This window comes from Anolis sagrei, chromosome 7 (assembly GCF_037176765.1).
Source record: "Anolis sagrei isolate rAnoSag1 chromosome 7, rAnoSag1.mat, whole genome shotgun sequence".
In the NCBI taxonomy this organism is placed as follows: domain Eukaryota; kingdom Metazoa; phylum Chordata; class Lepidosauria; order Squamata; family Dactyloidae; genus Anolis; species Anolis sagrei.
In genome coordinates, this window is record NC_090027.1 from 23,372,728 (window position 1) to 23,516,906 (window position 144,179).

Below are 144,179 nucleotides of genomic sequence, written 5' to 3' on the forward strand. Positions count from 1 at the left end.
AGAGGAAGCTCATCCGCCTCTCCCCGGATTCGAACCTGTGACCTGTCAGTCTTCAGTCCTGTCGGCACAGGGGTTTTAACCCACTGCACCACCAGGGACTCCACCAATTATGGAATTGAACCAAACTTGGCACTCAGAACTCCCATGACCAACAGAAAATACTGGAAGGGTTTGGTGGGCATTGACCTTGAGTTTTGTAGTTCACTTACATCCAGAGAGCACTGTGGACTCAAACTGTGATGGATCTGAGCCAAACTTGGGACAGATACTCAATATGCCCAAATGTGAACACTGGTGGAGTTTGGGGTAAATCTACGTTGTCATTTAGGAGTTGTAGTTGCTGGGATTTATAGTTCACCAACAATCAAAGAGCATTCTGATCCCCACCAACGATAGAATATGGACACACTTCCCACAGAGAACCCCTCTGGCTTGAAGGGACTCACTGGTGCAAGCCTCCCTCCAGCCTCGCATGCACACTTGCTCTCCCCTCCTCACTTGGAGTCTCAGAAACAGTCCTCTCCTTGGCTGAGAGGCCAGCAAGCACAGTGGAGGTGGACTTTTGGTGGAAGGATTCGCCATCTCTTTCCAAAAAGGAAAAGAAGGGCAGGCGGAGAGATTATCAGCCTTCTCTGCCAAAGGGGTTCCTAAGATCATCAGAAATATGTGTTTTCTGAAGGTCTTTGGTGACCCCTCTGAAACCCTCTCATGACCCCCAGGTTGAGAAACACTGCTCTAATGGGTCTTGAGCATCCATGTATCTAATGGGGCTTGAACATCCATGGATTATGGCATCTATATATGAAACCAAAGCCTAATATGGATGATGGTGAAGGAGAGGCAAACAAAAGAGGGGGGACAGGTAAAATAACCCAAAACCCCAAACACTTCATTTCAGATAAAGTATAGGCATCGGAGTGGATGAATGCACCTGACCCACAGAAGTGCATTCATCGCGGATTATGATGTTTGCGTCACGCATCATTACATCGAACCTCGCCTGCCTTTCTCTGGCATGAGATTTATAGTGGCTTTGACCCATTCAATGCAAAAGGATAAATGCCCTCTGTCACTCCACACCACATAAATCCTCGCCTTTTGTTTCCAGGGCTCATTGTGGGTTGTTGATTTAATGTCAGCTTTGCAGATCCGGGTGATGACAAGAGGCCGGCGGTTACTCATTTAAGATATACTTATCCAGTGAATAACGAGTTTGCTTTCTGGCAGGGGGTTTCCATTTGGTCATTTTTTTTGGCAAGGGGATGGTTAGGTGTCACCCAAATGAATGTTAGCGCAGATCTTTATATATTTACCTGAGGTTTTATTTAGCAGCCTTTAGTTTGCTTTGCTATGGTCCTTTTAAATCCTGGCGCTAGGTTTATGCGGTTCTTTGTAAGTATAGAAGTGATCACCAATCTGCTGTTTCAAGTTTTTCCCCCTTCTTGTTGTAATATTTTAGCTCCTTTGATATGACAAACATACATATACACACACATATATATACTAGCTTGGGTACCCCGCAATGCCTGGATTATTTGAAAGTCATTGTTTGTTTTTAGATGGTATTAATTGACCATTAGAAATTACTGCAGATCCATGGCTGATGAGGGTTACAGTAGTCTCTGGATGTGGGTGAAGGTACTACAAATCCCATTATCCATGATCCATCTGTGCCGTCACACCCAGATGCTATGAAATTAAAACTAAGATGTGCTTCTCTCTTTATCTGAGTGGACCGCGGGGGTCTTTCTTTAGAGGCTCAACAATTCTCAGCAACTGAGGCCACTTCAGGTTTGGAACATTAAACAGAATATTTATTTCCAAAGTCCTTGGCAGACTTGTCACAGCTTGATAAAGTTACAAACAAAACAGTCAATTGGTGAAACCATAGAGATTATCTATCTTTCCTTTTCCTTCAGTTACCGAGATAACTTTTTCCAAAATGGTAAAAAAATCCTGGGATCCTTTCACTCTAATGGCGGCTCTGGCCTTGATGAGGTCGCTTTGCGATGTGTTGTTTGGGCGTCCAGCAGATGGCGCTGGTTTTGATGCCATGCATGTTTTTACCTGTCACAGGTGTGACATCTTTATGGTACGGTAGTCCACGCTGTAGTTACATCCCGTATAGACTACTGTAATGCTCTCTATGTGGGGTTGCCTTTGAAGACGGTCCGGAAGCTTCAACTAGTCCAACGAACGGTGGCCAGGTTGTTAACAGGAGTGGCGTTCAGGGAGCATATAACCCCCTTGTTGTGCCAGCTCCACTGGCTGCCAGTTTGCTACCAGGTCCAATTCAAAGTGCTGGCTTTGGCCTATAAAGCCCTAAAGGGTTCTGGCCCAACTTACCTGTCCGAACGTATCTCCCCTTACAAACCACTGAGGACCTTAAGATCATCTGGGGAGGCCCTGCTTTTGGTCCCGCCTTCGTCACAAGCATGTTTGGCAGGGACGAGAGACAGGGCTTTCTCAGTGGTGGCCCCTCGGCTATGGAATGCCCTCCCTAGGGAAATCAGATCTGCTCCCTCCCTCTTAACATTTTGGAGGCAAGTTAAAACGTGGCTATTCGAGCAAGCGTTTACAAATACAGAGTAGCTAATATAGGAAATCGAATGACCTGACAATGGAATCGGACAATGCTTGAGAATAATGAGACACTGCTGATGTTTTTTTTATTATTTTTGTGATGCCTTATACTGTTTAATGTTTTTTATCTATTATGTTTTATGTATACTGATTTGTTGGAAACCGCCTTGAGTCGCCAATTGGCTGAGAAAGGCGGTATACGAATACTGTAAATAAATAAATAATAAATATATGTAGGTATGTGAACATATAAAAACATTAGCCTGTTCGAATGCTATGTTGTGTTCAAATTTGAGGTAATCGTTGAAATATTTTGAGAGATTTTAGGTCATTCACAAACCAACAGTTACATTTTTATTTATATAGATACACACATATATATGTAGATATGTATGTATAGATATATTCATATACATATGTACACACACACACAAATATACTTACACAGAAGCCAGCCCATGCTATTATGGTTACATTTAGGATTTAAACAAAATGTACATCCACACTGCAAATTTAAAGCAGTTTGACCCCACTAGAAATGCCCTGACTCAATGCAATGGAATCCTGGGAGGCATTCTTTGTGTTTTTGTGTTTATATTGTGTTACTGTATTGATGGGAGTGGCTTTATATAAGCCACCCGGAGTCCCCTTGGGGGAGATGGAGGCGGGGTATAAATAAAGTTTTTATTCCATGCAAAACTACAGCTCCCAAGATCCCATTGCATTGAGCCTTCGCAACTAAAAGTGGTGTCAAATTGCATCAACCCAAGTCAAATAGAACAAGTCGGAGGGCATATCCAGAGCTAGGACTAATGGGAATTGTAGTCCCAAAATGCTCCCAGCAGTTTGCTCATCTCCAGTTGTTGCCCATCATGTCTCTTTCTCATTCCATATGACACAAGCAACATTAGCTTTGGGTGCATCTACACTGTAGAATGAATGCAGTTTGGCACCACTTCGACTGCCATGGCTCGATGCTATGGAGTCCTGATAGGTGTGGTTTGATGAGGCACCAGCACTCCTTGGCAGAGAAGACTAAAGATCTTATCGGACTGGAACTCCCAGCATTCCATGGCATTGAGCCATAGCAGTTCAAGTGTGATCAAACTGCATTCATTCTACAGTGTAGATACATCAAACGGCCTAGAGAATGGTCTTCCACCACCAAGACCATTTGTTGTCATTCATTCTAAGTTAGGTGCCCATCTTCTCCCACGCTTGGCTCGGTCCATGATATGTCATGATCTTGTCAATATCCTCCAAACCGAGGCCAAGGCAGTTGGGTTGGACACCTCCAGATAAGAGTGGGGTAGTGTTCCTTGTATACTGGGAGGACAATGAGTTGGAATAGGTTGCCTGGACACAGACTTTGTTGCCTGCCCCGAAGCTGACGGGCCCCTGGGATTTCTCAGAACCAGCCCCTTGTTGCTTTCCATCTTGGGAACAAATCTGGAGCTTGAAGGCTGCTTGGAAGCCTCTCCTAAAGTTCTCATTGTAGTAGCCATAGATGACTGGGTTGATGCTGCTGTTGGAGAAGGCCAGCCAGTGGGCAAAAGGGAAGAAGTAGCCACTTAGCAAGTCCAGATGTTCCTCAGCCAGGTCTGTGTAGTCCACCATGAGTATCAACGTCCACAAGGGCAACCAGGAGATCATGAAGAGGAGGGCGACCAAGATGAACATCTTGATGGCCTTGATTCTCTTTTTGCCGTTGACTCGGGCAGCACAGAGCGGGTTGGTGGTGGAGCCACAGAGCTTTAAGCAGACCCTTCCATACATGAGAATGATCAGCATCAAGGGCACCAGGTAAATGTGGATGAAGAGGATGGTGGTGTAGAGCTTCCTCATGCTCTCATCCGACCAGGCTTCATAGCAGGCATAGAGTGGGAAGGTGCTGTTCTTGTCATCGCTCAGCACCATGAAGTGGTCTTCTATGTGGGTGACGGTGAGCATGAAGGCTGAAGGACACATGATGGCAATGGCCAAGAGCCACACTGCAATGATAACTATCATGGCCTTTGGGAGACTGAGCCTCTCTCGGAAGGGAAGGATGATGCAGTGGAATCTGGAAGAGAAGGAGAAAGGTTTCCAGATCAAAGGAAGTCAGCAAGAAAAGCCAACATTACTTGTATCATATGGAATGAGAAAGACACATGATGGGCTACAGCAGTGTTTCTCAACCTTCTGAAAGCCCCAACCCCCTCCTGTTGTGGTGACCCCCAGCCACATTATTTCCGTTGCAACTTCATTACTGTAATTTTGCTAAAGTTATGAATCATGATGTCAGTATCTGATATGCAGGATGTATTTTCATTCACTGGACCAAATTTGGTAGAAATACACAATATACCCACTTTTGCATACTGGTGAGATTGGAGGTGGGGTTGATTTTGTCATTTGGGAGTTGTAGTTGCTGGAATTGATAGTTCACCTACAATCAAAGAGCATCCTGAACTCCACCAATGATGGAATTGAACCAAACTTGGCACACAGAACTTCCACAACCAACGGAAAACACTAGAAGGGCTTGGTGGCCATTGACCTTGAGTTTGGGAGTTGTAGTTCACCTACAACCAGAGAGTACCGAGGATTCAAACAATGTTAGATCTGGACCAAACTTGGCACGGATACTCAATATGCCTAAATGTGAACACTGGTGGAGTTTGGGGGAAATAGACCTTGACATTTGGGAGTTGTAGTTGCTGGGATTTATAGTTCACCTACAATCAAAGAGCATTCTGAACTCTACCAATGATGGAATTGAACCAAACTTGGCACACAGAACTTCCACAACCAACGGAAAATATTGGAAGGGTTTGGTGCCCTTTGACCTTGAGTTTGGGAGTTGTAGTTCACCTACATCCAGAGAGTACCGAGGACTGAAACAATGATGGATCTGGACCAAACTTGGCACGGATACTCAAAATGCCCAAATGTGAACACTGGTGGAGTTTAGGGGAAATAGACCTTGATATTTGGGAGTTGTAGTTGCTGGGATTTATAGTTCACTTGCAATCAAAGAGCATTCTGAAGCCCACCAATGATACAATTTGGCCAGACTTCCCATACAGAACCCCCATGACCAACAGAAAATAATGTGTTTTCTGATTATCTTTGGCGACCCCCTTTGACACCCCCTCGCGACCCCCTCAGGGGTCCCGACCCCCGGGTTGAGAAACACTGGGCTACAGCAAAGATGGGCAACTATTGGAGATAAGCAAACCATTGGGAGTGTTTTGGGACTGCAATTCCAATTAGTCCTAGCCCTGAACATGTCCTCCAACTTGTTCCATTTGACTTGGACTGGTGCAATTTAACACCACTTTTAGTTGCAATTGAATCTTGGGAATTGTAGTTTTGGGAGTAATGGAAGAAATACATTGGGGTCTTACCTGTCCATGGCGATCGCCACGAGGGTGAAGACCGATGCCGAAACGGACATCCCTTGGACCAAACCACTCATTGTACAGATCACCTGATTGAATGGCCAACCTGTTGAGCAAAAATAAACAGAGAAAGGGATCAAGCAAATGGGATGCTTTTGAAAAGGGGGTTCTTCTTCAGCGCAGGATCAATGCAGTCTGGCACCACTTTAGGTGCGATGGCTCAATGCAATAGAATCCTGGGAGGCTGGTGAGGCACCAGGGACTTTTTGGCAGAGAACGCTCAAGACCTTGTAAGACTACAAATCCCATGTTTCCATAGCATTGACTCGTGGCACCCCTTTTCAGGACCTGGCATTTCCAAAATCCAATTAAACCCCTCCGGAGTGAGTGTATGGTTCTGTGTTATCAAACTCTGCTAGCAATTAAGATAACAAATTGGGGCTTGGTGTCCTCATTAGCATTTCGCGTCAATGGAAGGCGGAATTCAAGAGTGAAAATGCAGCCTCCAGGTTTGGAAAGGATTTCATTTTCTTTTAATTAGAGAGAGTTTGTTTAAATCCTCCGCCTGGCCATTCTTTTCTTAGGGCAGCATGTTAATTGAAAAACGTACGAGAAAGTAATGCTTGGCTTCCAGAGCTGCATTTACACTGTAGAATGAATGCAGTTTAACATCATCAAGTCTTCTTGTGGAGAGAAGTAAGGTATAAATAAACATAATCCTGTAACATTATGTAACACATTTGGGGGGGGGGGTTATTGGTTTAGAAGTGTTATTTCATGTTTAATTGTGTGGTCCTGACTTTGAAAGTAGTTGCTATACTCCAGAAATTTTGGGTTGTTGTAGGTTTTTTCGGCCTATATGGCCATGGTCTACAGGCATTCTCTCCTGACGTTTCGCCTGCATCTATGGCAAGCATCCTCAGAGGTAGTGAAGTCTGTTGGAACTAGGCAAAAGGGTTTATATATCTGTGGAATGACCAGGGTGGGACAAAGGACTATTGTCTGCTGGAGCTAGGTGTGAATGTTTCAACTGACCACCTTGATTAGCATACAATGTGCCAAGTTTGGTCCGGATCTATCATTGTTTGAGTCCACAGTGCTCTCTGGATGTGGGTGAACTACAACTCCCTAACTCAAGGTCAATGTCCACCAAACCCTTCTAGTGTTGGTCATGGGAATCCTGTATGCCATGCTTGGTTCAATTCCATCATTGGTGGAGTTCAGAATGTTCTTTGATTGTAGGTAAACTATAAATCCCAGCAACTACAACTTCCAAATGACAAAATCAAATTTTTTCGAGTGAAAGACATACATTGGGTTGTTAGGTATATGCTGTCCAAATTTAGTGTCAATTCGTCCAGTGGTTTTTGAGTTATGTTAATCCCACAAGCGAACATTACATTTTTATTTATATAGACTAGTACATGTGAAAAAGATCTTGGAGTCCTCGTGGACAACAAGTTAAACATGAGCCAACAATGTGATGTGGTGGCAAAAAAGCGAATGGGATTTTGGCCTGCATCAATAGGAGCATAGTGTCTAGATCTAGGGAAGTCATGCGACCCCTCTATTCTGCTTTGGTTAGACCACACCTGGAATACTGTGTCCAATTCTGGGCACCACAATTGAAGAGAGATATTGACAAGCTGGAATGTGTCCAGAGGAGGGTGACTAAAATGATCAAGGGTCTGGAGAACAAGCCCTATGAGGAGCGGCTTAAAGAGCTGGGCATGTTTAGCCTGAAGAAGAGAAGGCTGAGAGGAGACATGAAAGACATGGATAAATACATGAGAGGAAGTCACAGGGAGGAGGGAGCGAGCTTGTTTTCTGCTGCCCTGGAGACTAGGACGCGGAGCAATGGCTTCAAACTACAAGAAAGGAGATTCCATCTGAACATGAGGAAGAACTTCCTGACTGTGAGAGGCTGAGAGCCATTCAGCAGTGGAACTCTCTGCCCCGGAGTGTGGTGGAGGCTCCTTCTTTGGAAGCTTTTAAACAGAGGCTGGATGGTCATCTGTTGGGGGTGCTTTGAATGCGATTTTCCTGCTTCTTGGCAGGGGGTTGGACTGGATAGCCCATGAGGTCTCTTCCAACTCTATGATTCTAATAATCGAAATGTGAGATATTTGCTTAACAATATTTGCGAATAATAACTTCTGTGATATTTGCTAATGATAACTGCTTAGCAAGCGTACTCAACAATAATTGCAAATGTGTATCATCACCACTTTCTTTTGCAAACAACACTGTGGTAATTGCCTAATAGTTGCCTAATAGCTTAATTGTAGCAGACTCCAAATGGGGCAGGTTGATAATTGCCTAATAGCTTAATTGATAATTGATAATTGCCTAATAGCTTAATTGTAGCAGACTCCAAATGGGGCAGGTTGATTCAGCATCAAGCTTCAAAGAACAGATCAGTTGTTTTGCTAAGACTACAAAGCTAAGCACAAAGTGAGGTAATTGGGAGTAGAAAACTGATTGATACAGCAAGGCAACAAATCTTCTGATAAACAATGGGAAAAACTAGGAGGCTAATTAGCTAACACTTTTTTTCCATATCAGTAGTGACTTGAGAAACTGCAAGTTGCTTCTGGTGTGAGAGAATTGGCCATCTGTAACGATGTTGCCCAGAAAATGCCCAGATGTTTTACCACCCTGTGGAAGGCTTCTCTCATGTCCCCACATGGGAAACTGGAGCTGACAGATGGGAGCTTGCCCTGCTCCCTGGATTTGAGGTGGATTGAGGTGTGGCATGGGGATCCCTTTTTGTGTAAGCTCATTGCACAGTTTATCTGATCAATAAACTCACTATAATGGAGATCTCCTGTCTCTAGTGACTATTTGGGATTTGGATACTAGAGATTTATCTGACAGATGTGAAATAGGATCTGGGTAATATCAACAGCTCCCATCATTCCATAGTATTGGGACATGGTGGTTCAAGTGGGGCCAAACTGCATTCCCTCCAAAGTGTAGATGCATCCCAAGTTGTAGCTATCAATGCCTCTGGTTTTTTCCAGAACTTCCATGAAAAAGTGACTCTTCTCTTCCACCTGTGATCAGGTTGTCCATCAGGGTTGTCGGGACGCAACAGATGCCCACCAGCAGGTCACTGACGGCCAAGTTGAGGATGAAAAGGTTGGTGACGGTGCGCATGCGGGGGTTCCTCAACACCACCAGGCAAACCAAAGCATTCCCAGCCATGCAGGAGAGGAAGACCAGCAGATAGGCTACTACCAAGATGGCAGCCACCGCTGGCGAGTGCTGGTAGTAAGGCAGGAAAGTGCTGTTGCTGTGGATGCCTCCCCACCAGGTCTCGGTGTTATTGGTCCCAGTTTTCTTCCAGGCAAGACTGCTTCCCTTCACTTCCATGCTCTGCAAAGCAACCCAAGCAACCATGTGAGTTCGTAGAAGCAAAGACTCAAAGAGTTAGGAGGGATTCCCAAAGGCCATCCTGTCCCACCCACTTCTGCCAGGTAGGGAGGCACAATCCAAGCCCTCTCAATAGACGGTAACAGGGCCGTAGCCAGAAAAAAATTTCGGGGAGGGTTGACAATTTCGGGGGGGGGTGTGTGTGAAAATTTCAGGGAGGGTTGAAGATTTTGGCGGGGGAAGGGGTTGAAACCTGCCTCCTAGCTCACGCTGAAGCAAAGAGCACAGCAGGGGGCAGAGCAACCTTCAATAGCCTGCAGCTCAACTCCTGTCAACCACCTCCACCAAGTCTGGCCTCCTTAATGAGAGCATTCAACACACACACACCCAACTTGGTTGCTTCACTTCATCAGCTATTGCTGCAAGTATGGACAGTGTGAATAAATTGTCAATATTTGCTTGAGATAGTGCTTACAGTTCTGGAGGGACTCTTAATTTTTTGCATCTCATAGACTTAGCATGGGGATTTGGTTAACCAGTTAAAATTCATGAGTAAACCAGGTTTTTTTAAAAAAAATCTGAAACATTTCGGGGGGGGGGGGTTGAACCCCTAAAACCACCCCCTTGCTACAGGCCTGGACGGCAATGTAGCAGTTTGACCTCCAGATACAGAGAGTCCATCACACTAATGTAGTCTATCTTCCACTTGAGTAGGAAAGGCCATCCAGTCCTACCCCCTTCTGCCAGGCAGGGAGACACAGTCTAAGCCCTCCCAACAGATGTATCAAGTGTCCATTACATTGAGGCAGTCTTCTATTATGTTTATGTTTATTTATACTCTGCTTTTTCCCTCCACAAGGAGACTCAAAGTGGCTAGGAAGAAGCAAATAGGGAGAGACCCTCAAAGACCATCCAGTTCCACCCCCTTCTACCAGGTAGGGAGACACAATTCAAGCCTTCCTGACAGATAGCCATGTGGTTTTACTTCTGTATCAAGAGACACTTAATTTGTCTATATTATTGTTGTTGTTGTTATTGTGTTTATGTTTATGTTTATTATGTTTATTTATAGTCTGCTTTTTCCCTTTACAAGGAGACTCAAAACGGGTAGAAGAAATGAATAGGAAGAGACCCTCAAAGGCCATCCAGTCCCACCCCCTTCTGTCAGGCAGGGAGACACAATCTAAGCCTTCCTGACAGATGGCCATGTAGCAATTTGACCTCCAGATAGAGAGAGTCCATCACACTAATGCTGTCTTATCTTCCACTTGAGTAGAGGGAAGATAAGTACTTTTGAGGGAAGAGACCCTCAAAGGCCATCCAGTCCCACCCCCTTCTGCCAGGCAGGGAGACATAACTCAATAATAATAATAATAATAATGCATCTCCTCCTCCTATGAACCAGCTAGGACGTTAAGATCATCTGGGGAGGTCCTGCTCTCTGTCCCGCCTGCATCACAAGTACGTCTGGCGGGGACAAGAGACAGGGCCTTCTCAGTGGTGACCCCTCGGCTGTGGAACACACTTCCTACAGAAATTAGATCAGCCCCCTCCCTATTAGCATTTCAGAGTAAAGTGAAGACCTGCTTATTCAAGCAGGCATTTGAATAGGCAGTGTATTGAATATAGGAATATGAAACAACGAATTATGAGATTGGATCTTGATTCTACCTATGAGACTCTAATGAGATCTTATAGTTATGTTTAATTGATGGTTTATTATGTCATTGTTTTAATTTTTTTCCTGTTTTTATGATGTTGAGCATTGAATTTTGCTATTGTTAACCGCTTTGAGTCGCCCAAGGGCTGAGAAAAGCAGTATATAAATAAAGTAAATAAATAAATAAATAAGGAATAAATAAATAAATAAATAAATAAGCCAACAAAAGTTGGCTCCAGGCACTGTCAAGCCATTATATGCTAATCAAGGTGATCAGTTGAAACATTCACACCTAGCTCCAGTAGACAAAAGTCCTTTGTCCCACCCTGGTCATTCCACAGATATATAAACCCTTTTTCCTAGTTCCAACAGACCTCACTACCTCTGAGGATGCTTGCCATAGATGCAGGCGAAACGTCAGGTGATAATGCCTCTAGAACATGGCCATATAGCCCGAAAAAGCCTACAACAACTCAGTGATTCCGGCCATGAAAGGCTTCACGATACATTAAAATAAGGAATAAATGTTATAATTGGAATTGATCATAACAGTAATAATAATATTGCAATAAAATGGAATAAAGTAATAAAATGGAATAAGAATAAAATAGTAAAATATTACAATATAGTTATACATGTAATAAGAAAATATAATAATACTATAGTAATAAATGCAATTATTTAAACATATATAATATGAAAATAGAATATAGTAATATAATGTAATAATAATAATAATATAAGAAATGTTCTTGCCTCCCCAAACTACAACTCCAAGGATTCCATAGCATTGCGCCATGGCATTTAAAGTGGTGCCAAACTACATTAATTCTACAGTGTATACGCACTCTCACACATATTTGAATAACTTGCTGCTGTAGTGATATTCTCTGCTCATTCCACAATTTGGAAATGTCTAAACGTGGAGGCCAGTTTCTCTGCTTTCACTGGAAGTGTACCTCTATTATTTTGAAATAGTTCCATCTTTCCTCTTGCAAAAAGCGTTTCACTTTGAGGAGCTTGTTAGAAGTTCTGTTTCCTGAGACCATTCCAGTTGCAAATCTGTATGCTTTCTGCCTAATAGGCAGCTTTTACTTTTGGAGGTTTGCGCAAAGGAAAATTCAGACCACATCCAGGAAGGATTGCACATTCCTTATTCTGAGAAGTGTTTCAACAACACGTCTTTTACACACTTCGTTAGGAATAAATCATATTGAATTCACATGTTTAGAGTTGCACCATACGACCACAACTCTGAACATGCACTTTGTGGACTCTGAGCCTCATGAAATGTGGCGAGTCTTATATGCTGCTCTGTTTAAATATTAAGAATTTAATGTGTTGTTGAAGATTTTGATGGCTGGGTTGCTGTGAATTTTCCAGGCTGTATGGCCATGTGGCCATGTTCCAGAAGCATTCTCTCCTAACGTTTCACCCACATCTATGGCAGGCATCCTCAGAGATTATGAGCTCTGTTGGAAACTAGGCAAGTGGGATATCTATCTATCTATCTATCTATCTATCTATCTATCTATCTATCTATCTATCTATCATCTATCTGTGCAATGATGTCCAGGGTGGGAGAAAGAACTCATGTCTGTTTGAGGCAAGTGTGAATGTTGCGATTGGCCTGCTTGATTAGCATTGAAAAGCCATGCAGCTTCAAAGCCTGGCTGCTTCCTGCCTGGGGGAATTCTTTGTTAGGTGGTATTAGCTGTCCCTGGTTGTTTGTTTGTTTGTTGGTTTCATTTGTACCCCACCTTTCTTACTCCCGCAGGGGAACTCAAGGCTGCTTACAACTCCATTAAGATTCAATGCAGTTTAAGATAAACTAAAAAGAGTTTAAACAGTAAATAAAATGCATAGAATAAAAACTGTGTTTCCTAGCAGGAAGCAGCCAGGCTTTGAAGCTGCAAAGCTATTCAATGTTAATCAAGCTGGCCAATGGCAACAGTCACACCTGCCTCCAACAGACAGGAGTTCTTTCACCCACCCTGGACGTCATGCCACAGATATATATAAACAACAGTGCACTTGCCTCATTTCCAACAGACCTCTATGCAGATGCCCTCACTGATTGACTTTGCATCTGCAAGTTTATTCAAGGTTAATCAAGCTGGCCAATGGCACCAGCTTGCATCCAAAAGACCATTCACACTTGCCTCCAACAGACAAGAGTTCTTTCACCCACCTTGGATATCATTCCACAGATATATATAAACAGTGCACTTGCCTCATTTCCAACAGACCTCTATGCAGATGCCCTCACTGATTGACTTTGCATCTGCAAGATTATTCTAGGCTAATCAATGGCCAATGGCACCATTCACACTTGCCTCCAACAGACAAGAGTTCTTTCTCCCACTCTGGACATCATTCCACAGATATATACAGTTGCCTTGCCTCATTTGTACAGACCGCTATGCAAATACTCTCACTGATTGACTTTGCAGCTGCAAGACTATTCAGTGCTAATCAAGCTGGCCAGTGGCAACATTCACACTTGCCTCCAACAGACAAGAGTTCTTTCTCCCACCCTGGACATCATTCCACAGATATATACAGTTGCCTTGCCTCATTTGTACAGACCTCTATGCAAATACCCTCACTGGTTGACTTTGCAGCCACAAGACTATTCAGTGCTAATCCAGCTGGCCAGTGGCAACATTCACACTTGCCTCCAACAGACAAGAGTTCTTTCTCCCACCCTGGACATCATTCCACAGATATAAAAACCTCACTTGCATACTTGCCAACAGACCTCACAAATTCTGGGGATGCCTGCCATAGATGTGGGCGAAACATCAGGAGAGAATGCTTCTGGAACATGACCAGACAGCCCGGAAAACTCACAGCAACCCATTAAGAATGTATTTTGTTGCACAAACCAGAGTCGAGAAATCTTTCCACTGGAGAGATGCGTTACAGAAACAAATGGGGACAAAATATGCGCGGGCATCACATTTTCTATCAATTGTTGCTGGCTTTTTCAAGCACAGCTTTTTTCTCCCCTAGGAATAAACCCTAATTTTTTGGAAATTGTTTTGCTCACAAATCCCTTTTGGGCACAGAATGGATTTCACGTTGGATTAATGCCTTAAATCATTACTTCGAACTCTTTGCTCTGCAGAGGCAAAGAAAATCAGAGCTTTTCTTCCTCCACAACATCGTTTACCTGTTTTCTCCCCTTCTTTGTGGTATTATACACTCAATCGGAAGCTTTTTTTATATTTGCCTCAGCCTAGAAGCATCTCCTCTCAAAACATAACACATCAAAAAGGCATGCAAAATGTATGTAAACTTGGATCCACTTACCTCTTCAATCTCTACCCATTCCAGATCCAATTCCTTCCCAATATTCAGGCGAATTGCAAGGTCCGGAGCGGGATCCGCAGTTCTGTCTCAAACGCAAAAGAGAAATCAGATTGTTTCCACGGATACGGAACAAATCCGGTCCCTGGATGAATTTGGGCACATTCTCCTGGAAATGTTTGCTCTTCTTACAGGTGTTTCTCTGCTTCGCATCTATTTCTTTATAACCTGGAAGCAGGGAGGATGTGATGTCATTTTGCCCACACCAAACAAAAACAAACCCAAACATCCATAGTGTGTCATCATGTGCATCGTTGACACACACATATACACAGGTCTCTCGCACATAAACACTTTTCCTACTCATATGAGGACATTGAAAGCTATGCCTGGAAAACACATGTTTTCTGTGCCAAAACAATTATTGCTATTATTAATGTTAATATTTTAATATTCTCCTAGATCAGAGACTCAAAGCAGAACAAGCAATAACACATATTTGAAAAAACATACAAAAACCAATTAGTATTAGTATATGCTTTTCGGCCAAAACTGAAACCCAAAAGTAATTGGGAGAAGATTGCTGATGTGTTTCATAAGCACAACTAACACAGCTATACTTATGGGACCTGTAGTCCAGAATATATATTAGTATGAGTGGGGATGATGCAGCCTGTAGACAAGATAATATGCTAGCATGCCTAGGGATTGTGTGATCTGTAGTCTAGAACATATGCTAGCACTCCAATTAGGCAGAAAAAATGAAATGCAAAGATGCCTGGCTCGATAGCAGTACGCATGAAAAATATCTTGGAGTCCTCAAGGACAAGTTAAATATGTGCCAACAATGTCATGCAGTGGCTAAAAAAGCCAATGGGATTTTGGCCTGCATCAAGAGGAGTCCAGTGCCTAGATCCAGGTAAGTCATGCTCCCCATGCTCTATTCTGCCTTAGTCAGACCACACCTGGAATGGCACTCTGTGTTCTAGGCAACACAATTGTGTTCTAGGCAACACAATTGAAGGGAGATGTTGACTCTAAGCTGGAAGGTGTCTAAAGGAAGAGGGTGACTCTAAGGATCAAGGGTCTGGAGAACAAGCCCTATGAGGAGCAGCTTAAAGAGCTGGGCATGTTTAGCCTGAAGAAGAGAAGGCTGAGAGGGGACATGAGGAGGGCCAGGGATCAAGATGTGAGGGGAAGTTCTAGGGAGGGGGGAGCAGGCTTGTTTTCTGCTGCCCTGTCGATTAGGACATGGAACAATGGCTTTGAATGACAGGAAAGGAGATTCTACCTGAACATGAGAAATAACTTCCTGATTGTGAGAGCTGTTCAGCAGTGGAACTCTCTGCCCCAGAGTGTGGCGAAGGCTCCTTCTTTGGAGGCTTTTAAACAGAGGCTGGATGGTCAACTGTCAGGGGTGCTTTGAATGAGTGCTTTTGTCATCTATAGACATCCTCCTGATTGAATTGCCAGCATGTTCTTATGAGCACTTTTTATTACCTCCCCGCCTATTTATCTACTCACATTTCTGTTTTCTATCTGCTAGGTGAGCAGAAGCTGGGGCTGACAGCAGTTGCTCACCCCACCCCGAGCTTGAACTACCAACCTTTCAATTGGCAGGATTTTCTGCAGCTTAGTGGTTTAACCTGGTATGCTAAGCCTGGCCCCAGTTGTTTAACTTCTTTCTTAAAGTAACATTGTCTTTGACTATGTAAGCAGCTGTTGTTTACACCAAACGTTCTTCGACTGGTTCTCTGGATTTCTCAGTAGCACTTTTCATGCCATGGTTAATGAATTCTTCACCTTCTCCATCATGCCATTTTCAGGTTCCAATGTTAGGATGGTGTCTTCAGCCTTGCCAGATGTTTATAGGCCCCAGCCAGACCCAGTCATACAATTTCATTCATTCATCACATGTTGGATCTATTATCAGTGTAATGTCAATATATATATTGTACAAGTTTAAAATCTCCATGCTGCTAGCTGTGAAAGAGTTACGTTGTGGAGCATTATGCAGCATGTGTGGAACAGAAAAGGAAGATGTTGCAATAGGCTAGGAGGCTGGACACTGAATTAATGAGCTGATAACATATAAATGTATAAATATAACATACACTTTGTTTTTTAATCTCTTTGCTCTTCTCCCTTGCATCTGACTGTGCTAACGAGTAAGATTTATTGCAATGAATGAAATATAAATAAATAAATATAAGAGCCGCTACTGAAGCAGAAACAAATGTCTGAAGTCAGTTAATTGGATGATAAGAAGCAAGTCGGCCAGCAAATTGCACTGATATCTATAGTCCAAGACCTGTGATACTACAATTGGGGATCATGATACCTGCAGTCTGGAATACCAAGGGTACCACTTTACCAGGAGGTGGGCTTGCTGGCACTTTAGAGCCTTTCTGGGGAGCCTATCAGATGCACAAATATGCCTCGAGCCTATGCAGACTCAATGTTCTCATCCAGGATTTTGAAACTAAAAATTGGAAAGACTAGTAATAATAAGCAATAACCAGAGCTTTACACCTGGTTGGATCAGAATGAAATCCAATGATACCTAGCCATTGCATGACCCCGCAGAGAAAAAACTCTTTTGTTGCTTTGCTTTGATCACTGTATGGTGGTGGCACTTTGAAAGATATCTCTCTGTTCCTCCATTCTTGTCTTGTAAACACAAAAGCATAAGTAACTTTGTGAAACTGGAGAGTGCCTTCCATCCAAGCCTAGAGAACACAAAAGCTTTCCTTTCGAAGTGCCTTTGCAAGATGTGTTCACTGAGCACTCATATCGGCATCATGAATTCAACCCTGCAATTTAGTCCTTGTTTGGAGCAATTTCAAGTACTACGCAATCCTTTTAGGATCATAGGGTGAATTTCAAAGGGGTTTTTTAATGCTACCTTATGATGGTCAGATAGAGCCCCTGGTGGCGCAGTGGGTTAAACCCCTGTGCCGGCAGGACTGAAGACCGACAGGTCGCAGGTTCGAATCCGGGGATGAGCTCCCTCTATCAGCTCCAGCTCCTCATGCGGGGACATGAGAGAAGCCTCCCGCAAGGATGATAAAACATCAAATCATCCGGTGTCCCCTGGGCAACGCCCTTACAGACGGCCAATTCTCTCATACCAGAAGCAACTTGCAGTTTCTCAAGTTGCTCCTGACACAACAAAAATTCTGTGCTCTCCAATAATATACTGTGTCCAGGTTGGTTCATCAGGTGCTCTGCTATGGCTGACTTCTCTGGTTGGGTTAGTCTGCAGTACCTTTCATCTTTCATGATTCATGTTTGGGCAATGCTTCTGCATTTGGGGGTCCCTATGTAGACTTGTCCACAGCTGCATGGTATATGGTAGACTCCTGTAGAGGTGAGAGGATCCCTCTTGTCCTTTGCTGAATGGAGCATTGGTTGGATCTTCTTAATGGGTCTGTAGATAGTTTGTATGTTGTGTTTCTTCATCAGCTTTCCTATGTGGTCAAGTGATTCCCTTGATATATGGCAGGAACATTTTTCCTCTGGATGGGTCTTTGCCTTGACTCTTGTGGCTTCTTCTCAGTCTTGCAATTCTTCTGATATCTGTGGTGGAGGCTCCATGGCCTGGAGAGCCCAGTTGAGGTGGCTCAGTTGACCTTGGAGGAGGTAGGCTTCGTAAATTCCTTTTTACACAGTCTGCCACGGCTTTCATTGTGCTTCTTTTTTTGACTTGGGTGATGGTTGGAGTTTTTATGTCGGTATCTCTCCATGTGTGTAGGTTTTCTGTAAACTGTGTGACCCAATTGTTAATCTGGTTTGCAACTGATTAGGAGATGCAGTTCTCCTTCATTTTCTTTTTCCATGGTGAATTGGATGTTTGGGTGGATGCTGTTGAGGTGGTCCAGGAACTTGTTGAGTTCAGCTTCTCCATGGCTCCAAATGGTGAAGGTGTTATCCACATATCTGAACAATGTAGTGGACTTTTTTGTTGCTGTTTCCAGGACTTGTTTTGCAAAGTGTTCCATGCAGACATTTGCTATGACTGGGCGGAGAGGGCTCCCCATGGCTACTCCATCTTTCTGTTCATATAATTCATTGAATAGATTATTATTATTATTATTATTATTATTATTATTATTATTTGTATTAAAAAGTCTTAGGGAGAAGCAAACATTTCCAATTCATTTTTATTGGTTGTATTTACAAACAATCATAACAAGAACAACAACTACAGTAGAGTCTCGGTTATCCAACCTCCACTCTAGATTATCCAATGCCATCATGTGGCCAATTGGAAACATTGCACACTTTGATATGTGCTCATGAGAGCGGATGGCTTTCTTTTCCATGCGCAAAAACTGGGAGGAGAAGGAGGAAAGCGCATCTCCAAAGGGAAGGGAAGGGAAGGAAGGGAGGTGAACCGAAAGAGTGATATTATGATAGTTGGGTCTGGAAGCTCCCAGCCTTACGCACATTTTGCAACAGCGGTTGTGAATAAGGGAAGGGGAGACCGGCACACTGAAGACGGGAATATACTTCGTAGTTGCATTTAGGCATTTTTGGGTCCTCCAGCTTGGCCTGATGGCATGTTTGCATTGGAATGCCTTCATTTCCCTATGGTTTGCAATTTTCTATGGTTTTGCATATCCACTGGAAGTCCAAGAATGCATCATATCTGGATACAGGGACTCCATTACAGTTTATATTCCCATCCATCCACAGTGCATCTACATTGTATAATGGATGTCGTTTGACACCACTTTCACTGGTTTTCAATGCTAGGATTTGTAGTTTAGTGTGGCACCAGCGCTTTATGGTGGAGAGGTCTAAAGAACTTGCAAAATTACAACTCCCAGGATCCCATAGCATTGAGCCAAGGCAGTTGAAGCAGTGTCAAGCTGCATTCCTTCTCTAATATAGATTCGGTCTTGGTGAAACTTACTGCACACTCATACGATCCTTTTGGGACTATAATTCCCATGGTTCTTCTAGGAGGAAAAAGCTAAACTTTCAGCTTAGAATTGCTGTAATAAGTGACTGGTTTGCAATGAGGGACATCTAGTGACAATGCAGAGGAAGAATCAGGCTTTTCAATTTAATTTCAAAATTAAATTAGTAGTTAGAAAAAAGATGACAGGGAGGGTGCATCTACACTGTAGGCTCCGCTTTGACTGTCTGAATACTATGGAATACTGGGAGTTGTAGTTTGGCAAGACCCACCCAATATTCAGGGAAGATTGGAGGGTCTTGCAAAACCACAGTATTTCTCAACCTTCCTAATGACGTGACCCTTGAATCCAGCTCCTCATGTTGTGCTGACCCCCAATCATAACATTATCTTCGTTGCTACTTCATAACTGTCAGTTTGTTACTGTTACGAATCGTCATGTAAATATCTGATGTGCAGGAAGTATTTTCATTCACTGGACCAAATTTGGCACAAATACCCAATACGCCCAAATTTGAATACTAATGGGGTAGAGGGGATTGATTTTGTCATTCGGGAGTTGTAGTTGCTGGGATGTATAGTTCACCTACAATCAAAGAGCATCTTGAACTCCACCAACAATGAAATCGAACCAAACTTGGCACACAGAACTCCCATGACCAAGAGAAAACACTGGAAAGGTTTCTTGAGCATTGACCTTGAATTTAGGAGTTGTGGTTCACCTACATCCAGAGAGCATTGGCATGAATACTCCATGTGCCCAAATGTGAACACTGGTGGATTTTGGAGAAAATAGACCTTGACATTTGGGAGTTGTAGTTGCTGGGATTTATAGTTCACCTACAATCACAGAGCATTCTGAATCCCACCAACAATAGAATTGGGGCAAACCTCCCACACAGAACCCCCATGTGGGCCACAGCAACTTGTGGCAGGGGATGGCTAGTTATTGATAAAGTACGTTACTGAGGCTTCTCTTCCTTTTCTCTTTACATCTACTAAACCTCCACCCCAATGAAATCCATTCCAACCCACACCCCAGTGTAGGAAGTTTGGCCCAATTCTGTTGTTGGTAAGGTTCAGAATGCTCTTTGATTGTATGTGAATTATAAATCCCAGCAACCACAACTCCCAATTGTCAAGCTCTATTTCCCCCAGACTCCACCAGTGTTCACATTTGGGCATATTGAGTATTCGTGCCAAGTTTGGTCCAAATCTATCATTGAGTCCACAGTGCTCTCTGGATGTAGGTGAACTACAACTCCCAAACTCAAGATCAGTGACCACTAAACTCTTCCTGTACTTTCTGTTGGTCATGGGAGTTCTGTGTGTCAAGTTTGATTCAATTCCATCATTGGTGGAGTTCAGAATGCTCTTTGATTGTAGGTGAAATATAAATCTCAGCAACTACAACTCCCCCCCAGGGGTCCCGACCCCCAGGTTGAGAAACGCTGTTCTAGATGTGCCCATTGATGGAGGGCAATATGATACAGTCCCCACATCCGCATTGCACCGTGGCAGCTAAAGTGGTGTCAAACTGCATTCAATCTGCACCTTTTGCATTTTCCAGAACTATTTCTGCACATCAGTTTACAAAACGTCATCTTTGTATATTGTGATGTCATTCGTTTTCTTCTTATGGTTCTACGATCCTTCTCCTTTGTGATGTCAGCCTGCCTTAATTCTACAGCCCGACGCATTCTCTTTTCCATTGGAAAGGTGCCCTTTTGGATCTTAATCGATGCCATTGACTTGACGCTTCCTTTCGCAGAGCCAAGAGGATCCAAAAAAAGAGACAAAGGGTCTGTTTCAAGGTGATATAATATTTTGGAAAGTTCTCCAAGAAGAGGACAGATCAGGACCATACAAATTAAATTGTAACAGGAGCAGAATTTGGAAAGAAAAGTCCCCAAACAAAATGTTTCGTCTGGTTGTTGTGTCTGCGCACATCCCCACCACAAACACTGACTATCCCGACACTTATGTGACCGGCTCCTTCAAAGGTAATATATTTTAGTCCACTTTTGAAATATTCATTTACTTTTAAATAGCCATCCCCTGCCACGCGTTGCTGTGGCTCATTCTGTGTATATGTGTTTTGTGTGTGTATATTTGTGTATATGTGTGTGTATATATTTGTGTATATGTGTAAATATGTTGTTTTGCACATGCATTGTAATGTATTTTTTATTTTTTGGCTTTTAAAGTCTCTTCTGCTGTGTTTTTCAGTTTTTTATGAGTGATGGTCACTCGTTGGCCTGAGAGGTGTCTTGTGTCCAAATTTGGTGTCAATTCATCCAGTGGTTTTTGAGTTATGTTAGTCCCACAAACGAACATCACATTTTTATTTATATAGATGTAATATAATATATTATATATACATATAATATTTATATTATAATGTAATACAATATAATAATACTACTAATAATAATATATTATAATTATATATTTGATATTACATGCAATATTACTAATAATATTGCAATATAATGGAATAGTACAATATAGTAATATATAATATTGATATTGTACTAAGCTAATTGTGCTGGTACGGCTGTACCAGAAGCTCCAAATTTATTTGCTTTGTATTGAGCGTTTGCTTGCAGTCCTAGGTTTCAGGGGTTCTGCAGATAGGTGGCTTCCTTTGGTTGCAGTCATAGGGCAAGTCACCTGTCCATCATCGTTAAGTGAAAATAATGTATGTGTGTATTTGGCCACTGCTCAGGAGACAACAGCCCCCTTACACCAGCAGGACTGCTGACCAAAAGATCAGCAGTTCGAATCCATAGAACCGGATGAGCTCCTGTCTGTTAGCTCCAGCTTCTCATGCAGGGACATACATGAGAGAAGCCTCCCACAGGATGGTAAAACATCCAGGCCTTTCCCTGGGCAACGCCCTTACAGATGGCCAATTCTGTTACATGAAAAGCAACTTGCAGTTTCTCAAGTCAATCCTGACACGAAAAAAATGGCCCTCCCTCCAATGACATTTCAGGTGATAGTGAGCACCATGAATATGTCCAGGAGCCCTGCCAATGTCCTCCACAAACACCATCATGACCACCATCCAAGTGAAGACAAAGTCGGGGACCATTTCATCCAAGATTTTATGTGTTTCCTCCACCACATGAATCCCAGTGTTTTTTTCTCTCTCTCCATTGGTGTGGAATTTGCATGGCCCCACCCACTGTCTCTCCCTTAACCCTTTCCTAGCAAACAGAAGAATTGGTCATCAACTGAACATACTAGAGAGGTTTGGGAAGAATTCACCATGATTTATAGGAGTTGTAGGTACTGCGATGTATAGTTCACCTTCAATTGAAGCATATGATGAACTTTAATTACAGAACTCTAACAAAACTTTCAAAATTTCATTATTATTCCGTTATTGGTGATTTTTATGACAGAACCAATTAGGAATTGCCATTTATAATGACATTTTGAAAGTTTTGTTAGTGTTCTGAAATTTTCACCACCAGAACTTTAGCAACACTGTAGAAGCAAAGCACCAGTGCCCCCTAGTTTTATAAGTACTTTATAACCATTCAGAACAATGGGTTGCCCATTCCTAATAGAGATATAGGTATAGGTATAATTAATTATTATTAACTAATACCAATATTTAGTGAGCTGGGAAAGAGGTGAAATAACTTCATGGGATGCTTTATTTCCCTTATAGGCATTGAGAAGGACACGAGAGTGGTTCAAAAGGAGCAAAACCCCGTATGGAATGAGGTAAATAAAATCATCTTGGTATAAATCTTATTCTGTATTTACAACTTATTTCCATGCCACCTGAGCTGTCCAAGGTGCCATGCAATTGATTGCTGGGATTTGTAGTTTAAGGGTGGACTTTTAATTTCTTGCTAGTGGGCTCTAAGCCACATCTTGAACTAGAGCTCTGTGACAGAAAATGCTGAGGGTGAACCTACATTATAGAATTCATGTAGCTTGATAGGACTTGGACTGCCATACCTTAATATTGGGAATTGTAGTTTTAACAGGTCTTTGGCCTTTACTGTCAAAAGAGGCCCCATAGCATTGCGCCATGGCAGTTCAAGTGGTGCCAAGCTGCATTAATTCTATAGTGTAGATGTACCCAAAGCGCCTCTTCATACTACAGATCCCAAGATTCAGTAGACAGAGTCATGACAGTAAGAGGCAGTGTGCAAGCCCTGAACTTACTGAGGAAAGATAAAAAAAACACGAGGAAGGAGATTCACGTGCTTGGGGCCACCACCAATACGGTCATCTTCTGCTATGGCTGAATGCAATAGAATCCTAGGAGTCATAGTTCACCAAGATCTTTAGCATTTCTGTATACGAACCCACATGATCTCTTCGATCATCAGGAGAGGCCCTGCTCACGCTCCCACTCCCATCGCAGCCGAGATTGGTGAGGACGAGGGAGAGGGCCTTCTCAGTGGTGGACACCTCGACTCTGGAACTCACTTTTCAAGGAAATCAGGCATGCCCCAACTTTGGCAGTCTTGTATGCTTTCACCAGGGTCCCATCTCTCCTACCTTGTTCATACCTAGCATTATTTTTAAACTTTAATTGCATTTGGCCCTACCATAAATGTGTGTTGTATTACTGTTATTGTTATTGCTTTTTTGTGTATGAGTTTTATTTTAATTGTTTATTGTTGTTATTGCTTGTAATGATGTATTGTGGGCTCGGCCTCATGTAAGCTGCACCGAGTCCCTTGGGGAGATGGTAGCGGGGTACAAATAAAGTATTATTATTATTATTATTATTATTATTATTATTATTATTCTCTGTCAAAGAGTTCTGTGTCTTTCAAAGGGTGACTCCTACGATTCCAAAGCATTGAATCAAGTAATGTCAAACTGCATTCATTCTGCAGTGAGAGAAAGCCCTTTCTAAGGCATGCTCAAGGGGTTTAAAAACAGTATGAGTTTGAGTCTGAACTTTGAACCGGACCCTTTCCTTTCCTTTTTCCTCTGCAGACCTTGGTGTGGTACTTAGACAATGAGCTTCTCGACAAAAAATCATCTGCGACCGTTCGCTTCCGGGAATGGAATCCTAAACCAGAATCCAAGTGAGCGCCAGGAAAACCCCAAAATGGATTCAAGACTTTTGAAAGATCATTCAAAATGTGTCATTTGGTTGATGCTTTTTATTTACTCCAATGATTTTATCCGGTACTGTCCAAAGCCTGTTCACTTTTCTTGGCTTTGAGTTTGTCTACACCAGTGTTTCTCAACCTGGGGGTCAGGACCCCGGGGGGGGGGGTTCAGAGGGGCCACCAAAGACCACCAGAAAACATATATATTTCTGGTGGTCTTAGGAACCCCTCTGGCATAGAAGGCTGAAGATCTCGCCGCCTGTCCTTCTCTTCCTTTTGGGAAACAGAGGGCGAATCCTCCCAACAAAAGTCCGGCGGTCTCAAAAGCACGGATTTTATTTCCAGCTGGGACCCTGGAGTGGACTATGTCCAAAAGCATCCAGAGCCCCAATATAGGCACTGACTATGCCTTTTATAGCCTTCAAATGCAAGCAAACAAAGAACATGCATCTACATACATTGACCTCATTCACTACGTCACCTTAGCATCATATGAATCTCAAGTTCTATTTTCCAACATACAAAAGGCATGTCTCTGTGTATTTCTATTATTTATTTATTTATTTATTACTTGCACTTATTAACCGCCGCTCTCAGCCCTAGGGCGACTCGTGGCGGTGTACAAAAACATAGAAAAGACAGTTTACAATAATTCAAGACAGCCAACAACATTCTACTACTACATAACATCTACTTATACTAAAAATCCGCTTCGTCTTATCATGGGGTCATAATCAATCTCATAGTCGTAGTCCATTCCGGTCGTCATTTCCAATAACATAGCACTCAGTTGAAGGCCATCTCGAAAAGCCATGTTTTCAGGCCCTTACGAAAGGCCATATTTCTAGGAGCAGCTTACATCCATCAGGGGCCTGCTTTTGACCTATCAGGAGGGAGAGGGGGGCTCCTTACTTAGAGCCTAGTTGTACCAGTCTGTTGCCACTAGGACAGGCTTATCTCTCTCCTGGAATGTATAGATAACATGCCCCCCTCTTCAGCCCCTCTCTTGCTGTGCCTGGACAGCAGCTTGCTTGTCCTGTTAGCATTCTTTCTATACAGAGAGAACTAGATTTTTCTATACATTTCAGTGCTTGTAAAGTACATACAATTTATACATAAATCAATATCTACTTTTCCAATATCTCCTCATCACCTCCACTAGGATTGGCTGCCCTCTCAGCCAAGGGGAGGGCAGTTTCTGAGACTCCAAATGGAAAGGGGAGAGCAGGTGTGCTTGGCGCATGGTGAGGGAGAGTGTATGAGGCTGGAGGGAGGTTTGTGCCAGCGAGTCCCTTCAAGGCACGGGGGTCTGTGTGGGAAGTTTGGCCCAATTCTATCCTTGACGGGGTCCAGAATGTTCTTTAATTGTAGATGAAGTATAAATCCCAGCAACTACAACTCCCAAATGTCAAGGTCTATTTTCCCCAAACTCCACCAGTGTCCACATTTGGGCATATTGAGTATTCATGCCAAGTTTGGTCCAGATCCATCATTGTTTGAATCCATAGTGCTCTCTGAAAGTAGGTGAACTACACCTCCCAAACTTAAGGTCAATGCCCACCAAACCCTTCCTGTATTTTCTGTTAGTCGTGGAAGTTCTGTGTGCCAAGTTTGGTTCAATTCCATCATTGGTGGAGTTCAGAATGCTTTTTGATTGTAGGTGAACTATAAACCCCAGCAACTATAACTCCCAAATACCAAAATCAATATCTCCCCTCAACCCCACCAGTATTCAAATGCGGGCATATCATGTATTTGTGCCAAATTTGGTCCAGTGAATGAAAATACGTTCTGCATATCAGATATTTACATGACGATTCATAACAGTAGCAAAATTACAGTTATGAAGTAGCAATGAAAATAATGTTATGGTTGAGGGTCACCACAACATGAGGAACTGTATGAAGGGGTTGCAGCATTAGGAAGGTTGAGAAACACTGGTCTACACTGTAGAATGAATACAGCTTGGCACCACTTTAATGACCATCCATCCGATGGGATCCTGGGAGCTGTAGTTAAGTGTAGCATCATTAATCTTGAGCAAAGGAGGCTAAAGACCTCTCACAGCGCAGAAGGTTAAAAAGGATCTTGTTAAAACTATAACTCCCAGGATCGCATGGGACCATGGCAATCAAAGTGGTCCCAAACTGGATCCGTTCTGCAGTGCAGAAGCACCCAAGGCTGAAGACAGTGTGAAACTACAACTCCCAAAATTGCAATAGTATTGCCTCTCAAGATTACATATTATTGGGGGTTCAAGTGATAGCAAACTGCATTCATTTTTCAGGAAGCTGTGATCAGTGGGGAGTTTTTTTAGTCTAACTGCAAGTATCATATTCCTCAGCTGAGGATATTTTGTAGCTCTTTGTGGATTCTTTCTTTTCTTTAGGGATTTTGGAGCCGCCAAAATATTCCTGGCGGAGGCCTCCGAGAAACTGGGTACGATGCTCACCTTGAGAGACCTGCCTTTGAAGGACAGAGATATGACGCCGACCGGAGTAAGATGGGACTTTTGGGCATTTCGGAGATTTATGAACAATGTATAGATAGTGGGTTGTTGTAGGTTTTTCCGGGCTGTATGGCCATGTTCTGGAGGCAATTTTTCTCCTGACGTTTCGCCTGCATCTATGGCAAGCATCCTCAGAGGTAGTGAGGTCTGTTGGTTCCAACAGACCTCACTACCTCTGAGGATGCTTGCCATAGATGCAGGCGAAACATCAGGAGAAAAATTGCCTCCAGAACATGGCCATATAGCCTGGAAAAACCTACAACAACCCAGTGATCCCGGCCATGAAAGCCTTCGACAATACAATGTATAGATAGATGTGCATAGAACAGCATGTCCATCCCAAACAAAAGACCATTCATACCATATTGGAATACTGCTATAGCTTGCATCCTATGGAAACCTGGAGTTTCTATAGTTTTGGGCAGACACCTACTCTGCCAGAGAGTTCTAGCATCGCATCAAAGGACACATTGCAAGATACCAAAGGCTGCATCCAGAGGAGTTTATGTTCTTTCTTTAATGCTAATATTATTCAACTGATACAAAGAGAGTAGTGTCAGGGTTTAGCATTTTGCAAAACTAAATCTAATCCAGCAGAACAACATGCACGAATATACACTTACTGAACACACAGCCAGAGAAACTGTTCTATGTACCTCGCACTCATTTGATCCGCTATACTATCCTACTCCCTTAAGATAATATTATATTAAAACACTTCTCATTTTAATAACATTAATTCAAAAACCTAGTTGATATTTGCCCTCTTGGTGATAAGAAAGTACCAATCTTCCTTGACCAATTCTCTTCTTCCTTCTCCTGCTGCTGCTGCTACTTCTCCTTCTTCTCTTTGACATTAGTCAGAGGTTTCTTCTTAATCCACTTCCTCCTCCTTTTATGCTCAGAGATGGAAGGAAAAAGGAAAAAGGAAAAAGAGAAGGAGGATGAGGAAGAAGAAGTAGATTAAGGAGAAATCTTTGACCAATGTCAAAGGAGGAGGAGGAGAAGAAGCAGAAGGAGGTGGAAGTGGTGGAGGAGGAGGAGGTAAAGGAGGAGAAGAAAATGAAGGAGGAGAAGGTAAAGGAGGAGAAGAAAGAGAAGGAGGGGGAAGAGGAGAAGGAGAAGAAGGAAGAGGAGGAGGAGGAGGAGAAGCTGGAGGAGGAGGAGGTAAAGGAGGAGAAAGGGAAGGAGGAGGGGAAGAAAGAGGAAGAGGAGCAGATATTATATATTGCTGTGCTGTCGCTCCTGGGGGCTATAACTCTTAGTGAAAGAGGCATGGACGTGACATCTTTCCCCAGGGGATTGCTTCTTGCCCTCTTTTAGGAAAACTGGAACTCCCAAGGACCAAAACACTGTAGATAACTTCAAAATAGGTTTAATTGTTCACAAAGAGTTATCCCTTTAATGCAGTAAGGTGGAAGTTTCAAAGGGGTAAAGGAAAATATACATTACAGTCTCTGGCTGTCTTGGGTCCAAGGAGTTTTTCAGCTGAGAAGCTTTTCCAGGTCCCTCTTTCTCAATGGCTGTGAATATCGGAATAATCACAACCCCAATTCCAATGGCCTATATTTTGAAGGCACAAAGCCTTCCTCTGGTGCCAAAGAACTGGTTTGAAGGCGCTTGAGACTTCTCAACGTCATCCAGGTTGATCTGAACATGAAGCATAAGTCTCAAGGGTAAGAACCTCAGAAGTGGTGCTGAGAGGTAACTTAATCAAGGGCTTCAGAGCCAAGTCTCTCTCTCATGTCCATCTGATAGAAAGTTTGATGGTGGAATGGAAAAGGAAACACTGTCCTGCTCTCTAGGAAGAGTTGGGGTCAAACAATTGAGCAGGAGGAGCAATTCAACTGGTGCAAACAACATTGATTGACAGCTATAAAAACCAATCAATCCAATTATATATTTACAGGGTAAAAAGGCATAATCAGGCATGATGCAACAGTTCAAATCCTGCAACTTACAGTTCTGCATATAGGTGGCGCCACTCGCACTGTCACATTGCAGTAATTGTCCATGTTTTCTTTCCAGTTGATCGTCGACCCTATTGGGATTTATTTGCCCAGTTTGCTTTGGAGGTTTCTTTTTCTCCTTCCACAAACGGATAACCATTTTTACATAACTCTATTTCAGTGCACGATTACAGTCCGAGTTTGTGTCTCTCCTCCTGAACCTGCTCCGCGCCCAACTTCAGATATGTTGAAATATGATTTGCAGAAACTCAGTGAGTAGTAAAGACTTCTTAGCACCATCATTGGGTTCATAAAGGACAAGTAAGCCACAAGTTGGCAAAGGAAGCTTGCAAATAATGGAGCAGGTGATGGTAGTTTAAAATGATCAAAATGGTGATTCTTGGAGAGGTGCTAGTCCTCATTGGATGCCAGTTTGTGCAAGGTTTCCTTAAATTATTTTAATCAATTCAAAACATTCTATTTTAATATTTATATTTTTTAAGTTTTTTCTAAGATGCATAGTTTTTCAAGATTGGGAGACACTTTGGGTCTCATTCCTGAGATAAAAGCAAAGTACACATTGATGTAGTTATTATTATAATAAAATAATAGTTGCAACATTGGAGAGGGCTTCTGTGTCACTGAGTGTTGGACAAAAGTGTTGAGTATTATGAGGTGTTGCTTATCGTCCAGGCAGGTAACAAGTCACACCTGTTGAACCTCACAATTTGTCCTGAAAGTGTCAGGATCACCATATTTTATTTATTTATTTATTTATTATTTGCACTTGTTAACCGCCACTCTCAGCCCGAGGGCGACTCGTGGCGGTGTACAGAACATAGAAAAGACAACAATTTACATTAAATCAAGACCATAACACCACATCTAAAAATCCGCTTCGTCTAGTTTGGGGTCATAGTCAATCTCATAGTCATAGTCCATTCCGGTGGTCATTCCAAAAAACAGAGCACTTAGTTGAAGCCCTTTTCGAAGAGCCAGGTTTTCAGGCCCTTGCGGAAGGCCATGAGGGAAGGCGCCTGTCTGATTTCAGCAGGGAGGGAGTTCCATAGCCGGGAGGCCACCACCGAGAAGGCCCGCTCTCTCGTCCCCGCCAGGCGTGCCTGTGAGGCAGGCGGGACCGAGAGAAGGGCCTCCCCAGATGATCTCAAGGTCCTCGTGGGCTCGTAGGCCGAGATGCGGTTCGCAAGGTATTTTGGGCCGGAACCGTTTAGGGCTTTGTAGGATAACACCAGCACCTTAAATTGGGCCCGGTAGCAAATCGGCAGCCAGTGGAGCTTGGACAGCAGGGACGTTGTGTGCTCCCTGCATCCCGCTCCGGTTAACAACATGGCTGCCGCGCGCTGGACTAGCTGGAGCTTCCGGGCCGTCTTCAAGGGCAGCCCCATGTAGAGAGCCTGGAACTGGCTGCTTCGGTTCTGTCTTAGAGAAGGGAGATGAGGGAAAGGAGGCTGGGTACAGGGAAGATAGTGTAAATAAGACATCTGCTCTGTGAGGGAAATAGAAATTGCAGATAATAATAATAATAATAATAATAATAATAATAATAATAATAATCTTTATTTATATACCGCTCCATCTCCCCGAGAGGACTCAGAGCGGTTCCCAAGTAATATCACAAAATATACAGAGTAAAAACAACATAACCATAAGATTAACAAACAAAATATAAACATAAAAATTGTCACCATAACACACATATATTAAAAATAAATCTGCCTGTTCAAGGCAATTAAAAATTTAAAAGGCCAGGCCAAGATCTGTGCAAGCCCAAAAATTCTAGGGGGGCCAGGAATTAAGTGCAATGCTATGGCAGGCAACAATGATATTAGGTACGGGTCTGTGGCTGTCCATTCCAGGGCTGATTAGAGGAAAGAATCTGGGTAATTGGTAGGAAGAATAAGGCCATATTAGACAATGTGTAGGGCTGAGTTAGAACTGGTCATTTTCAAAGGCTTGTTGAAACCACCAGGTCTTCAAGCTCTTACGAAAGGAGGGGAGGGATGCGGCCTGTCTTATTTCCTTTGGAAGGGCGTTCCAGAGACGGGAGGCCACCGCTGAGAAGGCCCTCTCTCTTGTCCCTACCAACTGTAGAGGGACCGAGATGAGGCCCTCCCCAGAAGATCTTAGAGCTCGCGCCGGTTCATAGAAGGAGATGCGATCGCGGAGATAGGCAGGGCCCGAATTGTTTAGGGCTTTATAGGTCATGACCTGCACCTTGAATTTGGCTCAGCAACATATCAGCAGCCAATGAAGCTGCTTTAATAGGGATGTTGTATGCTCCCTATAGTTTGCTCCAGTAAGGAGCCTGGCTGCCGCCCACTGTACCAGATCAAACTTCCGGACCGTCTTCAAGGGTAGCCCCATGTAGAGCGCATTGCAATAGTCCAGTTGGGATGTAACCAAGGCATGGACCACCCTGGCCAAGTCAGACTTCATGAGATATGGTCGCACCTGCCACACGTTTGAGTTGTGCAAACGCCCTCCCGGCCACCGCTGACACCTGAGCATCAAGCGACAGCATTGAGTCCAGGAGGACCCCCAAGCTACGGACCTGAGCCTTCAGGGGGAGTGTAACCCCGTTGAGCACAGGTTGCCACCCAATACCCCGGTTGGCCCCTCAACTGACCAGGAGGACCTCTGTCTTGTCTGAATTAAGCTTCAACCTGTTAGCCCCCATCCAATCCATCACAGCCATCAGACACTGGTTCAGGGTCTGGGAGGCTTCCTTGGAATTCGGTGGAAATGAGTAGTAGAGTTGGGTGTCATTTGCGTACAGATGGCACCCAACTCCAAAACTCCAGATAACCTCACCCAGCAGTTTCATATAGATATTGAAAAGCATGGGGGATAGAATGGTTGATGGTATCGAAAGCTGCTGAGATATCCAGGAGAACCAACAGGGACACACTCCCCCTATCAAGCTCTCTTTGGAGGTCATCTACCAAGGCGACGAAAGCCGTCTCAGTACCATGGTGAGGTCTAAAACCAGACTGTGATGGATCTAGATCAGTGGTTCTCAACCTGGGGTCCCCAGATGTTTTTGGCCTACAACTCCCAGAAATCGCAGCCAATTTACCAGCTGTTAGGATTTCTGGGAGTTGAAGGCCAAAAACATCTGGGGACCCCAGGTTGAGAACTAGATAGTCGGTGTCATCCAGGAATCCCTGGAGTTGGGAGGCAACCACCCGCTCTAGAACCTTGCCCAAGAAAGGGAGGTTAGAAATTGGCCGGTAGTTATTTAGGACCGAGGAATCTAGAGACGCCTTTTTTAACAAACTGTGGCACAGTGTTTGGCCACTAGAGGGCGGATGGGACTTGGGCTGTTATATTACAGGGTGCTTGTGCCGGAAACTTTAGAACTGTCTTTTATGGACTGAGGAAAGAAGGAAATAAATCATTTGTCTCCAGCATATTCTTTTGAGTTTGATTTCAACACCTAGATCTTCCAGAATCTTACAAAAAGCATTGCTTCTTTTAATGAACATTCACATCCGTTTAGGGATGGTTCCAATATTTGCTAAACGTGCCATATCAATACAGTGACTACAGAACTCTTTCCTTGCGGTCCTTGCCAGTTTGCTGCCCCATTTGTGCCAAGGAGTCCGTCCTGGAAGAAGTGGGTCCAAAGGAGATGGGTACCATTGAGTTGCCAAAGACCACCATGAAGTTGGCAATGAACAAAAAGCAGGAATTCCAGGTAAGGCAGCCCAATGTATTGTCAAAGGCTTTCATGGCTGGAATCACTGGGTTGTTGTAGGTTTTTTCGGGCTATATGGCCATGGTCTAGAGGCATTCTCTCCTGACGTTTTGCCTACATCTATGGCAAGCATCCTCAGAGGTAGTGAGGTCTGTTGGAACTAGGAAAAGGGGTTTATATATCTGTGGAATGACCAGGGTGAGACAAAGGGCTCTTGTCTGCTGGAGCTAGGTGTGAATGTTTCAACTGACCACCTTGATTAGCATATAATGGCCTGACAATGCCTGGAGCCAACTTTTGTTGAGAAGTGATGAGATGTCCTTGTTTGTTTCCTCTCTGTTGTTGTGCTGTTGCAATGTTAGAGTTTTTTTAATACTGGTAGCCAGATTTTGTTCATTTTCATGGTTTCCTCCTTTCTGTTGAAATTGTCCACATGCTTGTATATTTCAATGGCTTCTCTGTGTAGTCTGACATGGTGGTTGTGAGAGTGGTCCAGCATTTCTGTGTTCTCAAATAAAATGCTGTGTCCAGGTTGGTTCCTCAGGTGCTCTGCTATGGCTGATTTCTCTGGTTGAAGTAGTCTGCAGTGCCTTTCGAGTTCCTTGATTCGTGTTTGGGCAATGCTGCGTTTGGTGGTCAAGGTGATCAGTTGAAACATTCACACCTAGCTCCAGCAGACAAGAGTCCTTTGTCTCACCCCAGCTATTCCACAGATATATAAACCCTCTTTCCTAGTTCCAACAGACCTCATTACTTCTGAGGATGCTTGCCATAGATTCAGGCGAAACGTCAGGAGAGAATGCCTCTAGACCATGGCCATATAGGTTCTTGTGGGTTTTTCGGGCTATAGAGCCATGTTCTAGAGGCATTTCTCCTGACATTTCGCCTGCATCTATGGCAAGCATCCTCAGAGGTAGTGAGGTCTGTTGGAATTAGGACAATGGGTTTATATATCTGTGGCATAGCTGGGGTGGGGCAAGGAGCTCTTCCCTGCTGCAGTTAGGTGTGAATGTTTCAGCTGATCACCTTCATTAGCATTTGAAGGCCTGTCTGAGCCTGGGAAAATCTCTTGCTGGGAGGTGTTAGTCTGTGCCTGGTTGTTTCCTCTCTGTTGTTTTGCTGTTGTAATTTTAGAGTTTTTTAATACTGGTAGCCAGATTTTGTTCATTTTCATGGTCTCTTCCTTTCTGTTGAAATTGTCCACTTGCTTGTGGATTTCAATGGCTTCTCTGTGTAGTCTGACATGGTGGTTGTTGGTGTGGTCCAGCATTTCTGTGTTCTCAAATAATATGCTGTGTCCAGGCTGGTTCATCAGGTGCTCTGCTATGTCTGACTTCTCTGGTTGAAGTAGTCTGCAGTGCCTTTCATGTTCCTTGATGCATGTCTGGGCGCTGCGTTTGGTGGTCCCTATGCATGGTATACGGTAGACTCCTGCAGAGGTGAGAGGAGCTCCTTACCCCACCCCAGCCATTCCACAGATATATAACCCCATTGTCCTAATTCCAACAGACCTCACTACCTCTGAGGATGCTTGCCATAGATGCAGGTGAAACGTCAGGAGAAATGCCTCTAGAACATGGCTCTATAGCCCGAAAAAAACCCACAAGAACCTAGTGATTCCAGCCATGAAAGCCTTCAACAATACATGGCCATATAGCCCGAAAAAACCTACAACAACCCAGTTTTGTTCTTTATTTACTGTTATAAGTTTAGAGTTTTTTTAATGCTGGTAGCCAGATTTTGTTCATTTTCATAGTTTCTTCCTTTCTGTTGAAATTGTCCACATGCTTGCGGATATCAGTGGCTGCCAGCTCCAGAGCAACCTTGAAAATTGTGCTTCTTGCCAAAAGTGCTTCCAAGACATAACCATCTGCAACAAAATCCTCCAAAGTAGCCATGGGAATTGTGCCTTTCAACCAAAAAGTCTTCAAAGGTATGACCAATGTGACCATCTCTCCGCTTTGCAGGTGCGGGTGCGAATCCTGGAATGCCGGCAACTGCAGGAAAACAACATCAAGCCAGTGGTGAAGGTGTACATCGGGGACCACGTCTTCCGGACACGAATCAAAGCTGGGAATAACCCTTTCTACAACGAGGTGGGCTTTCCTTGGTCTTGAAGAAGCAGGGGGATCCCATGAGATCTAGAATAGGCATGGGCAAACTTCGACCCTTCAGGTGTTTTGGACTTCAACTCCCACAATTCCTAATGTATTGAACTGAATGGTGATTATGTGGAAAAATAATGTAATCCCAATGCTACAATTCCTGTAAGTTTTATTAAAATAATATTCATTCTCTGTATTTTAAAAAAATATTGTAACCTTGCTTTCTGGATAAACCTCATATTATTACCATGGTTTGGATTTCTCTATTTAAAGCAATTTTTATTCAAGAAAAATAAACCAAAACAAAACACACAAGCTGATATTTTGGATATATACAATTGAAAACAACAGAACGACATACTATGATATTATAGAGCCACATTTCCACTTTACTAACATTCTACGAATTCATAAATCCTGCAATGGACATTTAGCCTATTGTTGTTAAAATGTAATGAAGATGTAGGGAGCCCCCGTTGGCGCAGCAGGTTAAAGTGCTGACCTGCTGAACTTGCTGACCGAAAGGTTGCAGGTTCAAATTTGGGGAGCGGCATGAGCTCCCGCTGTTAGCCCCAGATTCTGCTGAGCTAGCAGTTCGAAAACATGCAAATGTGAGTAGATCAATAGGTACCACTCCAACGGGAAGGTAATAGTACTCCATGCAGTCATGCTGGCTACATGACCTTGGAGGTGTCTATGGACAATGCCAGCTCTTCGGCTTAGAAATGGAGATGAGCAGACACAACTGGATTTAATGTCACGGGAAAACCTTTACCTTTATCTAATGAAGAAGTCCCAACCCTTTCTTAAAGTTGCTCACTTGCATACACCACAGAGAAGGTAGTACCCTTACTTCCATAGATCTGGTTTTTCTTTTTATCATTCTTCTTGTACAATATAAGAACCTGTCTTGTTTACAAGTGGAAACTGCACTATTTGAGTATGTGGCAACCAATACATAACCTCCCCATTACAGGAATAGCTTCAGTTGGGTCTAGCACTGTGTTTCTCAACCTTCCTAATGCCGTGACCCCTTAATACAGTTCCTCATGTTTTGTTGACCCCCAACCATAAAATTATTTTCATTGCTTCTTCATAACTGTAATTTTGCTGTTGTTATGAATCATAATATAAATACCTGATATGCAGGATATATTTTCATTCACTGGACCAAATTTGGCACAAATACCCAATATACCCAAATTTGAATACTGGTGGGATTTGGGATGAGAGATTGATTTTGTCATTTGGGAGTTGTAGTTGCTGGGATTTATAGTTAACCTTCAATCAAAGAGCATTCTGAACATCACAAATGATGGAATGGAACCAAACTTGCCACACAGAACTCCCATGACCAACAAAAAATTCCGAAGGGTTTGGTGAGCATTGACCTTGGGTTTGGGAGTTGTAGTTCACCTATATCCTGAGAGCACTGTGGAGTCAAACAATGATGGATCTGGACCAAACTTGGCACCTATACTCAATATGCCTAAATGTGAAGACTGGTGGAGTTTGGGGGAAATAGACCTTGACATTTAGGAGTTGTAGGTGCTGGGATGTATAGTTCACTTACAACCAAAGAGCATTCTGAACCCCACCAACGATAGCATTGGGCTAAACTTCCCATACAGAACCCACATGATCAACAGAAAATACCGTGTTTTCTGATGGTCTTTGGCGACCTCCCTGACACCCCCTTGCAACCCACCCTCAGGGGTCCCGACCCCTAGGTTGAGAATCATTAGCTACCAAATAGATTTACTTTATCGTCTCCACCCTAAATGTCCATCAAACCTTAAACCCACTCTTCGCTTCCTTCTGTTTATTTTACCTATGTATTTATTTGTCCTGCAGATATTTGTCAAGAACTTTAAGGACATGCCTCTTCGACTCTTTGATCAATTCATTACCATACAGGCAAGCCAATCATTTCTTACACAAAATACTCCGCAATCCAAAATTATCCACATAGGTTAACTGAGGGGGTGATGCCTTTGCTTTTGGGTGGTTCGATGGACACCAAGTTTGTTCCGTGTGCAAGATTATTTAAAATATTTTGCACAAAATGACCATCAGGCTATGGTGCATATGAACTATCAGTAAATTATCTCTGAAGGGGTTAATGAAGCTTATCGGAGTGCAGAGATGTTAAAATGCTGAAATGCAAGCCTAAGAGAGAGGTTTGTTCTCTGGCCTACAGAGGAGAGAACGCCAAAGAGAGATAAAGTATTTAGAAAACACAGGATGCTCAGTATGTACACGTATTCCAAGAGCTTATCGTTCCAAGAGCTTATTGTGGCAGTAGCATTGGGAAGATATAAGTGATAGTTCTATTGCTTTAGGGTGGGAGAAGAAGACATTTGCGTTCATGTACATGACCTATCACCAACATGTAAAAGATATAGCTATGGTAGATGGTGGATTTCCAGGTGATGATTGCCATTTCCTTAGGTCCTGAACTCCAGAGCCATAAGAGCGGATTCACTCATTGGAGTATTCAAGGTGAGCGTCTCCTACTTTGGGTCATATCAGATGTGACGCATATCATGGTTTCTCTACAGGCGCTCTCCAAGTGGATAGGCATGTGGGTTGTTGTGAGTTTTCTTGGCTGTATGGCAATGTTCCAGAAGCATTCTCTCCTGATGTTTTGCCCACATCCAGGAGAGAATGCTTCTGGAACATGGTCATACAGCCCGGAAAACTCACAGCAACCCAGTGATTTTGACCATGAATGCCTTTGGCAACCGATGTTGTTGTTCATTCGTTCAGTCGTCTCTGACTCTTCGTGACCTCATGGACCAGCCCACGCCAGAGCTCCCTGTCGGCTGTCACCACCCCCAGCTCCTTCAAGGTCAGTCCAGTCACTTCAAGGATGCCATCCATCTTGCCCTTGGTCAGTCCCTCTTCCTTTTACCTTCCACTTTCCCCAGCATAATTGTCTTCTCTAGGCTTTGCTGTCTCCTCATAATGTGGCCGAAAGACTTCAACTTCATCTCTAGTATCCTTCCCTCCAATGAGCAGTCGGGCTTTAATTCCTGGAGGATGGACTGGTTGGATCTTCTCGCAGTCCAAGGCACTCTCAGCACTTTCCTCCAGCACCACAGCTCAAAAGCATCTATCTTCCTTTGCTCAGCCTTCCCTAAGGTCCAGCTCTCACATCCGTAGGTTACTATAGGGAATACCATGGCTTTGACTAGGCGGATCTTTGTTGCCAGTGTGATGTCTCTACTTTTTACTATTTTATCAAGATTGGACATTGACAACCGATAGGCATGTGTTTGTCATAGCATGGATGTTCCTCACCTCTATATCTGTTGGGGTTCAGCCTGGGTGTGAACCTGAACCTGATTCTCTAATTGTATTTCCTGATGCCACTGAAAACGTTGATTCTGAGGTCAGTGTAGAAGAAACTCCTGCACGCTTGGAAAGTGAAAGTACACATTCTCATGAGAATGTTTCAGAGCCAAGCAGTGATAGCTCTCCAGAGAAGCTAACACCTGGGATCTTTAATGAGGATAGAAGAAGACAGATTTGGCAAAACAGGGGTGAATTGCAGAGTCTGCGAAGGTCAGCCAGATTGAAAGAAAAAGAAACAAGGGCTTCAAAGCTTGGAGGCGTGTCATGAAACAGATTCCTCGGCTTTAAGTGCCTCTCGCCAGGTTGACTCTTTAGATCAGGCATTGTTTTAGACTGAGGCATTACCTTGGCAGATCTCCCGTTTCTCGTGGCCTTCATCCCAAGAGGCTTCTAGTGCTCCAAGTACGGTTAGTGGATTGCTTTAATTCTTCTTTTCCTTTTCTTCATATCCCTCTACAAGAGACCAATTTGTCTAATCATATTTCCTGAGTTATTTTATCCATTTCTTGAATCTCCCTCACCTTATTTATCCACTGCTCTATACCTGATGTTTCCTCCCATTTCCAGAGTTTTGTGTAGCCGATCCTACACCGTGTCAAATATGTAAATACAATGTCTTCATTTAAGTCCAATCTTAACTCTGAATCTAATATGCCTAATTAATAATATTCAGGCTTTCTTGAAAAAAATAATAAAGATTTGTTGGCATTCCTCATGCATTTGTTTCCAATATTTTATGGCTTCTTTACAAGTGGAAGAAACTTCCTTCATGTGGAAGAAACTTCCTTCATGGTGATGACATTTCCAGTAATTCTTTTCTGTGTTCTTCTACATCAAGCTATTTTTTCGATGTTATAGGCAGGATATATTTCCATTCACTGGACCAAATTTGGCACAAATACCCGATATGCCCAAATTTGAATACTGGTGGAGTTGGAGGGGGGAATTGATTTTGTCATTTGGGAGTTGTAGTTGCAGGGATTCAGGGATTTATAGTTCACCTACCATCAAAGAACATTCTGAACTCCGGCACCAACGATGGAATTGAAGCAGACGGCACACAGAACTTCCATGACCAACAGAAAACACTGGAAGGGTTGGTGGGCATTGACCTTGAATTGTAGTTCCTAAGACCATCAGAAATATGTGTTTTCTTATGGTCTTTGGCGATCCCTCTGCAATACCCATTCGAGCCCTCCAGGGGCCGAGACTCCCAGGTTGAGAAACGCTGTCTTAGAACATTTGGAATGATGGTATACAAATAATAAAGGGTTCCAGGTTTTGCCATTTGAAAACAGTGATTTTTTCTTCCCATTTTGCTGTAGCTGCCTTTCTTTGGTTGGGCGTAGCGTAATGTCTCCTATGTGTTTTCTTTACAGATTGAGATGGGACTTGTGTACAATTCCCCAGGTATGCTCATGCAGAGACAGCTGCAAATTATGTGTCTTTGAGTCCATTAATGTAGTTTGACATCCCTTTTAACTTCCATGGCTCAAAGCTATGGAATCATGGGGAAATGTAATTTGATTTATTTATCGTGTCATCAGTAACCAGACATTTGTATTACATTTTTAACAAAAACAAACAGACAAAACACAGAATTTGCAAGCTTGGTAGTTGATTAAATGTCCTTTGACCAGTAGCTGGCCACTTGGAGTGACTCTGGTGTTGCCGCAAGAAGGTCCTCCAGTGTGCACGTGGCAGGGCTCAGGTTGCATTGCAGCAGGTGGTCTGTAGTTTGCTATTCTCCACACTTGCATGTCGTGGATTCCACTTTGTAGCCCCATTTCTTAAGATCGGCTCTGCATCTCGTGGTGCCAGAGCGCAGTCTGTTCAGCGCCTTCCAAGTCGCCCAGTTTTCTGTGTGCCCAGGGGGGAGTCTCTCATTTGGTATCAGCCATTGATTGAAGTTCTGGGTTTGAGCCTGCCACTTTTGGACTCTCGCTTGCTGGGGTGTTCCAGCGAATGTCTCTGTAGATCTTAGAAAATTATTTCTTGATTTAAGTCGTTGACGTGCTGGCATCCAAACAAGGGATGGGCTGGGGATGTCACTGCCTTGGTCCTTTCACTATTGGCTGCTACTTCCCGGCGGATGTCAGGTGGTGCGATACTGGCTAGACAGTGTAATTTCTTCAGTGGTGTAGGGTGCAGGCACCCCGTGATAATGCGGCATGTCTCATTAAGAGCCACATCCACTGTTTTAGCGTGGTGAGATGTGTTCCACACTGGGCATGCATAATCAGCAGCAGGGTAGCATAGCGCAAGGGCAGATGTCTTCACTGTGTCTGGTTGTGACCCCCAGGTTGTGCCAGTCAGCTTACGTATGATATTGTTTCTAGCACCCACTTTTGGCTTGATATTCAGGCAGTGCTTCTTGTAGGTCAGAGCATAGTCCAGAGTGACTCCCAGGTATTTGGGTGTGCTGCAATGCTCCAGTGGGATTCCTTCCCAGGTGATCCTCAGAGCTCAGGATGCTTGTCTGTTCTTAAGGTGAAAGGCACATGTCTGTGTTTTAGATGGATTAGGGATCAGATGGTTTTCCCTGTAATAGGCAGTAAGAGCACCTAGAGCTTCGGAGAACTTCTGTTCAACCATCTCAAAGCTCCCTGCTTGAGCAGTAATGGCATGATCATCAGCATAGATGAAGCTCTCTGGCAGTGGCTGATCATTTGTGTAGATGTTGAGCATGGATGGGGCAAGCACGCTCCCCTGGGGCAGGCCGTTCTTCTGTTTCCACCATCTGCTTCTCTGGCCCTGGAACTCAACAAAAAAGCTCCTGTTTTGTAGCAGGTTTCCTATGAGGCAGGTGAGATGGTAGTCCTTTGTGATATTATACATTTTTTTCAGGAGGAGGCGGTGGTTTACGTTATCATAAGCTGCTGACAGGTCTATGAAGACAGCTCCTGTGATCTGCTGCCTTTCAAAGCCATCTTCTATGAGCTGAGTCAGGTTCAGCACTGGCGATGTGCAGCTTTTGCCTTTCCTGATGCCAGCTTGCTGTGGAATCAGACATGGGTCTATGATAACTTGATAAGGCACCAGTACTCTTTGGCTGGGATGGATATAGACTTTGCAGAACGATGACTCCCAGGACTTTGAATGAGAAAATGTAGGAGAAACTCCAAGTTGTATCTAGATTATGTCTTGACTGTTTGTACCTCCTTTCCTCAGGCCATGCATTGCTCTCCAGGTGGTTGACTCTCTATGACCCCAACAACCTCAATGCTGGACTAAGGGGCTACGTGAAAGTCAACCTTTGCGTCTTAGGACCTGGTGATCGTGTGCCGGTAATAATTATATACTTGTTTTTATCCCAGAGAAAAGCAACGCATCTGAAAGGAGTGCTGGAGGAGAATTCTTCAGATACCATTGTAATGAATACCGTTTGAATCATAAAATGTTCTTTAATCTGTTTTCAGTGGGAAGTGCATCAGGCACTTTCAGGGAAAGAAGTACTGAGTCTGTGTGCCTACTTCTTTCCCTGAAAGCTATATTGGTTATGTCAGTGTTTCTCAACTTTCCTAATGCCACGGCCCCTTAATACATTTCCTCATTTTGTGGTGATCCCCAACCATACAATTATTTTAGTTGCTACAGTCTCACTTATCCGACATAAACAGGCAGGCAGAACATCGGATAAACGAAAATGTCGGAAAATACTGAGTCTACTATTGAAAAAGGCAAGACAAGGAGGAGGAGGGGAGGAGGAAAGAGGGAAAAGAAGCAAGACCAGAAGCAGAAGCATTCTCCCTCCTTCCCTCTGTGATTTTCATGTTCCTCTTCTGCATATGGGCACTTCCTGCTGGGCTGCTCAAGCCCCGAAGCATTGCTTTGCCTTAACCATTTGAGTCCCCGTTGTTAGTATTCTAGGTGTCTAGTGCCATATTGTACCAGTAACAATAGAAGACCCTTTATTTTGTTTATCCGACATTCTGCTGGACCATTTATGTCAGATAAGCGAGACTCTACTGTACTAAAATTTGAGGAATTGCCTTTCTCTATCTTATGCTGGAGCTCCCGGTGGCACAGTCGGGGCGGCTCAACCCATTACGCAAAGTAAACATTTGCAGTATAGTTGATTTTGCCCAAGGGCACTCTTGAGGCGCTCTTGGAGGAAAATAGACCTTGACATATGCAAGTTGTAGTTACTGGGATGTATAGTTCACCTACAATCAAAGAGCATTCTGAACTCCACCAATGATGGAATTGAACCAAATATGGCACACAGAACTCCCACAATGAACAGAAAATATATATCAGTGATTGGTTGGGGGGGGGGGGGGCAAAATACTGTTTGCTTACCGTTGAAAATTACCTTGGGCCGCCTCTGGGCACAGTGGGTTAAACCCCTGTGCCAGCAGGACTGAAGACCGACAGGTCGCAGGTTCGAATCCGAGGAGAGGCGGATGAGCTCCCTCTATCCAGCTTCTCATGCAGGGACATGCCTCCTACAAGGATGATAAAAACATCAATTCATCCGGGTGTCCCCTGGGCAACGTCCTTGCAGATGGCCAATTCTCTCACACCAGAAGTGACTTGCAGTTTCTCAAGTCGTTCCTGACACATAAAAAAATCTTATGCTTTTCTCCACAACATATTTATGCCAACAATGGTTTTCTGCTTTACTGGTAATTAAAAGCAAGTCCAGAAATCGATTGAAAGTAAGTGATGATATGCATGAACTTTTGAGCAATAATATTAGCCCTAGAATTACTTGTAAAGAAGATGCAAGCTCCAAAATTACATTGAGCAAACCAATTTAATTTTCTATTAAAATATTCTTTCTAATATTGTAATAGCACTCTTAATTAATATTACTATTAAGCTTAATGAATATGTTAAAAGTTTTGATTAACGTTTATTTTGAGATTAACAGTTTATTATTCTTGAACCTTGTGGTCCCGGCTAACCAAAAAAAAAAATAAATCAAAGGGTTCCCTGGTCAAAGAAAGGTTGGGAACCACTGTTCTAATTCTTTATTATAACATGTTTTTGAATGTACAAAAGTGATTCAAAAGTTACTCTTTCATTAGGCAATTTTTGAAGCTGTGTGCTCTCAGTCTCAAGTTAACTTCGTCAGCAACAAGAACTTGTCAAATTAATAGACATTCAACAAGGAAAGAGTGAGGCATCCAAAAGTGAAGGAAGGCTGGATTTTTCCATTTTGGTCTCTGCTCTCTCCATAGGACACAGACTTTGTGGCTGAGAAGGGTGATACAGAAGCCATGCTTTTACGGCCAGCAGCCATGCCGTCCGGCCGCTTGGTCACCCTCCAGCTTTACGTCTTCCAAGCCCAAGATATGCCTCAAAGTGAGTCGTAGTACAGCCTCTCCATCACATAACAGGGCATATCTTAGTACCAAGGGGCACATTTAATACCTTAATGGATGGGGCTCGGGATTTCGGAAACGTCGTGCCCAAAGGCCCAAGCATGATGCCACAAGGCGGACTTGGGAAACTACCATCTTTTGCCCATAGAAAAGAATTTGAGCACTTTTGATGCTCGGCTTCCTCTGCAGTGAATGAAGACCTTGTGAATTATGGCAGAGCGGAAGACCCCACTGGAACCTCTGTAGACTCCTGTCTGGAAGTCAATTTTGCAGGAAAAGTGGTGAGTAAAATGCATTATTATTGTTTTCCTTAGACTTTAGAATCATAGAATCAAAGAGTTGGAAGAGACCTCATGGGCCATCCAGTCCAACCCCCTGCCAAGAAGCAGGAATATTGCATTCAAATCACCCCTGATAGATGGCCATCCAGCCTCTGTTTAAAAGCTTCCAAAGAAGGAGCCTCCACCACACTCCGGGGCAGAGAGTTCCACTGCTGAATGGCTCTCACAGTCAGGAAGTTCTTCCTCATGTTCAGATGGAATCTCCTTTCTTGTAGTTTGAAGCCATTGTTCTGCGTCCTAGTCTCCAGGGAAGCAGAAAACAAGCTTGCTCCCTCCTCCCTGTGGCTTCCTCTTACATATTTATACATGGCTATCATATCTCCTCTCAGCCTTCTCTTCTTCAGGCTAAACATGCCCAGCTTCTTAAGCTGTTCCTCATAGGGCTTGTTCTCCAGACCCTTGATCATTTTAGTCGCCCTCCTCTGGACACATTCCAGCTTGGACACAATATTCCAGGTGTGGTCTAACCAAGGCGGAATAGAGGGGTAGCATGACTTCCCTAGATCTAGACACTATGCTCCTATTGATGCAGGCCAAAATCCCATTGGCTTTTTGTAAAACTCTACAGTCCAGTATTTTGTGCTTTAAAACGCTGTATCATACCTGTTTCGTCTTCCAGGAGCATAGTTTGCATTACCTTTTAGTTGCATGGGATAGTGTTCTTTGGCATTTCCCCAGGGCTGCTACAGACCCAGCAGCACCCTGGAAGTTAAAGCAGCATCAGAGTCTGCAAAGCCAGACTGCATACCCTCTGCAGTTATTGGTTTAGAATAGTATCTCTTTGGGTCTAGAGACCGCCCTTTTTCCAGAGGATGAAATCTCCATTTTGGAATATCCCCTGCCTCCTTCAGTAGAAAAAGAAAGCTTCCGATGTGCTGTTGGTCAGCTAGGTAGCTCTAAAAAAATCATTGTAAGAATGATTGAGTGATTGAGTTATATAGATAATAGGGCTGGGTGGTTTCGTTTCGTTAATTCGTAATTCGTTAAAAATTCGTTATTTTTTTGTTAACGAAGCGATAACGAACCATTCTGGAGCAGCTTAAAAACAAAACGAATTTTTCAATTCGTTTCGTAAATGCTTCGTATTTTGGTATGTATTCGTTTCGTTATTTGTTTGAGGTCGTTTCGTTATTATTTCCGCATGTCTGGGGCAAGTTTTATAGTTGTTTTTTGTTTAATTAGTGAAAAAAATTATAAATATCACACCAACAGTCAACAACAGAGGGAGAGGGAAGCTTCAGAAGTTCCCCCTCTCCCATTTGGAGGTTTTTTAGCGTATTGCGCGGTCGCGTCCGCCATTAACGAATCAATTCGTTATTGTTTCGTTATTGTTTTGTCATTTTTTTACCATTTACAAAATTTCGTAAATATCGAACTTTTTTTAAAAAAAATTGGAATTCTTTTAAATATTGAAACGCAAAAAACCCCAAAAAACGAATCGATTTTAGAAACAAATTTTTCTGTTGTTACCCAGGCCTAATAGATAAAGAAGCTAATTGAGATAGATAGCAATTGAGATATAACTTGAGCAGTACTTCATCTCCAAAGCTAACCTTGAGCTATAGATAGGGGAAAACCTGTTTTTCTAACCATAGCAGCTCAGGGTTAGGGTGAAAGGATCCCAGGATATTGTCTACCTTTTGGGGAAGAGTTACCTCAGAAACTGAAGAAAAAAGAAATATCATCTCTATGGTTTCACCAATTGACTGTTTTGTTTGTAACTTTGGCAAACTGTGCCAAGTCTGCAAGGACTTTGAGAAATAAATATTCTGTTTTGGTGTTCAAAACCTGTAGTAGCCTGAGTTGCTGGGAATGTCAAGCTTCTAAAGAAAGACCCGCGTGGTCCGCCCAGACAAAGAGAGAAGCACATCTGAGTTTTATTTTTATAGGATCTGGATGTGACGGTACAACACCTATGGATGTTTCCCCCCTCAATGCACAATGGCTGTACCCAACTGATGGCAGCCTACGTAGTGTTGTGCATGTGGTACCACCATGCATTTTGTACAAAGAGTATTATTATTACACTATGTAGTAACAATTGAAAAAGGTTCTGTTCCTGGTTTGAAGATGTTATTTTCTGTGGTACTTACTTTGAAAGTAATTGTTGTATTTCAGAAACTTTGTTTTGTGTCCTTCTCTTTTCTTATCTGCTCTCTCCTTTGGTGCATATTATCAGCTCAGTACCAGCATCGTGTTTGGAGATGCCAACCCCATCTGGAACCAGCGGATGTCCTTTCCCATGCTGGTGAGCAAGCAGAATTCATTGGAACGTGGGATTAGAAGAGGGAAAATAAACTGCCATCACTGGGAAAAAAGCAGCTACCCTCCCTTAGAACAACTCAATGACTAAATGCTACCTTCCCTTAGAACAGTGTTTCTCAACCTTCCTAATGCCGTGATCGCTTAATACAATTAGTCATGTTGCGGTGACCGCCAACTATAAAAATATTTTAATTGCTACTTCATAATTGTAATTTTGCTACTGTTATGAATCGTAATGTAAATATCTGATAGGCAGTATGTATTTTTATTCACTAGACCAAATTTGGCACAGATACCCAATACACCTAAATGTGAATACTGGTAGAGTTGAGGGGGTCGATTTTGTCATTTAAGAGTTGTAGTTGCTGGGATTTATAGTTCACCTACAATCAAAGAGCATTCCGAACTCCACCAACAACGGAATTGAACCAGACTTGGCACACAGAACTCCCATGACCAACAAAAAGTACTGGTAGGGTTTGGTGGGCATTGACCTTGAGTTTTAGAGTTGTAGTTCATCTCTATCCAGAGAGCACTGTGGACTCAAACAATGATGGATCTGGACCAAACTTTGCATGAATCCTCAATATGCTGACATGTGAACACTGGTGGGGTTTGGGGAAAATAGACCTTGATATTTGGAAGTTGTAGCTGCTGGGATTTATAGTTCATCTACAAGCAAAGAGCATTCTGAACCCCACCAAGGATGGAATTGAACCAAACTTGACACACAGAACTCCCATGACCAAGAGAAAATACTGGAAGGGTTTGGTAGGCATTGACCTTGAGTTTGGAGTTGTAGTTCACCTACATCCAGAGAGCACTGTGGACTCAAACAATGATGGATCTGGACCAAACTTGGCATGAATCCTCAAGATGGCAAAATGTGAACACTGGTGGGGTTTGGGGAAAATAGACCTTGATATTTGGAAGTTGTAGTTGCTGGGATTTATAGTTTATCTACAATCAAAGAGCATTTTGAACTCCACCCACAATAGAATTGGGCCAAACTTCTCACACAGATCCACATGCATTGAAAGGACTCACTGGCAGAAGCCTCCCTTCAGCCTTGCATGCTCTCCCTCGCTCACGCATGTGCACCATGCTGCCATGCGTTGAGCACGCCTGCTCTCCCCTTCCCATTTAGAGTCTCAGAAACAGCCATCTCCTTGTCTCAGAAACAGCCATCTCACAGTGATTGGCAAATAAAGTGGAGGAGGGTGTTTGGTGGGAGGATTCACCCTCTCCCAAAAGAAAGAGAAGGACAGCCAGAGAGATCTTCAGCCTTCTCTGCTAAAGGGGTTCCTAAGACTATCAGAAATATATGTTTCCTGATGGTCTTTGGCGACCCCTCTGAAACCCCCTCACGACCTCCCTAGGGGTCCCAATCCCCAGGTTGAGAAACACTATACTAAATGGAGATGCAGGGATTTTCTTAACCACCCTCTCTTTTCTTTGCAGATGCCATCCATATGTGACCTCATAAAACTGTCCGCTATTGATGGGTGAGCACTGATGTTTGAGTAATATTCCAAGCACAAATTATCTCGGCCAATCAAATTTACAGTAATTGATCCTTAGGCTACATCTACACTGGAGAACCAATGCAGGTTGGCACCATTTTAACTGCCACAGCTCAATGTTATGGAAATTCTGGGAGTTGTAGTTGAGTGAGGCACACACCCCACTTTGGCAGCGAAAGCGAAAGACCTTATGGAATGACAACTCCAGTAATTCCATAGCATTGTGCCATGGTGATTCAAGTGATGTCAAACTCCATTCATTCTGTAGTGTTTCTGCACCCTTGGACAAGTAGTATTGAATAGGACCCCCTGAAGGCCATCTAGTCCAACCTCCTGCCACTGCAGGAATCCAACGGTACAGGATCCCATCTCACTTTAACAACCTTCATAATGGAGACACCATCACATTTGGAGACAATCCATTCCAGAAAGTATTTTCTATCCTTTAAAAGACAAATAAAGGAGTCCTGAAGCAAATCAAGCATGAACTCTCTGTCAGAAATATTAAACATTAACTGGGTATTTTCTATTACAAAAGTGAGTCAAGCACTGAAAGGGTTAGTAGACTGAAGTCTGTTAGAGACAGTGGGCCAAAGCTAGCGTCGTCCTGAGGAGAGTGAGTAGGCTGGAGCCTGTTAGAGTCAGTGGGTCACAGCTAGCGTCGTCCTGAGGAGAGTGAGTAGGCTGAAGCCTGTTAGAGTCAGTGGACCAAAGCTAGTGTCGTCCTGAGGAGAGTGAGTAGGCTGAAGCCTGTTAGAGTCAGTGGACCAAAGCTAGCGTCGTCCTGAGGAGAGTGAGTAGGCTGAAGCCTGTTAGAGTCAGTGGACCAAAGCTAGTGTCGTCCTGAGGAGAGTGAGTAGGCTGAAGCCTGTTAGAGTCAGTGGGCCAAAGCTAGCGTCGTCCTGAGGAGAGTGAGTAGGCTGAAGCCTGTTAGAGTCAGTGGGTCAAAGCTAGTGTCGTCCTGAGGAGAGTGGGTAGGCTTCAGCCTGTTAGAGTCAGTGGACCAAAGCTAGTGTCGTCCTGAGGAGAGTGAGTAGGCTGAAACCTGTTAGAGTCAGTGGGCCAAAGCTAGCGTCGTCCTGAGGAGAGTGAGTAGGCTGAAGCCTGTTTGAGTCAGTGGGCCAAAGCTAGCGTCGTCCTGAGGAGAGTGAGTAGGCTGAAGCCTGTTAGAGTTAGTGGGTCACAGCTAGCGTCGTCCTGAGGAGAGTGAGTAGGCTGAAGTCTGTTAGAGTCAGTGGGCCAAAGCTAGCGTCGTCCTGAGGAGAGTGAGTAGGCTGAAGCCTGTTAGAGTCAGTGGGTCACAGCTAGCGTCGTCCTGAGGAGAGTGAGTAGGCTGAAGCCTGTTAGAGTCAGTGGGTCACAGCTAGCGTCGTCCTGAGGAGAGTGAGTAGGCTGAAGCCTGTTAGAGTCAGTGGGCCAAAGCTAGTGTCGTCCTGAGGAGAGTGAGTAGGCTGAAGTCTGTTAGAGTCAGTGGGCCAAAGCTAGCGTCGTCCTGAGGAGAGTGAGTAGGCTGAAGCCTGTTAGAGTCAGTGGGTCACAGCTAGCGTCGTCCTGAGGAGAGTGAGTAGGCTGAAGCCTGTTAGAGTCAGTGGGTCAAAGCTAGCGTCGTCCTGAGGAGAGTGGGTAGGCTGAAGCCTGTTAGAGTCAGTGGACCAAAGCTATTGTCGTCCTGAGGAGAGTGAGTAGGCTGAAACCTGTTAGAGTCAGTGGGCCAAAGCTAGCGTCGTCCTGAGGAGAGTGAGTAGGCTGAAGCCTGTTAGAGTCAGTGGACCAAAGCTAGCGTCGTCCTGAGGAGAGTGAGTAGGCTGAAGCCTGTAAGAGTCAGTGGGCCAAAGCTAGTGTCTTCCTGAGGAGAGTGGGTAGGCCGAAGCCTGTTAGAGTCAGTGGGCCAAAGCTAGTGTCGTCCTGAGGAGAGTGAGTAGGCTGAAGCCTGTTAGAGTCAGTGGACCAAAGCTAGCGTCGTCCTGAGGAGAGTGAGTAGGCTGAAGCCTGTTAGAGTCAGTGGACCAAAGCTAGCGTCGTTCTGAGGAGAGTGAGTAGGCTGAAGCCTGTTAGAGTCAGTGGACCAAAGCTAGCGTCGTCCTGAGGAGAGTGAGTAGGCTGAAGCCTGTTAGAGTCAGTGGGTCAAAGCTAGCGTCGTCCTGAGGAGAGTGAGTAGGCTGAAGCCTGTTAGAGTCAGTGGGCCAAAACTAGTGTCTTCCTGAGGAGAGTGGGTAGGCCGAAGCCTGTTAGAATCAGTGGGCCAAAGCTAGTGTCGTCCTGAGGAGAGTGAGTAGGCTGAAGCCTGTTAGAGTCAGTGGGCCAAAGCTAGTGTCTTCCTGAGGAGAGTGGGTAGGCCGAAGCCTGTTAGAGTCAGTGGGCCAAAGCTAGTGTCGTCCTGAGGAGAGTGAGTAGGCCGAAGCCTGTTAGAGACAGTGCGCCAAAGCTAGTGTTGTCCTGAGGAGAGTTAGTGTTTGAAGCCATTATTCCACATCCTAGTCTCCAAGGCAGCAGAAAACAAGCTTGCTCCCTCTTCACTATGATTTTCCCTCACCTCTTGATCCATGACCCTCATCATGTCTCCCCTCAGCCTTCTCTTCTGCAGCCTAAACAGGCCCAGCTCTTTAAACCACTCCTTATAGGGCTTGTTCTCCAGACCCTTGATCCTTTGAGCCCTCCTTTGGACACCTTCCAGCTTAGAGTCAACATCTCCCTTAAATTGCAGTGCTCAGAATTGGACACAGTGTGATTCCAGGTGTGGTCTGACTAAGGCAGAATAGAGGGGTAACATGACTTCCCTGGATCTAAACAGGGAAGATCTAGATTTATGCAGGCCAATATCTCATTGGCGTTTTTGCCACCGCAAAAAATAAATCAATGGGATTTGTTGCTTTTTACTTAACGAAAAAGTAACAAAACAAATTGTTATAGTTATGATATTGACCCCTTACAATATTTTAGAAACACTTTAGAAATGATTTATGATGTATACATTGAGTTTATGTAATTATCTTCACATTACCACAATCAGTGGATTTTGGTCTCCACAGTTTTAAATAAAGCCATGGTCTCTGCCAAATCCCGCAACTCCTACGTTTTGTTTTCTAGGGATAGAAGTGGAGATGGGCAAATTCTAGGGTTCGCCTTTCTGAGTCTCTCCCAGATCTCTTGCAGCGGAACTGAAATTGAGAACAAAAGTACGTTTCCTCTCCCTTCCTGCATCTTGGCTAGTTAAAGTCAAATTTAGTTGCCATACAGAGCATCCCATAAAGGCTAAAATTAGATTACATTGAGTTTTTGGATTTCAGAGGACTTCTCAGGCTTCCAGCCATGTTTTGGGCCAAGTTTTCTCACCTTGTATGGGAACCCAGAGGAGTTTGTGGCCGAAGGAGATGCTTTAGAGAACTTCAGTGTTGGGGCGGTGAGTCTGCCTCCTGCATGGGTCCATCATGTAAATCTAAACTGGTTTTCAGAGGCATGGGACATCCAAAATGGGAGTAAAAGGTCCCTGCTTCCTCTCCTTTCCTTACCGCACATGTTTTGCATTATGTATCTATCTTTTAGGAGGAAGGGATTGCTTACCGAGGAAGAGTTCTTGTGGAGCTGAGCATCAAAACGGAGAAGCTTGTTGTTCCCAAAATCGAAAACATACCCGAAGAGTCAGTTAAAAGGATAGAGGTAACCATGCAATGAAATGTATCTGGTGTGGAAAGAAGCATGGATGGTGTCCCATGTGATAAAGGAGTACCTGTTGTAGATCAACCAGAGGTTGATAGTTTAACTGATGATTTAAAGAGGATTGTGAGCTTTCCTGTGACACAAAGTGATGGGCTCTCAATTCTGGGAAATTCAAGTCTGGGAAATTATGGTTCTCTCTTTGAGAAAACTGTAGCAACAGTAGATAAAGAATCGAGTGAAGAGCAGAGTGATAAGGAGGGTTCCCAGGAGAACCCACCTGGAGCTAAGGAGATTAACAAAAGTCTTTGTTTAGAAATCAGAGCTGAAAATAGATTATGTGGTTCAAAGAGAATACGTGGGAAAGTTGTGATGGAAGTTCACGGGAAACGGAATGATTTCATGGATGTCTATTTAGCAACAAGTTGTTTACCTTAAGATCAGTTTACATTTTTTCTATGTAAATTTTTATTGAATGCTTTTCTGGTTCTACAGATAAAATCTAGGTGGTGGGGAGGAGTAAGGAAGGAATGGGGACTTATCTACATGGGGGGGGGTACACACATGAGGGAAAGAAAGGTTGTGGGAAGGGGAGGAAACATCTTGACTTCTGTAAAGGATTAAGGGCTGCCTTATTATGAATTTCACCACTTGCCACCAATATAACGTAACAAGGTAATCCCCCTGATGATCTAACACCAGATATCAATGTATGTCACGCAGCTGGACACCACTATACAGGATTATATGTAATCTCACACTGCTGGACAAAAGTGTGGAGGAATCAGGTTCCAGCTGATCTATATTGGTAGCGCTATGATGTTAGATGTGTGTACTGGTAGAGCGAACACTGCTTCTGTCTTCCTTTGATATAATGCTGCCACCACCCAAGATATCTCGAGATTTTAAAAATGAGTTTCTGAGGTAACCTTTTCCCTTCCCTGCCAACACAGCTCCCCCTTAGCTCCCAGAAATGACCGCTTGGATAAGAGACCTTTCTGTGATATTAACATGTTAAACTGACTAGAAATTCTACCCAAGGACTACTGGAAAAATGAGTAACGACAGAAGCTTCTTCAAAGTTAAATAGAGAAAAGATTTATTCATAAGAACAAACAGACAACTGACTTCTTCTTTTAAGAGGCACAAATGCTTGACTTGTTACTATAGTACAATATCTTAATGGTTACTTAAAAAGAGTTTCTTCACTTGGTTACAAACAAAATTCTTCACTCTACTTCAGCAAAATAGCAATGAGTCCCAGACTAACCTAACTCAGGCTGTCTTTCAGAGCAATTAGCTAACTCTCACCAGAGTCCTTTACAGCTAATTTACTCAAACTAGAGAGCAAACCCTTTGTGTTGTCACCCACAAGGAATCAGGAGGCTACTTAATCTTAGTTGCCAATTATGCAGCCCTGCCTGACACAAACACACTCTCTCTCTCAGAAAAAAAACCCAGTCTCAAAACCACTTCTTCCTTCAGTTCCCAAATTCCCAACTTTCTTCTCTCTCAGAAGCAGAAACTTTTCCCTCCCAAGACTTGGCTCCTCCCATCTGCTCTAGCCAATCCCAGGAGACTTCAAACTCCTCCCATCTTCTGTCTATCCACTCTCAAGATGGCTGCTTCCCTGGCTTACACTCCCAAAATGGAGGTTTGCCTCACTGTTATCCCAGGCTTCTACTCCGGCCTACTAGGTAAGAGTCATTACAGCTTCCCATTCTAATTCTCCATGTGTTCCAAAAAATAAATTGGTGAAGTAGGGGCAGAACTCTCAGTTCCTTTCTACATCTTTGGCTTCTCTTCTGCTCGTAGTCAGATTTACTCTGTTTTCTTCTTCACTCTAGGTTTTACTTCCGTAGATTTGTTTGGTTTTTTTATTGTGATCACTTTCCCTTGTAATTCTCTCTTAATGTTCAATCAGATATTCATCAAATAGTTTTCAATCTGTTTTCTTTATTGGTCTTCCTTTTGATCTATCTTAAAGAAACAAAAGGTCAGCTTGTCCATGTCTCTTATTTCGCTGGCCTTAACTAGCCAATTTTCTTAGACAACGCTGCATTAGAGTGAGAAGCTAAGCCTGGGTTCTTTTGTTCCTGGTTCGGGTCAAGCTTTGATTTTTGATTTAATATATCCTGGAAGTTTTCTGTGTTCCTGTTCATGTACTCCTGTTCACGTTTTACTAATTATACCTTCTGGGTGGTGATTTATGCTGTATCTGTATTTCTGGCTGTTCCTAGACTTTGTCACCTCTGGATCTTTATGAGACATTTGGATTATTGTCTGGTTATCACCTGTTGCTAAACTTTTTTGGATTAAATTTTTTTCTTATTCCTGTTTTTTATATGCTTTTTATATGTTTTTACAATAAACTGTTTGCTTATATTCCTGGACTTTTCTGTGGTGTGGTGGTGTTGTGTGGTGTTTCCAGGCCTGAAGTGCAACACATTTACTTATTTAAAATATTAACACCCTTTTAAGAGTAAGGACTTTTTTTCATGTCAGGAGTGACTTGAGAAATTGCAAGTCGCTTCTGGTGTGAGAGAATTGGCTGTCTGAAAGAGAGGGGAGGCCAGGGGACAGCACCATCTTGTCTCCTGCATTTGCCATCCGTTGGGGACACCCCACCCCCCCCAGCACCAACTGCCGCTCTGGGCCGGAGTGAAGAAAGGGGGTCCAGGGGTCAGTTCCACCTTGTCTCCTGTGCTATTCTAATAATATGTTATAATATATAATATATTGTATATACATATAATATTTATAATATTGTAATGTAATGCAATATAATACTAATAATAATAATATGATACTATAATTATATATTTGTATTACATGTAATATTACTAATAATATTACAGTATAATTGATATAGTGCAATATAGCAATATTTAAAACTGATATTGTACTATGTTAATAATATATTGTATGTATATATACCTTGTAAGCCACTCTGAGTCCCCTTCAGGGTGAGAAGGGCGGCATATAAATGTCGTAAATAAATAAATAATAAATAAAATTATAACTGTAAATAAAGAACAACACTCAAACACAAGGGAACTCCAGACAAGAAACAATCAGGGCCAGCTAATCACCTCTCAACAAAGGATTCTCCCTAAAAACTGTCAGGCTATGAAATGGCAATCAAGGTGGCAATTTGAAACATTCATACCTACCTCCAACAGACAAGAGTTCTTTCTCCCACCCTGGATCTTCCACAGTTTTCCTGGTTAAAGGTTTTCCTCTGACATGAAGTCCAGACGTGTCCGACTCTGGGGTGTGGTGCTCATCTGCATTTCTAAGTCGAAGAGCCGGCGTTGTCCGTAGACACCTGCAAGGTCATGTGGCTGGCATGACTGCATGGAGCACTGGGGCAGCCTCCCTTGGCTGGCTCATGCTGCCCATCGGGCCTGATGGATAGCGTGAGCCAGCCAACGGAGGGGCGCTGTGTGTGTGGGAGGGGGCGCTCCTCCTCTGCGGGCCAGATATGGGCCCTTGGCGGGCCGGAAGTGGCCCGCGGGCCGTAGTTTGGGGACCCCTGAATTAAACCGTCACTCCATATTGCCATCCAGGCAATATGGAGCAACTGTTTACTGTAATTCATATTACTCTCCTGGCCTTTTTCTCGGGTTTAGCACTCCGGAGAGCACCTTTAAAATATCCAAAACTTGGGTTCATCTACACTGTGAATGTAGTTTGACCCCACTTGAAGTGCCACAATTCAATGCTATGGAATGCTGAGAGAGGGTTAAAGACCTTGTGAAACTACATCTCCCAGGACTCCATAACCTTGAGCCATGACAGTTCAAGTGGGGCCAAACTGCATTGATTCTGCAGTGTAGATGCACCCATGGATTGGCATCTCCCCTGATGTCAGGCCGCTTTTGACAACTTGCATTTCCTAACTACATTCATGTCATTTCTTCCTTACAGTTTACAAGTCCTTGTAAATTTCGTTCTTACTTTTCGTATACATTTTCTTATGGTTGTTTTGAGAAGAACCCCATTCACTCCTTTGGCCTTAATGGTCACTCTCTGACCTTTCCCTTCATTTCTCCAAACCTGCTCCATCTGTTCCTGGTTTGAAAATGTTATTTCCTGTTTAATTGTGTGGTCCTTTCTTTGAAAGTAGTTCTTCTACTCTAGAAATGTTTTTGTAGCTGCCACAAACTAGGTTGAATTGGTTGAGAATCAATGAGATATTCATTGAAAAACTATAGCAAAATATGCTGCAGGATGTCCTGCCTTTGGCAGTTTAATAAACTTTCCCCCTGTTTTTATTATAAATTCAGAAATGACATTTATAACCAAGGAACAAAAATCGTGTTACATTCGTTGCATTCGTTGCCCTTTAAATGGGGGGATTAAAATGAATTTTGGCCTCTGTATCTTCACTCACAATGATTCTTTGGCCTCGCAGCGCTTCTTGCCCCAGGTCCGGTACGGGCTGTGTGTCGTCTTTTACTCCGCCACCATGTTGGCCGACATCAAGGAACAAATCCAATTCGAGGTCAGCATTGGGAACTACGGCAACAAATTTGACGGGACATGCAAACCCTTTGCCTCCACCACTCAGTACTGCCATGCCGTGTTCGATGGTAAGGAATTGGGGTAGAAAACGCAGTGAGTTGGAAGCAATGGCTGAGGTCCTACATGGCTTCTCTACATTGAATGCCTCTGTAACGTAACCTATGAGAAATGTTGAACAAGTGCAACTATTGCTTCAGTGCACAATGCAACATCTGCAAGTGACTGGAACATTGAACAATATATATTGATGCATTACTGCAGCTGTCCGTTCACATCCTACATCATAACTCTATAATTTCATATGTAAACATCATAGAGTACAGGGATGTATAATTATTTACAGTAGTGCACAGTATCGTTCTGGTGTACCGGAGTCAGGGGATTTGGTTTCTGAATCCATGAAAATGAGCCTGGCAGGGGACATCCGAAACTTTAGCCAATATGGATCACAGCAGCCGGATCTTTTTGGCTAGTAGGAGCTAGATCTTAAAATTACAGAGAAAAACGCCTCTAAAGCTGTGGTTCCCAACTTTTTTTTGACCAGGGCCCACTCTCCAATATTAATACTAAAAGAGTTACAAATCAGTTTTTGGTCAATCTTAGATTTGGTTTGGTTATTTGGGGTGCTAATTCAGAAAATTGCATTGGATAGACTACATGAACTCTAGTTTCTGATACAGAACCTAAGCCATCCAGTAGTCGCCATCTGCTCACCCACAGAAAGCCACATTTAATAATCTAGAGCTGATGTGGTCTATCCAGTGCAATTTTCTGAATCAGTACCCAAATAACCCCAGGTACAGGCCTAAAAATGAAGACACGAAGGCACTCCCACTCCAAGCACCACATGGAGGGAGGAGGAGGAGAAGAAGCAGTCAGGAGGCTTATTCTTGCGCCTTTTGTGGGCAGTCAGCCTTTCCCCTCCTGACATCTGTGTTGGGTTTCATGAGACCAATTGCTCTTGTTGCAACAGTGTAGTAATGGTGAAGCTGCAAACCATATTTTAGTTCTTGAGGACCACTGGTGTTCCATGGACCACAGGTTAGGAACCACTACTCTAAAGCTTCCCCATTGGCACCAGTGGACCAAATCTTACCAGAACAAAAACAAAAGCCCTTCCTGATTTTGGAAACTTTGTGATAAACAGGAGAGCAGCCAAAAACAAGACTTAAAACAGCATGGCTTTTTACCGAGTCGCACAAACCCAGTTATGATGCACTAGAATTCTCTGGCTGATGATTCCAAATTCTCTCCATTTGATGGAATTATACCAATTAAAGTGAAACCATAAATCATAATACCACAGTTGTGTCACGATATAATAATCTTTTTCCATCTCTGGCATCTCTGGCTGTGCTCGACTCTGGCCACAGGGGGTGCTGTTGCTCCATCTTCCATGCCAAGGAACTTAGTTGTCTTTAGATGCTCTCCCGATTGAATCGCCGGCATATCCACATGGGCGCCTTTTATTACCTCCCTACCTATTTACTCACATTACTGTTTTCGAACTGCTAGATGAGCAGAAGCTGGGTTGACTGTTGGGAGCTCACCCCAAGCCCAGCTTGAACTGTTTACCTTTCGATCAGCAAGATTTTCTGCAGCTGGCGGTTTAAGCTACTGTGCTGAAGCTCAGCCTAGACCAGTGGTTCTCAACCTGGGGTCCCCAGATGTTTTTGGCCTACAACTCCCAGAAATCCCAGCCAATTTACCTGCTGTTAGGATTTCTGGGAGTTGAAGGCCAAAAACATCTGGGGACCCCAGGTTGAGAACCACTGGCCTAGACTATATGTGAATGGATCCCCAGTCTGAACTCGCTTCATATATCCCTTGCAAAGATAGCATACATCTAGCATGGATATTCGGCTATAATTCCAAATTTCTCACTTGGCCATAAAACCCTGGGCAGAGAACATTGATCACATAGCTCTTTGGAACAAATCTGGCCAAGAAGGCTCCAGAATGGAGTTGGAAATGACTTGAGGGCACACAACAATAACAACAATCAGAGCTAGGCTATTTCCTTCCAGGTAACCGCTATTATTACCTGCCATGGTATGACACCAAGCCCATGGTGGCCATCACGTCATTTTGGGAGGATGTTGGTCACCGAATGGCTTGTATGAACGCCATGCAATTCATTCATACGAGACTGGTAAGCTCAGAGAGGGAATAAGCATCTTAGTGTTATTGCTATGTTTGTTTAGTTGTTTGTTTATATCCTGCCTTTTCCCAGAAATGGAGAACAACCATTTTAAATGATATCTATTAAAGCTCCAATAAATAAAAACATGCAAAATTGTGTACTTTTAACTTTTTATAGAATCATAGAACCATAGAGTTGGAAGACACCCCATGGGCCATCCAGTCCAACCCCCTACCAAGAAGCAGGAAAATCTCATTCAAAGCACCCCAGACAGATGGCCATCCAGCCTCTGCTTAAGAGCCTCCAAAGAAGGAGCCTCCACCACACTCCGGGGCAGAGAGTTCCACTGCTGAACAGCTCTCCCAGTCAGGAAGTTCTTCCTCATGTTCAGGTGGAATCTCCTATCCTGTAGTTTGAAGCCATTCTTCCACATCCTAGTCTCCAGGGCAGCAGAAAACAAGCTTGCTCCCACCTTCCTATGATTTCCCCCACACATATTTATAAATGGCCCTCATCATGTCTCCTCTCAGCCTTCTCTTCTGCAGGCTAAATATATCCAGCTCTTTAAGCTGCTCCTCATAGGGCTTGTTCTCCAGACCCTTGGTCCTTTGAGTCCTCCTCCTCTGGACACCTTCCAGCTTAGAGTCAACATCTTCCTTCAATTGCAGTTCCCAGAACCAGACACAGTGTGATTCCTGGTGTGGTCTGACTAAGGCAAAATAGAACATGGGTAGCAGGACTTCCCTGGATCTAAGCACCAGGCTCCTATTAATGCAGACCAAAATCCCATTGGCTTTTTTTACTGCAACATGGCATTGTTAGTTCACCTTCCTGTCCATTAAATCATATCATAAAATATACACCTTTTCAAGGGTCAGGGGCACAAGACCCTCAAAAAGTAGCAAGGGTGCACATTTTAAAGACATTTACTTTAAAGATGTATTTATATTTTTATTTTGCCAGGGAGAATGCCTTGCCAGGAATGTCTGGATTCCCCAGTGTAACTCTATGTTCAACTTCTAGCAGAGGTTGGCCATAGAATCAAACAGAAACATCTACAAATGCCTAGAAAAGGGAACTTCTATGTCCTCTGGGATAACTCCATGGTCAATATCAGTTATGCTGAAGAATGTAAAGATTCCTAGAGGGTATTTTGGATAATCCACAAGTAATCAAAGGAATTATGGGAAGCACTCTTGTTTGGGGCCATGCATCGCCAAGTGAGAAGTTAGACAGGCTGCTTCTCACTTAGCAAAACTTTGTACAAGTTTAGGGGCATCTTCTCGTTGTTTGTTCTCCAGACCTTCCTTGCAAGAGATAATCAACATCCAGGACCAGGAATGTCTATAGAGAATGATAGGATATTGAACGTAAAGGTATGCTTTGTTCCCTAACAGAAGAAGAACACGGATGCTCTCAAAGCCATCCGCGTTCCCAATGACTCCCTTGTGGAGGTTGCTTGGAAGAGGCTCCAGAAAGAGCTGGTGGAAGATTGCAAGTGAGTCATGTGGAAACTAAATCAAATGGCAGGTCAGATCCAGCCTCAATTGACTCAACAAAGAAAGAGGAGACAGAAGGGAGAGAGTATTGCCTTTCCCAGTCCACTCAGGCAAAAGCAAACTGCTGCCGCCTCTCCAAAGTTGTATGTTCCTCTTTAATTGCCAGATATTGACCACTCTCAGCCTTTTCTTGGCCATGATATTCATCTGAAAGATTTGCATCAGAGTGGGTCAGTGTTGCAATGGCAGGATGTCTAAATCCCAAGCGCATCCTTTTCCACCATGATGCAACAACAACAACATTTATTTCAGTCTATAGCGCTGTCAGTAAAACCAACAGTCATTATAAATTCTCCCATCTCAGGAGAAGTCCACTGTACAAGATACATCTACATCAGTGTTTCTCAACCTTCCCAATGCCGCGACCCCTTAATACAGTTCCTCATGTTGTGGTGACCCGCAAACATAAAATCATTTTTGTTGCTACTTCATAACTGTAATTTTGCTGGGTTGTTGTAGGTTTTTCTGGGCTATATGGCCATGCTCTAGAACATGGCCATATAGCCCAGAAAAACCTACAACAATCCAGTGATTCTGGCCATGAAAGCCTTCGACAATGTAATTTTGCTACTGTTATCAATTGTAATAATAAGATCTGATGTAGTCACTGGACCAAATTTGGCACAAATATCCAATACACACAAATTTGAATACTGGTGGAGTTGGAGGGGGTTGATTTTGTCATTTGGGAGTTGTAGTTGCTGGGATTTATAGTTCACCTATAATCAAGGAGCATTCTGAAATCCATCAATGATGGAATTGGACCAAACCTAGCACTTAGAACCTCAATGACCAACAGGAAAAAAAACTGGAAGGGTTTGGTGGGCATTGACTTTGAGTTTGGGAGTTGTAATTTACCTACATCCGGAGAGCACTGTGGATTCAAACAATGATGGATCTGGACCAAACTTGGCATGAATACTCAATATGCCTAAATGTGAACCCAATATACCCAAAAGTTAACACTGGTGGACTTTGGAGGAAATAGACCTTGGCATTTGGGAGTTGTAGTTGCTGGGATTTATAGTCCAGCTACAATCAAAGAGCATTCTGAACCCTAACGATAGAATTGGGCCAAACGTCCCACACAGAAACCACACGACCAACAAAAATTACTATTTCTTCTGATGGTCTTTGGTGAATCCTCTGACACCCCCTTGCGACCCCTCCGGGGGTCCTGACCACCAGGTTGGGAAACACTGATCTACATGGTTTCAAGTAATACCCCTATCGGAGGTTAGTTGCTTTCTCAGCCTTGTTGCCACTGCGAGGAATTTTGCCACTATGAGAATCACCCTGTGACACTTGTTCTCAAAAAGATATCTAACAATCCTCTGTGGAAGACGGCTGGTCATGCAAGACAGGATTGGATATAAAAGTTGGCTACATTACACTTTGTAGTTGCGGCACTGCAATAAAATGCGTCCCAGTGTTTCTATTTCATTTTCTCCTCAGAGGCATAGTCTTTGGGAGTAAGAGATTCCAGACATTCTGCCTCTTAGCAGCTCTGAGGGAAATATGTTTAATCTTGCCCTTGTAAAGAGCCTGCAATATTTAGTCGTTGTAAAGCTTTTTAGGTATTTGCATGTCTTAAATGGCTCCCTGTATGTTAAATTTAGGACTCTCGGGAAGCATGGTGAATTTGAGTGGACTCTTAAGCTCTCCCAGGGAAAAGCCTCACAACCTTTGCTTCAGGGATTCTTTTGCAATTTTGAGTCCCAAATGGAGCAGAAGGGATGTGAATAGTCCAATTGAGGCTGCTTTTTGTTCGGTCCGTGCCCAAAGGGGTTTGGAGACTTCATAACGGAGGTGATGTAGTAAACCTGTTCCCAGTTTGAATACCATTGCTTTTAACTATAAGTTCATTTTCAGAGTCCAGGCCCTAGTACTCAGTGAGCATTCACCAGTTTCTAGAAGCAGGACTGCATTAGGTATGCAAGAAGGCACATTTAGAAGATAAACCTTGATGCAAACTAGCTTTTCTCTCATCCGGCCAGACGACCACTTCCCAGCACAGGAGGCAAAGCGCCAGCTACTTTTCTCGACCTGCAGCTTCGGAAACTGCGCATTCGGCTCCTCCACCAAGTCAGCAAGGCGGCTGACAAGACAAGTTGGAAGAATCCATTGAAGAAACTCATCAGCAAAGCAGAGACCTGGCTGAGCAGGATTGCTGTGGCCGCCACAGAGGTGTGGCCAAGGAAGATGCCCCTCCGGTTTTAGATATAGATAGACTAGCATTTGACCCTTCCCTTCATCCATATCCTGTCCATTGGAATTGAGTTGCACACCTCCAAAAGACATTGCAAAACAATGTACAGTAGACTCTCAGTTAATCGGAACTTTCAAGCAACTGGTAAAAAATAGAATAATTCAAAGATTATTTTGTAATACACTAAAACTGTGCTATATTAAATTTGCCTTAATAGTAGCAGCCTCCAAATGGGGCAGCTTAATGAAGCTTCAAAGAATGGATTAATGAATTGTTTTGCTAAGCGCAAAGGGTGAGGTAATTGGGAATAGAAAACTGGTCGACAAAGCTAGGCCATAAAACTTCTGATAAAAGATGGGAAAAACCAGCTAACATTTTTTTTCGTGTCTTGAGCGAGTTGAGAAACTGCAAGTTGCTTCTGGTGTGAATGAAATGGCCATCTGCAAGGGCATTGCCCAGTGAATGCCCAAATGTTTTACCATGCTATAGGAGGCTTCTCTCATGTCCCTGCATGAGAAGGTGGAGCTGACGAACAGGAGCTCACCCCACTCCTCGGATTTTGAACCGCTGACCTTTTGGTGAGCAGTCCTGCCGACACAAGGGTTTAACCTATTTCATCTCCGGGGACACCTATTTTCTTTTAATGACTGTATTTGAATATTAATATCAAGTCAATGCAGAGTTTATGCTATAGTATGGGATGTTGTAGCATTAGTTAAGCCCATTTTTAGTAGTAACTCTCAAGTTCGATGTGTGTTACTTCGGGATAGCCTGTATTTAAATACAGTCATTAAAAGCAAATTAGGACACATATAAGACAAACATGTTAAACAGTTTTGTTGTAACTGATTTTATTTTAATTCTTACTGAAAATATTTCTTTGATATTATTATTATTATTATTATTATTATTATTATTATTATTATTATTTATAACCCTTGTGCTGCTGAACTGCTGACCTGAAGGTTGGCTGAATTGCTGATCTGATGGTTGGCAGTTCGAATCTGCGAGACAGGGTGAGCCTGATGTTCCAGGCAATCTTGCCGGCCACACAACCAGGAGGTAACAACACAAGTACCTCAGCTTGAAAATAGAAGCTGGAAATGAAAGGAGAAGTCTCTGCCTTTTTGGGTTTGTCTGTCCCATTGTATATTATTGTAAAGGCATTGAATATTTGCCTGTGTATGTAAAAATACTGTAATCCACTTTGAGACCCCTAGTGGAGGAGGAATATAAATAAAGGTTGTTGTATTATTATTATTATTATTATTATTATTATTATTATTATTATGCTATTTTTGCCGGTTGCTTGAGCATTGAGAGTCTACTGTATTAAAAGGAATAGGCATAAGACCGAAATGCAAACATAGCAACAAGTCAGCCATGGCCCCAGTTCTGCATTTTTCCCATCTTTGTTTTAAATGAATAAAGGCAATTTGGACACCAGTGACTATCCTATTTTGGGGTTTTTTTTTGTTGTTGTTGTTTACAGACCCAAATCTGCATCCCAGACGTGTTGATTTGGATGCTGTGTGATGAGAACAGGGTGGCCTATGCACGGGTGAAGTCACATTCCATCCTGTTCTCCAAAGCCAGTGCTCAGGCCAGAGGAAGATTGTGTGGCAAGACCCAGACTGTCTTCATGCAGGTAAAGAAGGTGCCTTTCTCATTACTCTGCGAGTTTCCTGCTTTCCACGGGGCATAATCCAATTCCTATGGAATCCTATGGCCTGGGCTTTAGCACAGATGGTTAATAATCAGCAGCAATAGATCATTGCCAGTCGGAAGGTTGGCAGTTCAAAACCTGAAACGGAGTGAACACCTGAATGTCAGCCCAGCTCACTGTCCACCTAAGCAGTTCAAAAGCAGCTGAGCTGTGAGTAGAGAAATTAGGCATCGCTTAAGCGGGGAGGTATTTTACTGCACCATAAAATGCCCGCAATCAAAGGAGGAAAAAGTCTGCAATCAAAGTGTGCCGTCACACCCAGACCCTATAAAAATAAAACTAAGATGTGCTTCTCTCTTTGTCTGGGTGGACCGCAGGGGTCTTTCTTTAGAAGCTTGAGATTCCCAGCAACTGAGGATACTACAGGTTTTGAACACCAAAACAGAATATTTATTTCTCAAAGTCCTTGCAGACTTGGCACAGCTTTTCAAGGTTACAAACAAAACAGTCAATTGGTGAAACCACAAAGATGTTCTTTCTTTCCTTTTTCCTCTAGTCGCTGAGCTGCCTTCATCCAAATGGTAGAAAAAATCCTGAGATCTTTTTACCCCAATCCTGAGCCACTATCTTTTAGAAAGCGTAGGCCTTCCCTATTCCAGCCCAAGATTAGTTTTGGGGATGAAGCAAATAGTGCTCAATAACTATTCCTCAATAACTCAATATCTATCTATAACCAATTGCTCAATTACTCAATTGCTATTCTGTCTGTCTGTCTGTCTGTCTGTCTGTCTATCTATCTATCTATCTATCTATCTATCTATCTATCTATCTATCTCAATTAGCTTCTTTATCTATATAAATCAATAGTTCTTACAATGTTTTTTTCAGAGTTACCTGGCTAACCAACAGCACATCTGAAGCTTTCTTCTCTACTGAAGGAGTCAGGGGGGATTCCAAAATGGAGATCTCAACCCAGAAAAAAGGTGGTCCCTAGACCCAAAGAGATACTTTTCTAAACCAATAGCTGCAAAAGGGCCTGCAGGCTGGCTTTGCAGACTCTGATACTATTTAACTTCCAGGGTGCTGGTGGGAAATGCAAAAGAACACTATCTCATGCAACTAAAAGGTAATGCAAACTATGCTCCTGGAAGACGGAACACAAAGAGCTTGTCTTCACAGTGGATGGAGCACCAACAACCCCCTGTGGCTGGCAGTGCTCAACTCTGGCCACATGGGGGTGCTGTCGCTCCATCTTCCATGCTGAGGAGTTTTGTTGTCTTTACATGCTCTCCCAATCAGATTGCTGGCATGTCCGCATGGGCACCTTTTATTACCACCTTGCCAAAGCAGTACCTATTTATCTACTCACATCACTGTTTTTGAACTGCGAAGTTAAGCTGGGCTGATGGTTGGAAGCTCACCCACTCTTGAACTGTCGACCTTTAGATTGGCAAGATTTTCTGCAGCTGGCACTTCAACCCACTGTTCTAAAGCCTGATTTAACCCACCTTCAAACTATAAGATCATCTCAGCAAATCATGTCCACTTTTTAAAAACATGAAAGAGTCATTGAGTGTGTTGCACTGTAGAATAATAATAATAATAATAATAATAATAATAATAATAATACATTTTTTATACCCCGCTACCATCTCCCCATGGGACTCGGTGCGGCTTACATGAGGCCGAGCCCAATACAACAATACAAGCAATAATAACAACAATACAAGCAATTAAAATCAAATTGTGCCCAGTTTGACCCTGGGAAGGCACACTGGAACAATCACATCTTCAAACTCCTTCTAAAGACTGCCAGAGTTGTGGCATGCCTGATATCCTTAGGAAGGAGTTCCAGAGTCGAGGGGCCACCATCGAAAAGGCTATCTCTCTCATCCCCACCAAACGTGCCTGCGATGCAGGTGGAAACGCAAGCAGGGCCTCTCCAGATGATTGAAGAGATCGTGTGAGTTCATATACAGATTTGAGTTTTAGTTTTCAAAAGCTTGAACTAGTCTTTTTAAAAATCTAGTCTTTTTTAAGGCAGTGAAATCAGAGCAATAGCCAAAATATTCCTCCTAGTTCCAAACTTCCAAACCCGAGGATGAATCCACACTGTTGTATTATGCAATTTGGCACCAGCTGAGAGTCATAGTTTTAGAAGGGTTTTCGCCTTCTCTGCAAATAGTACTGGTGCCTCACCAAATTGCAACTCTGGGATTCTATGGCAGTTAAAGTGATGTTTAGCTGCTTTCATTTGACATTGTGGATGTGTTTTGAGACCTTCAAGAATCAATTGTGATAGGAGCTAGAAAACCTGCCCAACAAAGCTGTCAAAGGTAAGAGCTGAAATTGGGCAATATGCAACAGGAACTCTTCTCAGTTCCTCTGCCATTTGAGTGTCTGTACTCTAAGGCTTTCTCACTTTTCTCATTGCTTTTGCAGGGTCCCCAAACCGAAGAAAAACCCAATCCCGTCCCTGCTGTGCTCCGGGTGCGAATGTGGCTCGGCCAAATGACTGACAGCGCCGAGTTTATGAAATGCTGCGAAAGCCCCATCCTTGTCTATGCTGAGACGGTGGGGCCGGCTTTGATATCCGAACACAAAGTTTACTATTTAACCTTTGATCTGTTGCTATGTCTGTTCATCCAGTTGCTTGCAGGAAGAGTGGATGGACAATGCCGTACACTGGCAGTCCCTGAGTTACAAATATCTGACATACAAACTGTTGTGCGAGTGAGCTTATTAACAAAAGATCCTCCTCATAAATGTACAGCAGAGTAACTTATCAGTGGCAGAGTGACCCAGCACCAGTAGCCCCAAATGATAATAAGAACAAAAACACACAGACCAATGTTATCTCTTCTTAAGGAGGCTTTTCTTTGTAGTATTTACAAGAACAAGGTTTCCATAACACAAATATCTTTATACTTTGTTCTTTGCTTCCATGCTGGGCTTCTTTCTCATGCAAATAAATAGCTTCACTCTCACAGAGCCACTTCTCAGACTGAAGTTACACAGGAGCATCACACAGGAGCTTTACACACAGCAGCTTTCACAATGGATCTTCACACACAATGGCCTTCAACCTGGGGCTTCTTTCACAGAAGCCTCTCACACCAGGCCTTATACTGAGGGCTACTAACACATTGAGGCCTACCTCACACTTTTTTTTTGTTGTGTCAGGAGCAACCGCTCCTGTTGTGACAGAATTGGCCGTCTGCAAAGACGTTGCCCAGGGGACGCTTGGATGATTTTTGGTGTTTTATCATCCTTGTGGGAGGCTTCTCTCATGTCCCTGCATGAGGAGCTGGAGCTAATAGCGGGAGCTCATCCACCTCTCCCCGGATTCGAACCTGCGACCTGTCGGTCTTCAGTCCTGCCGGCACAGGGGTTTAACCCTGTGCCACCGGGGGCTCCATTCCACCCTGCTGTGTCCAAAGTATGGCATTTGGACCAAGTTTAGCAGACCTAAAATGTCTTCAGTCCTGCCGGCACAGTGCCTTAACCCACTGCACCACCAGGGGGCTCCTACCTCACACTGAAGCCTTCTCACACTGAGAGCTCTCTCAGACTGACATCTTTCTCCCACTGAGGCGAACTGAGCCCTTCTCATACAGAGGGCTACTAACACACTGAGGCCCTTCTCTCACAGAGACCTCTCACAGACTGAGGCTACTAAGCTACAAGCACAGCTTTTGAACTACAGCTTTTACTGAGTCGTTGCATCCATTTCACCTTTTTCAGTGCTTGACTCAAATTTTTGTAATTAAAAATACCTAGTTATTTTTTAATATTTCTGACACAAACAACTAGTTCAGCACGGGACCAAGACAACAGGGAGTGAGAAAAATCTTCCCCTCAGAAGGAAGGGGAAATCCACTCCTGGAAGTGTTATAATCAGGGGGGAAAGGTGTCTCAACTGAAGCTTTATCCCCAGTCCTTGTTTCCACAACAAGCCACATTTTCCAAAATCTAGTTATCACAGGGACAGAAAGTAATAATAATAATAATAATAATAATAATAATAATAATACTTTTTATCTTTGGCGTCCTTTTCTTATAAATACCTGTGTTGTGATTAGTGCATACCAGACATTCTTAAACTGCAGCCCTCCAGCTGTTTCAGCCTCCAACTCCCAGAATTCCTGAGCATTGAATAAGTTGGCTTCTGGGAGTTGGAGGCCCAAACACCTGGAGGGCCACGGTTTGAGGATGCCGAGTGTTGTTCTTGATGATGATTGTTTTCTACCTTTCTTCTTCCTTTCAGTATGAGAACCAGAAGAAGACCCATGGCATTTGGGGGACCAGGGACTTGTTGCCCCATCCCAACTTTTCAGATGTCACTGGACAAATCAGTCTCCCCAGAGACAAGTTCCAGCCACCACTCGGTTGGAAGTGGGATGGAGAATGGGCTGTGGAGCCCCAAAGAAGGTGAGCTTATACACAAACTTTTGTCTTATGACCTCATCACATGGTGCTTTTTTCTTGTTGCAGGCTACTTCATCTCCATTTCAAGGATGCAGAGGCATGGAGCCCATCATATGGTGTTTGCCTACTTCCAGTCACAACAACAATAACAACTCCAGATTCTTTTTTCAGAAGCACAATCCACTGTTAATAATAATAATAATAATAATAATAATAATAATACCCCTTGGGTCTTCCATCAAAATCCTGTTAAGTTTATGTTGGGTAAAATTGTTCTTCATTTTCAATATTGTATATATTGCACTGTGTGAATTAGTTCATACAAACACTCTCCATCCCTCTGCCATTGGCCTGACTCATGCCTGATGGATATATATATACACACACACACAATAACAACAACTTTATTCTTATATCCCACCTCCATCTCCCTGAAGGGACTCAGGGCGGCTTACATGGGGACTAAGCCCATGTAAACAAGATTACAAAATAACACAATTCACTATAACAACTATATTAAAACAATAAAACCAATACAATCAAAGACATCATAAAACATAACCAAACAGTAAGCAACCTATTTCTTGGGGCTCCAAAAGGAACTTTTGGGTCAAAAAGGGCTCTGTGGGCTGAAAAGGTCTGAGAATGCCTGTTTTATAGGAAGTGGTGGATTTCTCCATTACACTCCATTTTATGAGGTGCCTTTCCATGAAACTTCTGTTGTTTAAAGTGGTTTAAAGACAGTATGGGTACTATTGAAAGAAGTATTTAAAATATGCTAACCATCTCCTCTAGAGTAGTGTTTCTCAACTAGGGAGTTGGGACCCCGGGGGGGGGGGGTTGCGAGGGGATTTCAGAAGAGTCACCAAAGACCATTTCTGATGGTCTTAGGAACCATTTCTGATGGTCTTAGGAACCATTTCTGATGGTCTTAGGAACCATTTCTGATGGTCTTAGGAACCACTTTGGCAGAGAAGACTGAAGATCTCTCCGCCACCCTTCTCTTCCTTTTTGAAAACAGACAGCAAATCCTTCCACCGAAAGCCCACCTCCACTGTGATTGGTCAACCAAGAGGAGGGCTGTTTCTGAGACTCCAAACTGGGAGGGGAGAGCAGGCATGTGTAGGCGAGGCAGAGCGTGTGAGAATGGAGGGAGGCTTGCACCAGCAAGTCCTGTCCATGCATGGAGGTTCAGTGTGGAAGTATTATATCATTGGTGGACTTCAGAATGGTCTTTAAGTGTAGGTGAACTATAAATCCCAGCAACTACAACTCCCAAATGTCAAGGTCTATTTTCCCCAAACTCCACCTGTGTTCATATTAGGGCGTATTGAGTAACATTTGGGCATATTGAATATTCGTGCCAAGTTTGGTCTAGCTCTGTTGTTTGAGTCCACAGTGCTATCTGGATGTAGGTGAACTACAACTCCAGAACTCAAGGTCAATGCCCACCAAACTCTTCCAATTATTTTCTGTTGCTCATGGGAGTTCTGTGTGTCAAGTTTGGTTCAATTCCATCATTGGTGGAGTTCAGAATGCTCTTTCATTGTAGGTGAACTATAAATCCCATCAACTACAACTCCCAAATGACAACATCAATCCTACCCAACCCCACCAGTATTCAAATGTGAGCAAATACTTGGTATTTCTGCCAAATTTGGTCCAGTGAATACACCCTACATCTCAGATATTTACATGACGATTCATAACAGTAGCAAAATGACAGTTATGAAATAGCAACGAAAATAATTTTATGGTTGGGGGGTCACCACAACATGAGGAACTGTATGAAGGGGTCGCAGCATTGGGAAGGTTGAGAAACACTGCTCTAGAGGGAGAAAATCTGCTGGTCTCCTCAAGGGGAACAATTCAAACAGAAGATTTCATTGAAAGGAGATTTGTAAAACTATGACATGGGAGGAGACACAGCCTCCTCAGGACTTTGGGGGAGTGCAAGGGATCCCATGAAAAGAATATTTTTAGAAATGTGTCTTCCTTTACTGGCTTTGGGCAGGGTAAGGGATCTCTTGGCTTTCAGATATTAAAGTTTTCCCCGATTAAAATTATATGGAAAGGGCGGAGAAGAGGATTCCCTGTGGGATGGTTCCAAACATGGGCAACAAAGGACAAAAACCTGACGAGAAATAAGTGTGATGGACAGACAGAACTTGAAACAAGGACGACTGGGAATCTAAAAGTACAATTCCCTTTATTAAGCATATGGACACCAACGTTTCTCAATGTCTATGCACATGAGATCCCTATTTTACAATAGAGGTAAGCACCACAAGCCAGATCCTCCCCAACCCCCTCATGAGCTATATATATTCGGGTCTCTACTTTTATGGGGGTTAGGGGTGCAGGAACCCCCAAAAGTGGAATACACATTACAAACCACTATTTTTAAAATCTGAGATTCTTAGGAATCTCTAGATCTTTCAGCAGAACCCTGTGGTCCATGTCCAATAAGAGGCTGACCATAGAGCCACATTGGAGGATGCACAAATGCTTAGGAAAATGCTTTCTTTTGGAACATCTCTACCTTCCTGCACAACTGTATGGTCCATGTCTATCAAATGTTGACCATAGAAATGTATTAAAGGACTATAAATGCCCAAGAAATGGAATCACTACATCCTCCCGCACCTTCCATCCATTGGAAGCTGACCATAGAGTCACACAAATAGTGGGGGAAGTTGGTATGAATGGCAAAATCACTGAAACCTTTTCCGATTCTGCTTGAAATCAGATTGTTGTTGGACAAAGAGACAAATCTCTCTGAAGTGTTGGTGGAGGTCTATGAAAACCAAAGTCGGGAGCCCAGGCAGCCGTGGAGCCCGGCTTCCATCCCATTCAGTAACGCAGTGAGTGGCAGAGTTGAGGCGGCGCTGTGGTCAGAAGAATAGACCTCTTGGGCTGAGATGGGAATTTGGAGGAGGCCAAGTTCCCGTTTCAGGTAGGTCATATGCACCTGCATAGGACCTACTCAATCTTCTTCTCTTTATCTTTCTCTCCTGTTTTTCTTTAGAGTGGGATTCCTTTGCCCCCAAAAGAAGATACTGAGTGCCCCAAAGGATGGAGCTTTGTGGAAGAATGGAAAGTGGAGCTGAACCGGGCCGTGGATGATGCCGGCAAGTCTGTTTCTGAGTGCATCTGTACTGTCTAACTCAGTGGTTGTCAACCTGTGGGTCCCCAGGTCTTTTGGCCTACAACTCCAAGAAATCCCAGCCTGTTTACCAGCCGTTCAGGTTTCTGAGAGTTGAAGTCCAAAACATCTGAGGACCAGGTTAAGACCAATGGTCGAATCAATGCACACACCACTTGCTGCCATGACTCAATGTTATGGAATCCTAGGAGTTGTGGTGAGGCCGTAGAATTGATCCATGGCAGTTAAAATGCTGTCAAATGCATTAATTTGACAGTGTACACGAATCCTCTGTTTGGCTAGACCCCAACATTGGCCAAAATGTTCCCCTTACCCTCAAGAGCAGTGGTTTCCAACCTTTGGCCGTCCAGATTCTGGGACTCAATCTCCCAGAACATCCATCTTGCTTGATGAAGAGTTGGGAATTCAGGGAACTGAAATCCAAAACACCTGAAGGACCAATAGTGGGGAACCACTGGCCTAGAGTAGCCCATAATTTGCTCACTGTAGTTCAAACAAATTGTTCCCTTGTTTAGGGTGGGAATATGGGGTTGGTATCCCACCAGCCGAGTTTCCTCGCACCTGGAAAATGACTGAAAAGACCTACCACACTCACCGGCGTCGGCGCTGGCTCCGCAAACGCTGCCGAGACTTGAACAAAGAGACGCAGGAGAACAAAATGATGGCTTTCCTTCGGCTGGTAATTGCCTTTGATACCTATCTTGTCCACATGGAAAATGACACAGTTCTGGGCACCCCAATTCAAGAAGGATGGGTGACACTGAGCTTCACCACCATCCATGTGGGAAGAGATTTTGGAGTCTTAGTAGACCACAAACTGAATATGACCCAATAGTGTGATGTAGCAGTCAACTTCCTTAACTTAAAGAGGTCCTGTCTTTGACTATGTAAACATGTTGTTTTCAACCACAGGTCAACGTGTCAGTAATATCAGCAGTTCTAATCAGCAACTGTTAAATCATAATTCAGCAGTTCATGAATTCTTCATCTCCTTTTGCAGTTTTCCAGACCTCATTATTCTGCCAGACCCCAATCTGGCAATTCTTATTATTGCCAGACTCCAATCATACAATTTCATTCAATCCATACATCACATTTATCACATTGAGAGGGCTTGGATAGTGTCCTTCTGCATGATGAAATGAGATTGGACCGGATGGCCCTTCAGGCCCCGTCTAACTCTAGGATTTTATAAAATAAGACATTGGAGAAGGAAGGCTGGCATATTTCATTGACCGGCCCTTTGGTTTCCTTGGCTGCTTCTCAGCTCTCCCATTTCTTTCAGCACTCAGATACCAAGGTGAAACCGGAAACGTGGGAATACGCCCCCTTGGTGGGTTGGCGGTTCCACCTGCAGCAGCTTCCTGGTGACGTGTTTCGGCGGAGATGTTGGCGAAGGAAACTTGTCCCTGTAGCACCCAGCCATGGGGCCCCTATCTTCCACTTGGAGGGCTCACTGGTAAGCAGAAACCCAGCCCTGGCATAGGGTTCATCTACACTGTAGAATGAATGCAGTTTGGCCCCACTTGGACTGCTGTAGGTCAAAGCTGTGAGATGCTGGTGGTTTTACAAGGTCTTGAACCTTCTCTGCCCAAGACTGCTGATGCCACGCTAAACTACAACTCCCAGGATCCCATAGCATTGAGCCATGGCAGCAAAAGTGGGATCAGACTGCATTAATAGTGCAAATGCAACCCAAAAAGGAGATGGCAAAATAAACTACCCAAGAGCAGAAAAAAGCAGGGAGAAATTACACTATGTAACACAATTTTTGTTCCTGGGTTATAAATGTCATTTTCTCATTGGCTCAGTTTATTACTGCAAACACTTTGTCTTTGTGGGAGGGACATCCTGCAGCACATTTTGCTATAGTTTTTCGACCAATTAAACATAATTTGTAGCAGCCAAAAAACCAAAGATTCTTGAGTATAACAACTACTAAAATGATCAAGGGTCTGGAGAACAAGCCCTATGAGGAGCAGCTTCAAGACGTAGGCATGTTTAACCTGTTGAAGAGAAGGCTAAGAGGAAACATGTTGAAGGCCATGGATCAAGATGTGAGGGGAAGTCATGGGAAGGAGGGAGCAGGCTTGTTTTTTGCTGCCCTGGAGACTAGGATGACTTCAAACTACAGGAAAGGAGATTCCATCTGAACATCAGGAAGAACTTCCTAACTATGAGAGCTGTTCAGCATTGGAACTCTCTGTCTGCCCCAGAATGTGGTAGAGGCTCCTTCTGTGGGGGCTTTTAAGCAGAGGCTGGGTAGCCATCTCTCAGGGGTGCTTTGAATGCAATTTTCCTGCTTCTTGGCAGGGGTTGGATGGGCTGGCGCGTGAGGTCTCTTCCAACTCTATGCTTCTATGATTCTATTGTTCTGTGAACTACTTTCCAAGTAAGGACCGCACACTTAAACACTTTCAAACCAGGAACATAATTTTTTTCCAGATCTTGTTACATTGTGTTATCAGTGTAAGATAAGATAAAAAGTAAGCCTTTATGCATAAACTGTCAGTGTGTATTTCATGTATTATGTATGATGTATGTTTAAATGCAATTTTATGTGATAGGTTTGTGATTGTAATAGATTGTAATAGAATTGTATTGCCAGAATGTATGTTTACACAAAAGAGCTGTGAGAATGTGACCCTGAGTTCTTGCTCTGTGGAGAATTAGGGAGTGTCAGAGATAACTCCTTTCCAGCTGCAGTTTGTCTTTAGTGTCTATCTCTTTCGGTTTGTGTTCTTCGCGTCTGCTCGCTGATGGTGTGTGTTGGTTTTATGAACTGCTCAAGTAAAGCTGAAACCTGCTTTTATCGGTGATTCCAGAGCCCATTATTCAGTGCTTCCGCGATTCTTCTGCTAGCCCTAACAAAAACTATACAAACATGCATAAATGGAATTAGAAGATTTAAACTTTTCTTGGTGCAGAATTCATGGGACTTCCTTTTATTTATCTCATATAATTATATTTTTGTTGGGCAAGTGGGCTTAAGTGGGCTTAATAACAAAAGACCCTCCTCATAAACATATATCAGCAGCGTGACCCAGCATCAGTAGCCCTCACGCTCAGGCCTCTCTCAGACTGAGGCATCTCTCAGATTGAAGCCTTTTCATACTGAGCGCAACTAACACTGAAGCGTACTAAGCTACAGGCACACCTGCTTATATAGAACTGCAGCTTTTGCTGAATCATTGTATCTATTTAACCCTTTCAGTGCTTGACTCACATTTTTGTAATTAAAAAATATTATTCCTAAATATTTCTGACAATTTTTTTCCAGTCATATAGGTGTCATTCTTCAATCATAAATTCATTATGTACTTTTCTAACACTAATATTAACTCCTTCCTCCATGGATCCCCGCAGTAGGTTAAGGCATTGAGATGCTGAGCTTGTTGACTGAATTTGACAAGTTCAAATTCGGGGAGCAGTGTGAGCTTCCAGTCAGCCCCAGCTTCTGCCAACCTAGCAGTTTGAAAACATGCAAATGTGAGAGTGGATCAATAGGTCCTGCTCCAGCGGAAAGATAACGGCGCTCCATGCAGTCATGTCAGCCACATGCCCTAGGAGGTGTCTACACACAACACCCACTCTTCGGCTTAGAAATGCAGATGAGCACCAAACCCCAGAGTTGGACACAACTGGACAATGCCAGGGGAAAATCTTTACCTACCATGCTTCACCTAAAAACAATAAAATAAATTATTCAAAAGTTATGATGGGCTTCCTTCCTCCCATCTTAAAAGCAGCTGCTTTTAATTTCTTAAGAGCATATAATAATGATTAATTATAATAATACGATGAAAATATTCAGCTTCTTATGAGGTGCAGCCCTTAGCATCACATGCATTGGCTATCTCTGTCTCATTTTGTTCAATTAAACAAAACATCAACAACAACACCAAATATTTCTCAAGTAGTATTTTGATTATTCTGTCCCTCTTTTTCAGGGTGTGGAAGTAGAGGAGGAAGGGAAAAAGAGAAAAGGGGAATCCGAGAAGAAAGACGAGAAGAAAGAAGGGAAAGAAGTTGAGAAACAGCCCTCTCAGAGCCTCTTGAAGATGAACACGCCTCTCCTTTACTGCATTTTCAAAAGTGAGGCATCTACACTGCTGAATTAATACAGTTTGGGACTACTTCACCCACCATGGCTCAGTGCTATGGACTCCTGGAGTTGTAGTTTGGTGCGGCACCAGCTATCGTTGGCAGAGGAGGCTGAAGACCTTGCAAAACTACAACTTCCACAACCACAGAATTGAGCCAGAGCAGTTAAGGTGGTGTGAAATGTGTAAATGCACCCTCAGTTTACTGTTAGAAGGAGCTGGAATTTGGGGGCAGACTAAGATCCCCCAAATGCATTAGTCTGAATGGTATGATAATTATCTATATATATAAAAATGCTCTGTGCATAATGAGTACCTTAAAAACAACAGAACCAATGAACAAAATCATACCAAATTTGGCAACAAAACATCTCACAACACAAGGAGTGACTATCACTCAAAAAATTATGATTTTGTCATTTGGGAGTTGTAGTTGCTGGGATTTATAGTTCACCTACAATCAAAGAGCATTCTGAACTCCATCCATGATGGAATTGAAACAGTATTTCTTGCTGTTTCTTAGATGTGGAGAGTGTCTGGTTAGCCCACCCTGGAACATGCAACATATCATTGTCCTTCTTTAAAGGTCCCTTTCAAATCTATGATACTCTATCTGTGTGTGTGTGAATCATGTCTATCTATCTATCGATCTATATCTATGGCTGGATGGCTCTTTCTCAGGAGGACTTTGATTATGTTTTCTTCCCTGACGAAGGGAGTTGGACTGGATGGCCTTAAGCATTTTCTGTTGGTCATGGGGGTTCTGTGTGGGAAGGTTGCCCCGATTCTGCTGTTTGTAGGGTTCAGAATGCTCTTTGATTGTAGGTGAACTGTGAATCCCAGTGACTACAACTCCCAAATGTCAAGGTCTATTTTCCCCAAACTCCAGCTGTGTTCATATTTGGGCGTATTAGGTGCTTGTGCCAAGTTTGGTCCAGATCCATCATTCTTTGAGTCCATAGTGCTCTCTGGATGTAGGTGAACTACAACTCCCAAACTCACGGTCAATGTCCACCAAACTCTTCCAGTATTTTCTGTTGGGTCATGGGAGTTCTGTGTGCCTAGTTTGGCTATCCACAAGCATAAAGAAATTACATATACGAGAAACCAACACTTTCTCATTACTTTATTTTCCAGATCAACAGACTGGGCCACAGCAACACGTGGCAGGGGACAGCTAGTTATAATAATTAGTATTATGTTTATTTATTACCCTGCTTTTTCTCTCCACAAAAGAGACTCAATCTGGCTTTCTAGAAGCAAAACTCACATCAAGTCTCCTTCTTTCAGGTCCTGTCTATTTCCAGTTACGGTGCTACATTTACCAAGCACGGGATCTTGTAGGAGCTTCCACCAAGAGCTCTGCAGGTTTGTGACCCCCCATTATATAAAATAATAATAATAATAATAATAATAATAATAATAATAATACAATTAGAAAGAATGCCATAACTCTGCAAGGAAGCAGACAAAACGACGGATCAGATCCTCAGCTGCGGCAAGAAGATCACACAGACAGACTACAAGCAGAGAAGATCCATTGGATCTCATGCCACAAATACCTTCTGCATGCAACAAAGAACTGGTGGGATCACAAGCCTTAAAAAGTTACAGAAAATAAACACATCAAACTACTCTGGGACTTCCGAATTCAGACTGACATTCCTTATTATCTTATTGTACAACTAGCTTTTCTGTCTGAACGGTTGGTCACATAACCATCTTTTTACTTTCTTCCTGAAGGTCAGGAGGGAAGGGGCTGCTCTAATTTCACTAGAGAGGAAGTTCCGTAGTTGAGGGCCCACCACTGAGAAGGCCCTGTCTCTCGTCCTCACCAGTTGTGCTTGTGAGGGAAGTGGGATTGAGAGCAGGGCCTCCCCAGAAGATCTTAATAATAATAACAACAACAACAACAACATCCACAACAATAATAATGCCTATTGAAATGAAAAAGTCCTGAACCAAGAAATGCCATAGTTGTGCTAGATGGCATAGAAAATGCCTAGAGATAACATACTTTGTTGGAAGTGCATAAATGAAACTGTGGATAAGGGGGTCATGCTGAATCAAGAGTTTTCAATTATAATTATTTTGGTTTTGATTCTAGTTGCGTATTCATCCAAACTCTTTTCTCAAACTGGTCCAGGTTTTCCTTGTTTTCCTTATGGATTACGTTTCTCTGACTTAAAGACAAATGGACTTTTCACACTATACTATGATTTTGCTTTCCCTGCAATGGCAATGGCTTCTTGAATCTTGGGTTGTATAGTCTAGTGCAGATATGGGCAAACCCAGGCCGAGGGGCTGGATGCAGCCCCTTGGGCTCTTTTCTCAGGCCCTCCTTTCTCTCACCATCCTATCCTTCCTTCCTTCTCTCTTTCCTTCCTCCTTCCCTCCCCCTTTCTCCTTCCCCTTCCTCCCCCTTCCACCCCCTTCCCCCTTCCACCCTTCCATCCTTCTTCCTCCTTCCTCCCTCCCTTTCCACCCTTCTGTCTTTCCTTCCGTCCCTCTCTTCCCTTTCTTCCTCCCTCCCTTCCCTTTTTCCTTCCTTCTTTCCTTCCTTCCTCCTTACTTCCCTCTTTCTCCCTCCTTCTCCTTCCATCCTTCCCTTCCAACCTTTCATCCATCCTTCCTTCCCCCTCTCTTTCTCCTTCCATTCATCATTCCCTTTTGTCTTTCCTTCCTTCCCTTTTGTCTTTCCTTCCTTTTCTCTCTCCTTTATCCTGCCCTTCCTTCCTTCCTTCCTTCCTTCCTTCCTTCCTTCCTTCCTTCCCTCCCTCCCTCCCTCCCTCCCTCCCTCCCTTTCAGCTTTCATCCTTCCTTCCCTTTTGTCTTTCCTTCCTCCTTACTTTTCTCCCTTCCTTCTGTCTTCCCCTCTTTTTCCTTCCATCTGTCCCTTCCTCCCTTTCGGCCTTCCTTCCTTTTCTCCTTCCTTTTCTCCTTCCTTCCTTCCTTCCTTTCTTCCTTGCTTTACTGGTTAGCCGCCCCTGGTGGCACAGTAGGTTAAACCCACAGGTTCGAATCCGGGGAGAGGTGGATGAGCACCCTCTATCAGCTCCAGCTCCTCATACGGGGACATGAGAGAAGCCTCCCACAAGGATGATAAAAACATCAAATCATCCGGCGTCCCCTGGGCAATGTCCTTGCAGATGGCTAATTCTCTCACACCAGAAGCGACTTGCAGTTTCTCAAGTCGCTCCTGAGATGACAAAAAAAAAAAAACAACAACAAAAAACCAAACGGTTAGCCAGTCCTCCTAGCAGGGAGTGCTAGCGTGCAGCCCCCAAGTTAACAAGTTTGCTCATGCCTGGTCAAATTCAGTCTGAGCTCTATAATATGTCTCGCCCATCTTCAAAGCCCAAGAGACTCAAACCATATAAACTCATAGGCTGAATACTCAATCAACATCATACCTATAAAATGTAAAGGCAATATTTAAATCCCTAGTGCCAGTCTACCCATTAGTTGCCCTTTTGTCTCCCCATCAGATCCGGTGGCCCACATTTCCTTCGTTCACACAAGTCAATGCACCAAGACTGTCCATGGCACGCTGCATCCATTATGGGACCAGACTCTCATCTTTGACAACATCTTGATCTATGGAGATCCGCGGGCAACCGAGGAGGATCCACCAGTGGTGGCCGTCGAAGTTGTGGATGCTGACCCTACGGTAAAAGGTCTCATCAAGCTACAGCTCCCAGGATTCCATAGCATTGAGCCATTGCAGTTCAAGTGGTGCACAACTGCATCTATTCCATAATGTAGATGCACCCATTTGGCATTGTGTTTCTGGGTTGTTGTTTTTTTAGGGCCGTTCTGAGCATTTCATAGGGAGGTGTCTGAGTATTCCCAGGGTATATTTGGACCTCAGTTTGCGGAGAATGCCCCGTCTGCAGAAGCTTCGGATCACGAAGGAACAGACAGAGGCTGGTGAGCTCTTGGCTGCTTTTGAGCTTCTGTTGGACAAGAAGGTAAAGAAAATAATACAGGTTATGTATCTCTTATCCAAAATCCTTGGCGCTGGAATTGTTTCATATTTCGAATTCTTCCAGAATACAGGCCGTCCCAAAGTTACAAGCTTACAAATGACTCCTAGTTAAGAACCGGGGGGGGGGGGGGGGGAGAAGATCAGGAAATGAGAGAAATCTTCACCTCAGAAGGGAAATCCACTGCTGGAAGAGTTATTATGGGGAAAAGGGTCCTCCAATAAAGCTTTATCACCAATTCTTGCTTCCACATCAAGCCAAATTTTGCAAAATCCTATTCTCACAGACACAGAAAGTGTGGGGGCCGCGGTAGCACAGTGGTTCAAACTGCTAGCTGCAGGTAAAGCTGCTGACTGGAGGGTTGGTCAGACAACACCTGAAATCACATTGTGCCCAATTCTGGGCACCACAACTGAAGGGAGATGTTGACTCTAACCTGGAATGTGTCCAGAGGAGGGCGACTAAAATGATCAAGGGTCTGGAGAACAAGCCCTATGAGGAGCAGCTGAAAGAGCTGGGTATGTTTAGGCTGCAGAAGATGTGTCAAGATGTGAGGGGAAGTCATGGGGAGGAGGGAGAAGACTTGTTTTCTGCTGCCCTGGAGACTAGGACTCTTCAAACTACAGGAAAGGAGATTCCACCTGAACATGAAGAACTTTCTAACTGTAAAAAGAGTAGAACTCTCTGCCCTGGAGTGTGGTAGAGGCTCTTTCTTTGAAGCTTTTAAGCAGTGGTTGGATGGCCATCTGTCAAGGTGCTTTGAATGGGATTTTCCTGCTTCTTGGGACTTGGACTGGATGGTCCATGAGGTCTCTTCCAACTCTATAATTCTATGATTCTATGATCAAGGGTCTGGAGAACAAGCACTATGAGGAGGGGCTTAAAGAGCTGGGCATGTTTAGCCTGAAGAAGAGAAGGCTGAGAAGGAGACATAATGAGGGCCATGGATCAAGATGTGAGGAGAAGTCCTAGGGAGGAGGGAACAAGTTTGTTTTTTGCTGCCCTGGTGACTAGAATGCATAATCCAAAGAACATCGGTCAAACAAGATTCCATGACAGCATGACAGAGTCCCAGGAAGCCAAGGACATTGCCCCAAAGCTAAGACAATCCAAAGAAGTTACCAGGTTGTTTGCAGAAGTTGCACTGACAAAGATTTCCCTTCAAACACCCCTGTCACTATACTTTCCCAACATGAACGCATTCCGTTGACCCCTAACCTCCCTCTTGTTAGCAAGCCTCGCACTGCCGGCGAACTTTGAATTGTAAGCAATCCTCCCTATCTAGATCTTCAGAGCTCTCAAGGTCGGATAGCTTGTTAGCCGCCTGAGAATCGTCAGGCTGGGAGCCATCCTCCTCCAACTGCACCTGGCTAGTTTCACTAACATCAGAAACAGCATCTGAAACATTCTTTACCATGGGAAACTGAACCTCCTCAGATTCTTCATCAAAAACAACAGGAATCACAATCCCATCATCTTCTGCCTGAGGCTCCAGTTGAGCCACAACACTTTTAAGCAGAGGCTGGCCATTTGTTGGGGGTGCTTTGTGATTTTCCTTCTTCTTGGCAGCGGGTTGGACTGAGACCTCTTCCAACTCTATGATTATGATTCTAAACCACTTGGGAGTGGGACATCTGAATGGGAGAGAGCTGTTGCCCATCTTCATTGAAAAGCAAAGGGTGGACTTTGGACTCATTTGAATTGGCTGACCTACACAGCTTTATCCAAAATTTCAATTTCCCCCTCCAGGATGGGTCCCTGGGAAAACACCCTCCTCCTGCCTGGAAGGATGGCCTATACACCATTCCCAAAGAGATCCGTCCCATCCTGAGACTGATGGCTGTTGAGGTGAGCATTATGGGCATCCCATCAATGGGGATAATCCACAAACTCTTCAATGGGCTGGTAAGTACTCAAGGAGAAGCAACCATGACACCAACATGTTCTGCTATGCTTCACCAACATGATTTGTTTCCAGACACAATTGAAGTTCTGTATGGACTCCACTCAAGAAGAATCAATGTATGTGATTTTCTCTCTTTTTTCTCTGTCTTTCACTGGGAAGATACTGTGCTTGGGAATGATATTGCATTACGCTATTGTTGTATTCTTTCTGTAGTTACCCAATTCAGTACCAGATGGAGACTAGGTCTCTTCTGTGACATAATGTAAAATAAACCACATGTAACTAGTTCACCTTTGATCAGCCCACACACTGCCTTGCCAGAGAAAGAAAATATTCCACGCAGATGAACAATAAATAACAAGTAATTTACTCTTTGTAAATCCAGAACAACATATGTTACAATGCAATCAGTTGTATCAACTCACATAATGTCCTTTTATGAGAGATTTAAAATGATCTTTCTCTGTCCATGTGGAGCTCCTTCAGCAGCTCATGAAGCAAGAGCACACTCCAAACTCTGTCTCTATCTGCTTCACTCTCTTCTTCTCTCTCTGAACACTTGCATAGCTCAAGCCTGAACAAAAATGTAACAGTATCCGAAAGTCCCAGATTCAGTCTGCTCCCCGACCAATCAGCTTCATGTATCTTATTTTACAGTTGACACACACACATTAATTCATTCGTTGAATGTTCTAACATCTTCCACACCACATAACTATAGCACTATGATTGTGCTATATCTGTTGCACAATCTATATCTATGGAATCTTGGGATTTGAAGCGTAGAGATGGGCACCTAAAATTGTCAGCCAGATTGCTCTCGAACCTCACAAAACTACTCATCCCAGGATTCCAAGGAATGCAGTCGAGGCATTAAAAGTGGGATAATAGTGCTATATGGTCAGCGTAACTCCGAAATGACTTGAAGGCATCTGTGTCATGTAAATGGTCTCTGGACTAGAAAGATAACTCATTACTTTTCAAAGTAACTTCCCAAGCTCTACACAGACTTCCAACCAGCAAACATTTGCCAAATTACATCGTACATTTCCAGTATCTGTCTCTGTATCCACGGACCTGTTTTTAAGTAACATTGGCTGTGCTCTTTGGACAGATCCTGGCCTGGGGCTTACGAGACATGAAAAACTACAATCTCCTGGTCATCAACAACCCAAGCCTCATTATCGAATGTGGAATGGAAAGCCTTCAAACCCCAATAATCAAGAACTTCCAGGAGAACCCCAACTTTCCCATTAACATTTATCTCATGAAAGTGGTGAGTGCATCTACACTGCAGGTGTATCTGCACTGTATAAGGAATGCAGTTTGATGCCACTTGAACTTCCAGGGCTCAAGACTATGTCATCCTGGAGGTTGGAGTATCCCAAGGTCTTTGACCTTCTCTGTCCAAGAGGGCTGGTGCCTCACCAGACTACAAATCCCATCAAATCCATTTCAATCTCCTTTAGTACTTGCCTGTGGATGAAGACTATGCACCTCCCATTGAGCTGAAGGTGATCGACCACAGAGAGTTTGGATTTAAGCCGGTGGTGGGCCACGTCAGTGTGCAGCCCCTGCGCCAGTACTACTGTGACCCCTGGGCAGAAAAGAAGGTCCACAATCTACCTCTCAGAGGTATCAACTACCTTATAACTTCCCTATTAGATCTTAAAGGGGGATTCAGTCAAGATTTCTTGATAGGGCTTGAATTAGTTACCTTGATGGAGACATGGAGCCAAGAACTAAGGGATGGGATCAATACTTTCAAATGAGACGTAGCATGGCATAATGCAGACCAGGATTCAAATCCCCACTCAGCCATGGAAACTGGTTGTGGTGACCATGGACAAGTCTTACACTCTTAAGTCCCAGAAAATAGATTTGCCTTAAGTTCACCATAATTTGGAAACCCTAGTCTCCAGAAGTCCTGGGCCACCATGGAGACAGTTGTCGTTTTTTAGGGAAAACACACCTACTGCTCAAATGGAAGAAGCATGCTCCCATGGCTTTGAAATTCAACTGCATCCCCCTTATAGTCACCTGACCTTGTACCATCGGACTTCGACCTTTTCCAACAAGGAAGTTATTTTTAAAGGGCAGGTATTTTTCAGCAGAGAGACTCTGATTTCTGAGGCCACAATGTGGCTTTTGGAGCAACCTGACGATTTCTGCGAGCAAGGTGTTGACAGTTGCTTAAAAAGATGGGAGAAGTGTGTGTCCCTGGGTGGCACTGATGGAGAGAAGGACTCAGAACTGGGCCAAGTTTCATTGCTCTCAGTTCACAGGAAGTGGGTCAGGAGAAATCTATTATGAACATCCCTCGAATATTCATGTACCTTCAAGTCATCCATTGGCTTGTGGCAAACTTATAGGGTTTTCTTAGGCTAGTAACAGAGGTGACTTTGAAAATTCCTCTGAAACAGACCATAGAGTAACTGATTTTCCATGGTGGTCTCCCATCGAAGTACTAGCCTGGCCAGGGTGGTCCATGCCTTAGTCACCTCCAGATTGGACTACTGTAACGCACTCTACGTGGGGCTGCCCTTGAAAACGGCCCGGAAATTTCAGTTGGTTCAACAGGCGATGGTCAGACTGTTAACTGGTGCTCCTTACAGAGAGAGGTCAACCCTCCTGTTCAAGGAGCTCCATTGGCTGCCGTTCACCTTCCGGGCTCAATTCAAGGTGCAGATGTTTACCTACAAAGCCCTAAACGGTTTGGGACCCACCTACCTGCGTGACCGCATCTCCGCATACGAACCCACACGATCTCTTCGTTCATCTGGTGAGGCCCTGCTCACGATCCCACCGGCATCGCAAGTGCGATTGGTGGCAACAAGGGACAGGGCCTTCTCGGTGGTGGCCCCATGACTCTGGAACTCCCTCCCCAAGGACATCAGGCACTCCCCAACACTGGCAGTCTTCAGAAGGAGCTTGAAAACATGGATGTTCCAGTGTGCCTTCCCAGATTAAGGAATCCCAAGCAATGTCCCTAATGCACTTTATGAGAGAGTTAGAATTGTCTGCACACCCTTTTATTTCCAAAATATTGGAATTTTAACCATTACATTTGGCCCTGCCACAGGTTTTTAATAGTGTTGTGTTTTTGTTAATGTTCTGCTTTGTTATGAGTTATTTATTTTTGCATTGTGTTGTTGTTGTGTTTTTGCTAATGATGTGCTTTGGGCTCGGCTCTTGTAAGCCGCCCCGAGTCCTGCGGGAGATGGTAGCGGGGTACAAATAAAGGTTTGTTATTATTATTATTATTATTATTATTATTATTATTACTAACTATAGTGCTATATAATCTTGTTTGCTCAGTTGAGGTTCCGAAAGCCTTCATTGATGTTGCAACACAAGATAAGCTTGTGAAGTCCACAAGTCACTTTGTAGGAGATTATATATAACCCTATGTAATATTTTTTTTAAAAAATCTGTTCCTGGTTTGAAAGTGTCCTTTCCTGTTTAGTTATGCGGTATGTGGTCCTTCCTTTGAAAGTAGTTCGACTCCAGAAGCTTTGTTTTGTCCCACAAACTATTTTGAATGGGCCGACATATCCATTGAAAAACTAAATGAAAGCAAAAGGTGCTGCGGGAGATCCCGTAAAATTAAAGTTTTTGCAATTAAATGACCCTTTCCCATTTTTTAATGATGGAACCAATTAGGAAATGACAATAACCCAGGAACAAAAATTGTATGACATAGTAATAATATAATATAATGTTGGAAGCCATATGTTAGATTTTGTTCCTCGTTCCAAGCAGCACACTTTCAAGGTTTCGTATTAATTCCATTAATTCCGTTTTCTTTTGGGTTTTCCCCCCGTCTTCTTCTACAAACAGCTATTTCCAAAGCAAAGCCTAAGAAGGTAAGATAGCCATAGTTTGGCATCAAAGCCCCTCATCTTCTCAGTATTTGATTTTGGCCATGATGCTGCCTCTGAAAACATTGTTACGAGACATGCCCACAATAGTCTCACGCCAACAACAAAATGAGTCTAATTTGCCCTATAATTACCCTAGTTTCTTTTCCTGCGTGACAAAGTGACAGAGATTGCTAGCAAAGATTTCCTAGTATGGCTAGGAAAGGATTTCTGCCCAAGATATTGACCATGATTTTTTTTTAAATTTGGTGTCAGGAGCGACTTGAGAAACTGCAAGTCGCTTCTGGTTGAGAGAATTGGCTATCTGCAAGGACGTTGCCCAGGGGATGCTCGGATGTTTTGACCATGATAGCAATATGCAAGATGGACTCACAGTCTTTCAAGTCCAGTTGAAAGCTTCTGAATAACTCCAAGATTCCCTGGAAAGAGGAATATATGAATGCCTATTGGGCTTAAGGAATTTCCTCTATTTGCGTCACAGAATGATTATGTCATTGAATTAGAGAGTTATCTACTCCCACTCTACCAATACGGAAATCTCTATCGAAAGCACCCATGGCAGGTAGCCATCCAATATCTTATTTTAAAAATTCCAACAAAGAAAAGCCCATTAACTTCTGAGTCAATTTATTCCATCAAGAAGTCCTCACCAATGTTGAATCCAAATATCCTTTCTGGTGATTTGGGTCCATTGGTTTAGGTTGTATCCTCTGGAGAAGCAGAAAACAAGCTCACGCTACCTTCCATTAGCAGCATTTCAGATAAGTAAAGATGGCTGTGGTTTCCTTTTTCAATCTTCTCTTCTCCAGATGGAATGTACCCAACTCCCTCAGCTCTTCCTAGTTTCTGTTATCCTTTTCTGGTTGTCCTTCTTTGGAAAAATTCTAGTTTACCAATGTCTTTTTTTCTTCCTCAGCTTAAATCTTCTCCTTCTTATAGGGACTGAAGTATTTCTTCAAGCCATGTTTATGGAAGAAACGCAAAGAAGAGAGGGTAGGTCATTATGTCCAAGCTAAAGCTTCAATATTCTCGGGATAACATGACATTCCCTTTTGTTAAATGAAATGTTCTGTGGAATTTTCAGGACCAAAAAACCCTTTGGAGAATGTAGCTAAAGATTCACTTGATGCACTTATGGACAAGCTGTCGTCTTTCCCTTCAGTAGACAAGTTGGCTATTGTTGCACCCGTCAGAGTTCACCTTGCCCTTAGCACCACCAGGAATCCAAAAGCAGTAGTAAAACATTTTTTTTTTGAAGAAAGTACATATAAAAGGGGGAAATCACCATAAGGAACAAGAAAGAGAAAAATCCAACAGTAATAAGAAAAAGACGTCAATAACTTTACGCGATTTGTTACGCGTCAAAATATTTTACGCGATTTGTTATTATTACATTTATTATTTTACTCTATTTATTATTGTTATTACATTTATTATTTTACTCTATTATTACTGGAAGGATACGTAAGCACATTTACCTAGAAGAAGGTTAGAATAATGGTTTAATCAGAGTTGGACAGTCTTAATTATAGCCCCCGTGCTGTTGCGCCGGGGGCTATAACTCTTAGTGAAAGCGGCATGGACGTGGCATCTTTCCCCAGGGGATTGCTTCTTGCCCTCCTATAGGAAACTGGAACTCCCAAAGACCAAAGCACAACAGATAACTCGAAATGGTATTTATTGTTTACAATGAGTTATCTTTCTCAGGCATAAGCTTGATGTTTCAACAGGGATAAAGGAAATATACTTTACAATCTCTGAAGTCCAAGGAGTTTGCAGCTGAGAAGCTTTTCCTGTTTCCTCTTTCCTCAATGGCTGTGAATATCGGAATAAACACAACCCCAGTCCAATGGCCTATGTTGAAGGGACAAGTCCTGTCTCTGGTGCCAAAAGAGCCAGTTTGAAGGCGCTTGGGTCTCCTCAATGTTGTCCAGGACGATCTGGACATAAAGCATGAGTCCCAAGGGTAAAAAACCTTAGAATTGGTTGCTGAGAGGTAATTTAAGCAGGGGCTTTTAGAGCAAAGTCTCTTACTCACGTCCATCTGATAGAAACTCTGATGGCAGAATGAAAAAAGGGAAGCACTTCCCTCCTCTAGGAAGAGGTAGAGCCAAACAATTGAGCTTGGGAAAGTAATTCAACTGGTGCAAACAACACTGATTGACAGCTATAAATAACCAATCAATCCAACTATACATAAACAGGGTAAAAAGGCAGGATTAAGCATGATACAACAGTTTAAATCTTGCAACTAACAGTTCTACACATAGATGGCGCCACTCGTGCCGTCACACTCCCCCCCCCCCCCCAATAAGGAGACTCAGGGCGGGCTCACGTAAGCTAACAAAATTTACACCATAAAATTACAATTAAACAGTAAAATCATTTTAAAAACATCAATAGCATTTAAGAATACATTAACGTGCCAGTAAAGCCAAAAAACCAAGCTGGGAGAATCCAGTTGTAAAAATTCCAAAATTCTTTTCCATATTGCCGTTATCATCTAGTCTAGGGGTCCTCAAACTTTTTAAACAGAGAGCCAGGTCATAGTCTCTCAAACTGTTGGAAGGCCAGATCATAATTTGAAAGAAAAAAAAACATGAATGAATTCCTATGCACACTGCACATATCTTATTTGTAGTGCAAAAAAAAAAAACACTTAAAAACAATACAATAATTAAAATGAAGAACAATTTTAACAAATATAAAATTATTAGTATTTCAATGGAAAGTGTAGGCCTACTTTTGGCTGATGTGATAGGATTGCTGTTATTGTTATGTTCTTTCAAGTCGTTTCAGACTTAGGTTGACCCTGAGCGAGGGCCGGGTAAATGAGAGCTCAGACAAGGGAAAAGTTGAAAAGGGAATGCCTAATAACAATCAGGCATAGTATTTATTATTTATTTATTTATTTAAACGTTTTGTATACCGACCTTCTCACCTCTCTTGAGGGACTCAGATCGGTTTCCAACCATAATATCACATACAGTCAATAAAACATCATACTTCATATTACAATAAAACATTAAAACAGCAATTACATTCAATAAATACAATGGTCAGTCGTCCCACTAAAATCAGTGTTCATCATCCTCCATCCATATCTCAGGGTGTTGGCCCACTCGTCGAATGCCTGTCTCCATAACCACGTCTTCACCTGCTTCCTGAATGTCAGGATGGAAGGGGCGGTTCTGATTTCCAGTGGGAGAGAGTTCCAGAGTTGAGGGGCCACCACCGAGAAGGCCTTGTCCCTCGTCCCCACCATACGCGCTTGCGAGGCCGGTGGGACCGAGAGCAGTGCCTCTCCAGATGATCTTAGTAATCTTGATGGTTCATAGGGGAGAATACGTTCGGAGAGGTAAACAGGGCCGGAGTCGTTTAGGGCTTTATAGGTTAACACCAGCACTTTGAATTGGGCTCGGAAGCTAATTGGCAGCCAGTGGAGCTGATGTAACAGCGGAGTGGTGTGCTCCCTGTACCCAGCCTCCGTTAGTAGTCTGGCTGCCGAGCGTTGGACTAACTGCAGCTTCTGGGCAGTCTTCAGAGGCAACCCCATGTAGAGAGCGTTGCAATAGTCTAAATGGAATGTAACCAAAGCGTGGACCACCGTGGCCAAGTCAGACTTCCCAAGGTACGGGCACAGCTGGCGCACAAGTTTTAATTGTGCAAAAGCTCCCCTGACCACCATAGTAGAAGCGGGATGCAGGAGTGGGAACTGAAGGAAAAGCAGGGCAGAAATACTGGTAATAGCTGGCAGCAGAAGAGAACAAAGAAAGAGATAGAGAAGATGATATTGACCATGAACCTGAATGGAGTCTCAGTCTTGGGTGGCACATTTTCATTACGTTCACTCAGCAGGGTGATTTGATCAAATAAACCTACTGAACAATATCCTTGCCTCCAGGGTTTGATTGGATAAAAAGACCCTGGAGGTTTTTGGGCCATTTTCTAATAGAGGGACATAGCAGCATGCCCCAACTCTTGACCAACTTGGAAAGCATGTCTTATAGACACAACCCTAATGTTCCCATGTTGTTTCTCTATTAGTACATAGAAGATGAGGAAGAGGAGGAAGTGGACTGGTGGAGCAAGTTCTACGTCACAACGGGCGACTTGGCAAAGAGTGGGAACTACCTAAAGTGGGGCTTTGATACGGTGAAGGTGTGTGTTGTGTTAGAGTGTAATTGACACCCAGATAGAACAGTGGGCATAATTATATATTTCAATCACAAGGTCTAATAACCAAACTAATAACCAAACTAACTTAAGTCAGTGGAGGAATATGGACCACAGAATCAGTAGGAAGGACATGTTCAATGCTTTCAATTCCTGCCAATATTTTCTCTTCATATAACACTGCACACATTGCCACTTTGGGTCTCCATCAAGAGATAAAAGTATTTATTTTATTTATTTATCATGTCAGGAGTGAACCAGTTGTACTGTATTTTTTTAAAAAACACCCACCCACCCCCGCAAACTTGGCATTCTGTTAAATGTCCTCTGACCAGAAGCTGGCCACTTGGAGTGCCTCTGGTGTTACTATAAGAAGATCCTCCATTGTGTATGTGTCAGGGCTCAGGTTGCATTGTAGTAGGTGGTCTGTATTTTCGATTTGGGGCTGTTTTCAGATAATGGCATGCCTGTATTTGCATAGAGAGATATCGTGCAGATGGAAGCCAAATCTGGATAAGAAAATTATCTTTGCTCCATTGTATACACATTGCTTTAAATAGCTTTGTGCATGAAAATAAAGATTTGTAGATACTGAGCCCCCAGAAAGCAAAGGTGTCACTCACTCTCCCAGCCATTCATGCAGACCATTTTGGAGTATTTCAAAATTCGAGACAATATCATTTGTCATTTGGGAGTTGTAGTTTCTGGGATTTATAGTTCACCTATGATCAAAGGGCGTTCTGAACTCCACCAACGATTGAATTGAATTATTAATTATTATTATTAACTTTATTTATACCCCGCTAACATCTCCCGAAGGACTCGGTGCGGCTTACAAAAGGCCAAGGCCCACAATAAAACAACAGCATAACAAATACAACAATAAAACTCATAAAGCAAAACAAAAAAAATTAAAGCAATATCAATAAACATTAAAAACAATAACACAATGACGCATTTAAAACTAAGGTTGGGCCAAATTTAATGAATAAAATTTAAAAGTGCTGGACATGAAAGGTGAAATGTATAGGTTTTTAGAGGTAGTGCTGTGTGCAGACAATCTTAATCTCTAGTAAAGTGCATTTGGGACATGATGCTAGGAGCTTCCTATTCTGGAAAGGCACACCGGAACAGCCACGTCTTCAAGCTCTTCCTGAAGACTGCCAGCGTTGGGGCTTGTCTAATGTCCTTGGGGAGAGAGTTCCAGAGTCAGGGGGCTACCACAGAGAAGGCCCTGTCCCTCGTCCCCACCAACCTCGCTTGCAACGCAGGTGGGATTGTGAGCAGGGCCTCTCCAGATGATCGGAGAGATCGTGTGGGTTCGTATACAGAGATGCGGCCACGCAGGTAGGCGTTTAGGGCTTTGAATCAATCTTGCCGCACAAAATTCCCATGACCAACAGAAAATGCTGGGTTTGGTGGGCACTGACCTTGAGTTTAGGCGTTGTAGTTCACCGACATTCAGAGAGCACTGAATGCATCTGGATCAAACTTGGCAGGAATATTCTATATGCCCAAATGTGAACACTGGTGGAGTTTGGGGGAAATGGACCTTGACATTTGGGAGTTGTGAGTTGTAGTTGCTGGGATGTATAATTCATGAACAATCGAAGCACATTCTGAACCCCAGCTAATCATCTGAGGTCAACATTCCCACACAGAACCCCCATGCCTTGAAGGGACTCGCTGGTGCGAGCCTCTGTCCACTCTTGCACACCCTCACCCGCGCATACGCAACACGCTGCCATGTGCTAAGCACGCCTGATCTTCTCACCCCACCTCCCTGCTTGGAGTCTCAGAAACAGACCTCCCCTTGGCTAAGAGATTTTTGGTGGGAGGATTCATTGTCTGTTTCCAAAAAAAGGGCAAACGGAGAGATCTTCAGCCTTCTCTTCCAAAGGGGTTCCTAAGACCACCAGAAATATACGTTTTCTGATGGTCTTTGGCAACACCGAAACTCCCTTGTGACACCCCTCCAGGGGTCTTGACTCCCAGGTTGAGAAATGCTGATCTAGTTGTGAAAGCTGGGCAGTGCAGATGACCGGAATAAAAACAACTTCCTGGAATGTGGTGCTGGGGGATAATATGGATAGCAAGGAGAATCAGGCCTCATATCTCCCCAGAAAATATGCAACCTGCCCAGGGGTTCTGACTCCCAGGTTGAGAAACACTGCTCTAGAGATTTCTGAACAGATACTGGATGGCCATGTGCCAGGTGTGCTTTATGAGAGTGGATGGCCTTTGGCGGTCTCTTCCTATGAACTTCAAAGATGGAAACATTCAGAATGGAATGGATGGTGGTCAAGTCTTCTTCTATGAGGAGCGGCTTAAGGAGCTGGGCATGTTTAGCCTGAAGAAAAGGCTGAGAGGATATATGATAGCAATGTATAAGTCACAGGGAGAGGAAGTCACAGGGAGGAGGAAGCAAGCTTGTTTTCTGCTTCCTTGGAGACTAGGACATGGAACAATGGCTTCAAACTACAAGAAAGGAGATTCCATCTGAACATGAGGAAGAACTTCCTGACTGTGGGAACCGTTCAGCAGTGGAACTCTCTGCCTCAGAGTGTGGTGGAGGCTCCTTCTTTGGACGCTTTTAAACAGAGGCTGGATGGCCATCTGTCAGGGGTGATTTGAATGCAATATTCCTGCTTCTTGGCAGGGGGTTGGACTGGATGGCCCATGAGGTCTCTTCCAACTCTTTGATTCTATGATTCTATGATTCTCTATATGGCCATCTATTGGGGGAGTTTTGAATGTGTTCTTATCCTATGTATCTCTGTTCCACCTGTTGCTTTCTTCTTTAGATCTACAACTGTGAACTTGAAGAAGTGCCAGAGTTTCAAGGCTTCCAGGATTTCTGCCAGACCTTCATACTGTATCGAGAAACGGTCACAGTTGAGGACCCCGTAATTGGAGGAGAATTCAAGGCGAGTGCTCTACTTTTCTCAAAAGGATCATATTTAATTTTGGGACTGCCTCAGAAGCCTATACAATTGATGGAAATCCATATTTCCATACATTATTAAATGTACTAGAGTCCTACATATGGTCATTCCTGAAACAATGCTTCTCGTCCAGATTGTGGTTGGATTCGGAATGTTAGAGTTGGCCCAAAACAATTGGATTAAGAGGCATTCCAGGTCTATGTTTCAGCAACACAGGAAGGCTGCCACTTTGATTTATGAACATTCCGACATAGTGTCAGAGATGTCTTTCCTGCCCACATTAATACCCAACAAGGTTTGGTATGAGGGAGCCTCCAAGAAATGATAACAGGTAGAAATAGTAATAACAATATAATAATATTATTATAATATTATAATAATAATAAGAATAGAAAAGCCAGAGACCATCCAGCCCAACCCCCTTCTGCCTTGCAGCCTTTGTAATAATAATAATAAGCATAGTGCTGCAGAGGCCGTCACTATCACCCATGGAGCCTCAAGGGCTCCGTGGAGTGTAGTTTGAGAACCTTGGTGTAGATCAGTGTTTCTCAACCCAAGGTCAGGACCCTGGGAGGGGGGGGAGGGCACAGGAGGTGTCAGAGGGGTCACCAAAGACCATCAGAAAACATAGCATTTTCTGTTGGTGATGGCGGTTCTGTGTGAGAAGTTTGGTCCAATTCTATTGTTGGTGAGGTACAGAATGCTCATTAATTGTAGGTGAACTATAAATCCCAGCAACTACAACTCCCAGTGTTCACATTTGGGCATATTGAGTATCTGTGCCAAGTCTGGTTGAGATCCATCATTGTTTGACTCCACAGCATGTAGGTGAACTACAACTCCAAAACTCAACATCAATGCCCACCAAACCTTTCCAGTATTTTCTGTTTGTCATGGGAGTTCTGTGTGCCAAGTTTGGTTCAATTCCTTCATAGATTGTTCAGAATGCTCTTTGGTTATAGGTGAACTATAATTCCCATCAACTACAACTCCCCAATGACAAAATCCGTACCCTCCACACACACCTAACACCCCCCCCCCCCCATATTCAAATTTGGGTAGATTGGGTATTTGTGCATATCAGCTTATTTGTCCGAACGCATCCACCCCTATGTCCCATCTCGTAATCTAAGATCATCCGGGGAGGCCCTGCTCTCACTCCCGTCAACAGCGCAAATGCGTCTGGCGGGGATGAGGGACAGGGCCTTCTCACAGGTGGCCCCTCGCCTATGGAACACGCTCCCAAGTGAAGTATGATCTGTTCCCTCCCTCCTGGCTTTTAGAAAAAAATTAAAATCATGGTTTTGGGACCAGGTCTTTGGACAGTAGATGTATGTAGAGTTTTAAAGGGACATAGAGTGGAATGGCAATACGACTGACGAGTCTGTTTTATTGCGTCATTGTTTTTAAATAATGTTTGTTGATATATTGTCTGCATTCCTCTTTTCGCAGGGTCTCTTCCGAATCTATCCCATACCGGAAGACCCCAACATCCCTCCGCCTCCGCGCCAGTTCCAGGAGCTTCCCCAAAACGTGTGCCAGATGTGCCTAGTTCGGGTCTATATCATCCGAGCCCTTAACCTCCAGCCGAAGGACAGAAACGGCCTGGTAATCTGAGCTGCATTTCATTTCCTTCTCTGGGACAATCATATGTCTCACATACTACGTCGAACTAGAGAATGCATAATTTCCCACTGCAGTTTCTATTTTGTGATATTCATGGGAAGACTGGGCTTCCATAGGGAGCTGTAGATTTTTTATGCTAGAGAATCCTTCATAAAAAGGTTTTGTTTTGTTTTTTCTTTGGAAGCAGAAAGTTTTTGAGAACTACTGCATGGAGTTTGAACTGTTTTTAACCTCTTTATCCTTAATTGCTTTCATGATGTTTCCCTCTCCGTTGTAAGAAGATGTTTGCGTCTCAAGCTATAAATATAATTATTCTTATCATTAGAATTCTTACTATTAGAATTCTTATTATGAGAATTCTTATCCTTATTGTGTTGTTGAGGGCTTTCATGCCCGGAATCATTGGAGTGCTGTGAGTTTTCCGGGCTGTCTGGCTATGTTCCAGAAGCATTCTCTCCTGGTATTTTTAAAAAATATATTTTTATGATTTTATCATGATTCAATACATTTGTTATACATTGTTTGTTTTACAGCAGGTACATATTATTCGATACAACCTGCCATACTTTTGGTATCTAGTGTTATTTTCTGCTTATACGTATTGTCTATCTCTCACCGCTGTGCTCCCCTCCCTGCTCCCAAGCCACAGCTTTTACATATCATCTGTCCAAAATTTCAATTCTTATTGCGGAGGTAACTTTCCTTCTTTGTTTTTTAATCCTTTTTCAATAAATTTTCTCCATACATCATCAAAATCACTTTGTTTCCATATACCTTTTTTAACTTTTAATATACACATTAGCTTATCATTTATTGCCAGTTTCCATACTTCCTTGTACCACTCTTCTATTTGTATATTTATTTCTCTTTTCCAATTCCTTGCTATAAGCAGTCTTGCTATTGTTAATACATTTGTTATCACTTAGTTCTTGTGGGTTTTTTCGGGCTATATGGCCATGTTCTAGAGGCATTTCTCCTGATGTTTCGCCTGCATCTATAGCAAGCATCCTCAGAACATGGCCATATAGCCTGAAAAAACCCACAAGAACTGAGTGATTCCAGCCATGAAAGCCTTCGACAATACTTTGTTATCACTTCTTTATCCTCTTTTTTCAATTGTTTATTGTTATATAATGATAATAAAGCTATACTTGGACTTCTTTCTATTTTAATATTCATTATATCTTCTATTTCTCTAAATACTTTCCTCCAAAAATTATTTACATATTTACATTGCCACCACATATGTATATATGTTCCTGATTCTTGACATCCTCTCCAGCAATTTTTTGAATAGTTTTTATTTATATGTGCTATTCTTACTGGTTTAAGGTACCATTTCCATATTAACTTGTAATAATTTTCTTTTGGTGTTTTGGGTATTTGTGCCAAATTTGGTCCAGTGAATAAAAATACATCCTGCAGGTCAGATATTTACATGCTGATTCATAACAGTAGGCAAATTACAGTTATGAAGTAGCAATGAAAAGAATATTATGCTTTGGGGTCACCAAAACATGAGGAACTGTATTAAGGGGTCGCAGCATTAGGAAGGTTGAGAAACACTGATGTAGATGCTCCCCTATTTGGACTCTCCTCCTGCAGTGTGATCCCTATGTCTGGATCAAGATTGGGAAGAAGAACGTTGGTGAAAGAAATGATTATATCCCCAACACCTTGGAGCCTGTCTTTGGGAGGTATTTATTTATTTACTTTACTTTACTTTACTTTACTTTACTTGTATACCGCAGTTTCTCAGCCCAACAGGCGACTCATTGCGGTTTACAACAAGGATAAGAATCAATCAACGATATACAATTTAAAACCATAAAAGCATAATATACAATATTGACACAACAATAGACAACACAATGCATCTCATAACTAGAGTCGTGATCCAATTCGTCGTCCAAATTTCCATTCCTGTAATTATCACATTCATTGCACTGTTTAACCGAATGCCCGTTCAAACATCCAAGTTTTTAATCTTCTTCGGAACACCATTAGCGAGGGGGATGATCTTACCTCCATAGGAAGGGCGTTCCACAGCCGGGGGGCCACCACAGAAAAGGCCTACTGCTTTGAATGAGATTTCCTGCTTGCAGAATGGGGTTGGGCTGGATGGCCCACAAGATCACTTCGAATTCTATGATTCTGCTGCCTAGTTAATCTTCAAAGGTTTATATTCTAATAGCAATGATAATAGTAATTGCAAAACTTCCCTGGTGTTTCTGAAATGCAAGGTTACATTTTAAACCTATCAATGAATAATATTGCAGATGTATGCAACACCAGGAAATCTCACAAATTATACTCACCAAGAAAATGCATTATTCCCCATTGCAATTTCCATTTGATGATGATGATCATGAATATTTACATGAAATCCCAAAACATATCACCTGTGAATATTTATTTAGCGTGTCAGAAGCAAACTGAGAATACAGTTATAATGTATAGTAAAACCACAAATAAAGTTAAAAACTTAGCATGATGCTAAATGCCCTTTGACTAGCAGTTGGCCACTTGGAGTGCCTCTGGTGTTGCTATAAGAAGGTCCTCCATTGTGTATATGGCAGGGCTCAGTGTTCCGTCTCCCAGGAGCCTGATTTGCCTTATTTTATAGTTGCTTGAGGTTGCTTCCTCTTGCATTCTCTCCCAGGGCTGCTGCATCTTTGCAAGAGTCCTAAAGGTTAATAGTATCAGAGTCTGCAGGCCTCTTTGCAACCATTGGCTTAGAGAGCAGCTCTTTGAGTTGAGGGACCGCCTTTTCTCCCAGGGAAAGATCTCCATTTTAGACTCTCCCCTGCCTTTTCAGTTTGAGGAAAGATTTCAGACGTGCTGATGGCTAGGCAGTTAGCTCTGGGAGAACCAATGCAAAAACTATAAACTGAGTAAGCTATAGATAGTATATTATACATTATAGATAAGTATTAAGCTATACTGAGTTAGTTTAGATAGTATATTGTGTATTGAGCTGTGTTGAGATATTTTAGACAGATAAGCTTAGTTGAAAAGATTGAGTTATAGTTAGAGAGAGAGAGTCATGACTACTTTGTCTCCAGGACTGACCTTAAGTTATAGATAGGGAAAAAGCCTGCCTTTTTCTAAACCACAACAGCTTTAGGTTAGGGTGTTAAGATTCCAGAATCTTATCTGCCATCTGGAGAAAGGGTTGCCTCTGTAACTATAGGAAAGAAAGAATATTTTTGTAGCTTCATCTATTGACTGTTTGTTTGCAACTGTATGGACTGTGCCAAGTCTTCAAGAACTTTGTGTAAATAAATATTCTTTTTTATGTTTAAAACCAATACTAGTCTCAGTTGCTTAGTATCTTAAGTTTTCAAGATAGACAACTGCAGTTTGCTCAGCTATAGAGAGAAGCACGTCGCAGTCTTATTTTTTATAGTGTCTAGGCGGACGGCACACTCAGGCTGCATTGTAATATGTGGTCTGTGGTTTGCTCTTCTCCACACACGCATGTTGTGGAATGTGGCCCCATTTCTTAAAGTTAGCTCTGCATCTCATAGCCTGTTCAGCACTTTCCAAGTTGTCTACTCTTCTGTCTGCCCAGGAGGGAGTTTATCATTTGGCATCAGCCACTGATTAAGGTTGTTAGAGCAAGCATGCTCCCCTGAGGCAAGCTGTTCTTTTGTTCCCTGTAGATGAGGAGAGTTGTATATTACTATTGTTATTGTATTGTCGAAGGCTTTCATGGCCAGAATCACTGGGTTGTTGTAGGTTTTTTGGGCTATATGGCCATGTTCTAGAGGCATTCTCTCCTGACGTTTCACCTGCATCTATGGCAAGCATCATCAGAGGTGGTTGTTGTTATTATTATTATTATTATTATTATTATTATTATTATTATTATTACAGCCCAGTTGTTGTTATGCATATCTGCACTAAGTCTTATAACATTTCTCCCATGGATATGTGAGGTTGTTGTTAGTTGTTATTATTATTGTTATTATTATTATTATTATTATGCATCCCGCTTATCTCTCAGCCAGAATAAAAGGGTTTTCGCTGCCACCGGAAGGGCAATGCAGTTCTGATATGTACTTACTTACTTAGGCGATCCCTCGTTGGACGAGTAAGATGGTCTTCCATGATGGGTTTCCTTGTGGATTCGTAGGTGGCTGTGGAGCCCTATTCTTGACCCGCATCTTCTCTCACAGTGAAGGCATTGGTTTCCAGGTGGAAGGCGGACCCGGTTGGGGTTGGCTTGACACGCCTTCCTCCTGGCACATTTCTCTCTTTCACCCTCCACTCGTGCCTCCTTGAATTATGCAGCACTGCTGGTCACAGCTGACCTCCAGCTGGAGCGCTCAAGGGCCAGGGCTTCCCAGTTCTCAATGTCTATGCCAGAGATTTTAAGGTTGGCTTTGAGCCCATCTTTAAATCTCTTTTCCTGTCCACCAACGTTCCGTTTTCCATTCTTAAGTTCAGAGTAGTTCAGAGCAATATAAGTTCAGAGCAACTGCTTTGGGAGATGGTGGTCAGGCATCCGGACAACATGGCCGGCCCAGCGGAGTTGGTGGCAGAGGACCATCGCTTCAATGCTGGTGGTCTTTGCTTCTTCCGGCATGCTGACGTTTGTCTGCTTGTCTTCCCAAGAGATTTGCAGGATTTTCCAGAGGCAATGCTGATGGAATCATTCCAGGAGTTGCACGTGACGTCTGTAGACAGTCCACGTTACGCAGGCATAGAGCAGGGTTGGGAGGACAATAGCTTTATAGACAAGCACCTTGGTATCCCTACGGATGTCCCGGTCCTCAAACACTCTGATATGTATTTATTCATAAAGCAAAATATGCTAGGCACCATTTAAGAAACATACACATGCCAGGAATGGCTTACCATTGCAGTAAGCAACCGAGAGGCAAAAGAAAGGGAATGAAGGGGTTTATATTTCACACGCTTTTCTCTCTTCCCCACAGGATGTATGAACTCATGTGCTGCATCCCATTAGAGAAGGACTTGAAGGTCTGCCTTTTCGACTTTGATGTCTTCCCGCCAGACGACACCATTGGAGAAACCACCATCGACTTGGAAAACCGTCTCTACTCTCGCTTCGGGGCCAACTGTGGGCTGCCCCAGACCTTCTGTGTGTAAGCAGCAAGGACTGGGTTTGCTGTCAATATGGTTGCCTTAGGATATTATCCCATGCAGACTCCACTCCCTGTTTCTACACACCTCAAAACCATTAAGGAAACAAAGTACAGGCAGTCCCCAATTTAAAAACAACATTGGTTCTGTAGGATTTGTTCTCATGGTGAAGTTGTTTGTGTCAGAACAGGTATATTTTTAAGTGTAACTCTAGCTGCATATATATATATATATATATATATATATATATAGTTTTGGATAGCATAGGGAAAGATTTGTTACAATAAATAAATAAACAAAACACCCACTGTGTAGTTACGTGAATAAGTTCCTTCACCTGCATCTATGGCACATCTTCTGTCACATCCTCCCTAAGCTGCACAGGGGACTGATTGTCTCAAGGCAAGCAGCTGAATCAAACCAAAACACGGCAGAGTCTTTATCTGTAGTTAGCAGAGATTTACAGCACAGCCTTTGACCTTGTTTGCCGCTCACCGCTTTAATAAGACACTTGAATTCTGGCTTTCGTCTGAACTCCTTTGGAGGCTTTAATCAGTAGTTACCAAGACCAGGTACAGGTCTGTTGTTGGTAAACACAACCATAGCAAGACACACAGTGAGGGTGGCGATGGATTACAGATACAGAGAGATCATGGCAAGATATATCAAAGATGGCAAAGAGAAAGCACATAGCAAAGAGGAAGTGAACATATCCGCCACTCACATTTTTCCTCCATGGATCACAGGAAATGATTGAGCTATCCCTCTAGTATCCTTCAGTGGACTGTGCTGTGAACACATGTGCATTAGAATTATATTTTTCCACACCCTGGAGACATTTGCAATACATTCCTATCTAATACAGCATTTTCTACCTAACAATAATGCCCGTGGTAATACAGGGTTAGTCAAAATGAATAGGCCAATATGTATGTTTACTGTAACCTACTGTGGCCTATTCATTTTGACTAACCCTGTATTATGTTTTCCTTAAGCAGCTCCCTCTTGGGGACATCAGTAGATCTCTTACCTGTATGAAGTATACATGAAGTAGGCGCACTGAGTTTGCTAAGATGTATACATGTATTCATTTTGCCTCTCATGTATTGTTTTTTGGAATAGGTATGTTTATCTAAGTCAAGAGGAATTAGGGTGGCATCTATCTTACCATTTTGAAGTTGCACCTTATTCATGCAATCTTCTATATAGATATATGTCAATGTATTATGTGTGTATGTGGGTAGGTTGGTTGGTTGGGCACGTGCATTCTGTGTTGGGAGGGGGGTCTCACAATGTGCAGCTCAAATCCATACATACAACTTGCCAATACTATTTGGTCTCATCAAAGTCCCTTTCTCCTCCTCGCAGGGCCGGTCCCACTCAGTGGAGAGACCAGCTTCTCCCCACGGAGCTCCTAGCCAATTATACACGAACCAAAGACTTGCCTCCGGCACAGATAACCGAAGATGGGAGCGAAGCCATTTTCTTGGGCAGGACCTACCAGCTGGCTGACTTTGGTGAGTGGCTCAGAATGGCTCCAAGGTGCGAAGAACCTGGTCCTGGATGACCATCTGTTGACAGTGGTTTGGTTGACCGAACATGGTTAAACTGGATGGCTCTTAGGTCTCGGTCTTGGGTGTCATATGATGCTCTATACCAGGCATTGGCAAACTTTGGCCCTCAGGTGTTTTGGGCTTCAAATCCCTACAACTGTGTGAGTTGTAGTCCAAAACACCTGGAGGGCCAAGGTGTGCCCATTCCTGATCCATACCCACCAGCCATAAAGAGGAACATTTACTACTAGCCGTCTCCTGCCATGCGTTGTTGTGGCCCAGTCTGTGCATGTTTTATGTGTGTATATATTTGTGTATATGTGTGTTTGCATATATATGTGTGTGTGTGTGTGTGTGGTTTTGCGCATACATTGTAATGTAATTTTTGTTTTTTGGCTTTGTAAGTCTCTTCTGCTGTGTTTTTCAGTGTGTTTGTGAGTGATGGTCACTCGTTTGCCTGATAGATGTATTGTGTCCAAATTTGGTGTCAATTCGTCCAATGATTTTGCTGTGGCCCACATGGGGGTTCTGTGTGGGAGGTTTGGCCCAATTCTATTGTTGATGGGATTCAGAATTCTCTGTGATTGTAGGTGAACTATAAATCCCAGCAACTACAACTCCCGAATGTCAAGATTCTATTTTCCCCAAACTCCACCAGTGTTCACATTTGGGCATATTGAGTATTCGTGTAGAGTTTGGTCCAGATCCATCATTGTTTGAGTCCACAATGATCTCTGGATGTAGGTGAACTACAACTCCAAAACCAAAGGACACTGACCACCAAACCCTTCCAGTATTTTCTGTTGGTCATGGGAGTACTGTGTGCCAAGTTTGGTTCAATTCCATCGTTGGTTGGGTTCAGAATGCTCTTTGATTGTAGGTGAACTATAAATCCCAAGAACTACAACTCCCAAATGACAAAATCAATTTTTTTTTTAGTGAAGGACATACATTGGGTTGTTAGGTGTCTCATGTCCAAATTTGGTGTCAATTCCCCCAGTGGTTTTTGAGTTCTGTTAATCCCACAAGCGAACATTACATTTTTATTTATATAGATTGGCAACCTACATCTCCGAGTTCCAAAGTGCCAAGCTAATGCAAATAGGATCCTACAAGGTTCACTAATGCACTGGATGTTGGCTGCAATGCTAAACACAGACTCCAAAGCCCATTTTCCTCATTTACTGCAGCCACTTCCATTTTTCCAGAGACCCAGCCGCCTTTGCATGACTACCTGGGGCCTCCCAAAGAGCGCCTTGCCCTCTATCTGCTCCGTACCTGTGGACTGGTGCCGGAACACATTGAGACGCGCACCCTTTACAGTGCAGCCCATCCGGGGATCGACCAGGTAAACCCTGACCATTTAGCCAATGGTTTCGCTATGCAGCACAAACCCAGTATCCACAGAACCGATATAGAATCTGTTCCACTTATCCGCAGTTTAATGAGCTTCGTCCTTGATGGACTAGATGGTCTCTTCCAACTGTTGTTGTTGCTGCTGCTGTTCAGGCTGGATGGCCATCTGTTGGGGTGCTTTGATTGTGCTTTTACTGCATGAAGGCAGAAGGTCCTTGGACTAGATCAGTTTCTTAGCCTGGGTGTCGGGACACCGCGGGGGGGTCACAAGAGGGGTTTCAGAGGGGTCACCAAAGACCATCAGAAAACACATATTTCTGATGGTCTTAGGAACCTCTTTGGCAGAGAAGGATGAAAATCTCTCTGCCTGTCCTTCTCTGACTTTTTGGTGAACCACAACTCCCAGAATTCAAAAATAAACACCAGTATTCATGTTGGCCATGTAGGTAGTGTGCCAAGTTTGGTGCAGATCCATTGTGGACTGGGTTCAGAATGCTCTTTGATTGTAGGTGAACTATAAATCCCACAACTACCACTCCTAAATATTAAGGTTATTTTCCCCAAGCTCCACCAGTTCACATTTGGGCATATTGTGAATTCGTGCAAAGTGAGGTCCAGATCCATCATTGTTTGCATCTCTGGTGAACTACAGCTCCAAAACTGTGGGAGTTCTGTTTGCCAACATTGATTCAATTTCATCGTTGGTGGTGTTCAGAATGCTCTTGGATTGTAGGTGAACTATAAATCCAAGCAACTAAAACTCCCAAATGTCAAGGTCTATTTTTCCCAAACTACACCAGTGTTCACATTTAGGCATGTTGAGTATTTGTGCCAAGTTTGAGCTGGATCTATCATTGTTTGAGTCCATGATGCTCTCTGGATGAAGATTAACTGCAACTCCCAAACACAAGGTCAATGCCCACCAAACCCTTCAAGTATTTTCTGTTGGTCTTGGGAGTTCTGTGTGCCAAGTTTGATCCAATTTTATTGTTGATGGAGTTCAGAATGTTCTTGAATTGCAGGAGAACTATAAATCCCAGCAACTACAACTCCCAAATGACAAAATCAATCCCCTCTCCTGACTAGTATTCAAATTTGTTCGTATCGTATTTGTGCCAAATTTGTTTCTGTGAATGAAAATACATCCTGCATACCAGATATTTACATTACAATTCACTAACAGTAGCAAAATTACAGTTAGGATTTGCAATGAAAATAATATAGTTGTGGGTCACTACAACATGAGGAACTGTCTTAAGAGGTCATGGCATTAGGAAGATTGAGAAACACTGACTAGATGGTCTTTAGAGGTCCCTTCGAATTATTATTATTATTATTATTATTATTATTATTATTATTATTATTATGACCATCTGTCGGGGGTAATTTCATTGTGCCTTCCCTGCACACACAAAAGGAGATATTTGAGGAGATGAAAGAGGTCCATGGTGAGGGTTCCCCATCATATTTCCCCGTCATCATTGGTAAGGAGTCTGGGAGTCCTTTTGGACCCTCTGCTGACGATGGAGGCCCAGGTCTCCGCCGTTAGCAGAACCGGCTTTTTCATCTGCGGCAGGCTAGACGGCTGGCTCCCTACCTGTCCAGGGACGACCTAGCTACAGTGATCCGGGCTATGGTTATCTCAAGACTGGACTACTGTAACGCCCTCTACATTGGCCTTCCTCTGTCGGTGATCCGGAAGCTCAAGTTGATACAAAATGCAGCTGCTCGGCTTCTTGCGGGAATTCCTATGAGAAGCCACATAACACTAATCTTACTACAGTTGCATTGGTTACCAATTGAGCACCGGATCACTTTCAAAGTGATGGTACTCACCTTTAAGGCCTTGCATGGTCTAGGGCCGATGTACCTGAGGGACCGCCTCACCCCCTACCAACCCCAGAGATCCCTCCGTTCTGAAGACCAAGATTTGTTGGAAATTCCCAGTGTCAAGACCTTGCGTCTAACAGCAACCAGACGCAGAGCCTTTACAGCAGTGGCACCATCACTCTGGAATACTCTGCCACCTGAAGTCCGTGCCTTGCGGGACTTATCAACTTTCCGCAGGGCATGTAAAACATATCTGTTTCGACAGGCCTTTGATATTTGATATTGCTAGTTTTAAATTGTTTTAAATTGTTTTTAAATTGTTGTTCGATTTTAGCCTGTTTTTGTAAGCCGCTCCGAGCCCCAGGGGAGTGGCGGCATATAAGTTCAAATAATAAATTAATAAATAAATAAAATATGATGGAATCAAGAACTGACATCGTCAGTTCCAATGTGGTCGGACTTCGGTGCAAACAGCTCCAATTCCAGGGTGACCCCAATCTGCTATTGATGAACACACCATGAGTGTGGGGTCCATGGAAAAAAATCATGCAAGATCTTCACCTGCATAAGGTCTCCACTTACTGGGTTCACCGGCTGAAGCAGGACTGAGTCGCATGCCCTCTGGCTCTCTTGACAATGATGTGCCATCGAAACCAGGAGGATTTTGTCAACAGACTGATCACACTGGGTGAAAGCTGGGCCCATCACTCTGATCCTGAGACTCAAGTCCAGTCAATTCAATGGAAGTATCCTGACTCACCGCTTTCCACAGAATGCACGTGCCCAACTCTCAGCAAGCAAGGTCATGCTCACAGGATTTTGAGACCAGCATGGAGTAGGATTTGAGGGATTTCCTAGCCAATGGGACCATGATCACTGGGGCAGACTAGGCTTCACTGCTTGGAAATGGCGGGAGGCCATGCAAACCAAGAGACAATGTGACATGCTCACCCAAGGTGTCTGCCTTCTGCAAGACAATACTCCAGTTCACAATTCACTTGTTTGCCCAAATGGAAGCATGCTCCTGTGGCTTTGAAATTCTACCGTGTCCTCCTTCTTCACCCAACCTCACACCATTGAACTTCAATCTCTCTCCACCAAGGAAGTTATTTTTTGAAGGGCAAGCCTTTTACAAGTGATGAGACTGATTTCCGAAGTCACAATGTGGCTTTTGGAGCCACCTGTCAAGAAAGGAGAAGTGGCACTGATGGAGAGGTCACTGGGCCAAGTTTCATTGCTCTCAGTCCATGGGAAGTGAGTCAGGGGAAATCTTTAATGAACACCCCTCGTATTATTATTATTATTATTATTATTATTATTATTATTATTATTTGAATCACAAGATGAGTCGACAGCAGACAAGATCACTATGCTGGCTGTTGTATTGGATCACACGTCAGACATTTCCCAAGTGTCTAGAACTGTGTGATGTATCGGCGAATTATGTGTGCAGATCCCAGTAAGGTGGCCTTCTGCAGCTGGCAGATGGTAATTTTGGGTTGTTGTAGGTTTTTTTGGGCTAAATGGCCATGTTCTAAAGGCATTCTCTCCTGATGTTTCGCCTGCATCTATGGCAAGCATCCTCAGAGGTAGTGAGGTCTGTTGGAACTAGGCAAAGGGTTTATATATCTGTGGAATGACCAGGGTGGGACAAAGGACTCTTGTCTGTTGGAGCTAGGTGTGAATGTTTCAACTGATCACCTTGATTAGCATTTGATTGTCTGGCAGTGCCTGGAGCAATCTTTTGTTGAGAGGTGATTAGATGTTCTTGTTGGTAGTAGATGGTAATTTTGTCAGTGCCGATTGTGTTTTAAGTGCAGGCCAAGGTCTTTAGGCACTGCACCCAGTGTGCCGAATACCACTGGGACCATCTTTACTGGCTTGTGCTAGAGTCTTTGCAGTTTGGTCTTTAAATCCTCATATTGTATCAGCTTTTCCAGTTGTTTCTCTTCAATCCTGCTGTCACCTGGGCTATTATTATTATTATTATTATTATTATTATTATTATTATTACCTCCAACATTTGTCCCAATCAAAACTTTATGGTTCACTATTATTTGTGGTTCTTTGCTCTCCCAGGGCAAGGTGCAGATGTGGGTGGACATCTTCCCAGAGAGCTTAGGTGAGCCAGGACCTCCTTTTGATATCATCCCAAGGCAGCCAAATAAGTAAGTGAAAGCATGACATATGAATAACATATTACAAATAGAAATTAGTATTTACTGTTCCATCTTCCAGGAGCATGGTTTACATTGCCTTTTAGCTGCATGGGATAGCATTCTTTTGCATTTCCCCAGGATTGCGACAATTTCAGCTGCACCCTGAAAGTTAACAACATCAGAGTCTGGAAAGCCAGCCTGCAGGCCTTTTTGCAGCTATTGGTTTAGAAAGTATCTCTTTGGGTTAGGAATCTGTCCTTTTTCCTGGGCTTGAGATCTCCATTTTGGAATCTCCCTTGCCTCCTTCAGTTTCAGAGAAAAGCCTCAGATGTGGTGTTAGGCCAGTCAGGGAGCTCTGAATCATTGTAAATACTATTGAGTTATAGATAGCAATTGAGATATAGAAAAGTTAATTGAGTCTTAATTGAGTCTTTAAGATAGATAGATAGATAGATAGATAGGTAATTGAGTTATAGATAGATAGGTATTGAGCTATAGAGAAGCATACTGAGATTTTGAGCTATTTAGTATAAAGGACTATTGAGATAGTTATTGAGGGCTATTGAGGTAGTTATTGAGCACTATTTGCTTCATCTCCAAAACTAACCTTGGGCTGGAATAGGGGAAGGCCTACGCTTTCTAAAAGATAGTGGCTCAGGGTTGGGGTAAAAAGATCTCAGGATTTTTTCTACCATTTGGAGGAAGGCAACTCAATGACTAGAGGAAAAAGGAAAGGAAGAACACCTCTATGGTTTCACAAATTGATTGTTTTGTTTGTAAGTTTGACAAGCTGTGCCAAGTCTGCAAGGACTTTGAGAAATAAATATTCTAGTTTGATGTTCAAAACCTGTAGTAGCCTCAGTTTCTGGGAATCTCATGCTTTTAAGAAAGACATCCGCAGTTCGCCCAGAAGCACATCTTAGTTTTATTTTTATAGTGTCTGAGTGTGACGGCACATTTACCAACTAAAAACTGCATAGCACAAAAATTAAAGGTGGCTCTTCCCTCATCCCCCATTAAACTAAACTGATAGAGAATACACACCAAAAAGATGCCTTCCCCAAAATTTCTTTATCTTCAGTACAGTTATAATGTTGGTGGCAAATGGCACTTTTGGTTGTTGTTTGCTGCAAACTAATGTAAGTGCAGCCTTAAATCTTCTTAAAACTTAGCGATGTTTAGAGTGAGTGGAAAGAACAGAAGACATTGAAGGTTGGGGAAAACTCTCCAAAAACTGGGTTGTTGTAGGTTTTTTCAGGCTATATGGCCATGTTCTCGAGGCATTCTCTCCTGACGTTTCGTCTGCATCTATGGCAAGCATCCTCAGAGGTAGTGAGGTCTGTTGGAAGTAGGAAAAAGGGTTTATATATCTGTGGATGGACCAGGGTGGGACAAAGGACTCTTGTCTGCTGGAGCGAGGTGTGAATGTTTCAACTGACCACCTTGATTAGCATTTGAGAGCCTGGAAGTACCTGGAGCAATCTTTTGTTCAGAGGTGATCCAAAAACGCTTCTCAATATCCAGACTTACCTACTTCTCTACTTCCTTCTAGGTATGAACTGCGTGTCATCATCTGGAACACCAAAGATGTGGACTTGGAAGACACCAACATTTTTGGAGACAGGATGAGCGATATTTATGTCAAAGGGTAAATGGGAAATGACATAGTCTATCATGACTTAGATGAAGGGTTTGAAGGCATGATCATCAGTTTGCAGACATCACCAAATTGGGAGGGATAGCCTCAGAAGACAGGAGCAGAATTCAAAATGATCTTTAACAGATATGATGGGCTAAAACAAACACGGTGAAGTTCAACTTGGACAAATGCAAGATACTCAACTTAGGCAGCAAAAAGGAAATGACCAGAGACAGAATGGGGGATGATGCCTGGCTTGACACCATTCAGTGGCGCAGTGGGTTAAACCCCTGTGCCGGCAGGACTGAAGGACAGGTCGCAGGTTCGAATCCGGGGAAAGGTGGATGAGATCCCTCTTATCAGCTCCAGCTCCTCATGCAGAGACATGAGAGAAGGCTCCCACAAGGATGATAAAACATCAAATCATCCTGGCGTCCCCTGGGCAACGTCCTTGCAGACGGCCAATTCTCTCACACCAGAAGCGACTTGCAGTTTCTCAAGTAGCTCCTGACATGACAAAAAAAAGTGTGAAAATGATCTTGTAGTCCTCTCGGGGAGGAAGGTTAACGTGAGTCAGTAGTGTCATGCGGCAGCAAAAAAAGCCAATGGGATTTTGTCTTGCATACTAGGAGTCTAGTCTCTAAATCCAGGGAAGTAATTCTCCCCATGCTCTATTCTTCCTTGGTCAGACCACACCTGAATCACACTGTGTCCAATTCTGGGCCACGCAATTGAAGGGAGGTGTTGACTCTGAACTGTAATGTGTCCAGAGGAGGGCAACTCAAAGGATCAAGGGTCTGGAGAACAAGCCCTATGAGGAGCGGCTTAAAGAGCTGGGCATGTTTAGCTTAAAGAGAAGGGGCAGAGAGTTCCACTGTTGAATCATAGAATTATAGAGTTGGATGAGACCCCATGGGCCATCCAGTCCAACCCTCTGGCAAGAAGCAGGAATATTGCATTCAAATCACCCCTGACAGATGGCCATCCAGCCTCTGTTTAAAAGCTTCCAAAGAAGGAGCCTCCACCACACTCTGGGGCAGAGAGTTCCACTGCTGAACGGCTCTCACAATCAGGAAGTTCTTCCTCATGTTCAGATGGAATCTCTTCTCTTGTAGTTTGAAGCCATTATTTCGCATCCTAGTCTCCAGGGCAGCAGAAAACAAGCTTGCTCCCCCCTCCCTGTGGCTTCCTTTCACATATTTATACATGGCTATCATATCTCCTCTCAGCCTTCTCTTCTTCAGGCTAAACATGCCCAGCTCCTTAAGCCGCTCCTCATAGGGCTTGTTCTCCAGACCCTTGATCATTTTAGTCGCCCTCCTCTGGACACATTCCAGCTTGTCAATATCTCTCTTGAATTGTGGTGCCCAGAATTGGACACAATATTCCAGGTGTGGTCTAACCAAAGCGGAATAGAGTGGTAGCATGACTTCCCTAGATCTAGACACTATGCTCCTATTGATGCAGGCCAAAATCCCATTGTTGAACAGCTCTCACAGTCGGGAATGTCTTCCGCTTGTTCAGGTAGAATCTCCTGTAGTTTGAAGCTATTGTTCCATTGCATCTTAGTCTCCAGGGCAGCAGCTCCCTCCTCCCTATGACATATTCCACTCCCATCTTGATCCATGGCCCTCTCATCATGTCTCCTCTCAGCCTTTTCTTCTTCATGCTAAACATGCCCAGCAATTTCAGCTGCTCCTCATAGGGCTTGTTTTCAGACCCTTGATCCTTTGAGTCAATCTCCTCTGAACACATTCCAGCTTGTCAACGTCTCCCTTTAATTGTGGTGCCCAGAATTGGATACAGTGTGATTCCAGGTGTGGTCTGGCCAAGGCAGAATAGAGGGGTAGCATGACTTCCCTGGATCTAGACACTAGACTCCTATTGATGCAGGCCAAAATCCCATTGGATTTTTTTGCTGCCGTATCACATTGTCGGCTTATGATTAACTTATTGTCCATGAGGACTCCAAGATCTTTTTCACACATACTTCTCTCAAGCCATGCATTCCCCATTCTGTATCTTTTTATTTCATTTTTACTGCCTAAGTGGAGTCACTTGCATTTGTCCCTGTTGAGCTTCATTTTGTTAGTTTTGGCCCATCATCTCTCTAATCTGTTAAGCAGGGAGATATTCTGCTGGGGAAAGTGGAAGGAAAAAGGAAGAGGGGCCGACCAAGGGCAAGATGGATTGATGGCATCCTTGAAGTGACTGGACTGACCTTGAAGAAGCTGGGGGTGGTGACGGCCGACAGGGAGCTCTGGCCTGGGCTGGTCCATGAGGTCACGAAGAGTCGGAGACGACTGAACGAATGAACAACAACAAAGGGAGATATTCATGGCTTCAGCTGTCATGAAAGTCTGGAACCACTTTCCTCAAGCTACTAGCATGATACCTTGACTTATGAATTTAATTCACTCTGTGATCATGTTTTTAAGTCAAAACATTCTTATCACAAAGTGAATTTTCCCTTTGAAATGCATTGAAATGACCTCCCAAAACCCACCCCGATTTTAATGTAGTTTAAAATAAGAAAATATATAAAATGTTCAGAGATAGACAGTTTCATCCAGCAAGGAGGCACATTTGAGGCAACACATTGTGTTTTGGCCAGTATACAGCAAGGCAAAACAGCATCATTTTCTTCATACTGTAATTCTAGCCACCCCCCTCCCTCTCTTCTCTCCCCCCATCTCTTCTTGAAGCAGACATTATCAGGAAGAAAAAGCACACAAATTTCCTCACTGGACAGCAAGCTCCCAAAGCGGAGAAGAGCACGCAGACAAAGGCATGCAGGCCGAGGCACTGAGCCGTTTAAGCTGAGGCTCTACTACACCAGGATGGACTGCAATTTCTGGAGTGGAATCTCCAAATTGGACTCATCCCAGAAAGATCGCTAATTGACAGCAACATCTCCTTGGCCTTTCTCCCAGGTGGCTGGATGGCTTGGAAGAGGACATGCAGAAGACAGATGTCCATTACAGGTCTCTATCGGGAGAAGGCAACTTCAACTGGCGCTTTGTCTTCCGCATGGATTACCTTCCCATGGAGCAGGTCTTGGTCCTCAGCAAGAAGGTGGGTGCTGGTTGACAGTTCCATCCTCTGAACATCCCTGATCTGGTTTTGGAAGCGGAACAAGCAGCCCTCCTCTCTCACCATCCTATCCTTCCTTCCATCCCCTTCCCTCCTTACCTCCCTCTTTCTCCTTCTATACTTCCTTTCTTTCCACCCTTTTGTCCTTCCCTCCCTCTTTCCACCCTCCTTCCCTCTCTCATAGAATCAAAGAGTTGGAAGAGACCTCATGGGCCATCCAGTCCAACCCCCTGCCAAGAAGCAGTAATATTGCATTCAAATCACCCCTGACAGATGGCCATCCAGCCTCTGTTTAAAAGCTTCCAAAGAAGGACCCTCCACCACACTCCAAAGCAGAGAGTTCCACTGCTGAACGGCTCTCACAGTCAGGAAGTTCTTCTTCATGTTCAGATGGAATCTCCTTTCTTGTAGTTTGAAGCCATTGTTCCACGTCCTAGTCTCCAAGGAAGCAGAAAACAAGCTTGCTCCCTCCTCCCTGTGGCTTCCTCTCACATATTTATACATGGCTATCATATCTCCTCTCAGCCTTCTCTTCTTCAGGCTAAACATGCCCAGCTCCTTAAGCCACTCCTCATAGGGCTTGTTCTCCAGACCCTTGATCATTTTAGTTGCCCTCCTCTGGACACATTCCAGCTTGTCAATATCTCTCTTGAATTGTGGTGCCCAGAATTGGACACAATATTCCAGGAAGACGAGAGGAGGAGGAGGGCAGAAACTGACCTTCTTCTACTCTAGAGACCAGGACACAATGGAGCAATGGTTTCAAATGCAGGAAAAGAGATTCGACTGAAAAGATTAGGAAGAACTGTTGGAGGGTGGCATAGGCTGAATTGGAGTGTGGTGGAGTTTCCTTCTCTGGAGGCTTTTCAGCAGAGGCTGTCTATTGGAAGTGCTTTGATTGTGCCTTCTTGCATGGCAGAGTGTGGGACTGGGTTGCCCTTGGAGATCTCTTCCAGCTCCAGAATTATATATCAGGAGTAGACAATACAGGGTCTAGTGCAGGGGTCCCCAAACTTTTTGAACAGTGGGCCAGGTCACAGTCCTTCAAACTGTTGGAGGACCAGATTATAATTTGGAAAAAACACTGCACATATCTTATTTGCAGTGCAAAAAAACAAACAAAAAACCCAAAAACCCACACTTCTATATAAATAAAAATGTAATGTTCCTTTGTGGGGTTAACAGAACTCAAAAACCACTGGACGAATTGACACCAATATTTGACACAAGACACCTAACAACCCAATGTATGTCCTTCACTCAAAAAATTGATTTTGTCATTTGGGAGTTGTAGTTGCTGGGATTTATACTTCAACTACAATCAAAGACCATTCTGAACCCCACCAATGATGGAATTGAATCAAACTTGGCACACAGTTCTCCCATGACTAACAGTTTTGGAGGTGTAGTTCCACTGGCTTGCAATAAGTTTCCGTTCCCAATTCAAGGTGCATTTGACTATATTAGCATGTTCTTTTCAACCCAAGAGTTAATCATTGTCTCTGGTCATGTCAGCAGTTCCGCAGTTCATGAATTCTGCACCTCCATTTGTAGCTTTCCAGACCTCAGACTTAGGAAAACTATAAATGGAATTATATAGGCCTAAGTCATACTGCTTTCAGATCATTTAATTCAAACCACACATCATATTTATCACAAGGCCACCAGGGAATCCCAACATGGCTAGGAAAGAATCCCCGGAGACCTGAACTAGATGGGCCAAGGCTCCGACTCATCTAGTTCAGTTCAGCAACCTGGTCCAAATGTGGGACTGGATGGCAGACTTCGGTGATAAAGGATTTCGCAAGCCATATTTCCCTCATTTGAGCTCTTCCAATCTTCCCATTGAGTTTTCAATAGAATCGAATAGAATACACCAGTATTTTTCAACTTTCCTAATGCTGTGACCCCTTAATACAGTTCCTCCTGTTGTGGTGACCCCCAACCATAACATTATTTTCGTTGCTGCTTCATAACTGTAATTTTGCTACTGTTGTGAACTCAAACAATGATGGATCTGGACCAAACTTGGCACAAATACTCAATATGCCCAAGTGTGAACACTGGTGGCATTTGGGGAAAACAGACATTGACAGTTGGGAGTTGTAGTTGCTGGGATTTATAGTTCACCTACAATCAAAGAGCATTCTGAACCCCACCAATGATAGAATTGGCCCAAACTTCCCATGCAGAACCCCCATGACCAACCGAAAATACTGTGTTTTCTGATGTTCTTTGGTGACCCCTCTGACACCTCCTCGCGACCCCCCTGAGAATCACTGGAATAGACTAACTTTACAAAGACGTACGTGGTACAACAAAATTAAATGCCTCCTCCAGCACATACCACAAAACAACCCACCCATCCCTCCACACCCCAACCACCATTGCACAGCCCCCAATGCCACATCTATGTGAAGCCATTGAGTTCAATATAGTTACAGCTCTAGGACAGAAGCTGTCTCTTGGTCTGTTTGTCCTTGCCTATGTCACCCTGTAACGTCTGCCAAGTGGCAACAATTAAAAAGAAAGAATATGATGGGTGAGATGGATCTGAGCTTTTTAAAGGCTGCGGAACCCATAAAGGAGAGAAAGAGGGCAATCAATGATTCTCTGTGCAGGTGGTGATCCTTTGGAGTGCCTTCCTATCTGCCACTGTTCAGTTACTAAACCAGGTGCAGATGCAGTTGGTCAGGACACTCTATAGCACAACCTTGGATTCTAGCCAGTTATTCTGTAGTGAACAGTGAAGTGGATTGGATGGTTTTTCCTATTTTCGCCCTCTTTCCCCTACCCTTTTTGTTTCAGCAACACTTTTGGAGCCTGGATGAGACCATGGAGAAAGTGCCACCCAAGTTGATCATCCAGATCTGGGACAACGACAAATTTTCAGCGGATGATTTTTTAGGTATGAAGACTCCTGGAGTGAGGAAAAGATGTTTTAACCACAAGGCATTGCAAGAATGCAGACCATTTATAACCCAAGAACAAAAATCGTGTTACATAGTGTAATCAAGTCCACAAAAATCAAAGCTGCAGATGTGGAGGGATGATGGCATACTTTTTTGGGGCAAATTTCAGCCCTCCAAGTGTTTTGAACCTCAACTCCTACCGGCTGTTAGGAATTGTGGGACATGAGGTCCAAGACACCTTGAGGACCCAAGTTTGCCCATGCCTGGCTTATACAGTCAACACATCACTATCTCTCCATCTCTCTTCCCATTTTGACAGATGCAGCTTCTGGAATATAGTGTTAGATATATAATGCTAGTTGGGGAATGGAAGATGATGACATTCATGCTAGGAATGGTCCATCTGAAGAAGGTTGATGGGGAGGAAGAGAGGTAGAAATCCACATTGTATTCCCTTTGCAGGCATCCTGGAGCTGAACTTGACCAACATGCCTCGACCGGCCAAACGGCCCCGGGACTGTACCATCAAAATGCTGATGGAGGATGCCGCTCCCTCCTCCAAGCCTTTTTTGAAGCGCAAGAAACAGCAACACATTTCCATATTCACTCAGAGGAACACAAGGGGCTGGTGGCCCTGCATCATCATCGAGAAGGACAAACCACGCGTTTCGGCAAGTCATGGGGAGATCGGGGGACCCAGCAACCTGGGCCAAATATGGGACTGGGTGGCAGACTCTTCATGGATTGAATGGAGATTGAACCACAATGTATTGTCGAAGGCTTTCACGGCCGGAATCACTGGGTTGTTGTAGGTTTTTTTGGACTATATGGCCATGGTCTGGAGGCATTCTCTCCTGACGTTTCGCCTGCATCTATGGCAAGCATCCTCAGAGGTAGTGAGGTCTGTTGGAACTAGGAAAAAGAGTTTATCTGTGGAATGACCAGGGTGGGGCAAAGAACTCTTGTCTGTTGGAGCTAGTTGTGAATGTTTCAATTGACCACCTTGATTAGCATTTGATGGCCTGGCAGTGCCTGGAGCAAACTTTTGTTGAGAGGTGATTAGATGTCCTTGTTTGTTTCCTCTCTGTTGTTGTGCTGTTGCAATTTTAGAGTTTTTTTTAATACTGGTAGCCAGATTTTGTTCATTTTCATGGTTTCCTCCTTTCTGTTGAAATTGTCCACATGCTTGTGGATTTCAATGGCTTCTCTGTGTAGACTGACATGGTGGTTCTGAGAGTGGTCCAGCATTTCTGTGTTCTCAAATAAAATGCTGTGTCCAGGTTGGTTCATCAGGTGCTCTGCTATGGCTGACTTCTAATGATTACTCCGCTTAACTTATCCAAATCCTCTTCCATGCCATAGTCAAACATTATCAATTGTCCTTTAACCTGATTGCCCGAAGGCCTGGTCCCACAGCCACGTTTTAACCTTTTTTCTAAGGTTAAAGCCTCACACACACTCTCCCTCTCCCACACATGTGCACCACACACATGTGCACCACACTGCCATGCACTCTCTCCCTCTCCCACACATGTGCACCACACTGCCATGCACTGCCATGTGTTTTCTAATGATCTTTGGTGACCCCTCTGAAACCCCCTTGTGACTTCCTTGGGGTCTCAACCCGCAGCTTGAGAAATGCTGATATAAGCAAATACTGACATGCCTACACTGTCTGTCCCCTGTGTCCTTCTTCTCTCTTTGACTTTTAAGGGCAAAGTGGAAATGACTCTGGAATTGCTGACCGAGTTTGAGGCTGAAGAACGACCAGCTGGCAGAGGAAGAGAAGAGCCAAACATGAATCCAGTCCTGACTCCACCAGAGTAAGAGCTCCTGGGTTCATTCTAGTAGAAATTGATAAGTGTGTTCTACTTGCCGATCCAGTATTATGGCAGCCTCCAGAACCGCCAGAACCCTTACCTTTTTGCACAGCAATCCAGCTAGGTCACTGTGCCAAGAGGGGAGGAGAGGCCAACTGCCCCGCTTTCCCACCCTACTTCATAACTAATTTTGCTACTGTTATGAATCCTCATGTAAATATCTGATATGCAGGATGTATTTTCATTCCCTGGACCAAATTTGGCACAAATAGCCGATATGCCCAAATCTGAGTACTGGTGGGATTGGGGGATTGATTTTGTCATTTGGGAGTTGTAGTTGCTGGGATTTATAGTTCACCTACAATTAAAGGGTATTCTAAACACCAACGATGGAATTGAACCAATCTTGGCACACAGAACCACCACACTAGAAGGGTTTCATGGGCACTGACCTTGAGTTTTGTACATCTAGAGAGCACTGTGTACTCAAAGAATGATAGATCTGGACCAAACTTGGCACGGATACGCAATATGCCCAAATGTGAACACTGGAGTAGTTTGGGGAAAATAGACCTTGACATATGGGAGTTGTCATTGCTGGGATTGATAGTTCATCTATTTATTTACGATATTTATATGCTGCCCTTCTTACCCCGAAGGGGTCTCAGACCAGCTTACAAGTTATATGTAAATACAATAAATTATATTATTAGCATAGCACAATATTAGTACCATACATTCCCATATTGTACTATACCACTATATTGTAATATTATTAGGAATAATACATGTAATATGAAATATATAATTATATTGTATTATTATTAGGATTATATTGTATTACATTATAACATATAAACTATCATCAAAGAGCAGTTTTGAACTCCACAAATGTTAGAATTAAGTTGTAGTTCACCTACATCTAGAGGAAGTGTGGACTCAAACAATGATGGATCTGGACCAACATGGCCAACTGTGAATACTGATGGGATGTGGGGAGGATTGACCCACAATTTTGGGAGTTGTAGTTTACCCACATCCTTATGCATTTTCTAATGGAAGCATTAATAAAAATCAAAAGGAAGTACTGACTTTTTCTAATGAATAGCGTTACATATTACCTAAGCTGTGTCTGCTGCTTCTCCTGATGCTTTTGGACCACTTTCAGCCCCAGATCACACAGGCACTTTTCCTTTTGCCTTGTACTCGCTGCTGTGAGCTTCCCTCCAGCCTCACACACTCTCCCTCACCCACACACGTGCAACTACGCTGCCATACGCCAAGTATGCCTGCTCTCCCCTCCCCGCTTGGAGTCTCAGAAACAGCCCTCCCCTTGGTGGAAGAGGCCAACTGAGAGGCCGGTCAATCACAGCAGGAGGGCTTTTGGTGGGTCCCAACTCCCTGGTTGAGAAACGCTGCCCTAAAGCTTCACACTTGTCTCAAGTTTTAGCCCAAAGTCTTAATGAAAGTGGTCTTATTGACTTGAATAATGTTCAGAGAGGCTGGATCCAGCTATTTTGCAATAAGGGGTGCCCACACACATTAGTGGTCCTACTGGTCAGTCGTAAGGCCGAACAGGGCATAGGGTTACAGCATGTGTTAGATGGGGTTACACTCCCCCTGAAGACGCAGGTTCGCAGCTTGGGAGTGATCCTGGACTCATCACTGAGCCTGGAACCCCAGGTCTCAGCGGTGGCTGGGAGAGCTTTTGCACAATTAAAACTTGTGCGCCAGTTGTGCCCGTACCTTGGGAAGTCAGATCTGGCCACAGTGGTCCATGCTCTTGTTACATCCCGAATAGATTACTGCAACGCACTCTACGTGGGGTTGTCTTTGAAGACTGTTCGGAAACTTCAACTAGTCCAACGGGCGGTGGCCAGATTACTCACCGGAGCGTCATACAGGGAACATACCACCCCTCTGTTATGTCAGCTCCACTGGCTTCCGATGCAGTTCCGAGCACAATTCAAAGTGCTGGTTTTGACCTACAAAACCCTATATGGCTCCGGCCCAGCGTACCAGTCCGAACGCATCTCCTTCTACGTCCCGCCTCGGAGTTTAAGATCTTCTGGGGAGGCCTTGCTCTCGGCCCCACCTCTATCACAAGTGAGATTGGAGGGGACAAGGAGCAGGGCCTTCTCGGTCGTGGCCCCTTGCCTGTGGAACTCGCTTCCCAGGGAAATTAGGTCATTGACATCCCTCCTCTCATTTAGAAGGAAACTAAAAACATGGATATGGGACCAGGCCTTTGGGTAATCTGGCAGACAGACAAAGAACAATGACGACTAGAATTGGATAGGATTATGACAATGCGGAATGAACTTATGGATTTTGAGCTTGGCGAACGTTGATCATTAGATTGGTTTTTTATTAGTTGTGCTGTATAACTGGATTGTTTTAATTGTTTTTAATTGTTGCTGATATATATTTTATCTTACTATTGTATTGCTGGCATCGAATTGTGCCTTCTGTAAGCTGCCCTGAGTCCCCCCTTGGGGGTTGAGAAGGGCGGGGTAGAAACGTGTGAAATAAATAAATAAATAAATAAATAAATAGTGGCCTTTGGCAGTGTCGACCACTAGCCATTTTGCTCTATGAGTCGAGGTACAGAAGAAAGTGGAAACAAGTGCCAAAGACAGCCTTTGACCAGTTGCCTTCTCATCCTCCCTCTTCCCATGCGCAGGAGGCCAGAGACCTCTTTCCTGTGGTTCACCGCCCCCTTGAAGAGCGTACACTTCCTCATCTGGCAGAAAAGCAAGTGGAAACTCCTCATTTTCTTTTGCTGCATCTTGGTGTTCTTCCTTTTCGCTTCCTTCATCTATTCAGCTCCCGTAAGTCTACTGGGGAAAGGAAGGGCATACACAAAGGCACCAACAGCCCTTTCACACTTATACCAGCATATAGCACAGGCATGGGCAAACTCTGGCCCTCCGGGTGTTTTGGACTTTAATTCCCACAATTACTAACTGCTATGACTGTGCAGGTACAGCTGTACCAGGAGATCCAATTTTGTTTGTTTTGCATTGAATGTTTGTTGTAGTCCTAAGTTTCAGGGACTCTGCAGATAGGTGGCTTCTTTTGGCTGCAATCATAGGCCACCTGTCAATTATAGTTAGGTTCCCTGGTCCCGCCCCCTTTTTGGGTTTTGTAGGGAATAGGAGCCAGTTTGAGTTCAGTCCACACAGAGAAGCTTTCCATGCAGGACATAATACCAAGAGCTCCTGTAGAAAGCTTCGTCTTCTACAGCTTGGCCGGGGAGAAAAGGCCCCACAGCTTGGCTGAGGATTTTGCAGCCTTACAGCTCCTTGGCTGAGGGAATCCGGTCCCACAGCACTTCAGCCAGCCATCACCGAAACCTGAACTCCTTGTTTTCCCCTGGATGTCTACAAAGCTCTGTTTGGTAAGGGTCACTCGCGGAAGCCAGAAGCAGTTGGTACCAGGTGCAAGGGCTCCACGCCAACAGAGGCAAAGACAGACTGCTCAGATTAGAAGTTAAGGATTTCCCCATTAGTTACAGTTATGAAGATAGTGCCTGTGGACAAGATTGAGAGCCAATAGACTGTTAAGAAAGCCTTAAAGTACCTGTTTGTTTTCATTAATAAAGAACTTTGTTGAACCTTTAAGCAATCTAAAGACTCTGTTTTAAGGAAATCCAAAGACCTTTAATCTGAGGCAGCTCCGGCATCCCGTTGGGCACACAGAATGTATGTCCTGTCTACAGTCTGATGCACAGGCCCAGCATGCGACAGCACAATGACCTAGGTCTTTCTCTTCCTTTTGTTCCTCAGGGCTACTTGGCAATGAAGCTGATTCAGCCCATGTCAGGCGCAAGCAAAGTTGAAGTAAAACTGGCACCCAACTATCTGCCACCATCAGCTGCCCCACAAGTGCCACCTGTTCCCATCAAGACAACAACAACCCAGCAACCAGAAACAGCACCAACACCTAACCTATTGGAAACAACATCGCCAAAGCCAGCTCACAGGAAGCAGCCAGGAACCCGGAGGAAACGGCCACCGGCTTCCAAGAAACCACCACGGGCTTCCAAGAAACCGCCACCAGCTTTCAGGAAGCGGCCTCCAGTTTCCAAGAAGCGTCCATCAGCTTCGAAGAAGCCACGACCAACTTCCAAGAAGTCTCCATCGGTTTCCAAGACGCCTCCTCAAGCTCCCAAGAAGCCATTAACTCCCAAGAGGAAACGGCCCACATCCAAGAAAAGCCGCCAATCCCCACCAAAAGCCAAACCTCTTCCCTCCCCATAGCAGATGCCAGTAACTTTACCAATACTGTTGGTCTGATTTATCCTGCAACGACAGGACTGATGTCTCCCACCTTCCGTTTTGGTTTCCCAGTAACTTGCAGAAAAGGGATCCAGGTGGTCTTCAGTGGTGCCTCCTTTCAAATCTCCTTGCCTTCCAGCCATGATTGATGTCCTCAGATTGCAACTATATGGCATTCTAGACCAAGCTGGAGAAGTGGGAACCGAGGAGCTTCCTTTCATTTCTTAAAATAAAATTCAAGCTCAAGAGTTTGTAGACCTTCTTTGTCCTACAAGCTGAAACACTGCAGTGCAGTCCGATGTACGTCATAAACTAATGACTACGAAATTAAAGCTTTCTCCTGATCCATGTCTATCACAGGACGCTGAGACTGCACATGTGTAATGATATAAGTCTCTATAGATTCTGTGCCAATTTAAAACTCAGGACTGATAATGGTCTTGATGTGACAGGTGCTGAAGTGATGTGGGTTTGGGAATGGACCCAGCGGAATACAGAGCAGTCCTCCAGTTCCCTTCCTTGAAAGGCCGCACACCAAAGGAGACGTTTGATGAGATGAAAGAGGTTGTTGGTGAGGATTCCCCATCTTATGATGGAATCAAGAACTGGCATTGTCAATTCCAATGTGGTCTCAATAGCAGAGTGGGGTCGCTCCAATTCCAGGGCGAACCCACTCTGCTATTGATGAACACACCATCCAGCAAGGGGATGTCACAATTTTGGAAAATAACCGCGTAACCATTTGCCACCTAGCGCAAAATGTCAACATCAAAATCACCCAAGATCATCTTCACCTGCATAAGGTATCGGCTTGCTGGGTCTCCTGGTTGCTCACACCTTTCCAGAAGCAGGAACGAGTTGCATACTCTCAGGCTGTCTTGACAATGATGTGCCATGGAAACCAGGAGGACTTTGTCAACACTTATTTATCATGGCAGAAGTGAACCAAGGGTACAGTTGTAATGTATTTTAAACACAAAGTTATAAAACTTGGCATTACGATAAATGTCCTTTGACCAGAAACTGGCCACTTGGCGTGCCTCTGGTGTTGCTATAGAAGGTCCATTGTGCATGTGGCAGGGCTTAGGGTGCATTGCAGCAGGTGGTCTGTGGTTTGTTTTTCTCCGCACTCGCATGCCGAGGATTCCACCCTGTAGCCCCATTTCTTAAGATTGGCTCTGCATCTCGTGGTGCCAGAGCGCAGTCTGTTCAGCGCCTTCCAAGTCCCCCAGTCTTCTGTGTGCCCAGGGGGGAGTCTCTCATTTGGTATCAGCCATGGGTTAAGACTCCGTTTTAGCCTGCCACTTTTGGGCTCTCACTTGCTGAGGTGTTCCTGTATCTCTGTAGATCTTTAAAAAAAACCTATTTCTTAATTTAAGGCATTGGCATGCTGGCTGATATCCAAACAGAGGATGAGCCAGAGATGTCCATGCCTTGGTCCTTTCATTGTTGGCTGCTACTTCCCGTGGATATCATTTGGGTGCCATCCCGACTAAGCAGTATTTCTCCAGTGGTATGGGGCGTAGACATCCTGTGACAATGTAGCATGTCTCATTCAGAGCCACATCTACTGTTTTAATATGGTGAGATGTATTCCACACTGGGCATGCATACTCAGCAGCAGAGTAGCAAAGCACAAGGGCAGATGTCTTCACTGTATCTGGTTGTGATCCCTAGGTTGTGCCCGTCAGCTTTCATATATTGTTTCTAGCACAAGATTGTTTCAACTGACTGATCACACAGGATGATATCTGGGCCATCACTCTGACCCTGAGACTAAAGTCCTGTTGATGCAATGGAAGCATCCTGACTCACCGCCTCCAAAGAAGGCATGTGCCCAACTCTCGCCAGGCAAGGTCATGCTTACAGGATTTTGGTACCAACACGTAGTAGTGATGGATTTCCTAGCAAAGGGCACCATGATCACTGGGGCATACTGTGCTTCACTGTTGCAGAAATTACAGGAGGCCATCAAAATAAAGAGAGAATGTGGCATGCTCACCAAAGTTGTTGCACCAGTCCACAACTCACCTGTTGCCCAAATGGAAGCATGCCCCGGTGGCTTTGAAATTCTACCACACAGCCCTTATTCCCCCGACCTTGCACCATCGGACTTCCACCTCTTTCCAACCATTAAGTTATTTTTGAAGGGCAAGCATTTTTCTGTAAACTGTGTGGCTCAATTGTTGATTGGGTTTGCAGATGACTAGGACATCTAGAAATTGCAGTTTTCCTTGTTTTCTTTTTCCATGTTTTTTTTTTTTTTTGTCGTGTCGGGAGCGACTTGAGACTGCAAGTCGCTTCTGGTGTGAGAGAATTGGCCATCTGCAAGGACATTGCCCAGGGGACGCCAGGATGTTTTAATCATCCTTGTGGGAGGCTTCTCTCATGTCCCCGCATGAGGAGCTGGAACTGATAGAGGGAGTTCATCCGCCTCTCCCCAGATTCGAACCTGCGACCTGTTGGTCTTCAGTCCTGCCGGCACAGGGGTTTAACCCACTGTGCCACCGGGGGGTCCTTTTTCCATGGTGAATTGGATATTTGGGTGGATACTGTTGAGGTGGGTCCAAATTGTGAAGGTGTCATCCACAAATCTGGACCATATAGTGGGCTTTTTTGTTTCTCTTTCCAGAGCTTGTTTTTCAAAGTGTTCCATGTAGAAATTTGCTATGAATGGACTGAGATACTCAATGCTAATCAAGGTGGCCAATTGCAACATTTACACTTGCCTCAAATACAAGAGTTCTCCCACCCTGGACATTTTCCAGATATATAAACCTCCCTCACTTAGTTTCCAATATACCTCATAACAGATGTGGGCAAAATGTCGGGAGAGAATGCTTCTGGAACATGGCCAGACAGCCCGGAAAACTCACAGCAACCCAACGTATCCTTTCCTCCTTTTGTCACGCATATATCCTCTGGTGAGGCACAGAACCCAACCAAGGTGGTAATTCTATACTTTAGTATAGGTAAAGGTTTTCCCCTGACATTTGTCTAGTCGTGTCCGACTCCTGAGGGTGTGTGTGCTCATCTCTATTTCTAAGCCTAAGAGCTGGCATTGTCCATAGACGCCTCCAAGGTCATGTGGCTGGCATGACTGCATGAAATGCCGTTACATTCCCACTGGAGTGATACATATTGTTCTATTCACATTTGCATGTTTTTGAACTGCTAGGTTGGCAGAAGCTGAGACTAACAGCGAGAGCTCACGTCGCTCCCAGATTCGAACCTGCAACCTTTTGGTTAGCAAGTTCGGCAGCTCAGCGGTTTGACCCCTGCACCACCGGGGGCTTCATTTATTTATTTATTTATTTAATTTACTTTATTTATATACCGCTTTTCTCAGCCCTCAGGCGACTCAAAGCTTTTAGTATGTCTTGATGTTATTCCAATGTGGCAGTCTATTAGGGACACCATAGCACTTCTGAAAGAGGGAAAGATACACACATACGCAGAGTTTGTGGCACACTGCCCCGGATAAAATAAAACACGCAGCAGCTTCGACAGAACAAAAAGTCTCAAGGGACCAAAGATAAATAGGATAAAAGCTCCCTTCTGTTTTTGAAGGAAGGAAAGAATTCACATTTGTTTATTCAGCAGGCTAGTGTTTTCAGTGCAATGCTTGCCCTCTTCTACAGACCATACTTGACAAGAACAGTGGTCTTGATGCCTATATGTTACTGGTTTTTCTTGCCAGAGAGGTCAGGGCAAAGAGGAATTCACAATCCTTTCGATGTTCTAGGACTGTCCCTCCCATCAACCTTTACCAGTATAACCAATGGTAAAGGCTCATGGGAGTTTTGAGTCCAGTGATATCCGGAAGGCCACTTACTCCCCGCATCCAGGCTTCAGGTGCTAGCTAAGGCATCCTGCAGCATCACATTCAGACCAGAGATCCAGGGCGAAAATGCCTCGGTCTCTCACGCTCCCCCTTGATGCTACCAAGTGCAAAGTCTCAAGCTTCCAGGCAGCTGAGGGTCTCCGAGATCTGCTTGCCAAGTCCATTTTGACCTATGCGATTGAGGATATGTCTATCAACTGCCACATTTTGTAGAAGACTCGGTTCAACGAAGGCATAGCAAAAGGAAAGTGGTCATAAGGCTGTCTTCTCCACCCCAGGGCTCAACAGGAAACTCAAACCATTCAAAGTTTAAGGCCCAGAAGGACTGGAGCCTTGGCAGCACAGCTTCTTGAGATAATCCCATGGCAAGAAACCCCAACCGTGGTCCAGAAGGCTAAAAAAGGGGCAGGGTGAGGAACCGGAGGGGGACGTCAGTAAAAGTGCTTCCGGCTCTGTTCCTGCCATTTGTTGTAGACGATGATGCCGATGACAATGGCAAAGACAAGAGCCACCAACGAGAAGAAGACAATCAGGAAGAGGGCCAGGCCGCTCATAGGCTCCATCGGGGTCTCCACTGCAGGGGAAAGAGGGACCAGTTAAGCGTAAGAGACAGAAAGTAGAAGCAGCACCTCTTTGCCTAGACCACCTGTGGGGAGACCCACTAAACAGGCAGGCTGCTATTGCCCCAAAAGCCTGGGCAGCCTAGCGGGAGGAGGGTCAGACTGATGAGAAGCAGATCCAGAGCCCATTTGCCCATGAACTAAAATGGAGGGCATCAGCCACATAAACCTCCCAGGCTAATAAAATGCACACAGAAAACTATAAGATGTTGTAGTTCAGGTATGGGCAACCTCACTCCCAGGAACCAGATGCAGCCCCCCCCCCCCCCCCCCGGGCCCTTTTTCAGGCCCTCCTCTCTCTCACCATTCCATCCTTCCTTCTCTCTTTCCTTCCTCCTTCCCTTCCTTCCTTCCCTTTTTCTGCTATCTTCCTTCCTTTTTGTCTTTCCTTCCTCCTTCTCTCCTTCCTTCCTTTTTGTCTTTCCTCCCTCCTTCCCTTTCCCCTGCCTTCCTTTGCTTTTGTTTCCTTCTTATCTCTTTCCTTCCTCATTCTCCCTCTGCTTCTTTCCTTCCCTTTTCTTTCCTTCCTTCCCTCTTTTCTCCCTCCTTCCTCTCTCTCTTCCTTCCCTTTTGTCTTTCCTTCCTTCCCTCTTTCCACTCTCCTTCCATCTCTTTCTTCCTTCCCTTTTGTCTTCCCTTCCTTCCCTCTTTCCACTCTCCTTCCATCTCTCTCCTTCCTTCCCTTTTGTCTTTCCTTCCTTCCCTCTTTCCACTCTCCTTCCATCTCTTTCTTCCTTCCCTTTTGTCTTCCCTTCCTTCCCTCTTTCCACTCTCCTTCCATCTCTCTCCTTCCTTCCCTTTTGTCTTTCCTTCCTTCCCTCTTTCCACTCTTTCCCTCTCTCCTTTCTTCCTTCCCTTTTGTGTTTCCTTCCTTCCCTCTTTCCACTCTCCTTCCATTTTTCTCCTTCCCTCCCTTTTGTCTTTCCTTCCTTCCCTCTTTCCACTCTCTTTCAATCTCTCTCCTTCCCTCTCCTTCCTTACCTTTCGTCTTTCCTTCCTTCCCTCTTTCCACTCTCCTTCCTTCTCCTTCCTTCCCTTTTGTCGTTCTTCCCTTCTCTCTTACCTACCTCCCTCCCTCCCTCCCTCCCTCCATTCTCTTCCACCCTTTCTTCCTTCCATCCATCCATCCTTCTCTTCTATTATCTTCCTTCTTTTTTTTTTTCTTCCTCCTGGGTGATGCTTAGCTGGGTGAAGAGAAAGTAAGGAGGGAACATGAGAACCATGTTTCAAGATTTCAAAGAATGTCCCATTGAGGAGGAAGGAGGGGGGAAACTGACTTTTGTCATCACCCACTACTTACGCAAAATAACAAATATTTGCTTAATTTAAAGTTTTTTTCAATTGGAAGGTCTTTTGAATCAGCAAGACATTTCCACCACAGATGTGCGCCATCCGGGCCCCTCTTCCAATGGCTCTTGGGCACAAAACCCCATCTACTTACATCCAGGCAGTTTCATGTTGTCCACAACCGGAAGAAAGACTTCTTTGTCCCGTTTTTCTTCCTCCATCGTCCGTTCAACAGTCAGTTGATACAGCTTCAGAGAGATGATGTCGTGGTTGTCTGGGGCAGAAGAGGAAAGGACATCACGTATCCTACAGAAACCCACCTGGAAGGGCAAGCCATCCCATCCCAGCTGACCTGCCATATTTCCCACCTCGTAAGTGTCTGGTGGATGGACCACCAATCAGCAGTCACACTTTTGTGAAATCTGCTTGGTGTCATCATTGGATATCCATGTTGGAATTCAACCCCACACTGCCCAAGTCTCGAGTCCTCAATGAGGAGCAGTTTAGTTAGTTTAGTATAGACTAAATGTCTCCCTTCCCCCATGTCTTCTGTATGACCGTTGGGAATCTTTTTCTTCTCTGCTTTTGCTCTCATTCTGATCGGTTGTTTAAAATGGATACTTTCTGCCTTCTTACACAGTAGTATGAAGAGTATGTGCTGTGTGCTTTGTGATCTCTCTCTGCTTGAGTGTCAGAGACAATTTGTGATTGGGTTTTTCCTTCTCCTGAAATCTTAGAAGAGATGGGTCAGATAGCTCAGACCCCGTTCTTTAATTATTAAGAAATGCAGTTATTTCTTATTATTGTAAACAAACCTTTTGTGATTTTTAAAGATTGGACTCTGAATGTTTGTCTCCTAAGGTTTGAATTCTTTACAGCCACATCACACTGCACTTCATGCTCTGCTCACTAATGAGCTTATGCTCAGTTTTAAGTATCCCGTTTGATTTTTGGATGCTCTGCTTTATTTTAGGGTAGTGTTCCCTTACAAAAAGGGCAATGGGCCCAGTCTAGGTACCCAGACTGTATGCATGCTGAAAGAAACAGCTTGAAAGAATAATACGAAGGCTGATAACAGGATTCTCTAAAAAGGAGTTTTTGGGGTTTTTGGTGCAACTTTATCTTTTGAAAGATGCAAAGAATGGAAAAGAGGCAAGAGTTCTTCCTGAATTTTCCAAAACTTGCAGAAAATATTATTCAGCTTGGAAGAAGAGATTGGAGCTACTGCCCTGGATTCAAGGCAAACCAAGGCCTGTCAACAAGATCCACAACAACCAGGCAAGAGTTATGATTTCTGCAATTGTGAAGCCAAGAGAAGCCTTTTTATTTAGACTGCCTGAAGTCAGGGCGAGTCCAGAGGAGCACCCAGTCCCATTTTCCACCCCACAAGCCCTGCAAACCCCATTTCTGGTTTCCAACAGAAATGGAAGGGACTGGAAGGTCAATTAAATTAATTAGGATGTAGAGAAAAATATGTGGCCCTCGAGATATTGGCACCCAATTTTTGTAGACCAGTATTGCAAATCTGAATACCGGAGCCTGGTCTGAGATGTGTCCTGATGGAATTCAAGGTGGCCGTCACCATTTTGAAAAAACATGTTTAGGCCTCTGCATCTGATTCGTTCTAGAATTCTATGCATGTGATCATGGGCAACACTGGGGGGGGGGGGGGGAACCCCAAAAGGCCAGAGGTATCATTTTAAGAGTTCATTTCTATTCCCAAAATCTTTTAAGACAGAGGTCCTCCTGATCGATCATGAACCAGATCGGGGTATAGGGTGGCAACCTGTGCTGGACAGGGTTACACTCCCCCTGAAGTCACAGGTCCGCAGTTTGGGTGTCCTCCTGGACTCATCACTTACGTTTGAAGCTCAGGCGTCGGCGGTGGCCAGGAAGGCCTTTGCACAATTGAGACTCGTGCGCCAACTGCGACCGTACCTTGTGAAGGCAGATCTGGCCAGGGTGGTCCATGCCTTAGTCACCTCCAGATTGGACTACTGTAATGCACTCTACGTGGGGCTGCCCTTGAAAACGGCCCGGAAATTTCAGTTGGTTCAACAGGCGGCAGCCAGGCTGTTAACTGGTGCTCCTTACAGGGAGAGGTCAACCCTCCTGTTTAAGGAGCTCCATTGGCTGCCGTTCATCTTCTGGGCCCAATTTAAGGTGCAGGTGCTTTCCTACAAAGCCCTAAACGGTTTGGGACCCAGCTAACTGCGTGACCGCATTTCTGTATACAAACCCACACGATCTCTTTGTTCATCTGGAGAGGCCCTGCTCACGATCCCACCTGCATCGCAAGCGCGATTGGTGGGGAAGAGGGACAGGGCCTTTTCAGTGGTGGCCCCACGTCTCTGGAACTCTCTCCCCAAGGACATCAGGCAGGCCCCAACGTTGGCAGTTTTTAGAAGGAGCTTGAAGACGTGGATGTTCCAGTGTGCCTTCCCAGAATAAGGAAACTCCAAGCAATATGTCCCAAATGCACTTTATGAGGGATTTAGTACTGCCTGCACGTCCACTTATCTTTAAAATATCCAACCTATTTCCCTTGGACATGCCCAGCATTTTAAATTTTAATCCTTACATTTGGCCCTGCCACAGGTTTTTAATTGCGTCATGTCATCATTGTATTGTTTTGCTTTGTATAGAGTTGTTTATTGTTGTATTGTTGTTATGTTTTATGATGTATTTGGGCTCGGCCTCTTGTAAGCCGCACCGAGTCCTGCGGGAGATGGTAGCGGGGTATAAATAAAGGTTTAATATTATTATTATTATTATTATTATTATTATTATTATTATTATTTTAAGTGCTACAAAGCTCCAGACTGAAAGAAACTGTCTACAGCAGAAACTGAAAATTCATAGTCCTCTGGACACGACTGGACTTCCATCAGCCTAATGTATACAACTAAGGCTGGGGACTAGGGCAGCTACGATCAAGTGCAAAGCAAAGCAACAGGATGATCCGTACCCGAAAGGTCTCCAGTGACAGAGGAGACTCCAAAATAGTATCCTCGTGGCAAGTGGACTCCTGGAATATCAACACAGTCTCTCCATTCGTGCTTGCCATCAATATCAAGCAAAATCTATGGAGAAAAAAAGAACATGGAGTCAGCAGAAACTGAAAGAGCGATCCAGTCCATCCCATTCTGCTATACAGGAATACCCAATCCAAGCAGTCCCGACAGATGGCCATCCAGCCTCTGTTTACAAACCTCCAGAGAAGACTCCACTGGAATCTGAGGCAACATATTCCACTGCCTGCTCTTGGCACCAGGATGTTTTCCTAACCTTTAGGTGGGATCTCCCTGCAATTTGAATGCACTGTTCCATTGTGTCTCTAGGGCAGCAAAAAACACTGAACTTGCCCAGTCCATAATGTAACATCCCTTCAAATATTTAAACACGGCTCTCACGTCCCCTTCTCTCAACCTTCTCTTCTCAAAAGCTATCCTGGTTCCTAAGCCACTCTTCACGGTTTCCAGACTTTTGCTCATTCTGTTCACCCTTCTCAGGACACCTTCCAACATGGAATCCTAATTGCCCTCTTTCCCAGGCTGCACTTGGGCAGGGGAACTCAGGAGGAGAAGGGAGAAATGACATGGGTGTTGCACTCCAAGGCTGGGATTTACTTCTGCACTTGACACACAAACCAGCCCAAGGTAAAATAACAAATCAGTTTATTGAAGTGTGTGTGTGTGTGTGTGTGTGTGTAGCAATTCAGGAAAATAGTATAAAAACCAGTGTCCAAAAACAGGAATAATCCTCATAGTTCAGAGTCCATGATATGCATAAAAAACCAGGAATACAAAAGCAGAATAAATCAAAACATGCAATACAGGAATATAGACAGAAAACCATGTCATTTCCCTTCAAAAGCTGATAAAGGTTTCTTTGCTAATAAGCAACTAGACCTTTGCACTGCCTCATGAGAAACTCTATGTTGACAGAACATCAATTTCTTATTTAACTGCTGCCCATCCACCTAGAGTTGAATTTCCCTCTCCTGAGCTCAGTTCTTCCTCTGACCTTGAAACTGTCTTTTTGGAATGTGGCCTCCCTCGCTCTCATTCCCAGGGCTTAGAATCTCCTGATTCTCTCACTAGTCTGAGGTTCAGAATCCCCACTTGCCATCCACAGGCTGCCTAACAGGCCCAGAATCCCCAGAGAGATCAGGTACAGGCACAATCAAAGGCTGGACTACAACAACGGGTAACAAATGGAAAGAGCATCATCAGGCACTCACAGTCAGCCTCCTCTTCACATAGCGGATCACCAGGAAAGTGTCGTGGTTGAGGTTGCGCACCATGGCCGTGCAGCCGCCCAGTTCGGTGGGCCTCCCATCCCGGTCGTGGTCGTAGGCAAGGGAGCCATTGCTTACCATGGTAGAGACATAAGGGAAGATGCGCTGGAGGACGAGACAGGGAGGCGGGTCTGGGTGTCACTCCGTAGACCTAGCTGTGCCAATTGGATAATGGAGGAGGGAGGGAGGCACATGCAGGGGAGGCAGCCAAGCAAGACAGGAAGAAACTTCAGTACAAGCAGCTGCAGGGCCCTCTCTCCACAAGCAAGCACCTCAGCCAGAGAGCGGCATGACCAATTTGAAGGTGAAGGTGCCAGACGTTTGGTATGGGGTGAGGATGAGAGAAAGACACCAACTACAAAAGCCATCAAATCCCTGGCCAACTGTCCAGAGTTAGGGAGCCATGCTGGAGGCCCACGGCATCTGGATCACTGTGCCTCCCTAATTCAAAAATTGCCCCATATGCAGGATGCCTTGACTATTTATATTCCTTTAAGTCACCTGTTGACTTAAAGCAGTGGTTCTCAACCTGTGGGATCCTTAGGTGTTTTGGGTTACAACTCCCAGAAATCCCAGCAGCTGTTAGGATTTCTGGGAGTTGACGGCCAAAACATCTGGGGACTCACAGGTTGAGAACCACTGGCTTAAAGCAGCTCCATGAATTTCACAGTGTTTCCTTAGACAATCCCAATGACAACGCAGATGACACACAACTCTATTACTCCTTCCCACCGAAATCCCAGGAAGCCCCCCGAATCCTGGACCAGTGCCTGGCAGCTGTGATGGACTGGATGAGGGTCAACAAGCTGAAGCTGAATCCAGACAAGACAGGGGCCCTTTTGGTCAGTTGCGATGCCAATTGGGGTATAGGATGGCAACCTGTACTCAACCTGTGCTGAACTATAAATCCCAGCAACTACAACTCAAATGTCAAGGTATATAAGCAAAGTAAATAAATAAATAAATAAATATTTTCCCCAAACTCCACCAGAATTCACATTTGGGCATATTGAGTATTCATGCCAAGTTTGGTCCAGATCCATCATTGTTTGAGCCCACAGTGCTCTCTGGATGTAGGTGAACTGCAACTCCAAAACTCAAGGTCAATGCCTACCAAACCATTCCAGTATTTTCTGTTGTTCATGGGAGTTCTGTGTGCCAAGTTTGGTTCAATTCCATTGTTGGTGGGGTTCAAAATTCTCTTTGATCATAGGTGAACTATAATCCCAGCAACTACAACTCCCAAATGACAAAATCAACCCCCCCCCCCAACCCCACCAGTACTCAAATTTGGGCGTATTGGGTATTTGTGCCAAATTTGCTCCAGTGAATGAAAGTATGTATTTACATTACAATTCATAACAGTAGCAAAATTACAGTTATGAAGTAGCAACAAAAATAATGTTATGGTTGGGAGTCACCACAACATCAAGAACTGTATTAAGGAGTCGCGGCATTAGGAAGGTTGAGAAACAGTGCTCTACTGTATGTTTATTTTATGTTTTGTTTTCAGGCACCTTGTGCCATATGAAGGCCGCCCCAAGTCCCTTCGGGGAGATGGTGGCAGGATACAAAAATAAAGTTGTTGTGGTTCTTGTTGTTATTATCATCTATCCTCCAAGGTGTTTTTGCCAGTTCCTTCTTCTGAAACACACCCCACAGCACCTGAGATTTGTTGGCAGTTTCCCTTCCAAATACTAACTCAGGCTGACCTGCTTAGCTTCAAAGATTGGATGAAATCTGGTCCCTGCAGGTATATAAATGGTAAAGGAACCAGATTTACACTGAGGTAAATGCAAATATGGGGGCTTCATAACCAATGTTTTACGAAAAGCAATCAAGGAAAGAGATGAGGGATGAACTAGAGAGACTAGGCTGCTACAGCAAATGAGGCAGAGGTTCATTTCTTGCCCTTCTCCGGCTCCGGGAAAAGGTTCCCAACATGTTAAAAACACAAGAGGAAAAAGGGAAGCAGAGGAAGCAAATGAAGGCATAACAAAGTGGGAAAGGTTTTGTCCGGTACCTGGTTTCCTCCGGAATACCTCTTCTTCTGTGCCTGAGAGAATCCAGAACGGTTATTGCAAAGCAAAGGAGAGAGGGAAAGGGGACAGAAGCAGGACACATGTCACCCTTCAAATCATTTCAGAATGAACTACAAACTGGGAAACCGGAATCATAGAATCAAAGAGTTGGAAGAGACCTCATGGGCCATTCAGTCCAACCCCCTGCCAAGAAGCAGGAATATTGCATTCAAATCACCCCTGACAGATGGCCATCCAGCCTCTGTTTAAAAGTTTCCAAAGAAGGAGCCTCCACCACACTCCGGGGCAGAGAGTTCCACTGCTGAACGGCTGTCACACTAAGGATGTTCTTCCTCATGTTCAGACGGAATCTCCTTTCTTGTAGTTTGAAGCCATTGTTTCGAGTCCTAGTCTCCAAGGAAGCAGAAAACAAGCTTGCTCCCTCCTCCCTGTGGCTTCCTCTCACATATTTATACATGGCTATCTTATCTCCTCTCAGCCTTCTCTTCTTCAGGCTAAACATGCCCAGCTCCTTAAGCCGCTCCTCATAGGACTTGTTCTCCAGACCCTTGATCATTTTAGTTGCCCTCCTCTGGACACATTCCAGCTTGTCAATATCTCTCTTGAATTGTGATGCCCAGAATTGGACACAATATTCCAGGTGTGGTCTAACCAAAGCAGAATAGAGGGGTAGCATTACTTCCCTAGATCTAGACACTATGCTCCTATTGATGCAGGCCAAAATCCCATTGGGTTTTTTTGCCGCCACATCACATTGTTGGCTCATGTTTAACTTGTTGTCCATGAGGACTCCAAGATCTTTTTCACACGTACTGCTCTTGAGCCAGGCATTGTCCCCCATTCTGTATCTTTGCATTTCGTTTTTCCTGCCAAAGTGGAGTATCTTGCATTTGTCACTGATGAACTTCATTTTGTTAGTTTTGGCCCATCTCTCCAATCTGTCAAGGAAAGGGAAACCTTGCTCACTCTTGCCCCTGAACCCCAACATCCATCCAATTCTGCACGACTAACTTCACAAGGGCATGACTGAACCCACGTCAAGTACTAGGAAAAGAATGAGATGTCAATCATGTACCAGGTGCATATAGCTGCAGGGGCGGGAATCATGTGCTTTGAATGCTATTTTCCTGCTTCTTGGCAGGGGGTTGGACTGGATGCTATGTCCAACTCTAGGATGCTATGTGGTTGGACTACGATACCCTACAAGTCACTGTACAGTCCAAAGCTGAAGGGAAATCCAATACAGTGGGAGAGTCACAGAATATCTAGCATAAAGGAAGTCCAGGACAGTGCCAATTCTGGCTGAACACACTCAACACTTCATCCAATTTGGCCCATGGTTAATGACTGATTTAACCATGTTCCTTAAAAGATGTCCTTTATTTGGTCCCAGAGGATAGGCAAAAACATCACCCAAAGTCCAGCCCCACAACCCTTTGCCATACGTTTATGCAAGCCACCTTACCTCTTGCTGTTTCTCCTCATTGGGGTAGGTGTCTACAAACACTCCCAGCCCTATAAAGTTGTCTTTGCTCCCAAAGACGGGCCCTAGAATAGATTTCATTGAGTTCACAACAGATCAGCAGCAGCAGCAGATTTCCTAGCATTTCATTTCATAATTGTGGCAAAACAGAAACATTCAATGTATTTTCGAAGGCTTTCTTGGCCGGAATCACTGGGTTGTTTTAGGTTTTTTCGGGCTATATGGCCATGTTCTAGAGGCATTTCTCCTGACGTTTCGCCTGCATCTATGGCAAGCATCCTCAGAGGTAGTGAGGTCTGTCACAGGAAACCCTTTTTCCTAGTTCCAACAGACCTCACTACCTCTGAGGATGCTTGCCATAGATGCAGGCGAAACGTCAGGAGAAATGCCTCTAGAACATGGCCATATAGTCCGAAAAAACCTACAACAACCCAGAAACATTCAACTTCTATATAGTGTGGGGCAGGAATGATGACCATCCCTCCCCTTTTCCCCAATCCAGAAGGGCTTTCCCTTTACATTATTTATTTATTTGTTAGTTTGTTTACTACACTTATTTACCGCCCCTCTCAACCCGAAGGCAATTCAGGGCGGTTCACAGTTGGCAACAATTTGATGCCTCCCCAACTATAAAGTGCAAGTTAAAAACAGATTATAAAAACAATTAAAACATTAACAAAGCCATAAAACACAATCTTCAATGTCTCCTTACTAAAATCGTGATCCAAGTGCATAGTGATACATCACACATGCATCATGATTTTAGTGCATCGTGATACATGACATGTATCCCAACATTTCTGGTGCTTATAGTTTAATCTGGAACATACGTATTTCCCAGTATTTTCAAGAGCAACATCTATGACCAGGAACAGCAAACAGTAGGAGAAGATGTACTCTAATATCATGTATCTTTACTAGCCGTCCCATGCCACGTGTTGCTGTGGCCCACATGGGGGTTCTGTGTGGGAAGTTTGCCCCATTTCTGTCGTTTGTGGGTTTCAGAATGCTCTTTAATAGTAGTGAACTATAAATCCCAGAAACTACAAATCCCAAATGTCAAGGTCTATTTCCTCCAAACTCCGTCTGTGTTCATATTTGGGCATATGGAATATTTGTGTCAAGTTTGGTCCAGATCCATCATTGTTTGAGTCCACAGTGCTCTCTGGATGTAGGTGAACTACAACTCCCAAACTCAAGATCAATGCCCACCAAACCCTTCCAGTGTGTTCAGGTCATGGAAGTCCTGTATGCCATGTTTGGTTGAATTCCATCATTGGTGGAGTTCAGAATGCTCTTTGATTGTAGGTGAACTATAAATCCCAGTAAGTACAAATCCCAAATGTCAAGGTCTATTTCCTCCAAACTCTATCTGTGTTCATATTTGGGCATATGGAATATTTGTGTCAAGATTGGTCCAGATCCATCATTGTTTGAGCCCACAGTGCTCTCTGGATGTGGGTGAACTATAATTCCCAAACTCAAGGTCAATGTCCACCAAACCTTTCCAGTTTTTTCTGTTAGTCATGGGAGCCCTGTGTGCTAGGTTTGGCCCAGTTCCATCATTGGTGGAGTTCAGAATGCTCTTTGATTGTAGGTAAACTATAAATCCCAGCAACGACAATTCCCAAATGACAAAATCAATTTTTTTGAGTGGAGGACATAAATTGGACTGTTAGGTATCTTGTGTCCAAATTTGGTGTCAATTCCCCCAGTGGTTTTTGAGTTCTGGTGGTAGCATGGACTAACATTACATTTTTATTTATATAGATGTATGTATGTATAGATAGATTTATCAATTCTACTTTCTACGTGGGGCTGAAACCCAGTACTGTCAGCAGCCATATTTGCTGGGGTCTGAGACACAGGATCTCCACAAAAGTGGAAAAACTGCAAATAAATAAAACTGCTATTCTTGTTAACTAAGAGAAGACCTCTATGGGAGGCCCTAGGTCAGGCAAGGGCAAACTTGGGCCATCCAGGTGTTTTGGACTTCAACTCCCACAATTATGAAATATATTTCAATCTCTAGCAAGCTGACCTCACGTCTGAACCAGGGACAAATAGAGAGAAGGATGAGGGGCCCATTCCACTTTATTTACATCTTGAGACCTAATCATACATATAAGATTCCTTTACCTGGCTGCATTCGCTCCTTAGTGTACCAGATCGCAAAGCCATCCCCATTCAAATTCTTCTTTCCTTGCCCATGGATTTTGAAATGCACTTGCATCTCCCAGTCTCTCAAGTAACACGGCTATTGAAATCAGAAAAGGGAAGAGAGGGGGAGATCTGAAATGTTAGGGGCATTCTTGAAACTGAGAAACTCCAGGCAATTTTATTCTGTGAAACAGAAAACAAAATTAAGAAAAGCACAAACTACAAAAGTCACGGGGTTGTGTCTGAGGTCGGTGGCTAGCTCCTTGCATGCAAGCAAAACCAAGTGTCAACCTTCATTAAAGCCAAACATCGCAGAGAAGCATGTTCCTTGACTGCTCTTGCCAGGAACCTAACCCATCCATTGTTGGTGAGCTATATTTAGAATCAAAGACAAAGTAATTAATCCCAGTTGGCATTATTAAGGCATGGAATATCATACACAGATATAAAAACAAAACAACAAGCATCTGTTTAGTGGTAGGAAGAGGTTTCTCTAACCAAGGTGAATAATCTTTTTTCAAACAATGTCAGAAATATTAAAAATTAATTGGGTATTTTTAATTACAAAAATGTGAGTCAAAAACTGAAAGGGCTAAATGGATGCAATGACTTTTAACAAAAGCTGCTGTTCAATATAAGCAGGTATGCCTGTAGCTTAGTACGTCTCAGTGTTAGTTGCTGTCAGCCTAAGAGCGGCCTCAGTGTGAGAGATCTCAGTATGAGAAGGCTCCAGTGTTAGAAAGGACCCAGGGAGAGAAAGTCCTCAGTATGAGAGGCCTCAGTATGAGAAGGTTCCAGTGTCAGTAGGCCTCGGTGTGAGAAGGTTCCAGTGTCAGTAGGCCTCGGTATGAGTAGGCCTCAGTGTGAGAAGCTTCGGTGAGAGAAGCCCCAGATTGAAGATATTGTGTGTGAAGCTCCAGTGTGAAGGCTGCTGAGTGCAAAAAGCTACTGTGTGAAGCTCTTGTGTAAGTTTGGTGTGAGAGGAAGGTCAATGAGAGCAAAACTGTTTATCTGCATGAGAAAAAAAGCCCAACATGGAAGCAAAGGAAGTATAATAAACATTCACAAAACCTTCATCCTTCTATTTCTGACTTGGCTACGGTGGTCCACACTCTGGTTACATCCCGTATAGACTACTGCAACGCACTCTACGTGGGGTTGCCTTTGAAGACGGCCTGAAGCTTCAAATGGTGTGGCAGCCAGGTTGCTAATAGGAGTTGGGCTCAGGGAGCATACAACTCCCCTGTTGAATCAGCTCCACTGGCTGCCAGTTTGCTACCGGGCTCAATTCAAAGTGCTGGCTTTAGCCTATAAAGCCCAAAACGGTTCTGGCCCAGTCTATCTATTTGAATGCATCTCTCCCTACGACCCCCCCAGGAACCTAAAATCGTCTGGGGAGGCCCTGCTCTCGATCCTGCCTGCTTTGCAGGCACGTCTGGCGGGGACGAGAGACAGGACCTTCTCTGTGGTGGCCCCCCGGCTGTGGAACTCCCTCCCTAGGGATATTAGATCAGCCCCCTATATACAGTGAATAAATGTGCATACAGATATATACTTAGAAATAATGAAGAAAAGCTAAATATAATGAAAATAAAACTATGTAGTTAGCAATGCAGCTTCAAAGCTGCATTGCTAACCTCAACTTCATGGAGAGTTAATCAAGTGTTTAAGTAATAAGAACCTGTCGCAAGAAAAAAAACATTTTAACAAGGTCAGGGACCAGATTAAATCCTGAGGGAAGAGATTACGCAGAGGCGATGCTAATATTGCAAAAGCCTTTTTTCCCTCTTCAGTTGCTGGTGTGATCTTTGTCCTCATTTCATCTTATCAGCATTTGGGCAATCTTTCTACTTGGCTGCTCAATTCTGAATAGCGAGCTCATTTAGGCACTGGATGGCACACCCATATTCTGTCATTAAGAGGTTCAAAAAGCCAAGTAGCACGTAAAGATCTTAAAATTCAGGGAGAACATAGGGTAAAGCCCAGGTTGGAGTGGGTTTCCAACCAATTGTGTAGCCCGTTGTCGACCTTTGCAACCTGAAAGTTGCATCTGTCAAGTAGGAAAATAAGGTACCACCTTAAAGTGTGGGGAGGCTAAATTAACTGATTTATGAGGCCATTAAAAAAGACTTCAGCAAAAGCATGCGGGGAATGAGGAAGTACTTCATCAGTATCGCAGATGGACGATGAAAGCGATAGCTCTCTTGGCGGCCAGAAAAACTTAAATAGCCTCTGTGTATGTCTGTATATGTTGTAAGTCAAAATTGGCATTGAATGTTTGCCATATATGTGTACACTGTAATCCGCCCTGAGTCCCCTGCGGGGTGAGAAGGGCGGAATATAAAAGCTGTAAATAAATACTAATAAATAAAATATAAATAAAGTGAACTCCTGACCCCCCCCCCCCGAAACATCCAAAGATCATTTAAAGCAGTGGTTCCCAAACTTATTTGGCCTACCCCCTGGAAATCAATTTCTCTAAATCTTCTCTTCTTTCTTTTATGCTTTCATCGCCCCCAAATGAACCTGTGGCCACAGCGTCCACCAGGGGGCAACAACACCCACTTTGGAAATCACTGATTTAAAGCTTTTAATCGTGAAGAGCCAACCAGGCATAGAGATTTGAGCGCTTGACAACAATGCTGAAGACTATGCAAACCTAAGATGTAGTTTAGAAGTCTTTATCCTCTTCTGTCAAAGAGAGTTAATGCCTCACCAAACTACAACTCCCACAATTCCATTCTATTGAGTCGTGATATTTAATAGGCTTGGTTGATTTAAAAAAATGTTCAAAACTCGTTTTGGATGTAGGAGGCGCTGGTGGTTCGATTCTAAAGTCACTTCCATTTTTTTTAATTCAAAACTTTCAGAAATCCTTCCGAATTGCTTTGTTAATGGCAGACACGCATGCTCAGTAGGATAAAACAGCACTGGGAAAACTGCCTGAACATCAAGCAAAAAGTGGGTGCTAGAAACAATATCATACGAAAGCTGACTGGCACAACCTGGGGATCACAACCAGATACAGTGAAGACATCTGCCCTTGTGCTGTGCTATTCTGCTGAGTATGCATGCCCAGTGTGGAATACATCTCACCACGCTAAAACAGTGGATGTGGCTCTTAATGAGACATGCCGCATTATCACAGGGTGTCTGCACCCTACACCACTGGAGAAATTACCCTGTCTAGCCGGTATTGCACCACCTGACATCTGCCAGGAAGTAGCAGCCAATAGTGAAAGGTCCAAGGCAGAGACATCTCTAGCTCATCCCTTGTTTGGGTATCAGCCAGCACGTCAACGACTTAAATCTAGACATAGTTTTCTAAGATCTACAGAGACACTCGCTGGAACACCTCAGCAAGCAAGAGTCCAAAAGTGGCAGGCTCAAACCCAGAACCTCAACCAATGGCTGATACCAAATGAGAGACTCTCCCCTGGGCACACAGAAGACTGGGCGACTTGGAAGGCACTGAACAGACTGCGCTCGGGCACCACGAGATGCAGAGCCAACCTTCAGAAATGGGGCTACAAAGTGGAATCCTTGACATGTGAATGTGGAGAGGAGCAAACCACTGACCACCTGCTGCAATGCAACCTGAGCCCTGCCACATGCACAATGGAGGACCTTCTTGCAGCAACACCAGAAGCACTCCAAGTGGCCAGCTACTGATCAAAGGACATTTAATCAACTACCAAACTCACAAGTTGTGTATTTTTCTGTTTGTTTGCTTTGTTCTGTTAGAAATGTAATATAATTGACTGGTTGCCCTGACACGACAAACAAACAAAACACTGGGAAAACGTCAGGGGATTCTCCCTCCCTCATTTTTAGACCAATCCTGATGAAACTTGCTACAGTGGTAGAACACACGGACCATTGTTAGCTCACCAAATTTCATAACCTTTGACTTATCTGTAGATTTTTGGTGAATTTTCAATTTTTTTATTTAAAAACATTTTTAATAATAAAGAATTTGTTCCTGGTTTGAAAGTGTTGTTTCCAATTTCATTGGGTGGTCTTTACTTTAAAGTAGTTGTTCTACTCCAGAAACTTTGTTTGTGAGGCACAAACTATATTAAATTGGTGGAGAACAGAAATCATAGTACAGACCCCATCAAGGGACATCTAGACTGACCCTGTTCTTCTGGGCAGAAAGGCACCATCCAAACTCTCCTGACATCAATTTGCTTCCTCTACTGAGCTGGAGGGGACCCTCAAGACACATCCATCCATTTATTACTTTTTGAAGATGCAATCAATCATTTTATTTTATCATTGTTTATTAACGTAAAGGGCTGGCTGGCTGTGGCTGGCTACCCCAGTGCCTTGTTCATTGCAATCAGGCCAAAGTGAAATGATTGGTTTTTAAGCAGTTTATGTTCTTTTGGCTTTCTAAAAGTTGTGTATTGCTTTAGACACCTTTGTAGGTTCAATCAGTTTATTTTATATTTAGACGAAGACTGCTACAGACAGCTATTTTTGGGTCCTTCAGACATTTTTGGTTACTGAGCAGCAGAGCAGTGTGGGAAATGTAGTTTAACAGCAGGGCCTTTTGCAATCTCTACCATTGGGGGCCTGGCATTCACAAACTACAACAATGGCTGTGCTTAGCCACACGCAGCTCATCCCTTCTTGCATTGCCAGAGGAGGAAAAGCATGAGATTTTAAAACTTTTTAGGCTTTACCAAAGTTGCTTAATGGTTGTGAAAATTAAAATACCCTTGGGAGACATCCAAACATTATGTAATATTTCTGGGGGGGAAAGGTAAGTGGTTCATTCAATCTATACTGTAAAGGCACTCATTGCTTCTCATTATGGACCCTCTATTGTCTCAGCTTGCTCTGATTTTTGTTGACAGGCATCCATGAAAGCATCGAATCCATCAAAACAAAGAGAAGACACAAAGGGTTGCTGTGAGTTTTCCGGGCTGTGTGGCCATGTTCCAAAAGTATTCCCTCCTGGTGTTATAGCAGACATCCTCAGGGGTCTGTTGGAAACTAGGGGTGTGTTGGAAACTAGGCAAGTGAGGTTTATATATCTGTAGAATGTCTAATGCAGCTTGACACGACTTTTTAAACTGCTGTGGCTCAATGCTATGGACTCACAGGATTCCGTATCATTGAGACACAGCAGTTTAAAAAGTCGTGTCAAGCTGCATTAACTCTTCAATGTGGATGCACCTCAAGTGAGTTCCCCTTCGGGGTATAAATATAGGAAATAACATTTGTTTATTTATTTACTTTATTTATGTACCACTTTTCTCAGCCCTCAGGTGACTCAAAGCGGTGAACAACATCGATACAAAACATCACGAGACAAGTATAGGGCAATTAAAAACAATTGTAACATAAATAATTAAACATCAGTATAACAATCATTAGCGCCTCAACAGTAAAATCAGAATCCAGTCTCATCATCAATTATTCCGTATTCCTATGTTCAATTACACTGTTTAATCAAATTCTTGTACGAACAGCCAGGTATTCACTTTCCTCCAAAATGCCAGCAGGGAGGGGGCCGATCTGATATCTGCAGGCAGGGCGTTCCACAGCCGAGGGGCCACCACAGAGAAGGCCCTGTCTCTCGTCCCCGCCAAGCGTGCCTGTGATGCAGGCGGGACAGAGAGCAGGGCCTCCCCAGATGATCTTAGTGTCCTAGTCAGTTCATGGGAGGAGATGCATTCTGATAGGTAAATAGGGCCAGAACCGTTTAGGGCTTTATAGGCTAACGCCAGCACTTTGAATTCTGCCCGGTAGCAAACTGGCAGCCAGTGGAGCTGGTGCAACAGAGTAGTAAATAAATAAATAGCAAGATTTCAAGCAGTGAACCTCAGTGTCTTTGGCATTAAGTTGCAGCACCTTCAAACCCATGGACTGCGTACAATATAATTGCACAAGCCGCAGCATGAATGAGAACACCTTGTTGCAATTCCACCCAGGTGAGAAGCATTCAAACCACAAAACAGTCAAAACCACCAGGTCAACGGCCTGTCATCAAATATGTTGCAACAGTGCAAATATAGGCAAGGAAAATAAAAGGCAAAAAGGTGCCCTAACATGTCTTTGGGTTAAATGTGGCAGGTGGGTCTAAAATTATTAAAAACTTTAGATGCATTTGCAGAGTCTGCATTACTGGGGAATTATGTCTTATCTTCAGAAAACAAGGAGCAATCCACACAACACTACATGAAGAATCTAAACACATTTTTCCAGCTGGTAGGGGCAATTCTCATGTTTCTCACTGCCATTCCTAATTCCCACAGGGTTGTCACTATTGCAAGTTGCTTCTTTGCTCACTATATTTGTTTCAACAAGCCAATTATTTCTGCTCCACTGAACTCCCAGAGCCCACCATCATGAGAAGAGAAGCCAAAGTCTCACCACTCTGTTCCAGACGGCGCCCTGCTTGCTCTGGATGTCAGGAGTGAGGCGGACAAACTGGGTCATGACCATTGCGTTGCCCATGAGTTCCCACAAGGAGGAGCTGGATGATCCGACTCCTGAAAAGTAGAGGAAAAGGTTTCGACTATTTCCTTGACCAGTGAAACCAGACTCAACATTTTACCCCATTCCTGAACATCCAAGTGACAGGCCACAAGCATGTCAATAAAAGGGGGTGGGTGGGGGGTCTTTAATCTATTAGCCCATTCTACACTGCCATATAAACCAGATTATCAAAGCAGATAATCCCCATTATCCGTTTTGAACTGAATTATATGAGCCTACACTGCCATATAATCCAGTTCAAAGCACTTAGACTGGATTTTGTATGGCAGTGTAGAAGGGGAGTTAGACAGATGGGCCGAAACATAACAAAACGATTTTCACCAAGGAGAAAGTCATGGTACAACTCTTAGGCCTCTTTTAACTACCATTTAATCCAGATTTTCAAATCAAATAATCCTCATTACCTTCATTGAACTGGATCATATGAGGCCCCTTGTACACTCACAATAGTGCTCGCCATAGTTAATAGTTAATACCTTCCAGTGCAGGCCTAGGTAAACTTCAGCTGTTTTGGACTTCAACTCCCACAATTCCAAACAACCTACTGATTTGTGGCTGGGATGTCCAACTACTTTGTCTACCATGGTTTTTAACTTTATAATCTATGGTTATGTTTATTGTTTATTTTATTTTGATTTGATGTGTTCTATGTTAAATTTCATGTTATGTTCTTTCGGTGCTCACTTGTATTGATTTGGGTGTTGTTTATTTGTTTAGTAGTTTCCAACTCTTTGTGACCTCCTGGACCAGACAAGGCCAGAGCTCCCTGATGGCCATCACCACCCAGTTCCTTCAAAGTCAAGCCAGTCACTTCAAGGATGCCATCCATCCATCTTGCCCTTGCTCAGTCCCTCTTCCTTTTTCATTCCATTTTCCCCAGCATCATTGTCTTCTCTAAGCTTTCCTTTCTTCTCATGATGTGGCCAAAGTACTTCATCTTGGCCTCTACTATTCTTCCCTCCAATGAGCAGTCGAGCTTTATTTCCTGAAGTATGGACTGGTTGGAAACATTTACTTCTTGGGAGGAGAGCAAGGACCAATCTCGATAAAATAGTGAAGAGTAGAGAAATCACACTGGCAATGAAGGTCCGCATAGTTAAAGCGATGGTATTCCCCATAGTAACCTATGGATGTGAAAGCTGGACCATAAGGAAGATTGAGTGAAGGAAGATTGGTGCTTTTGAACTGTGGTGCTGGAGGAAAGTTCTGAGAGTGCCTTGGACCACAAGAAGATCCAACCAGACCATACTTCAGGAAATAAAGCCCAACTGCTCATTGGTGGGAAGAATAGTAGAGGCCAAGATGAAGTACTTTGGCCACATCTTGAGAAGAAAGGAAAGCTTAGAGAAGACAATTATGCTGGGGAAAATGGAAGGAAAAAGGAAGAGGGGCGGACCAAGGGCAAGATGGATGGATGGTATCCTTGAAGTGACTGGATTGACCTTGAAGGAGGTGGGGGTGGTGATGACCAACTGGGAGCTCTGGCGTTGACTGGTCCATGAAGTAACGAAGAGTCGGAAATGACTGAACGAATGAACAACAACATCTTCTATACATCTTCTACATAATAAAAGTGAAAACTGTGTATGTGTGTATGTGGCAGATGTGTTCACTTCCACAGACAGCCTCCCCTCCACAAACAGGCTATAGTTCCAAGTGCTGAGAAGCCTCCAAAGGCACTCCCTCCACTGACATTTCAGGTTAGAGCGAGCACCATGAACACGTTGCTCAGACCCTGCCAATGTCCTCCCCAAATACCATACTGCCCACCACCCAAGGAAAACTTTCATTTGGGAAGAATTTCCTCCTAGATTTGACATGTTTCCTCCCCCAGCTCCTTCAAGGTCAATCCAGTCACTTCAAAGATGCCATCCATCCATCTGGCCCTTGGTTAGCTTCCTTTTTCCTTCTATTTTCCCCAGCATAAGCTTTCCTTTCTTCTCACGATGTGGCCTCTACTATCCTTCCCGCCAATGAGCAGTTGGGCTTTATTTCCTGAAGTATGGACTGGTTGGATCTTCTTGTGGTCCAAGGCACTCTCAGAACTTTCCTCCAGCACCACAGTTCAAAAGCACCAATCTTCCTTCACTTAATCTTCCTTATAGTCCAGCTTTCACATCCATAGGTTACTATGGGGAATACCATCGCTTTAACTATGCGGACCTTCATTGCCAGTGTGATGTCTCTACTCTTCACTATTTTATCGAGATTGGTCCTTGCTCTCCTCCCAAGAAGTAAATGTTTTCTTATTTCCTGGCTGCAGTCTGTGTCTGCAGTCATCTTTGCACCTACAAATACAAAGTCTGTCACTACCTCCATGTTTTCTCCCTTTATCTGCCAGTTATAAATCAGTCTTATTGCCATCATCTTGGTCTTTTCGATGTTCAGCTGCAACCCAGCTTTTGCCCTTTCATCTTTCACCTTGATTAGAAGGCTCCTCAGCTCCTCCTCGCTTTCAGCCATCAAAGTGGTGTCATCTGCCTATCTGAGGTTGTTAATGTTTCATCCAGCCATTTTAACTACAGCCTTGGATTCATCAAACCCCGCATGTGTTCTGTATACAAGTTGAATAGGTCAGATAAGGGTATACAGCTCTGCTGTATGCCTTTCCCAATCTTGAACCAATCTCTTGTTCCATGGTCAGTTCTTACTGTTGCTACTTGGTTGTTATACAGATTCTTCAGGAGACAGACAAGGTGATTTGGTATGCCCAGACCACCAAGAACTTGCCACAATTTATTATGATCTGTGGAACAGTAATTGGTTAAATGGACGTA

General features: G+C 43.7%; 3 protein-coding genes across 4 annotated transcripts in view; 1 reads left to right on the top strand and 2 right to left on the bottom strand.

Annotated features, from left to right (window-relative positions):
• Positions 1–3,512: 3,512 nt before the first annotated feature.
• On the bottom strand, positions 3,513–9,489 carry LOC132782552 (neuropeptide FF receptor 1-like). Its single transcript, XM_060787378.2, has 3 exons — positions 9,023–9,489; positions 5,973–6,072; positions 3,513–4,645 (listed from the first exon to the last, which is right to left on the bottom strand). Exons 1-3 carry the CDS (start codon positions 9,366–9,368, stop codon positions 3,778–3,780), a joined length of 1,314 nt encoding a protein of 437 aa, XP_060643361.2. The 5' UTR covers positions 9,369–9,489; the 3' UTR covers positions 3,513–3,777.
• A 22,901-nt stretch (positions 9,490–32,390) lies between these two features.
• Positions 32,391–119,138, top strand: FER1L5 (fer-1 like family member 5). The gene is made up of 47 exons (XM_067470863.1): positions 32,391–32,506; positions 34,474–34,602; positions 36,466–36,528; positions 37,063–37,113; positions 39,348–39,378; positions 41,140–41,255; positions 43,155–43,278; positions 43,488–43,579; positions 45,819–45,887; positions 47,366–47,409; positions 50,515–50,603; positions 50,715–50,827; positions 50,971–51,084; positions 55,499–55,676; positions 57,636–57,760; positions 59,149–59,249; positions 61,308–61,497; positions 63,012–63,167; positions 65,628–65,759; positions 67,453–67,616; positions 70,363–70,477; positions 70,642–70,744; positions 71,295–71,458; positions 72,065–72,238; positions 74,730–74,874; positions 76,173–76,250; positions 78,371–78,552; positions 78,692–78,853; positions 80,618–80,716; positions 81,889–82,050; positions 82,244–82,543; positions 85,595–85,648; positions 88,703–88,816; positions 91,636–91,758; positions 93,229–93,384; positions 95,008–95,099; positions 98,346–98,516; positions 99,883–100,031; positions 101,276–101,415; positions 105,333–105,421; positions 106,965–107,060; positions 109,985–110,126; positions 112,953–113,052; positions 113,519–113,727; positions 114,770–114,879; positions 117,560–117,707; positions 118,665–119,138. Exons 1-47 carry the CDS (start codon positions 32,441–32,443, stop codon positions 119,136–119,138), a joined length of 6,198 nt encoding a protein of 2,065 aa, XP_067326964.1. The 5' UTR covers positions 32,391–32,440.
• A 3,554-nt stretch (positions 119,139–122,692) lies between these two features.
• Positions 122,693–144,179, bottom strand: part of LMAN2L (lectin, mannose binding 2 like) — a 23,579-nt gene continuing 2,092 nt past the window's right edge. The window contains exons 2-9 of one of the 2 annotated variants that reach the window (XM_060787023.2): positions 141,277–141,395; positions 134,872–134,989; positions 132,715–132,797; positions 131,231–131,263; positions 129,151–129,312; positions 127,876–127,990; positions 125,062–125,181; positions 122,693–123,574 (exon numbers count right to left, since the gene is read on the bottom strand). In XM_060787023.2, coding sequence (XP_060643006.2) covers positions 123,432–123,574; positions 125,062–125,181; positions 127,876–127,990; positions 129,151–129,312; positions 131,231–131,263; positions 132,715–132,797; positions 134,872–134,989; positions 141,277–141,395 — 893 coding nt within the window. In that variant the 3' untranslated portion in view covers positions 122,693–123,431. The remainder of the gene's footprint in view (positions 123,575–125,061; positions 125,182–127,875; positions 127,991–129,150; positions 129,313–131,230; positions 131,264–132,714; positions 132,798–134,871; positions 134,990–141,276; positions 141,396–144,179) is intronic. The other variant, XM_060787024.2, reaches the window with a different exon arrangement.

Bases quoted from the DNA above. Each gene is read 5' to 3' on its own strand.
- LOC132782552 (XM_060787378.2), bottom strand. From the start codon at position 9,368: ATGGTTGCTTGGGTTGCTTTGCAGAGCATGGAAGTGAAGGGAAGCAGT. The intron at 6,073-9,022 runs GTGGAAGAGAAG...TTTGCTCAACAG, and splicing joins GATGGACAACCTGATCACAG to GTTGGCCATTCAATCAGGTG. The intron at 4,646-5,972 runs GTAAGACCCCAA...CTTCTCTTCCAG, and splicing joins GTGGCGATCGCCATGGACAG to ATTCCACTGCATCATCCTTC.
- FER1L5 (XM_067470863.1), top strand. From the start codon at position 32,441: ATGGGTACCATTGAGTTGCCAAAGACCACCATGAAGTTGGCAATGAAC. The intron at 107,061-109,984 runs GTAAATGGGAAA...CCTTTCTCCCAG, and splicing joins AGCGATATTTATGTCAAAGG to GTGGCTGGATGGCTTGGAAG. The intron at 114,880-117,559 runs GTAAGAGCTCCT...TCCCATGCGCAG, and splicing joins CCAGTCCTGACTCCACCAGA to GAGGCCAGAGACCTCTTTCC.